Source organism: Saccopteryx bilineata, chromosome 5 (assembly GCF_036850765.1).
Source record: "Saccopteryx bilineata isolate mSacBil1 chromosome 5, mSacBil1_pri_phased_curated, whole genome shotgun sequence".
Lineage (NCBI taxonomy): Eukaryota > Metazoa > Chordata > Mammalia > Chiroptera > Emballonuridae > Saccopteryx > Saccopteryx bilineata.
Genome location: NC_089494.1, coordinates 161,818,817 through 161,962,995, shown reverse-complemented (window position 1 = coordinate 161,962,995; position 144,179 = coordinate 161,818,817). Strand labels below are relative to the sequence as shown.

General features: G+C 40.5%; 2 protein-coding genes and 1 pseudogene across 6 annotated transcripts; all 3 read right to left on the bottom strand.

Annotated features, from left to right (window-relative positions):
* Positions 1-18,806: 18,806 nt before the first annotated feature.
* LOC136306245 (aldo-keto reductase family 1 member C15-like) lies at positions 18,807-40,043 on the bottom strand. Its single transcript, XM_066232636.1, has 10 exons — positions 40,024-40,043; positions 39,768-39,906; positions 35,974-36,141; positions 34,988-35,104; positions 33,750-33,827; positions 32,460-32,582; positions 30,863-30,972; positions 22,159-22,324; positions 20,501-20,583; positions 18,807-19,016 (listed from the first exon to the last, which is right to left on the bottom strand). The coding sequence occupies exons 2-10, from the start codon at positions 39,852-39,854 to the stop codon at positions 18,974-18,976; spliced, it is 975 nt and encodes a 324-aa protein (XP_066088733.1). The 5' UTR covers positions 39,855-39,906; positions 40,024-40,043; the 3' UTR covers positions 18,807-18,973.
* Positions 40,044-60,751: 20,708 nt separating this feature from the next.
* On the bottom strand, positions 60,752-69,810 carry LOC136306583 (malignant T-cell-amplified sequence 1-like; annotated as a pseudogene).
* A 14,210-nt stretch (positions 69,811-84,020) lies between these two features.
* LOC136306243 (aldo-keto reductase family 1 member C15-like) lies at positions 84,021-132,994 on the bottom strand. Of its 5 annotated transcripts, XM_066232631.1 has the most exons (11): positions 132,688-132,992; positions 106,119-106,242; positions 105,863-106,001; positions 102,082-102,249; positions 101,302-101,418; positions 100,318-100,395; positions 98,942-99,136; positions 97,410-97,519; positions 96,468-96,633; positions 85,728-85,810; positions 84,021-84,235 (listed from the first exon to the last, which is right to left on the bottom strand). In XM_066232631.1, the coding sequence occupies exons 3-11, from the start codon at positions 105,947-105,949 to the stop codon at positions 84,193-84,195; spliced, it is 1,047 nt and encodes a 348-aa protein (XP_066088728.1). In that variant the 5' UTR covers positions 105,950-106,001; positions 106,119-106,242; positions 132,688-132,992; the 3' UTR covers positions 84,021-84,192. The 5 variants fall into 5 exon arrangements, with proteins under 5 accessions (XP_066088728.1, XP_066088729.1, XP_066088727.1 ...); XM_066232632.1 differs by lacking the exon at positions 106,119-106,242 and having other exon boundaries at positions 132,688-132,991; XM_066232630.1 differs by having other exon boundaries at positions 105,863-106,242; positions 132,866-132,990.
* Positions 132,995-144,179: the final 11,185 nt, after the last annotated feature.

Sequence of the window (144,179 nt, the reverse complement as noted above, 5' to 3'; positions counted from 1 at the left end):
GTCAGTACTTGTCATATTTTATTGTAATTGTCTATTTACTTGTTTGCTTCTCTATTCTTTGTGAAGATAAGTGCTACATCTTGCTAACTGTGATGTCCCCAGCTACTGGCACAGTCCCTGATATGTAGTAGGCTCAACAACTATGCAGGAAATGTGGTCATCCTGTTATCACCTGCCCTTTGTACTTCACAAGTAAACAGGTGTCTCCAAAACACTTTGCTCCTCTGAGGGATATGAAGGGCTGGACATGTTCCTTGGTAAATCATTGAATTAACCTTGCTTCATCTGTGATTCATTCTCAGAATTCCTATTAGCACATTCTAGGTCCACAACCATATAGTCCCCCAATCTGTCATCATCCTCACTTAGGGCAGGCTAAGAAGAGTTTGTTTCAGCCAGAGGATGTCAGTTGGGCATAAGAAAAATGGTCCTGGCCCTGGCCGGTTGGCTCAGTGGTAGAGCGTCAGCCTGGCGTGCAGAAATCCCGGGTTCAATTCCTGGCCAGGGCACACAGGAGAAGTGCCCATCTGCTTCTCCACCCCTCCCCCTCTCCTTCCTCTCTGTCTCTCTCTTCCCCTCCCGCAGCGAGGCTCCATTGGAGCAAAGATGGCCCGGGCGCTGGGGATGGCTCCTTGACCTCTGCCCCAGGTGCTAGAGTGGCTCTGGTCACAACAGAGCGATGCCTCGGAGGGGCAGAGCATCACCCCCTGGTGGGCATGCTGGGTGGATCCCGGTCCGGTGCATGCGGGCATCTGTCTGACTGTCTCTCCCCGTTTCCAGCTTCAGAAAAATACAAAAAAAAAAAAAAAGTGGTCCTGGCCAAAGGACTGTAAAGAGATGCTCAATGTCTTCCATTGCAGGGTCAGTGAGTTGGCCCCATGCTTCACTGTAGAATGCTAAGGGAGGACTCCTGTCTAGAGAAATGAAGACATTAAGTAACTCAAATGTCCTGGGGAAATATCTCACTGAATAGAAAAGCTGCATTCACTCTACCATGATCTTCATCACCAGTATTTGTGGAAACAAAGCAAAACAGGGCCCAGAACATGGACTTCTCAGCACATTTCAGTCAATACTTCCCCTAGTGTGTGGCCATGACACTACATTAGCCCAGGACTCTGACCACAGATATGAAAGAGTTTGAGGACACCTGGTGACCATTTCTGAATTTGCTTCACTAGCTTATTTCACAGAGGAGAAAACTAAAAAGTTAAGTGTTTTATACCAGGTTGCACAGCTGGTGGGTGGCAAAGGCCAGACTGCAGGATTCTTGTCCTCCACCTTTTGCTGCCTCAGCAATGAACAGACAGGCAGGCAAGGGTGCAGAAAGAAAGGCTCCAGGCAGGAGGTAGAGCTTTCTATCAGGCTTTCAAAAATTCAACAAATCATAAAGTGCTCAGTACTTGCCCCCTAGGAATTTGCAATCTAGAACAAGAGAGACTATGACATAACTCAAATAAAAAAAAGCAACCACCACAGTTCATGCAAGGAAGTTTGTTGTGAGAGATATTTTGCATATTAACACAACAAATCTGAAGAGGCAGCAGAGACCCAGTAATGGCATTTTGTGTTAAACTAAGGATTTCTAACTGAACGCTGGCAAGATGGATGGCTGTTGAAGAGTATTAGCAGAGGAAAGCTAGGAACTGGTTTAAAATTTAGGAAGCCCATTCTGGCTACCGCTGACAGAGAGCAGGCCTGGAGACACAGAGACGTGCACGGCTTTGTTTGGGCAATACAGGTTATGCATGGTGAGGACCTACAGGAAAGACTCTTCATTTTCTAACTTGAATAACTAGGGGTCTATAGGATTACCAAGCTTTATAGAGAACAGAGGAGAAGTTTTGTGAGGTCAGAGAACTAATCATTCCCATTTTTTACATACTGAGTGTAAAGGCCCTACAGGCCATCCAGGTAGAAATGATACTGTAGGCAGTTGGACAGGCAGGCCTGGGGCTCAGATGCACAATGTGGATTGAGTTAAAGATTAGCTGAGCCTTGGAGACACATGGAACTGCCCATTGAGGTCATGTGGAACAAGAGGACAATGGGGAGATGAGTGAGAACCCACCTTATGGGATGGGCAGAGTCCACATGTGAGACAGAAGAGAGCAGTGGGTTCTCACATCACAAAAGAGGAACAAGCAAGAAAAAAATGTGCTGAGCACTGTCAAAGGCTAAAAGAAAAAAACATGTCAGCCGTGCTGACTGGTCACGAAAAGCAAAGTAAGATTATACATAATCACATTTGACAACATGAAGGTCTTTGGTGTCCTTTATATATTTTATTTATTTATTTTTAAGTGAGAGAAAAGGAGATAGACAGACTCCCACATGTGCCCTGACAGGAATTTATCTGGCAATGTCTTTCTAGGGCTGATGCTCTGCCAATCTGGGGTTGCTGGCAACCGAGCTATTTGTAGCACTCCATTGAGCCATCCTCAGCACCCGGAGATGATGTGCTCGAATCAATCAAGCCATGGCTGCAGGAGAAGAGAGAGGGCGAAAAGGAGGAGGGAAGGGGTAGAAGCATAAGGTCGCCTCTCCAGTGTGTCCTGACCCGGAATCATACCCAGGACACTCTACCACTGAGTCAACCAGCCAGGGCTTTCTCCTGTCTTAGAACAGTGGTCTTCAACCTTTTTTGGGCCACGGACATGTTTAATTTCAGAAAATATTTTCACAGACCAGCCTTTAGAGTGGGACGGATAAATGCACAAAAGAAAATTATGCGACTGGCTTAAAAATTCTGGTATTTTTAAATATAATTGTTGAAATTATGAGACAAGTGTCAAGAATGAGTTTTAAACGAATTTAACAAGGAAATCTGGTCATTTTTTAAAAATAAAACATTGTTCAGACTTAAATATAAATAAAACAGAAATAATGTAAGTTATTTAATCTTTCTCTGTGGATGGGTACCAAAAAGCCAACAGACTGGTACCGGTCTGCGGCCCGGGAGTTGGGAACCACTGTCTTAGAGAATATTTTCATGGGGTAATGAAGGAGAAACCCCATGCAGATGGGTTCAAAAGATGGAAGAACAGGGAGTAGAGATATTGGAGACATACTTTTTAAGCACTTTTTCCAGAAAGAGAAATAAGAAAACAATCTGTCCTCTTATTACCTCAAAGAAAATCTGCTCTTAAATCACAGTTTCTTTGTAAAGGTTTGTACAGTCCCAGAACAATTTATGAATACCACCTTAGTATGTTACTCTTCTCAAAAAATATTTATCTTTTACAAGAGAAAAGGATTTTAGGCCAGAAATGTCACTCCTTCCTGTTTAGGCCATAGGCCAGCCTGAGACAAACATCCCTCAATCACACAAGAAAGTCATATGGTCATTGTGGTGGCTAAACCACATTGCACAGCCAACAAGCTGTGGTCTGTGTACCACTTGGTTCTTATGGTCCCTTAGAGAAAATTTTAAGCACAGCACAAAGACTTAGGTGGAGGATAATACTTAGTTAATATTACCAGATACCAGGAAGCAACAATTGACTGTCTTGACTTTGGAAAGTATGTCAAATTATATCAAGTGCACTATTTCTTCCAAAAGCTCATGAGAAAATATTTATGAACCTATCCTATAATGCTCGTTGAAGGAGTAGAGTATCTGTGCTGACTAGTGGCAGCCATAACTGATAGAAGCATATTTCAAGACGTGGCAGCAGTTGCAAACCAGCTGTCCACCTCTCCCCAAAGAGAGTGCTGAAGATTTTCTTTCCACCAGGAAATTTGTTCTCTCTCACCATGCACACTGCCAGTGTTCCATGTGAAGAATAGGAAGATGCAATAGGAAAAGGAATATTTACCTGGCTGAGGGAAGAAGAAAAAGGGTATCTAGAATCATCCAGCTAGCATCAATTTTTTTTTGTATTTTACTAAAGTTAGAAGCAGGGAGGCAATTAGACAGATTCTCACATGAGCCCGACCTGGAACCACCTGGCAAGCATGCCAGGAGGCGAGGCTCTGCCCCACTGGGGCGTTGCTCCATTGGGCCTGAGTCCTTCTAGCACCTGAGGCAAAGGCCATGGAGCCGTCCTCAGCACCCTGCCCAAATTTGGTCCAATGGAGCCTTGCTGCGGGAGAGGAAGTGATAGAGAGAAAGCAAAGGGGAGAGTGTGGAGAAGCAAATGGACACTTCTCCTGTGTGCCCTGACAGGGAATCAATCCAGGGACTTCCACACGCTGGGCTGACACTCTATCGCTGAGCCAACCTGCCAGGGCCTAGCAACAATCTTAAAGGCAATCCAGACAGCACTCTTGTCCAAGTCCAGCAGAGTTAGGTGACTCTCCAGAGCTTCCCCCAAAATTAGTGGCAGAGCTAGCTACAAAGGTGACTGGTGCTTTTTGCAAAAATGTCAGGTTATGCAGAGGAGCAATGCCACCTAGTGGTACACAAGGAGATGGGCTCTAGAGCCAGACTGCCTGGTTCAAATCCTAGCCCTGTAACTGATGCATTGTCCCCTTTGGCAGTTTCATTCCTCTTCAGTAAATTGGATAAGCTACTCTCCTTTTCTGGGCAATACCTCATAGGATTGTTGAAACACATAAATAAGGTAAGAAGGAAAAGCGCTTTGCTCATTATATCATTAGCATTGAATGAATGTTAACTTTATGTTTGCCACTCTGAGACATTCAAGTCTAAGACTTAGACAACTACTCCACCAGAAATTGGCCTGGCATGTTTAAGGAAGAATAACAAGTTTACAAGTTGTGAAAACGCAATAATGAGTGTTCTTCCTTCAGTGGCAGGCAATGGCAGCCCTCAGGAACTCTTCTAGAAGAAATGGCAGGCCTACTTGCTACCCTTGGGACTGCCATGAGGTCACCTAAGACTGAGTTCTGGAAAGACACAAGTATCCCTTTAGGGTAGCTGCAAGGTTGAGGGAAGAAGGCCAAGCACAAAGCCCACAGCTTGATGCCAGGTAGCCAGCAGACCCACATGGGGAACTATCTCATCTAAGCCAGACAGTGCGGGCCTGATGTTAGAAACCCCTGGGGCTAGAGGCACAGAAGGCAGACTGGAAGGAGGCAGAGGGAGGTCTGGGGACAGAAGAACCTAATTCATAAATCAGAACAGTTCTGAACCATCAGCAGGCCAGGGTCTGTTTACCAGCTTCCAGATCGAGGAAGGGTCTCTGGGCGAGAACTGGCAAGGAGCTAAGAGAGCATCAGAGCCCTGCAGGTCCCAGGTTTCCCGGTGATTGAGTCCCACTCCTGGCCTGTCAAACTTGATGTCTTTTTACTGAAAAGACAACAACCATGCCAGCCACTATTGTAAAAGTTGTACATCTTAATATGCTCCCCAAAGTCATTTTCCAAACTCTCAGTAATTGCCTTAAAATGGACTTTTCATGAGTTTTTCTCCCTTTATCTTTATATGTCTGAGAAGTGTTAGAATGGTAAGCTCAGTTGAAGAACAAATCACAATTCTAAGCTTCTCTGTCTTCATTCATTCTTCATTTATTCGATGACTACCCATGAGCACTCTGTGTCAGGCACATGAAGAAGGCAGAAACGTTGAGCACCTGCCCACAATGAGGGGACACCAGGCAGGACATGTGTGTCTTCTGTATGTCTCAATTTAGGATCCCTAGAAAGACTCAGAGACAGAGAGCTATATGCAGAACGCTTGGGACAAATATTCTTGGAAAATACAGCAGTAAAGATTAAGGAAGACACAATCAAGCAAGGGAAAAGTTGACCCATAAAGCAGCTGCAGCTGAGGCCTCTGATAATCCTATGGAGAGCTCTGCATTGGCGTGGTCTTTCTGAGTTTCCCCAGATTGAGGCAAGGGGGCTAGGCAGTTGCATACCTGCCTCAGTGGTCACTGGCAGTGAATCTCCACCACAGAGTGGGCTGCTTTCCACTTCCAGGGTCACTGCCCAGTGAGGGGCACAGCTGTAAAACATCCTGCCAGCTGAGAACTTCTAGAATTTAAACAAATCATCAAATACAGTGGCCACACCCTCCCTGTTACACTTCATGAACAGCAAACATTCCATCCCAGATGAATGGGCCATACTTACCCCTGACCCTTAGAAAATCTCAATAAGGAGGACTGCCTACTAGATATAGCTCCAGGAAAGTGAGAACTTGGGGACAGCCTGATCTCATGCTTCACGGTCTCTGAGAGTTTAATCACCCAGAAGAGTGTCTATTGCTTCACTAACTCTCTGACTATGACCATCACAGTCAGAAAAGCAAACAGAGCAGCTGGAGAAGGCAAATACTACCTAGCCACCTGCAGCATGAAGATGGAGGCTGCAGTGCTGCCAGGCGGTAGTTAGCGGGGCAGCAAGTTGACAGCTAATCCTGCCCCACGTGAGCCTTGTTAAGAGGCCCTCTGTTCTTCAAGCAGCACTCAGAAGCCAGATTTACCACTTAAATACATTAACTTCCCAATGGCAGCACTAAATGCTCCCTTTCTTCCTTCAGCTGAGGAGGATCTGAAAATAGTGTCGAGTCCCAGCATACTGGTCACACACCTGAATGTATGAGGGGACGGTATGGGCTAAGCTGGGAGGAGAGGGGTGGAGGTGGGGGGCTGGAGAGAGAGGGTCCTGTTACTTTAGCATAGACACCTAAGTAGAGCTAAGTCCAGAGTGAGCTGTCATATGAAATAACAGAGAGGTTAGAAGGGTTGTCAGAATTTGTCTAGTCTATTCCCTCATTTTATATTAAAAAATAACAAAACGAAACCCAGAGAGGAGAGTTGACTTGCCCAACGTCACACAAATAACTCATGATAGGATCAGATTAGAACTTAGATCAAATGATTTCTATTCCAGAATACTGACCACCACCCCAAAGAACCTGGACAAAGGGAGAAACGTGGGTAACAAAGCAAGTAAAGAAATGAAGCTAAAATTAAAAAGGTGAAGAAAAGGGTGAAAGATTAAACTACGAAAGATATAGGCAATGAACAATTATTAAAAGTGACGCAGGTTCTAAAATCCATGTGTACAAAAGGAGCACTGAAGCTAAATTTTCAGATGTTCACTTTCATATTTAAGCAAATGAATATATTACTTGTCACTCTTGTAGCAAAAAGATCACATGGACCAAAAACGAGAAACCAAGCAACAGCCTAGATTTGCGGGCAGGGAAGGATGTTTGCTTCTGTTTGCATCTCAGCCCACAGGGGAGGCCAGCAGGGCACAGTCAGAGCCAGGTCCCAGGACAGAGAAGGGAGGCCAACCTGATAGTTCTCCTCTCATTCCTCCTCCGTGGCATTCAGTGCAACTGGCTCCCTGACTGTCCAGAAGGGTAGAACAGTTTCTCTGTCAGGTGATCTCATTTTCCACACTTTAATAATAAATCTATTCCAAGTTGGCAAATGAAACAATTAAATTCTTGATGACAGGGTCACTTAGTGCTAAAAGAAAAGTTTCATTCTGTCAGACGAGAATCATGTCATTACTCACACTAGGGTTCCCAAATGACCACTGACATGACCCTCATCGACCTCATTCCTTGAGCTGACTTATTCTTGATCTTGTTTCTCTGCAGTTGCCAGAAAGGGGGCACTAGGGATCCAGATGGGAAGGAAAGTCATTTACATGTTGGCTACTTGGAAAATTGAAACTCTGCCATGGGACTCTGGCACAGCAATTGATTTCCTGTAATGTCGGGATCTTAGTTACTGGGGAAATAATGTTAGGAATAGGTGAGGAATTGGAAAGGCTGAACAAGCAGAAGTTAACTAGCAGAGTAGTAAGAGGTCGGCATTCAGCAGAGATGAGTGTTCAAGGCCCTTATTCACTTGCATCGCTCATGAACCCGACTCTAGTTTTTTAGGTTGTTCCAACCTGAAGACCTGAATCCTGGGGTCTCTCCTGTCATGTTTACCCTGACTCTCGCTCCCCTTGGCCTGATGATCTGATCCTGTGTTCCTGACCCTCCTTCTTCTTTCTATCCTAGAATTACCCTGTTCCTGACCCAGTAACAGTATGTCATGTACTCAGTGCTAAGCACTGGATGTGTGCTATCTCATTTAATAAACTCTGGACCTTGGCTTCAGTAGTACGTGACCATACATCCAAGGCCTGCCTCCTCTGCACAGCTGGGGCTGGTGTACCATCTTACCCAAGGGGTGGGTCGCAGAATCACCAAGGGAACTTAGTCAAAATACACATAGCAGACCCATCAAAGCCTTCTGGAATAGAATCTATTCCTAACAAGTTCCCCAGATAGTTGGAAAGATGACTCCTGATTAAGAGCTGTGGATCTGAGCTCTAAAGGGCATCCTGGCTTTGGCTGATCCCACCATACCAAAAATACACTAAACTCCTTCTTTGCCATGGAGACCCTGCTGCAGCCCCAATCTGGGCACCTGGTGTATTTAGCTTCTCCTACACATTTCATTCCAAACTTTTTTTTTAAGTGACTTGGAGTTAGGCATTGGTTCACATAATTATTCTTTTTCTTATACTATTCAGAAACTCCTTTGACAGAGCCCACCTGAGTCCCTGGAAGAACTCTTGAGCATGCCACTCCTATAACTCATTCAGCCTTCAAAATAAAAATGCTAATGACAACCAGAAATATGGTTGCTCTGCTCCCAGGTTTTATGGTATTAAGGGATATGCTGTTTTCCTTCTCCTACGATTGCAACAATCGTATCCACTGCAGCAGGGTAAAGCTTGGTTCCTGGAGACATTCAGCCTGGACACAGGATATTTTAAGTTGACCAATCATCCTAAAGTGGGAGGACAGTCCTTCTTTTGTAAGTTCCATCCTCACTTCAAAAGTATCCTTCTATATGACTTCCTTTTTGATATTGGAAGACTAATCTGTAAATGTCCATATTCGATCAATGCAGAGTCAATCCATTGCATATGATGTGACATATTTGTATTTGACATAATGATTCGTCAAGGCAAGTATACTGTGGCAAGACGTGATTATGAGATGCATGCACTCCCCACGGGAGACCTTGAGAGAGTGCCCCATACACCTAGCACGCAAATGGCTTTGTGTAGTTTTTACTGAAACATGACACCGCACATACAACATTGTAGACTCACGATTATTTCTTTCTCAGTGAATATTCAATCACAGGTAAGCACAATTCACGGTTTATTAATTCATTTTCTACTTAATAATTTCATGACATGCACAGTGTACCAACAGGTCCCAGCCTGGCCAGCAGGGCTCGGCCCCAGCAGCCTGGCTCTGAGACCCATGATTCCTGGAACCACTGCACCACCTCACTCCCACTAGGTGGACCAGAGACCTGGGGACGTGAGTCATGGACTACACCTCCACGTCACTGCGCTTATGCCCAGACTGCACCCTTGGTACCAGCTCCATGCGTGGCTGGGTCAGTGGGTTCTGGGGGCAGCAGTGGACACTGAGTTCAGGCAGGAAGAAACTCAGGCCGCCCTTCCTCCTCCTCTCTGCCTCCCTCCCTGTTTTCGCTGGCAGGACTCCAGGACGTGAGTTCCAGCCTGTCCCTGGTTGCTGTAATGGGACAGGAGGGATCCCTGGAGGGAGGTGGCCCTACAGGAGAGCAGAGTGAGTGTTGGGGGTAATTACTGTTATTAGGGAGTCCCCCATCTTACTGAGTTCACCCCATTTTATAGATGTGCAGTGGCACCGAAGCTCAAGGTCCCTTAGCTACAAGTGACCAAGGCCAGCTGGACTGGGGTTCTACAGAGTCAGGTTATGAGCTTGTCTGTCACAGGCTATGACATGATCCCAGGTCAATCTGACCCCAAAGGGTATACTGTTAACAGCAGCCCAAGGAAATGGCCCCTGAGCCCAGCCTTGGAAGAAAGTCCATCCTGGATGAGGGCAGTGGGAGAGGCCCTGCAGGCAGGGCCCTGAAGCCGACCAGGGTTTGTAGGTCTTCAGATGAGGAAGGCTCTCGGGCGGCTGGACTGGGGGTGAGGGGTGCACACTGGGTGTGTGTGAAAGGATCAGGCCACACGGCTCGGAATGCCAGACAAAGAATCAAGCATGTGGGGGTTTAACAGAAACCACAATCCAGGTAGTCTTTTCAGCATCCTAGAGCTGAAGAGAGCTGAGTGAGCACATTATCCACCCCACCAATGCCTGGATCTCCTAAGAGCTCCCCAGGGAGGAGGATAGGAGAGCTCCCCCAGTGTTCTCATATGAGCAGTGGTGGGCTGTGGTAGTTGTCTGCCTCCCGGGACTAGATATGCTGCCTGCAAGGGCCTGAACTGGCTGCTCATCAAAGTACCTGTTCAGGAGCGCTCTATACCCAGAGGGGTCCAAGCAGAGGACCTCCTGGCTCATGGAGATCACCCGGATGCTCTTGTCTGTGTTGCTGTTGTCCTCCGGGCTGACAGGGATGAAGCAGCACCATCCACCTGCTGGATATGAAACAACAGTGAGGAGCTGTGGTTGCAGACCTTGGGGGCATCATGCTGAGTCTGTGTGTGTCAGTCAAGGGCATAGTGGAAGCTGACCAGGAGATGATGTCAGAAGTTGAACTGTAATCGTGGTTCTGAGGAAACTAGGAGGAAGTTGACTCCCAGAACAGTAGAGGATGGTAATGTCAGCAGCAGTCCTGGACTCTGGAGGGCACCTCATGCCAGGGTGCAACTTCTGGGCCTTCCAGCAACTGGGGTTTCTTGGCTCCTTTTGTGGGTGCACATTGGAGAACACACCTGAGAAGGGAGTTGCTGTGGCAGTGCTGACAGGGAGAAGGGGAAGGCACTCACCTTTCCTTGGCCTTCAGGAAAAAGCTCATGTTGACCTTCACTTCAGAGCTGGAGGAGCCTCTGAGTGCTCACTGAACACACCAGCAGGTCCTCTCTGTGAGGGAGGACTGTGCTTGTAATGGACTTGGAGCTGCTGCTGGTCCTGGGCTCTCCTCTGGGTTCTTGTGGCTGAATGGAAGGGCTGGCTGTGCAGTGTTCACACCCACTGGGTGAGTGGTTACCTCAGGGTGCCTTGGGCACAGGTGGCAGTTACCCACCTTCAGTAAGACACTGGGGAAGTACTCAGAGGCCAATGATAGGTGGTGGGCCAGGCTCCATGCCCATGCAGCCTTCCTTGGCACAAGTAGGATAGACTTTTGGATCCCAGAGGACAGAGGGCACCCAGGTCACTGAGTGGACTCAGCAAGGTCAGTTCAGCTGTGGACAAACTGGTTTCTTGTTTATAACAACATGTATATTTTCAACAGCAAGAGAATTTCAGGATGAAGGAGGAATCTAAGGTTGGCCTGGGCAGGCAGCCGAGGCAGAATATGCTCTGGTAACCCGGTCTACTCCAGTCTGCAAGGTCTTACCTGTAGGACAGCCAAGATACTGGAGGGGCTGGTGAGAAGATGCCCTTCGTGAGCTAGAGAAAAAAAAAGATAGTAAACCTGAACTTAGCAGAAGGAAGGAAAGAAACAGGATTAGAGCATTCAAGAAAAGCAATTCAAACAGAAGTTCCTTCTTAGAAAGATGTACAAAATTGACAGATATTTAGCTAGATTAACTAAAACAAAAGCAAGAAGTTGCAAATTATTAAAATCAGAAATGACAGTGAGACATTATTAATGACTCTACATAAAGAAAACAAAGATTATTAAGAGAATACTAAACCCTGGCCAGTTAGCTCACTTGGTTAAAGCATCATCCCTATATGTCAAGGTTGTGGGTTGGATCCCGTGGTCAGGGCACATACAAGAATCAACCAATGAATGCATAAATAAGTGGGACAACAAATTGATCTCTCTCTCTCTCTCTCTCTCTCTCTCTCTCACACACACACACACACACACACACACACACACACACACACAGAGACACAAACACCAGTCTATGATTTTTTTTAAAGAGTACTAAAAATCATTGTATGCCTCAAAATCAGTTAAGGTAGATGAAGTGAGTGCTGAGCTGCATGTTAGCCATAAACTGCTTTAGGATGATAATGTCCACATCCTCCAAATGCTGACCCCCACTGGTCTCAGCCCCAAAAGTCCCCCAAAAGGAGCCTCTCTCTTGATTCGGAGCCCACTCACTCCATTAGTTGTTCCCGGCATTTGTCGTCCTTCTGACAATGAGGGCAGAGGAAGCCTTATCTAGAGAAGGCCAGGAAAATGTCACATCAAACGTCCTGTGTCCTCTGCCTGCAAGGGCCTGAACTGGCTGCTCGTCAAAGTACCTGTTCAGGAGCTCTCTATACCCAGAGGAGGCCAAGCAGAGGACCACCTGGCTCATGGAGATCACCTGGATGCTCTTGTCTGTGTTGCTGTTGTCCTCCAGGCTGACAGGGATGAAGCAGCACCATCCACCTGCTGGATATGAAACAACAGTGAGGAGCTGTGTGTGTAGTTGAAGTGGCCAATGTGCCAGCTGGCATGAAGTCAGGAAGGTAGAAATTTTAGTCTGCTCCATTCATTAAACTATGCGAAGGGTCTAGTACAGGACCTGCATGGAGTAGACACTGACTGTATCTATTTTAGACAGATTGAATCTTCTCAGGTATCTCAACAAGCCCCCAAGGGTCCCTGCTCTGGCTACACCCAGGAAAAGGGACTGCCCAGATAGAATGTGGAACCTCCTTCACAAATGGGAAACAGCTTTTCCTAAGGCCACAGAATAACTGAGGTTGAAAGAAGAGAGTTTCTGCATAGGGAAGAGAAAATCATAAATAAAAAACCACAACACTCAGCAGCCCTTTCCACAGAGCCAAGCACAGAGTCAGCACTCTCCATGGCTTATTCCATTTAGTCCTGACAATAATCCTCTGAGCTAGGTCCTCATAGCACCCTGGTTTTCACATGGGCAAACTGAGGCTCAGAGAGGTGAAGTGACAATCCCACAACACACAGCTAGGAGGTGTGCTGTGAAGGGGAGAAGCACCCACCTTTTCCACAGGAAAGTGATCCTATTTAGTCAGGATCATTGACCTCTTTTCTTTGAGACTGTCAAATAAAAAATAACAACAACCAATACAGTAGACATCCACTGTGAATGATCAAAATGATACTTATATTTTTCAGATCAGCAAAATATAATTTTTGCTGTGCAAAAATTTTAGGAATTAGTTTATATGTGCCCTGAGATAAAACTCTTGAAAATCACTAGACTAGAGGGTGCAGCTCTTTCCATACGTGTGGGAGTCCTTGTTTATCATTTGTTTGAATAAGCTCTCCATTCTTTTCTCTCGCTCTTCTTCTTCTGGTATGACCAGTATTTTGTATAATGCTTTCTGGAAAAATATGATTGTTCCTATGAAATTCTTTCACTTTTTAAAAAAAACTCAAGTCTATCTCTTGTTCCCTCTGCATCCTTTCTAGAATTCTATCTTCAATACTGCTAATTATTTCCTCCGTCTGGTCAGCTCTAGTTTCTCTGCCTGCCAGTTTGCTCTTTCATATTTTAGAGTTTCAACATCCTTGATAAAGTACTCATATTTTTAATTGACTTTCCTCCTGAGCATGTTAAACTGGCTGTCTGAGTTTTCTCCCATCTGGTTGAGTTTTGTCAGAACTGCTGAATTCTCTGTCATCTATATCACATATTTCCATGTCTTTAGGTTTATTATACTGAGATTTTAAATTTTCTTCCTGAATTACCTTGTTACCTTGATTATTCATGGCAGTTGATGGATTTTTTCTCTGTTTGGGCATTTATGTATGAATGGCACTTTTCTAGTACATTGATAAGTTCTTCTATTGTTTTCCAGTAGGGGGCACTGCTCACAAGCTTTTCAGCTTTCTTGCATGCTCCAAATTTCCAGATCTCTCAGGGGTGATGTTAAATTCGATGTGTTCCCAGTGAAGGTGGGTGTCTCCTCTGTGTCCTTGTACCTCAGACTCAATGGATCAACCCTAGAGCAGAATGTGTTGACAGTAGGCTTCCAAAGTTATGAAATCCCACTGCTTTTTCCTGCTGCCAGACCTTGTCAGAAGTGCAGCTGTGATATGTGAGGATGGGATGAAGTAGAAGAATCTGGTTGCTTTTTTTTGTTTCTCTGCTCTTGTAGTACTGTTGTTTGCAGACCTCTGAGGCATCTTCTGTGTGTCTTCACCCAACACTGGCATTAGCTGTAGAGTGCACCTGTTGCTCAAGGAAAATGTGTTTCAATAGTACTAGTTCTCTCTTTTACAGAAAAAGTTCTCTGCAACCTAACACTTACTGCTACAGCTTCTTTTTGAGCTTCCTCTGGGAGATAGAGGAAAAATGACCAGGCTCCATGGCTTTGATTTTCTGTCTGAAATGCGAATTGACAGACAACTGTGGCTGCACCACTGTGCTTCATTTCTGACCAGGTTTCTGGACTCAGCTGCAGCTCGTAGTGTCTACTCCTGCAAGAATGCTCTCTGAATCTCTTTGCTCCTCCTTGCAGAAGAGAGTGCCATGGGAACCTGATTTCTCCCCTCTATGGGCTCAGCCCTACACTGAGCTTGGCATTGTGAACTCCAAGCTTCAGGTTGTTTCTTTGTCTAGTCTCAGCTCTTCTCCCTTCCCCCCTCCTCAGTTCATTTTCACTTGCCCATCATCACATATTTCAATGTGCAGATTTCTCAAACATGTTTCTACATTGATCAGGACATTTATTGTTGAATTATAGATGTTTAAATAGTTAAAACTTCAAGAGGAGAAATCAAGTGGATCTCTCATTCTGCCATTCTTCTAATGTCACAAGACATTCTTCTAATGTCACAAGACAGTCTTGATTAGTGTTTTCCAACCTCAGCCATACTCAGTACTACTTAATGAGCACTTAAAATTTAATGATCTGGTGTTGCCCAGTGTGAGAAGCGACCATCTGCTTCTCCAGCCCTTTCCTCCTCCTCCTCCTCCTCCTCCTCCTCCTCCTCCTCCTCCTCCTCTTCTTCTTCTTCTTCTTCTTCTTCTCTCTCTCTCTCTCTCTCTCTCTCTCTCTCTCTTTCCCTTGCACAGCCACTCATTTCAAGCAAATAAGCCTCAGGCACTGAGGATCGCTTTGTGGCCTTCACCTCAGGTACTAAAAAAATTACTGTTGCTGAGCAAACAAGCAAAGGCTCCAGATGGGCAGAATATAGCCCCCTAGTGGGCTTGCCAGGTGGGTCCTAATCAGGAGTCTGTCTGCTTCCCCTCTTCTCAGTAAAATTAAAAAAAAAAAAAACGAAAACAAAAGAACATAGTGATCTGTAAGCTTTACTACAGAGCACGTGACTAAGAATCTCTGGTAGGTGTGGGTCTCAGCTTTAAATTAAAGGATCCACATAAATAAAGGCAGAGCAATTATCTGGATTGTAGAGACATTTGTCTCACATGATTGGTACAAGGACATACTAAGAAGTGAAAAACCCAGGAAGCCTCACCCAGTCTAACTGAACAGAAACTTCATTTATTTAATACAGTGTGTCGGTAAAGTCATGGTGCACTTTTGACTGTCACAGGAAAGCTACAAAAGATGATAGAAATGTGAAATCTGCACCAAATAAAAGGAAAACTCTCCCAGTTTCATACCTATTCAGTGCAGTTCTATGTGGGCTCATGCACAGATTTTTTTAGGGCTCCTTAGGTAGCTATCCCGTATAGCCTCTACAGACTCATCACTGACTGAAGGCCTATCAGAACGGGATTTCTCCACCAAACTGCCGGTTTTTTTCAACTTCTTATCCCACCGAGTAATGTTATTCCTATGTGATGACACTTTGTTATAAACCCGTCCATATTCACATTGCACTTTGGTCATAGATTCCAATTTAGAGAGCCACAGAACACACTGAACTTTCCTCTGTATCGTCCACATCTCCACTGGCATGGCCGTGGGCTGCTCCACTGTGTACACGGTGTTACATCATCATCTGCGCATGCGCACATGCTGCCACATCATCCTACAGAAACTGGGAGGGTTTTCCTTTTATTTGGTGCAGATTCCACATTTCGTTCGTCTTTTGTTGCTTTCCTGTGACCGGTGAAAAGTGCACCATGACTTTATGGACACACTGTATAATACTTTGTTTCTCTTTCCTTTTGATTGAAATTGACCTCATCCAACAACCTGACACTCATCTCCTTATCCCTTGCACATCCACTTAATGGTTAAACACTCAGGATGGCGAAATTCTGGTAAACATAATACAATCTTAAGAGCAAAGCCTTGGGACTTTGACCATAGAGACAATGTATCCATCAACTAGAAATAACATCTAAGACTCAGTTGTGTTCTAGTTAAACAGTGAACTACTCCACCAACCACACCCTTGTACAACCAGAAAGAGCAACTATGTGGCTGACTGAAGTCAGGACCAGATGTAATAATCAACAATACCCTATTAGTACCCACCAATTAATAAAGACATTAATCTTATATCCACCATAATTAATGATTTTCTTCTCCCTATATAACCCATAATTAGAAGCCATCTAGGAGACATGTCTTTGAGCATGAGCATGGTGTCATTGACTCCAGGCATGGTGCCACTTCATTAATTATTAACATTTACTTGCCTGCAAATTCTTATTTGCATTTGATTGGGCTTTGATTTATACAGATGAATGAACCCCTTTAGTTCAGTAACACCAGCATCAAATCTGTTTAAAGAAGAAATGTGGAGAGAATGATGAACTTTTACTTAATTTATTACATAAACTAATCTAAACAAATAAACTCCCTGGGAACTAAATAGGGAATCTCACTGACTTCAATTATTTTTTCTAAATGTATTGATTTTAGAGAGAGAAGAAAGTAGAGAGAGAGAAACATCCATTTGTTGTTCTACTTATTCTGTGCATTCGCTGGTTGACTTCTGTATGTGTCTTGGATTAAACCTGCAACCTTGGTGCATTGGGACAATGCTCTAACCAACTGAGCTAGCCTTACCAGGGTTGACTAAAATCCTTGATGGATCAAGAACTTGATGGAACAATATGTAGGAAAAACCACAGAGTAAGAGAAGTGATCAATGTGAAATGTGATAAATTTAAGATTTCATGGCAGAAGCAATTATACATAAAAACATAACTCCCAGAGTGATCCATTTCAAAACCTCGGGCTTGCACAGTCAAGGCATGTAGAAGAAGCAACCAATATGGGTTGATGTTTCCCACTCTTTTCCCTATTTCTCTCTGTATCTTTTCTCAAAAATCAATAAATAAAATCTTTTAAACAATAGATCAGCTCGCAAACTACTCTGTTTAGAAATTGTAATATCATTCTTCATTTCACTCAGAATAAAGCTTTTTTCAAAAGCTACATGATAGAGTCCCCCATTGATTATCTGGACCTTATCTCCTACTTCTACCTCTCTTGCCCCCTAAACTCTGCCCACATTGGCCTATTGCTGTCACATAAGTATTATAGGAACACGTCTTTTTTTAAAAAATTTTTAATTGATTTTACAGAGAGTGGGGTAGAGTAAGAAGTATCAATTCATAGTGGCTTTGCTTCAGTTGTTCATTGATTTCTCATCATATGTGCCTTAACCAGGAAACCTAGGGTTTTGAACCAGCAACCTTAGGCTCCTGACACTTAATACACTGCACCACCACAGACCAGGCAGGAACACTTACTTCTTGCCTTAGCCTATCTGTTCCATGTCCATGATTACTTTCCCACATATCAATATAGCTCATTCTCTTGCCTAAATTTTTGCACAAGAGTCATTTTCACAGTGAAATTGTTTCAAACTATCTCATAATAGCACCCAACAGTCCCACCCTCACCATTACTTATTCTCCTCTTCTGCTTCATTTTCTCCACATCACTGTCAAGGATAATGAAGGACATAAGATTCTGACCTGACTCACAAGCTAATAAATGAGCATGCATGATTTCATGGGAGCGGTAGAAGGCAGTTTATTACTCACAATAGCTGTAGCCAAGTAACAGCATTTTTTTCCGCCTCTGTTGAGATATATGTAAGTTGACATATAACACTGTGTGAATTTAGAGTATATGTGATGGTTTGATATATGCATACTGTGAAATTATTTCCCACAATAAGGTTAGCTGGGCTAGTTCCTTGAGCCCCCATTTCTACAGGGGTGAAGGGGCCCTGAAGATAACTGAAAAGGCAGTGGGTTGAGTTACAGGAGACAACCTGGTTCTAGGGAACCTGGATCCATGAGCGTGAGCATTAAGCATACTACCCTTTCTCCGGCAGGCAGTATTTAATTCGTATTACTGAACAGGGCCTTCCGTTCTCTGAAGACAGACACTTGGTCTCTAATCCGAGGCTATACAAACTTCTTGAAAAAAAGCAGTGTCTCTGCTTATCAAGTGTACAAAACCCTGAGAGCCTATGCAGATTTATCTCCAATGGGCACTCCCCAGTTCTAACAGCCAAACACTTTCTGTCTCCTTCATAGTCTTCTTCCTTCACTGGACTGTAAACTCAAAACATTTCTTATTTGAATTTAATTCCTCCCATTTTACTTACTGATAAAACAATGTCTGGCAGATAAAAAACTTTCATTAAAGATATGTTGAATGAATAAATAAATAAATGGCAAAATATGTAAGATCTAATTAATGCCAAAATGTAGGCAGATGATTATTAAAGTGAATAAATTAAAGCAGCATGCACTGCTTTACAACAGCAAAATATAATATTGAAATTTTTAAACAATATTTGATAGTTTGGAAAAATATTTCAACTAAATATTAAAAATATATAGAACTAATAGGTTGAAGATTATTTCAGTGTTGTAAATAAAGACACACAAACATAATTTGTATAGAAAAATCATAAAGGAAAATGCATCCAAAGTTTCAGAATGTTTAAGTAGACTAAGTATACATTATATTTATTCCCTTTCCTTTACTTTTTATTATCTGAATTTTCTGTAATTTGTATGTATTATATATTTTAATTATCAGGGAAACAACCATCTTCATTTGGAAGTATTTATTACAACATTTAAAAATATTTCAAAAATAAAAGGGCAAGGTGCCTGGAACTACAGAACTGCTTTTAATCACTTCCACCAAGTGCAGGAATCCTCTCCACACCCTTAGAAGCAAGAGATTCTGGTGGGACTCATGGTGGATAGCTGACGGTCAATATTCTTCAGAAAATGGGTAATAAGGGTGATCAGCAGCACTGAAAAAGAAAGAGAGATATTCCTTTGCTAACTCAGTCCCAGGGTGTCAAAGGACTGTGAATCAGTCAGGATGGGCCAAAAACTCTTCAGGTTACAACCACACCCTTCCTTCCACCTCAACACGCAGACATGCAGCTCCTGGTGTATGTGCCCGATTCCCACACTCACGTGCAGTAGATCAAAGTTAGCCACAGGATGTAAGTGCTACAGCTAAAAGGTGGCGGTTATTTTGGCCCATGTGTCACTTTTGTCCCTGGATCATCAGAATGCTAATAGTGAAGACTTTGCTGCTCTTTTCAACAAATTCATTTAATAATTCAGGCTCCGTCCATTAAAGAACTTCTACTCTCTTGAGGAGATGAGATGTATGTTACCTGACCATACCTGCCAACTGTAATTACTGCTTTCAGAAATTAAGTTGGAATAAGCCGCTGGAGTCACTAGGGTCAATTAATTTCACAATCTATTTATATTTCAGTTTCATCAAATTACATAACTGAGGAAATGGAGTTACTGATAAGGATAAAATGCCAGTGGAGAGATACATCTGAAAGACAGATATAGTGACTTGGGAAAGGAATGTGCAGTTAAGGAAATATGCCGCTGGCCCCTCCAGGAGGAGGTGGAAGCGGGTCCACATTATGACTTTACCACACTTACCTTCATGGCCCCTCCTCCATAAAAAATATTAACATTACATTTTATAATTGTGTTAAGACACAAATAAATAGAGTTCAGGCTGGATTCATTATTACATGGTCATTATCAATATAACCATGCTTTTTTCCCAGAAATGTTAAAAAGGGCAAAATGTCCTATGGGTCGGTCCTAAGGAACGCTGTATCGCAAGGAACTGTTTTCAAGGACAAGAACAAGGCAGTTATTATCAGTAGTCGTCTGATCACCACTAGACCGAAAATTAGAAAACATTGTTTAGAATTAACTTTAATTCCTTCCTTCTCTGGATGTAATTATTGTTCCCCTTCCCTTCCTCATAAACACCCATTGCCTTTGTCTCCGAATCCGAATGTTATTTGGGCTTCTGCCTATACTACTGATTACCAAAACCTACTCTTACTGATCTCAATAGATGATTGTTGCTTCTTACTTTGAATGGGCTTTTATTTTTAGATTAGCACCTTAGAAAGTACAGTGGGCCATAGGAACTGTGCCTTCTGTGTCAAGTCGGTAAGTCACAGCTGGGTGAAGGTATACCAGGCACAGAATTGAGAGCATAATAGTCAGGAATTCATCATGGCAAAAACTTTGGCCATTTACCTATGGTCTCTCCTGGGCCCCATTCACACATCTGTTGGGTAAGAAACTGATCCTAGAATAAACTTCTTTTCTCATGTCTCCAGAAAGCTCTTGTTTTTCTACACCAGAAATAAGCCCTGTTTCCCTGATTTGAAAAAGCCAAGTACCCCTGCTAATCTGCCTGCTACAAAAAACAGTCTGGGAAAACAACCAAAAAATCACTTACAATGCAAGGTTAATATATCGGTAATTTTTGTTGAGGCCGTCAATGGCTTTCATGTCTTCTGAAGTCAATTCAAAGTCAAAAACCTGAAAAGACAGAAAGAGTTACATACACTATGGAATAGTACTCAGGCAACAACAAAATGGTTGGATCTTGAAAACATTATATGGAGTGAAATAAGTAAATCAGAAAAACCAAGAACTGCATGATTCCATACATAGGTGGGACATAAAAACAAGACTAAGAGACATTGACAAGAGTGTGATGGTTACGGAAGGTGGGAGCACAAAGAAAACTAGATAGAAGGTGACGAAGGACAATCTGACTTTGGGTGATGGGTATGCAATATAATTGAATGACAGGATAACCTGGACAACTTTTCTTTGAACATAGGTACCCTGATTTATTGATGTCACCCCATTAAAATTAATAAAAATTTATTTAAAAAAAAAAACACCTCTCCCCAAGGCAGCTAGCTTCCACCTGGGAACTGAGCACTTTCTGGCTGGACAGAGACAGGAGGGCATGGGGGAAGAGTCCCTGTCATCACTTCCGGGTGTACTGGCCTGAGAACTCTCCTGTGTTCTCCACTCCTCCTTTCCCATTCCCTCTCCTTCTTGGCTCCACTTCACAAAAGAAAGACTTCTGTAATTCATCGAATCCAAATCTTTTTATGTGAATTGTTTACAACAAAAAAAGAAAAAGAAATCTTTTTTGTTATTTTTTTTTAAACAAAGAGATAGTTGGATATTCTGGAAAAATACCTGCTGACTGGACCAAACTTGAGTCTGGTTTCCCCTCCCCCTCACACCCCCTAAAATTAGACGTGACCTGGAACATAAGCAAGTTTGGAAGGAAGAGCAACCCGTGTGAAGGCCTCAACAAGAAGCTGTTGACCTCTAGAAAAGCATTCGCTGATCAAGTATTCAACCACATGCCTGCTCATTCCCTCCCTATCATGTTTACTCCCCTATGAAAAAATCTTTCTGATTCATCTACGAGATACTTATAGATTCAACATTTAGGGAGTTCTTTCTTCTGAATTAGGAGAAATTTTTATTCATTCATTTGTCAGTTTATAAATTTATATGTAGCTTCCTACCTGCCAGGAGTTTGCCAGGAAAAAGATGCTAAAAGAAGACCCAGAGGGAGTCAAGGCATTCAGGATCTCACTGTCTAGAGAACACACTGACATAGAAACAAGTTTAGTTTAATAAGGAGAAAACTCCCTAACACAGCCATGCCAAGTACAATGGTGAGCCACAACTCTGCTGGGGTCCCAGTGGTTCAGCAAAGCAGCTAATCCTATTCGGGTTTGATACTGAAATACAAATAGGAGTTCATTATGTAGAGAAGATGAAAGAAAGGAACCAGGGTTGCAAAAGTCCTTACTGTATGTTAAGACACCTAAAATTGATAAAACAACAGAGATAAAATATACTCAGTGTCACACAACCAGGAAGCAGCAAATCTGCTTTGGAGCCATAAAACCTAAGACCGTGAAGCCAGTGTTTTCTCTCCCACTCTTCCAAGCTATCCCGACAGCACAGGGGAGAAATGCATGGGAATAAATGAACATGGGTACATGCTGGAAGGTGACAGACATGGCCCCCAGTACAGCACCCATTCCTCAATCTGGGGAGACGGTATTTAGCCTGTACCTGGAAGTTCTCTTTGATTCTTTTCTCATTGAAGCTCTTGGCCAGAACCACCACTCCCCGCTGCACTTGGTAGCGCAGGGCCACCTGAGCTGCACTTCTGTTGTGTTTCTTGGCAATGGCATTCAAGGTTGGGTCCTCCAGGAGAACAGGGCTAGCTTTGTCCACCCTGTGAACAAAACCAGAAAATGGGGATTTGAAGGATGTAGAGTGTGCTGCCTCTGTGTCCCTAATTTCCCAGACAACTGAAGAGAAACATTTGTTATGCAATATATCCATTAGTCAACATGTACAGCTAAGATTTATGCATGACAATCTCTAAAAATTTTATCACAAAATCACTTTTAAAACTATTTTTGGAGGATGACGTCAGAGTAATGGCGGGGTAGGAAGCGATACCGATAAATCTCCCCCAAAACTCAACAGGATCTTCAACCAGAAACAGAAAAACCTATCCTTGGAGCCTCCAGATGTTTTGCAATATACCCAAAGGTATGGTCCATCGAAAAATTGGCTAAATATATAACCAAACCCCGAAGGAAATAGGGAGTAAGAAATGCTCCGCCTTCCTCACTAACCTAAACAGGGCGGCTTTCTCTGGGAACCGTGAATATAGAAACTGAGGCGGGCAAAGGGGGTGAATAGATCCAGGCTGCGGCACAAACGGCCGAACCAGGCTGTGGCACGGAGATCCAAGCCGAGGAAAAACTGTTCCTGTGGCAACCCGGGCAATACAAGCTAACACTTGCGCCAAACCCAGACAAAGAAAGACAAGCGGGGCAGCCATTTTACTCGATCTCCTGGTCAGCGTGCGCAGAGAGTGGGCGAGAGATTTCTTTCAAAGCCCCAGGAGTGGGTGCCCGTGTTACCCCACAGAGAGGCAGAGTCAGAGGCCTTTGTGTGGGTCGAAAGCGGAATCTCTGGGCAGCCCCAGTGCCCTGGGAAAGCCGCGTATGGGAGGGAGCGAGAACTAATTCCAACGGTGGAACTTTTCCGTGCTGGTGGGGTTTCACACAGAGGGAAACGCAGCCGGCCTGATATCCTGGTCTGCGCGCGCAGATAGCGAGAGATTCCTCGGAGTGCCTCGGCAGTGCGCGCCTGTGTTATCGCACAGAGGGGCAGAGTCAGGGGCCTTTGTGTGGGCAAAAGCAGAATCTCAGGCCGCCCCAGCGATTACAAAAGCCGCGCACAAAGACAGAGCGAGAGCCAATTCCAACGCTGCAACTTTTCCATGCAGTTGGGGGTTTCACTCAGAGCGTGAGACTGCCAGCCAGATAGCCTGGTCTGCGCGCGCAGATAGTGAGCGAGAGTGTCCTCCAAGAGCCCTGGGAGTGGGCGCCTGCCTGTGTTACCGGACAGAGTGGCGGAGCCAGAGGTCTTTGAGTGGGTGGAGACCCCGCCTGATTATGCTAGCAGTTCTGACTGACTGAGCCTTACCCAGAGCCCTGTGCTGAGTGGAAATAGAGTGGGGAGTTGCCAGCTCTTTGAGCCTCTTACTATCCAGGCAGAGGCAGCAGCAACCCCATAGCTGAATTATCAGGCTACTAATTGAGGAAGGAAAGGCTAGGAGAAAGGCTCCAGGAACATGGACTCTCTCACTGGCAGAGCCTATAAATGCTAATGAGCCTTGACTGCCAACGAGACTAAAGTACAATACATGACATCGCCATAGAGACTTATCAACTGCAAACCTCTACCTAAGCGTGCCAAAGGGGCAGAACCAAGGGTACAGAGTCACCGACCAGGAAGAGGGAGAGAAAAGAAAAAGCAAGAAGATAACCTCTCAAAAATCAAGAATAATCGGCAGACTTTATAACCTATCCCATTTTATTATATTTGTTCGTTTGTTTCTCTTATCTTCATTCTTGATATTTTTTATTCCTCCTCCAATTTGGCCGATTAACTCTCTGCCGGTCTTACTCTCTCCTCTCCTTGAACTACATTACCCATAAGAGTTACATCTCCCATTATCTTTTCTTTCCTCTTCCTGTCTCTCTATGAGGGTTGCACTCCAAAACCCTTAACTCTCTCTCTCACTCTCTCTCCTCTTTTTTCTTTTTTCTTCTTTTAGTGGTTCCCTCTTTTTTTCTCTCTCTCTCTTTCTTTTCTCTATATTAGTTTCTTCCTTTCTCCTTTACATCTCCTCTCATTCAAACCTCAATAACAAACAAATTATCTTATCTGGGACTCAAACTTATGTTGGTGGCATTTTGGGGGGTTTTTGCTTCACCTTTTTAACTCACTAGCATTGCTCCCATCCCTGGCTCTCCATTTTATCTAGTTCTTTTTAATTTGTCCCCCCATTTTTCTGTTTCCCTCTTATTCCTCTCATCATAACTCTTAGTCAACCAACACCTAAAAGCAAATCATTTTATTCTTGACCCAAATTTTTTCCTTATTTGCTTTCTGTGGGTCCATACCCCCTTCTTTTTTCTTTCTTTTTTTTTTAGCTCCTTTATTACTTTTCTCCAATTCAGGCCCTCCATTAAAGGCATTGTTTGTTATAAATCACAGTTCACCACAAGATTTTCTCAAGAAAGAGGGGAGAGGACAGGAGAGGAAAAAAGGAGGGGGGAAATAATTTCCTTTTTTCTAATTTTAATTTTACTTTATTTTTCTTTATTTCATTATTAATTTTTTTTAAAAAAGACAACTCTTTGATTTTTTATTTTTTTTAACTTTTTATTCTTTATTAAATCTCATTAATACTATCAACAAAACCACCCTCAGATGCTATTAAAAAAGAGAAAATCAAATATCATGGATACAAAAGAAAGAGAAGTAACACAGATAAATGAGGGAAAATCTATGATGAAAAAATTTAATATATTGGAAACCTTGGAGCTAAATGACAGAGAATTCAAGATAGAAATCCTAAAAATCCTCCAAGATATACAAGAAAACACAGAAAGGCAATGTAGGGAGCTCAGAAAACAACTCAATGAACACAAAGAATATATTTCCAAGGAAATAGAAACTATAAAAACAAATCAAACAGAGCTGAAAAACTCAATTCATGAGCTGAAAAACAAAGTAACAAGCTTAGCTAATAGAACAGGTCAGATAGAAGAGATGATTAGTGAAATAGAAGACAAGCAACTTGAGGCACAACAGAGAGAAGAAGAAAGAGACTCAAAAGTTAAAAAAATGAGATAGCCCTACAAGAATTATCTGACTCCATCAAAAAGAATAACATAAGAATAATAGGTATATCAGAGGGAGAAGAGAGAAAATGGAATGGAGAACATACTCAAACAAATAATAGATGAGAACTTCCCAAGCCTGAGGAAAGAACTAAAGCCTCAAATTCAAGAAGCAAACAGAACTCCAAGTTTTCTTAACCCCAACAAACCTACTCCAAGGCACATCATAATAAAATTGGCACAAACCAATGGCAAAGAAAAAATTCTCAAGGCAGCCAGGGAAAAGAAGAATACAACATATAAAGGAAGGCCCATTAGATTATCATCAGATTTCTCAGCAGAAACTCTACAAGCTAGAAGAGAGTGGACCCCAACATTTAATGTCCTGAAAGAGAGGAACTTTCAGCCACAAATACTATACCCATCAAAGCTATCCTTCAAATGTGAAGGAGAAATAAAAACATTCACAGATACAGAAAAGATGAGGGAATTTATCATCAGAAAACCCCCACTCCAGGAATTACTAAAGGCGGTTCTCCAATCAGATACAAAGAACAAAAAGAAACAGAGCCACAAGTAAAAGCTCCATGAAAGAACACAATAAAACCAAATTTAAACTGTGACAACAACAAAAAGAAAGGGGGGGAGAAGATGGAGATTAAGAGTAGCAAAGGACGATGGAGTGCAAAAGTACTCACAAAATAGTTCGCTACAATAAACAGGGTAGGAACCCTTCTCATTACTTAAAGGTAACAACCATTAAAAAAAATCACCACAGAAGCACATGAGATAAAAAAAGATAACAACAGAGGAAAGATGTATGGAATACAACCAAATAAAAACAAAAGATAGAAAAATGAAAGAGAAGGATCAAACAAGACACAAAAATAACAGAAAGTAATCTATAAAATGGCAATAGGGAACTCAAAAGTGTCAATAAATACAATAAATGTAAACGGATTAAACTCACCAATAAAAAGGCACAGAGTAGCAGAATGGATTAAAAAAGAAAATCCAACTGTATGCTGCCTACAGGAAACTCATCTAAGTAACAAGGATAAAAACAAATTCAAAGTGAAAGGCTGGAAAACAATACTCCAAGCACATAACATCCAAAAAAAATCAGGCATAGCAATACTCATATCTGATAATGCTGACTAAAAGACAGCAAAAGTACTCAGAGACAAAAATGGCCATTTCATAATTAGCTAAGGGGACACTGAATCAAGAAGACATAACAATTCTTAATATATATGCACCAAACCAAGGAGCACCAAAATATATAAGACAGCTACTTATTGACTTTAAAACAAAAACTGACAAAAATACAATCATACTTGGAGACCTCAAGACACCGCTGACGGCTCTAGACCGGTCTTCCAAACAAAGAATCAACAAAGACATAGTGGCCTTAAACAAAACACTAGAGCACCTGGATATGATAGACATCTACAGGACATTTCATCCCAACGTGACTGAGTATACATTTTTCTCCAGTGTACATAGATCATTCTCAAGAATTGACCATATATTGGGCTACAAAAACAACATCAGCAAATTCAAAAAATCGAAGGTGTACCAAGCATATATTCTGATCATAAAGCCTTGAAACTAGAATTCAACTGCAAAAAAAGAGGAAAAAAATCCCCAAAAAATGTGGAAACTAAACAACATACTTTTAAAAAATGAATGGGTCAAAGAAGAAATAAGTGCAGAGATCAAAAGATATATACAGACTAATGAAAATGACAATACGACATATCAGAATCTATGGGATGCAGAAAAAGCAGTGATAAGAGGGAAGGTCATATCACTTCAGGCATATATGAACAAACAAGAGTGAGCCCAAGTGAACCACTTAACTTCACACCTTAAGGAACTAGAAAAAGAAGAACAAAGACAACCCAAAACCAGCCGAAGAAAGGAGATAATAAAAATCAGAGCAGAAATAAATAAATTAGAGAACAGAAAAACTATAGAAAAAAATAATAGAACAAGGAGCTGGTTCTTTGAAAAGATCAACAAAATTGACAAACCTTTGGCAAGACTTACCAAGGAAAAAAGAGAAAGAACTCATATAAACAAAATTCAAAATGAAAGAGGAGAAGTCACCACAGACACCGTAGATATACAAAGAATTATTGTAGAATACTATGAAAAACTTTATGCCACTAAATTCAACAACCTAGAAGAAATGGATAAATTCCTAGAACAATACAACCTTCCTAGACTGAGTCAAGAAGAAGCAGAAAGCCTAAACAGACCTATTAGTAGAGAAGAAATAGAAAAAACCATTAAAAACCTCCCCCAAAATAAAAGTCCAGGCCCTGACGGCTATACCAGCGAATTTTATCAAACATTCAAAGAAGACTTGGTTCCCATTCTACTGAAAGTCTTCCAAAAAATTGAAGAAGAAGCAATACTTCCAAACATATTTGACGAGGCCAACATAACCCTCATACCAAAACCAGGCAAGGATGGCACAAAAAAAGAAAACTACAGACCAATATCTCTAATGAATACAGATGCTAAAATACTAAACAAAATACTAGCAAATCGAATACAACAACATATTAAAAATACATCATGATCAAGTGGGATTCATCCAGAATCTCAAGGATGGTTCAACATACATAAAACGGTTAATGTACTACACCATATCAACAAAACAAAGAACAAAAACCACATGATCTTATCAATAGATGCAGAAAAGGCTTTCGATAAAATACAACACAATTTTATGTTTAAGACTCTCAACAAAATGGGTATAGAAGGAAAATATCTCAACATGATAAAGGCCATATATGATAAACCATCAGCTAACATTATATTAAATGGCACTAAACTGAAGTCTTTCCCCCTTAAATCAGGAACAAGACAGGGTTGTCCACTCTCTCCACTCTTATTTAATGTGGTACTAGAGGTTCTAGCCAGAGCAATCAGACAAGACAAAGAAATAAAAGGCATCCATATCGGAAAAGAAGACGTAAAGGTATCACTTTTTGCAGATGATATGATCCTATACATCGAAAACCCCAAAGAATCCACAAAAAGACTACTAGAAACAATAAGCCAATACAGTAAGGTCGCAGGATACAAAATTAACATACAGAAGTCAATAGCCTTTCTATATGCCAACAATGAAACAATTGAGAACGAACTCAAAAGAATAATCCCCTTCACGATTGCAACAAAAAAAATAAAATACTTAAGAATAAACATAACAAAGAATGTAAAGGACTTATATAATGAAAATTATAAACCATTGTTAAGTGAAATCGAAAAAGATATAATGAGATGGAAGAATATTCCTTGTTCTTGGTTAGGAAGAATAAATATAATCAAGATGGCTATATTACCCAAAGCAATATACAAATTTAATGCAATTCCCATCAAACTTCCATTGGCATTTTTTAAAGAAATAGAGCAAAAAATCATCAGATTTATATGGAATTATAAAAAACCCCGAATAGCCAAAGCAATCCTAAAGAAAAAGAATGAAGCTGGGGGCATTACAATACCTGACTTCAAACTATAGTATAGGGCCATGACAATCAAAACAGCATGGTATTGGCAGAAAAATAGACACTCAGACCAATGGAACAGAATAGAAAGTCCAGAAATACAACCATATATATACATAGTCAAATAATTTTTGATAAACGGGCCAACAGCACACAATGGAGAAAAGAAAGCCTCTTCAATAAATGGTGCTGGGAAAACTGGAAAGCCACATGCAAAAGAATGAAACTGGACTACAGTTTGTCCCCCTGTACTAAAATTAACTCAAAATGGATCAAAGATCTAAACATAAGACCTGAAACAATTAAGTACATAGAAGAAGACATAGGTACTCAACTCATGGACCTGGGTTTTAAAGAGCATTTTATGAATTTGACTCCACAGGTAAGAGAAGTGAAGGCAAAAATTAATGAATGGGACTGCATAAGACTAAGAAGTTTTTGCTCAGCAAGAGAAACTGATAACAAAATAAACAGAAAGCCAACTAAATGGGAAATGATATTTTCAAACAACAGCTCAGATAAGGGCCTAATATCCAAAATATACAAAGAACTCATAAAACTCAACAACAAACAAATAATCCAATAAAAAAATGGGAAGAGGATATGAACAAACACTTCTCCCAGGAAGAAATACAAATGGCCAACAGATATATGAAAAGATGCTCATCTTCTTTAGCTATTAGAGAAATGCAAATCAAAACTGCAATGAGATACCACCTCACACCTGTTCGATTAGCTATTATTAGCAAGACAGGTAATAGCAAATGTTGGAGAGGCTGTGGAGAAAAAGGAACCCTCATCCACTGTTGGTGGGAATGTAAAGTAGTACAACCATTATGGAAGAAAGTATGGTGGTTCCTCAAAAAACTGAAAATAGAACTACCTTATGACCCAGCAATCCCTCTACTGGGTATATACCTCCAAAACTCAGAAACATTGATACGTAAAGACACATGCAGCCCCATGTTCATTGAAGCATTGTTCACAGTGGCCAGGACATGAAAACAACCAAAAAGCCCGTCAATAGACGACTGGATAAAGAAGATTTGGCACATATACACTATGGAATACTACTCAGCCATAAGAAATGATGACATCGGATCATTTACAGCAAAATGGTGGGATCTTGATAACATAATACGAAGCGAAATAAGTAAATCAGAAAAAACCAGGAACTGCATTATTCCATACGTAGGTGGGACATAAAAGTGAAACTAAGAGACATTGATTACAGTGTGGTGGTTACAGGGGGGAGAGGGGAAAGGGAGAGGGAAAGGGGGAGGGGGAGGGGCACAAAGAAAACTAGATAGAAGGTGACAGAGGACAATCTGACTTTGGGTGATGGGTATGCAACATAATTGAACGACAAGATAATCTGGACTTGTTATCTTTGAATATATGTATCCTGATTTATTGATGTCGCCCCATTAAAAAAATAAAATTATTTAAAAAAAATATTTTTGGGTAGAATTTGAAGTTGATGGATGCATGCGTGAAACAAGAATGAAAGAACATCGATGACTGGAAGTTCAGTGAGGGCACTTGTTACACTATTGTGTTTGCTTTATTTATGTTTGAAGTTTTCCATAATAAAATGTTAAAACCTGCCTGACTGGTGGTGGCACAGTGGATGGAGCATAGACTTGGAACACTGATGTCCCAGGTTGGAAACCCCCAGGTCACCAGCTTAAGCGTGGGCTAACAGGCTTGAATATGAGATCATCAACATTATTCCTGGTCTTTGAATTGAGCAGAAAGGTCAGTGGCTTGAGCCCAAGGTCGTTAGCATGAGTAAGAGATTACTGGTTCGGCTGGAGCCACCCCACCCCCACCCCACTGAAGGCATAAACGAGAAGCAATCCATGAACAACTAAAGTGATACAATTAGGAGATGATGCTTATCATCCTTTTCCCTTCCTATCTGTGTCTCTGTCTGTCTCTCATGTGCACACCTAAAAAAAATGTTAAAACCTAATTTTAAAGAACTGTTTCATTACCAACAGAGTTGCTGACATAGGTCAACTCTGATATTCTTCTTACCAGCTTGGGTCTCTTTGGGTCCCCAGGGCACTGTAGGCAACAAGAACAATGTCCTTCGACTTGCAGAATTCCAGAAGTTTGCTCTGGTTGAGGTATGGGTGACATTCTACCTGTGAATTGTCGAGACAAGGAGGTATCAGAGTATATAAGCCCCATGTAAATTTGAAAAGCCTTTGAGGGGATACCCAATATATGCACTATATTTTTCAGGTTGGTCATTTTCTTATGCACCTTCTGAAATACCTTCAAAGCTATTGGTCTTCAGAAATAATAAAACAATTTTCTTGTTAATTTTTGTTAGTGTTTAAAATAATTAAAGACAGGCATAATGTTGTGACATCTATTTGTGCTTTTCTACATAAAAAAACACATTCCTTAGAAAAATGGCTGATTTCAATACAGGGCAAAAAAGCTGCAAATTGACCTGAAACATTTTACATTTTAGAAAACTCAGAAGACAGAAAGAACACTGAGGGTTGTCATCTGAAGAGGCATCTTCTGATTATAATGGTGATAATTTGAACATGAAAAGAAAGTAACTACATTTGTTGAAATTCAAGAATTCACAAAAACGTATATGTGATCCTCAAGTTTTTAGATGTAACTCCAATTTATAAGAAAAACAAGACGGTAATGTGTACAATTGTATCCCAGGGATCCATCAGTGAAGCCAATTGTGAGGAAAAGTTTAAAAGGAAAAATGTCTAGTTTCTCTCCCAAATGAATTAAGAGACAGAGAGGAGGAAGGAGTGAGAAATATATTTTAACATATTATGAGTTATTTTCTACAAATAGATTCCTAAAAGTAAATAACTAAGATGAAGAATATAAATATTTAAATGGTTTCTTGCATAATTTTCAAACACTTTTGAAAAAAGGGATATACAACTTTACAACAACATAGTGCTTGAGCATTAGCAGCATTGTTATTTAAAAAAATATATTTCTTTTAATTATGATTTATCCACTTCTTCACTTTGCACTGCTTTGCTTTTACCTGGCCTTCCCCCTTACCATTCTGAACCTGATCCTGAGAGGTTTTCCAGGAACTCCACCTCATAAAACCCCACACCCTTTTCATCCCTAGGTTGATTGGCTGCTCCCAGCAGGATTCACCCATGGCTCACACACCTTTTCATGTATCTTCTTTTGATTTCCTAACACCACATGCTCCTCATTTTCTTCCTCCCTGTCTGCCAACTTCTACTCAACCCCCTAACCAGAGCCTTAAATGTTGATTTTCCAACCCCTTCCCATTCATTCCTCGAACTTCCCTAGGAAAGGGAATCCATTTCAATGAGTTTAATTGCCACCCATAAAGCAAGGACTCCCAAACATGTACCTCTAGCACTGACTGCCTGTCTGAGCTACAGACCAACATTACAACCTGCCAACTTAGCTTCTCCACCCCAATATCTCCTGGGAAGCTCAAACCCATTTCAGAATAAATGCAGACAGAATCTTCCCACTCCACTCAACCTGTTCCTTCTCTGAAATTTCCAATTGCAATGAAAGGACCTATCATCTATGCAGCTGACATCAAGAAAGAGGATGTGAAGAGCAGAAAGTAAAGAAGTATCCATGGGCACAGGCTCACTTGGTTGCAGACGGGCTTGTACTTGAGCCCTGGCTTGTTCAGGATCATCTCCAGCAGTTTGCGATTGAAATTGGACACCCCGATGGACTTGGTTAAACCTGCATCCTTACACTTCTCCAGGGCCTGGGGAGAAAGGACATGCATGGCAAACCTTTAGTGAAGTATAGCTTTTCCACTTGACAGTGAACTTTTCAGAAACTGGAAATCTATCTTAACATACATAACAACTTATCTAAGCCAAACAGTTTTATCACTTGGGTATATCATTTCCTACAGTACGTTATTGCTATGTACACATAGCTCATGTCCTTGAATCTGTGACAGGCACACCAGGGCAATAAATAGACATTAAGATAATTTTAAATTCTGCTCAGCTCCCTGCCCCCATCCATGGTGCATATTTTGCTGTTAGGCACTTAATAGTTTCCAACAAATGGTGTCATAAGTAAGGGCAAAGGGAAACTCTTAGATTTTCTACTGCTAAAAGGTTTTTCTGCTTTTTTCTTAGAAAGGTGAAACAAGTGAATAGAATAGGGTGTAGAAAGGTAGGGTTCACTCTCTTCCTGATAAGGGGACAGCAGCTTCCCCTTCTCTGGTATGTTTATCTGTCTTGGGGTAGAGCTGTAATTAATTCCTCTAGAGTTTGCTTCTGATGATGCCCTTATTAAGGCTTACAGACTCAACCTGATCAGTGCGGCAAAGAAACCCTTCATACAGCCACAGAAGTTTACATTAAAAATAGACCTTAGTGGCCCTGGCCCGTTGGCTCAGTGGTGGAGCATCAGCCTGGCATGTGGAAGTCCCAGGTTCGATCCCTGCTCAGGGCACAAGGATTGCTTCTCCACCCTTCCCCCTCTCCTTCCTCTCTGTCTCTCTCTTTCCCTCCTTCAACCAAGGCTCCATTGGAGCAAAGTTGGCCCAGCTGCTGAGGATGGTTCCATGGTCTCTACCTTAGGTACTAGAATGGCTTTTGTTGCAACAGAGCAAAAACCCAGATGGGCATAGTATCGCCCCCTTGTGGGCATGCCAGATGGATCCTGGTCAAACACATGTGGGAGTCTGTCAGACTGCCTCCCCGCTTCTAACTTTGAAAAAATACAAAAAATAAAAAAATAGACCTTAGCTATGATCTTATTCCACTCCCTGGCTTTATAGAATTGAACACAGGTACAGAGGAGTTCAATGACATGAGAGCAGAAAGCAAATGGGGTGACAACCCATTTCATCTAACCCTTGTGCATTGATGTCTACCTCGTCACAGTGCCTTTTGATGGCAGTTGCAAAACTTACCTCCCATGTATCACGCAGGTCCACAGTCTCTAAAATAACCTTCCCACTGGCATCCTTTGGTAAAAGCTCCTCTCCAGGCTACAATACAGAGGGGAGAGAGGATGAAGAAGGATATTTTTTTATATATAAATTATTTTTTACTTTTTTTATTTATTCATTTTAGAGAGGAGAGAAAAAGGGAGAGAGAGAGAGTCAGAGAGGGAAAGAGAGGAGAGAGAGAGACAGAGAGAGAAGGTGGGGAGGAGCTGGAAGCATCAACTCCCATATGTGCCTTGACCAGGCAAGCCCAGGGTTTCAAACCTGTGACTTCAGCATTTCCAGGTCAACGCTTAATCCACTGCGCCACTACATGCCAGGCCAAAGAAGAATATTTTAAAAGAATGTTCTTCCTGGTGCCTAGATAGTTGATAATACAAACTACAAGAGGCTGTTATTACTAAGCAGAGAGAGAGAAAGAGCGATGTGTAAGAGAATACATTGGGCGAAAGGAAGATCAGAATCACCTGAGAGACTATAGCAAAGTACCTTGGCCTCAACCACATCCACCCTCTTACCCACAAACTCCCCAAAAAATCTTCACTAAGAACGAGTTCTTCTAGAGTCAGAATTGATTTTGTTTCACAAGGACAGGCTGGTTTGGCTGACGGGACTTTCCCTTACTAGTAAGAATATGTTTCAGTCTCAATTGATGATAACCCAATTAAGAGAGAGTGAGAACACCAGATGTGCTCAGCAAATGTCCACTGTGATAGGAGGCTGGACAAGCAATGTCCAGAGGAGCCCATTTGTGCAATATGGTCCACCCCAAGAAGCTTCTCTCTTGACTGGGTGGGAAGGTTCATATACAAGAGACCCTCTTCTTAAAGACATGTGGACTTTCTATTGTGTCTCTTACTACCTTTTGTAACTCAGGAATCTTGAGGACCCTGATCACTAAAGCACTACAGACAGAAACACATCACCTAGACATGAGGGCAGTGTTCTGAACGCTTTGAAGTGGAGGCAGTGAGCTCATTGAATTTCTATCTTATTGAAAACTATAGGATAAGAATAAAATGTCTCGATAGTGAGGTGACAAAACTGTCAATAAGAGTCGTAAATCTTTTAGCAGTTCTATCCAACACACTCACATCTACCTCTCATAGGAAGATCTCCCAAAATCTAGATGGAGTGAGATAATGGAGGTGCAACAGCAGTTGTGAATGTTCTTGATACCAACAAGGAAAACTAAAGCTGACCTTCATAGCTATTGGCACATGAATTATGAAGAGATCTACATAGTCCAGTTCAAGTTTCTTCAATGATCTTTCCAGGGCCTGTCGAACCAATTCTGGTCGAAGGAAAGTAGACCAAAGCTGCAGTAACCAAAAGAAACAAATAAACAAAAAATTGCTTATGATTCACACATTTGGGAACCAAAATTAACATCCTAGTTAAGAGACACTGCTGGTCTCAGAAAAAGAAGTTCTGGGGCTAAATTTATGTTACTTAGTACAAATGAGGCTCTTAGTATAAATGAGAACACTGAGATTTATTTGAGTGATTGTAAGAATACTGTGAAGAAAACTTCACTGGGCCAGGAAAAGCAACCTAATTCTTTTAGGGATTAGAAAACTCATGACTGAAAAGAGAGTCAAGGAATGTTAGGCAAGGGGAAGTAGAATCTACTGCCCTACATAATAAATGCCTGGAAACAGGGCTGCTGAAAGGTCCACATTCTGGAAACGAGTCATCATTGATGGGAACACACACAGGACCATTCTGCAATCTTTATGTTGGAAGCAGGGTTTTCCACAGAAGGAAATTGTTACAAAATTTGGTAAATCAGTGCTGCTTTAGGAACAGTATTTCTTAGTGTGGCTCATCTCTTGGATAATGTGTCAACCTCACTTGGATATGTCCTGAGAGAATTTTCTGCAGAATGAGAGGCATGAACCACTCTATAGTGGCTTGGTCAATTCACACAGCAGGGGAAAATTGTAAGCATCTTTATTTGTGCATGTCTTTCAGGTGAATGCTGGCCTGTGTTTGGAAACGCTGAGCAACTATGTCCCACCCTTAACACAGTCCAGAGAAGAGCCATTCTTTTCTGCTTTGTGTTTTTATATAATGGACTTTTACGATGTTAAGAGGTAAATAAATAATTCAATTCAAGACCAAAGTTTGTTTTTACAAAATAACGCATCTGCTCTGACAGTGACTTCTGGTCACTCGCCCACAGCACCTTGGTGGTGTAGAATATGTCCTCTCTCTTCACTGTGCCATCCGCAATCTTCTCTCGGATAGCCTTGCCAACTTCCTCCTCGTTTTCATATAAGTATGCTGCATCGATGTGACGGAAACCTACATCAATTGCCACTATGGTGGCATCAGTAGCCTTGCTCTTAGGAACCTGTAACATATGAATAAGGAGGGTTGACAATTGGCCTGACTCAAAGAGAAGCAATTTATTTCCTTTAGAGCATGTTCACCTGCTGTTTCTACATGTATCCTGTTCCCTTTTTTGATGGGGCAAGACTTGGTAACAAACCTGTATTCTGGGGCATGGATTAAACCCCAATATAACCTCTAATTTAAAATAAATTAGTGAAAATGGCTTCTCCATGCAATCTGGACAATCAAGCCATTCAATACAGAATTTGTTCAACAGGCCCAAGAATATATTAGCATTCAGCACAATCTCTCATTCTCACTCTCAATTTCCCACATGGAGAATTCATGTTGCCTACTGGCAGAACTATAGGATCTTCCAGCTTAAAGAAGATGGTTCCCCGTGGAGAAAAACTTAATTAGGTAACACAGAAAGGATTCCACGTAAAACAATGCCATGGCTTCTCCCCAGTCCTTCAGAGTCCATGTACCAGGATATGCTGAGTTTGAAAAGAAATGACTATAAGAACAGTGGTCATTAATCCTGCTTTTCAGAAGAAGCATGGCCCCTATAAAATGGTGGTAGGGAGGAGCATGTCTAGAGTTCAGGAAAGTCACTATGGCACCTCTTGGTGCTTCCATGCCTGGCAATAACCATGAAGAACAATGTTACCACTTACCACCAGGTGTGGTAACCAGGTGCTCAGACCTGGCAGTGATTACCCCATTAGAGAAGCAGCTTAGGCCAACAGAGCATGACTGGGATCTAGAATGGCTGGCACAGGGGACAAGGAAAATTATAATGGCCTTGGACCAACTGGAGCTAGTCTTGGTTTGTTGTTGTTATTGTATACATACACAGACAGATTATTTAATGACAAGATCATGAATATTTTTTAATCTTGCTTTAACTTTTAAATTAATTCCCGTTTTTTCACAGGAAAACATTAAAACCCCTCTGCCTGAAGTCCATTCTCTCTACATCAGGCAATGTTTTGTCCTCTGTCTTCAGTCCTCTGTGCCTTCTGTTTCACTATGGGTGCTATGTGAGGCCACCCCTTGATCAGCATCAGACATTTTGTGAGCACACTGAAGAGGAAGCATGTGACTTCTACTTAAATGACGCCAATCCCACCGTTCATTAGAATGCCTGTGTCTGATATCAAGCCTTGCTTAAGATCAACTCACCTCCTCCTGATGCCTCCCCAGAACACCTCAGCTCACATAACCCTCCCTCATCCTGAATAGCTCCACTTCCACTGGCATTTAGAGATATGATATCGAGCATTGTTAGGTGGCTTTTCAGCTTGCATCAACTGTCTTTCTCTAGTTGTCAAGATGCCAGAGAGCAGAAATTAATTCGGTGCAAACTCCCTCCCTGCTAGGGTAGATTTTAACATCAAGTAGAAGTTTGCTTTTGACTGTTAAATTGGTTAATAATTGATTTAGTAATTAATAATTACATATTCTACCTGGATTGTTTTGAGAGTCATACACATGAAATAAAAACTATTGTTTTTTTTCTGCCCACCAAGCCAAACACTGGTTTATTAACTTTAATATTGATTTTAGCCTCTGAGGTCACTATAATCAACATGTTGATTGCACATACAGGGTTACATGAGGCTGTCCTCTGGTCAGCATTGGAACTTCTGTGAAAAGACTGAGAGGACAGGACACCTGAGCCAAACCCAGGAAAACCTAAAGCAAGAGTGGTTGGAGGCCGAAGGAGATGCCCAGAGAACTGGCTGCTGCTTCTCACCTCAACACACAGGTGCTGTTGGTGGGCAGAGTCACCCAGACATTTACACAGCCTGCCTCAATTTCTAATGATAGATGTTTAACTGACTAAATCTGAGACACTGAGTTTGCACGTTTCCCAGAAAAAGAACCTGACCGAATAAAAGAAGTCACATGCAGGATCCCTGGCGCATGCTTCCTGCTCCTGCCAACACTCACAGTAAATAGTTGCTGAGTCAGGGGAGTTGCAATTAGAAAAAAAACTCTGATGAGAATGTGAAAGATGCTTCTTTTACACTTTTTTACCTTTTGTACTGTACTAAGCAGATGTACCTGTTACTTTTATTCTTGTGAGGGAGATATGAGATATTTTGTTCTATTCTCTGTCTTTAACAAGAGTAATGAAAGTTGACTGTAATAATTATAAGACATAACCTGTTCTTAAGCTGTAACAGTGAATACATGGATAATTGTGTCATTGAAAATCAACTGGCCCTGTCTGACAGCTATTAGCTATCGATATTTTATGTCATAGCTCTACCAAGATAGAATGGAATGGTCTCTGTCACTTATGGAGTATTCTCACTTATGCAATCCCAAAGTTGTCCCTCCCCAACCTTGACTACAGTTTGGCACTTTAAATGTATTGCTGTCAACCATGGGGATGTGTGAATAATAAATCTGATGAGAAGCACAATTCCGTCTACATTGTAACTTATACCTCCTCAGATTCGCTTTCTAAATGCCCAACATTTCAAGGCCTGGCCAGGTTGTTCAAAGGATAAAGCATCGAACCTGTGCAGCAGGGGCTGCAGGTTCAAATTTGGGTCAGGGCACATGAGAGAAGCAATCAATGAGTACACAAATAAATGGAACAACCATGCAAAACAACAAGTTGATGGTTCTCTCTCTCTCTCAATCTTCTCCCCCTCTTTCTCAAATCAATGGAAAAATTAAAATAAGTAAATAAATAAATAAATGCTTAACGCTTTTAATAACAGTGGCTTCTTATATAACAGAGATTTTAATGACAAATTCTCTAGCAAATACGTTCAGCCCCACTACCTCACAAAAAGAACCATGTTAGCTGTCCTCTCCTCCTCAGCCCCCTGACCATCAGTTCTCAGAAAGAGCAGAATGACTCTGACCAAGGAGATGTGTCCAAGGAGAGCTTCCAAGCTTATATTCAAAACAAGAGAGAAATAAGATGAATCATGGTACTTACCTGGGCTAGCTGTTGCTGAATTGAAGAAAATAATGTAGGTAAAGTATTTGAAATATATGGTAAGCATTCTATGTACATTAAGTTACCAAAAAATAACAGTAATATTGATAATAATAGATATAATCCACCCACAGAAGTATCATGTCTGACTCCCCAGATTCAACAGCTCATCATTCCATTTATTTTATTTATTTTTTAACAGAGACAAGAGAGAGAGACATGAGACATGAACAGATAAAGAAAAACAGGAAAGGAGAGACTCATCTCTTTGCATCAATTCTCTGTTGCAGCTCCTTAGGAGGTTATAGCAGAGTGAGTGACCCCTTGCTCAAGCCAGAGACCTTGGGCTTCAAGCCAGTGACTTCTGGACAGAACAAGTGACCCATTGCTCAAGCCAGTGACCTTTGAGCTCAAGCCAGTGATGATAAGGCTATAATCTCATGCTCAAGCCAGTACCCCTGCTCAAGCTGGATAAGCACTGGAGTTTAAAACCCAATTCCTATGTGTCCCAATACAAAACTTTATCCACTGCACCACTGACTGGTCAGGCTCATCATTTCATTTAGTACAAAATCAGAGGTGGTAAAATGGAGGCCTCACGAATCCTTCCAAATCACCTACTATGTACTAGGCCCTTCTAAGGCTGTTTGCATCCTACTCCTGGTCCCCTGAGTTTCACTTACACCTTCAGAAGCAGCAGTGCCAAGTCCAAGCACTGGCATGAAGTGCCCATCATTCAATTTCACAGAACGACTACGTTTGGGGTTCATCACTGTTTACAGTCCTGGTGAAGCTGACTCTGTCTTTCCGTTCTTTTCTGGACTGCAACAGAAATAGAAGATAAGGCTCCAGCATTTTTTATTTATGCCAATCACAAGCAAGGCGGCACTGGGATGGCAGCTGTCCAGGGTTACGTAATGAAATGAACGTTACACTGACTTCCTTATTCTTCTTCCAGCTCCCTGCAGGCACAGTGCACACAGCTCCCAGGAAAAGTGTACGGAAATGTCATGCATATTATAGGAGTTAGCATGTTCTCTCTGGCATTGCTCACCCTGAATTCCTAAGTTAAAAAAGAAATAAGTAAATAACCATGTCAAGTTGTCTGTGATAATCACAGCAGACTTACTCCACAAGATGCAAAATAGTCATTAGTCATTTTTAAACACTAAGTCTACTATAGTAGTTGAGTTGTTTTTACTCTTCATGTGGTTAAAATACCATTTTTAAAAAAGATACTATTCAGAATTTCCTGAACAGAGCTCCATGGTTGGTCCCAAACTCACATATAACAAAATTCCCTAGCAACCCACACCATCTAGTTTCCTTATCTTTTCCCCCTGAATCAAGACTTCATTCCATCCTCTGATTCTGTATCTTGTTTCTTGAATAATTTTGACAAGAAAAAATAGCCAGAAATCTAGGATGAATTTCAGTAGTTCTGCTTCCTTTCAGCTACGCCTCCTCCTGAAACAGCCTACTCAATCTCCCCTCATGCGCGTCAGCGTTATGAATTCTGACTCACCCTAAAAGTCCGTGCTCCTGCCTACATCTTATATGATCTCGCTGGAGGGGTAATCAATCTTGTGTGCACTCACATGGTGACAGAATCAATTAATGCAGTTCAAAAAGACATATTAGTGAGATTATACTCTCAACTAATCAGAAATTTCTGCTAGATAGTAAAATCCCTAAATGTTGCTTTGTTTAATGTTAGCATTAGGCCGTGTTTTCCCATCCTGTATTCATTTGTGCAGTTGCTGTGTTGCAGCCAACCACAAGATGTATCAATAGATTTCATCTTATTTTCAACCCATTCCTCTGGCTGGTCATGGTCAAAATTCTGATTCCATTATTCCATGTATTTAGTATTTATCACAACTATTAATTTGATGAGTATGCTTTTTATATTTTTATTGTAAAATAAGGGCTAAATCTCATGTCAGATCCTAAGAAAATTCTCATATTTGATATTAATGGCCTTGAGTACATCATTCCACAGGTTATAAATTTGTCTAATAGCCCCTGCAATAATTACCTGTATTTTGCACTAAACGTCTAAAGTTCAGAGACAAGATTTTTTTTCTTACTTCCTGGTTCAGGAGCCCAGGAACTTTGTTAGTGAGAAATAATGGCTCGATTTCTTCCTTAGTCAAGTCATACTACGCTACCAGGCTCTCTGCTTCTCTTTTTAAAAACTCATAAAACTTGCATTTAAACATTATCCTAAAACATTTCTAGAGGTTGATATCATGCCTGACAGCATATGGTTTTCAGAATCTATCTTCCCTTTCCAACTGGGAATATATTTAGTGGTTACTTCCGATACTTCTATTTTTGAACGGTTCTCAAAGGTTACCAATCTGAGAGGACGCTCTCATGGAGCTCATGGTCCATTAGGGGAGCAGTGGGCACTTCCAGATGGCCTCAGTGGTCCCTGCCTCCCTATATTCATGCCTTCCTGTAACACTCCATCCTTGAATGTATATAGTACTTACGACCTGCTTAAAAGAAATAAAATATTATAAAATCAAAGATATGATTTCTATAATTAGGTGACACAAGATTGTGATGTCTACCTTGCTATCGAGTCTGTTGTTTCTCAGCTTGCATACTTTGATAAAATAAGGGGCCATGTTTGGAAAGGCCCATGTGGCAAGGAGTTGCATGTAGCCTTTTGACACCAGCTGGCATGAACTGAGACCTTCATTCTGACAGCTCGCAAGTAACTGAACTGTGCCAATCACCATCTTGGAAGTGTGACTGGAAAGAAGATCTGGCCATTTGAGTAGGCCTAGAGCCAGCTGGTATCATGTCGGTTCTTGACTTCATGCAGAAAAAAATTTCACATAACAAGTTTGGGTGATTTTGGGAGTATGTTTATTAAAGCTGGGACAGTGAAACACTGGAAGGATTTAAGGTAAAAGAAGCAATAGTAAAGTGCCTAGGCATTGTTCTGCTTTTTCTTCCTAGGAACGTTATAAGAAAGAAGTGAGCAAAGGTAGGGTTGTTGTTGACTCTCTGGGAAGTGAAGGTCACAGTGATAGAAGCGAGCCAAAGCGGAACTGCTGTTAGTTCACTGGAAAGTCTGAGAAAAAGGGGCTGTAGAGTAAGGCTCAGGGGATGAGCCCAGAACAAGCTGCCACTGCCCCCCTGCTCCCCTGTTTTCAAGTCTCATGGGTACTTTATTGTTTAGGGGAAATGAAGTAAAAAGTTCACGCACAAAAAAGGGCAGGGTCATGCTCTAGAGTAGACCAAATCCATGCTGGGTTTTTGTTTTGAGAGTTTTTATCTTTTTTCTGCAAGTGAGAGTGTTAAGTCAGACCCCCAGAAAAACACTCACTAGCTATCCAGATATGCCCTTCAACATGCTGATTCATCAAAATGAGTGCATAGGAATTATTGTTTGATTATTCTTTGATCAGATTTACTGTTTTAACTTTTATCTTGGGTCTCTCTGATTCTATTTATATTTTTGTTATTTGTTCTACTGATTTCATCCATCCTTGGGATTGGCTGATACAAACAGCATTAATTGGGTCTCTGACCATGATTTCCCTGACCAGGGTGATTGAAGTTATTCACTCTATGGTCAGAGAGGAGAGGTGCAAACCTTTTGTTCTCAAGCGCATTTGGTTAGGGAAGATAAGGTCTTGAGATTCACTAACTGGCTGCAAAATAATCAAATTAGTTAGCCTTGCTCATCCTGTCTCAGTTTCTCGACTCCACTTGCCCAAGATCTTTCCTATTTTCTTATTATCCTGCCTCAGAAGTAGACCCTTCCCCAGTTCAGCCTTAAGATGTGACCCCAGCTTTCGCTGACACTTTCATTGCCAGCCACTGAGGAATCTGAGTGGAAGACCTAGTTCAGCTGTGCCATGCTGCATAACACATTTTTCCAAACTGGCAACTTAAAGCTAATCCAGGGTGACAGATATAATGGCACTTAAAGTTCAGCATAAGGAGACAAGACATATAGATTCCTAGAACATGTGAGAGAAAGTGGGTATCCCAGCCCGTGTGTAATAGAGATGCTTTCAGAATGTGACCTCTGCATGGTTTCAGGATGACTTATAAATATTTAAGAATTGTATAAACATGTATTTTACTTAACATTACATATTTAATTGAGTATCTATAATACACAAGATGTGGTTGTAAGCATTATGTACAAAATAGACAAAGAATATATCTGCCCTTTAGGTAGTAATGTTTCAGTAATCAGAAAATAAACTAATTAATATACAGAAGGAAGATCATATTACATGCTAAAAATACTGAGAGAACTAGCTACTTCAGATTGTCACTACGTGTGAAGAGAAATCTATGTGATTTTTCTTGATCTGTACCACAGATGCCTCACCTTTGTCTTCTTCTGAGAACCTGCCCCACCATTTCTCACCTTCTAGATGTTTGTGCACTTTGTCCCCACCTCACTTATTCCTCCTTCAATTTCCAGTGTAAGCAAGGACTGAACAATGACAGCTAGCCACATGCCTGAGTCCTCCAGAGCTAAGTAAGATTTTTTTCTCCTCCCAGAGCAGAGTCCAGTTATCAGCATCACACTAGTACTGTGCTGAGGGAGAGGCGGGCTGGGCTTTCTCTCAGGGCCCAGCAGCGATAGTAAGTCAATTACCCTGCAAGGAAAACGGGTGTGCCAACCTTTCAGTATCAAGTATTATCTGAAAAAAGGCAGGATTTTTTTAAAGTATATTGATAGAAAGAATAAGAGTTATGATGGATGCCAAAGCTAATAGGAGCTGGATGGAGTCCCAGTAATTCTAAAGAAGATTTAACCAAATTGAGGACAAAGTTCAATTTGGTCTCTGATTCTGAAATAAAGTGTGACTCAGGATGAGAAAAGTATTCACATTGCATGGGAGTAAAATGTCACACACGGACAGAATCCTCCCTCAACAGGGTGAGGTAATCCATTGAGAAGCAGCAAAAAGAAAATTTGCTGAATAAGAGGCAGGGAGGAACCTGTTTCAGCCTGACTTCACCACCCACACAAGCAGAGCAGATAAAGATATTGCCTTACGACCCTTGCCAAGTTCTCAGCTAGGAGAGCATCTGGACATACATGTCTTGATCTCCCAGATGAAGTCTCCCCTAGCTGCACAAGACTCCCTCCTTCCCACCAATGGGTTCTGCGCTCCAGTGTCTCCCCCTTTAAGAGGTCCACTCTGCCAGATCACTCTAATCAAAGAACTGCCCATTCTACACACCTCCTCCTCTTCTCACACGTTTTATTATTTCTTCAGAACAATTGCCACTATCTGAAATGGTCTTAACTGCTCATTTATTTGCTGGTGTGTTTTCAAGAGTATTGGATTAGCCCTGAACCTAGAAAGGCACTCAGCACATAGTTCAATAAAAATTTGTAAATACAATTGACCTCTGAGCATAGTCCCATTTGCTAGGTTTGTAATTCTCTGTTCTTAGATTCTGTTCATTCCAAACTATTTCTAAATTTTAGTAAGAGTTGCATCCAAATCTATGCTTGTCTCAGGGGAATTAAAGGCCCACCTCACACAGGGAACAGAGTAACAGCATTTTCATCCCTCCCCTTCAAGCCAATATTAATAATAGTAGTGACAACTTTTGGAAGGTACAGCCACACCCAGCTGAGTGGCAAATGGAATCTCATTGAAAGCAGCAGCAGAAGAATTCTAAGATGGTGGCAGAGTAGTTGGACATTCCAAGAGCCACTTCCTAGGACCAAATTGGATTACAACTTAATTTAATAACATTCATATTGGAAAACAAACATTGGACTAAATGAAGAGGAGTTCATAATCAATGATCACAGAAGATGTCAAACAAAGACGGGTGAAAAGCATAGAGACAGACGTGGATTTAGGTCTGTTGAGGCCCAGGGCACAGTAAAAATATTGGGCTCCTTAAAATAAAGAGAAAGACAAGGAAAATAAAAACACATGTTAAGCATGTTCTTAAATAAATAAAAAAATATAAGACAGAGATAGGTGACCCAAATAAATAAACAAGAGAAATCCCCAGAAAAAAAACTAAATGAAACGGAAGTAACCAAACAAACAGATAAAGAGTTTAAAATAATCATTTTTAGGATGCTCAAGAATCTTAGAGCAAAAATGTATGGACATAATGAGCACCTAAATAAAGAGATAGCGAGCATCAAAAGAGACATTGAAAGCATAAAAAAGAACCAGTCAGAAATGAAATACTTTAGGAAAAAGTCTTAGAATTAGACTATTGTCCGTAGACAAGTATTTTATGCAAACTTTGAAATGCCAAGTCCTGCGGGGACAAAATACTGTCACTGCAAGCACTGATAACATTGTTTAAAGCAGTGGTTCTCAACCGTTCTAATGCCATGACCCCGCAATAGAGTTTTTCATGTTGCGGTGACCCCAAACAAAAAATAATTTTGGTGGCTACTTCATAACTGTAATTTTGCTACAGTTATGATTTGGAATGTAAATACCTGATATGCATTATGTATTTTCCGATGGCTTTGGGTGACCCCACCGGGGTCATGACCCACAGGTTGAGAACCGCTGGTTTAAAGGAAATAGCTGATCCCTAAAGCCTTTTAGCTACATACCAAAATGGTATTACTTAATTACTTTTCTCTGCACCTGAACCCAGGCTGTCCTAATTTGCTTAATGAGCAAAGAAAATAATAAATACGATGAGGCTACAGATATCTGGGCTCTGACACCTAGAGCCTGGGAGGCCCCTGTACACATCTTTTCTGTATGTTGTATATTCTGTGTTTTTCTGAAGTCCTGAAGCACCTTCCTTTCATGCATACCCATTGCTGAACTAGTCATGGCAAAATACAATATCAGAAGAAAAGACTGCACTAGAAGAAATCAACAACTGGCTGAATGAAGCAGAGGATCAAGTCTGGGCTTTAGAGAACAAGATAAATAAAAGCATAGAAGCAGCACAAGGAAAAGAAAAAGAGGCTCAAATACACTGAGGAAACTTTAAGAGACCTCTGTGACAACATGAAGAGAAACAACATCCACATTATAGGGGTTCCTGAAGGAGAAGAGAATAAACAAGCAATATAGAACCTGTTTTAAAAAATCATAAATGAGAATACCATGATGGCAGTGGTGTAGGCAGATGCACAGACTCCCAGCTCCCACCACCAAACTGGAGTACAAATTAATTTAAGTACAATCAGTGTGAAAAACCAACTCTGAACTACAAGAACAACTCTCAAAAACCAAGGTATTTGCAAAGAAGAAGCCACACCAAGCCTGGTAGGGAGAGCACTGAGGTCTGGTAAGTCTCCTATGCTTCCAGAAAGAAAGAGGGGGTGAGGCTGAGAGCCAAGAAGGACTCTCATTCAAAGAAGAGCAGAAAATATTGCCCACAGACACTTGCCTATGGACCTGGGAAAGAGGTGTTCTGAGAGGGCTGGCTTGTCTTTCAAAAGGAAATAGGGAGAGAGAGACAGATGGTGATGAGCAGAAGAGTGCATGGGATAACCGGAGAAGCTGACTCATCCAGTGCGGAGGTGGCCATAGCTGGGAGAAAAGTTGATTCTTCCACACAGCACAAGCTTAAAGTGGTTCCAGGTGACCCATCTCCAGAAATCTCTCCAGCTCCAATAAGTGTAACAAGGTACAACTGAAAACAGGAATTGGGGAGGAGGGTCAATAACTCAGGTCTCCATTAAGATTTGAGATACACTTCTCCCTATGAAAAGAAGAAAGCACCCTGCCCCCAGAGAGCAGCTGCAGATCAGGGCTTCAGAGTCCTAGGTTATACCCACAGCATTCCCAGACACAGTTTCAGGTAAGCCCCCTGCTGAGATCAGTAAACAAGACTATCACTGAGTTAAGAAAACTGAGAAGAAAACAAACAAATTAAGACTTCAAAGCAGCTCTACTAGAAAAGCCAAATCCAATAGTGGATTATAAACAACAGCTGATGCTAACCAAAGAACACCTAGAAATAATACAACAGAAAATTGGAGGAAGACAACACCAACCCTAGAATCAACCAGCTATACAAACAACACACCCAAACACACAGACATAATGAGAAGACAGAGAAGTGTAATACAAATAAATCAATAGAGACACCTCCAGAAAATAAACTGAGTGATATGGCAATAACCAAACTACCAGATGCAGAGTTTAAAATAAAGATTATTAAAATGCAGAAAGATCTTAGAAGAACAATGGATGGACATAATCAGCACATAAATAAAGAGAATACAAGAATCAAAAAGGAATTTGAAATAATAAAGAAATACCAGTCAAAAATGACAACTATAATATAAGAAACTAAGACTACACTAAAACCAATGAATATCAGGCGGGATGAAGCAGAGAATCAAATCAGTGATTTAGAAGACAAGAAAACAAAAACAAAGAAGCAGAGCAGAAAAAAAAAGAGGTGGAAAAAATCTGAGAACTCCTAAGAGAGCTATGTGACAACCTAAAGAGAAACAACATCTGCATCATAGGGGTTCCTGAAAAAAAAAAAAAAGAAAGAAGAAGAAATAAAGACCTTGGTCAATAAAATCTTAGCAGAAACCTTCCCTAAATTGATGCAGGAAAAAGTAACACAAGTTCAAGAACCACAGAAAACTCCGTGGAGAAATCGAAAGAAATCTACACCAAGACACATGATAATTGAAATACCAAAGCAAACAGATTAAAAAAATATTAAAAGCTGCTAAAAGAAAAAAATGTAATCACCTCAAAAGGAGCCTCCATAAAGATGACATCTGACTTCTCAACATAAACACTTGAGGCCAGAAGGGAATAGCAAGAAATATTCAAAGTAATGCAGAACAAGAGCCTACAACAAAGACTTCTTTATCCAGCTAGGATATTGTTTAAAATTGAAGAAGAAATTAAAAGCTGCCACACACACACACACACACACACACAAAAAAAAAAAAACCTCAAAGAATTCATTACAACCAAACCAATGCTGTAAGAAATGTTAAGGGGCCTGTTGTACACAAAAGAAAAAGGGAAAAGAATATAGTAAAAGAGGAATAAAGCTTTAAAAAATAAAGTGGCAATAAACAACTACATATTAATAAAAACAATAAATGAAATAGATTAAATGATCTAATCATAAGGTATGGAATAGAAGCATGGATAAAAAAAGCAGGACCCATACATATGCTGTCTACAAGAGACACACTTCAAAACAAAAGATACACATAAATTGAAGGTGAAAAAATGGAAAAAAAATTTTATGCAAATGGAAATGAAAAAAAAAGGCTAGGGTAGCAATACTTATATCAGAGAAAATAGACTTTAAAACAAGAACTATAGAAAGAGATAAAGAAGGTCACTACATAATGATGAATGGAGCAATCCTACAGGAAGATATTACCATTAAAATATCTACACACCTAATGTAAGAGCACCTAAATATATAAAGCAGACTTTGATGGATATAAAGGGCAAGATCAATGGCAATACTATAATAGTAGGGATTTCAATACCCCACTAACATCACTAGATAGATCCTCAAAAAAGAAAATTAACAAAGAAACAGCAGACTCAAAGGATACACTAGATCAACTGGATTTAAAAGATATCTTCAGAATATCTCACCCTAAAGCAGCAGAATATACATTATTTTCAAGTGCTCATCATACATTCTCTAGGATAGACCACATGTTAAGGCACAAAAGAGGTCTCAAAATATTTTAAAAAATTGAAATCATATCAAGCTATTTCTCTGATCACAATGGCATGAAACTATAAATCAACCACAACAGAAAAACTAAAAAATTCTCAAACACAATGGGAACTAAAAAGCATGTTATTAAAATATAAATAGATTAAAAATGAGTTCAAAGAAGAAATAAAAAAATTCCAAAAACAAAAGATACTGAGCACACAACAACTCAAAATTTATGAGACACAGCAAAAGCAGTACTGAGAGGGAAGTTCATAGTACTACAGGCATACTTTAAGAAGCTAGAAGAAGCTCAAAAATAAAAATAAAAACTTAAAACTGCATCTAAAAGAACTAGAAAAAGAAGAGCAAGTAAAACCCAGAGGTAGTAAAAGGAAAATAATAACAAAGATCAGAGCAGAAATAAATGACATAGAGGCTAAACAAACAATACAGAGAATCAATAAAACTGAGAGCTGTTTCTTTGAAAGGGTAAACAAGATCAATGAACCCTTACTCAGACTCACCAAAAGAAAAAGAAAGAGGACTCAAATAAATAAAATTAAAACTGAGAGTGGAGAAACAACTGACACAACAGAAATACAAAATATTTTAAGAAAATACTATAAAGAACTGTATGCAAAAAAAATTAGACAACCTAGGTATTATGGACAAATTTGGTGAAACATATAATCTTTCAATAATCCATCTGGAAGAATCAGAAAACCTAAACAGACAGATTGCAACAAATGAGATCAAAACAGTTATCAAAAAACAAAAGCCCTGGGCCAGATGGCTTCACAGGGGAAGTCTAGCAAATATTCAAAGAACTAACTCCTATTCTTCTCAGGCTATTTCAAAAAATTCAAGAGGAAGGAAGAATTCCAAGCTCCTTTTATGAGGTGAGCATAATTCTGATCCCAAAACGAGGCAAAGACAACACAATGAAAAAAAATTATAGGCCAATATCCCTGATGAATCTAGATGCTAAAATCCTCAACAAAATAGTAGCCAACCGAATCTAACAATACATTGAAAAAAAAATCATACATCATGATCAAGTGAGATTCATTCTGGAAAGGCAAGACTGGTATAATATTTGTAAATCAATCAATGCGCTTCATCACATAAACAAAAGAAAGGAGAAAAACCACATGATAATTTAAATAGATACAGAAAGAGCATTTGATAAAATCCAGCACCCATCTATGATCAAAACTCTCAGCGAAGTGGGAATACAGGAAAAATACCTCAACATGATAAAAGCATGTTGACATCTGTGATAAACCCATTGCCAACATCATAATCAATGGGCAAAAATTAAAAGCAATTCCCTTAAGATCAGGAACAAGGCAGGGGTGACCCCTTTCACCACTCTTATTCAACATAGTACTGGAAGTCCTAGCTACAGCCATCAAAAAGAAGAAGAAATAAAAAGAAGAAGTAAAACTATCATTATTTGCAGATGATACTGTATATAAAAAACCCTAAAGTCTCAGTCAAAATACTACTAGACATGATAAATAAATTCAGCAAAGTGGCAGTGTATAAATTTAATGGACAGAAATCAGAAGCATTTTAATACACCAACAATGAACTGTCTGAAAGAGAAAAAAAAAATCCCCTTCACTATTGCAACTAAAAAATGAAGTACATAGGAGAAAATTTAACCAAGGAGGTTAAAGACTAGTACTCGGGAAATTATAGAATAACTAAAAAAAATCAAAGAAGATATAAAAAAAGTGAGAGCATATATTGTGTTCACGGCTAGGAAGAATAAACATTAAAATGTTTATATTACCCAAAGCAATCTATAAATTCAATGCAATTCCTATTAAAGTACCAATGACATACTTCGAAGATATGAAACACAAATTCCATAATTTATATAAAACCAAAAAAGAACAGAAAGAGCCTCAGCAATCTTGAAAAAAAATAATAAAGTGGGAGGTATCACACTTCCTGATATCAAGTTATACTACAAGGCCACTGTACTCAAAACAGCTTAGTACTGGCATAAGAACAGGCAAACAGATCAATCAAACATGACAGAGAACCCAGAAATAAACCCACACCTTAAAGGACAATTGATATTTGACAAAGTAGGTAAGAACATACAATGGAGTAAAGACAGTCTCTTTAACAAATGGTGTTGGGAAACTTGGACAGCTACCTGCAAAAAAATGAAACTAGACCACCAACTTACATCATTCACAAAAATAAACTCAAAATGGATAAAAGGCTTAAATGTAAGTCATGAAACCATAAGCATCTTAGAAGAAAACATAAGCAGTAAGCTCAGTGACATCTCTTGCAGCAATATATTTGCTGATTTATCTCCACAAGAAAGTGAAATAAAAGAAAGAAAAAACAAATGGAAATACATCAAACTAAAAAGCTTTTGTACAGCTAAAGACAATATGGGTCGCCGGTTTGAAACCCTGGGCTTGTCTGGTCAGGGCACATGTGGTAGTTGCTTCCTGCTCCTCCCCACCTTCTCTTTCTCTGGCTCTCTTCTCTGAAATGAATAAATAATAAAAAATAAAATAAATATATTAAAGTAGTAATATATATTAAAAAGACAATATGAACATAATAAAAAGACAAACCACACAATAGGAGAACATATTCAACAATATGTCTGATAAAAAGTTAATAACCAAAATTTATTTAAAAACTTGTAAAACTAACACCAGGAAGACAAACAATCCATTGAAAAAAATGAGCAAAAGAAATGCATAAACACTTCACCAAAGAGGACATACAGATGGCCAATAGACAGATGAAAAAATGTTCAACATCACTAGTCATTAGAGAAATGCAGATTAAAAAAACCACAATGAGATATCACCTCACACCAGTCAGAATGGCGCTCATCAACAAAACAACACATGATAGGTGCTAGCGAGGATGTGGAGAAAGGGAAACCCTCCTGCACTGCTGGTGGGAATGCAGACTGGTGCAGCCACTTGGAAAACAGTATGAAGAATTCCTTAAAAAATCAAAATAGAACTACCTTTTGACCCAGCCATCCCACTTTTAGAAATATATCTCAAGAAAACCACATCAATGATTCAAAAGAAGAAATGCACCCCCATGTTTATGGCAGCATTGTTCACAACAGCGAAGATCTGGAAACAGCCCAGGTGTCCGTCAGTGGACTCATGGATTAAAAAGTCCTGGTATATATATACGATGGAATACTATGGGGCCATGAAAAAGAAAGAAGTATTACCTTTTGCAACAACATGGATAGACCTTTAAACTATTATGTTAAGTGAAATAAGCCAAGCGGCAAAAGAAAAATATCATATGACCTCACTCATTTCAGGAACCCAAGGAACAATGAAAACTGAGGAACAAAATTGAGACAGAGGAGGGATCAAAGAAAACAGAGGAAACAGGGACAAAGGGAAAGAAGAGGATAGGATGGAATAAACCTGAAGAGAAGTGGGGAGGGTAATATAAGGAGGGGGCAAGGAAGATGTTGTGGGGAATCAGGGGGAGGGATGCATTCGAGGCAACCTTAGAATCTATGTAAATACAATTAATTAAATTAAAAAATAATAAAAATTTAAAAGTCATAGCTGAATATTTCCCTCAATTGATGAAGGAAAAAGTCACACAAGTTTAAGAAGCACAGTGAGTCCCATTATAGAAGAAACCACAAAGGCATACACTAAGACACATCATAATTCTAGTGCAAAACCTAAGAGAAAAAAAACTACTAAAAGCTGAAAAAAAAAGCAGTTAATTACCTAAAGAGGAGCCCCTATAATGATGACAAATGACTTCTCAACAGAAACACTTGAAGCCAGAAGGGACTGGCAAGAAATATTCAAAGTGTTGCAAAGCAAGAACCTACAACAAAGACTTCTTTATCCAGTAAGGCTATTGTTTAAAATTGAAAGAAAAATAAAAAGCTTTTTATTTGTTTTTCAAACAAACAAACAAAAAACTCAAGGAATTCATTACAACTAAACGAATACTGAAAAAAAATGTTAAAGGGACTGTAGTAAAAAGAGAAAAGAAATCAAGAAAAAGAAGATTGTATTGATATATTTAAAGAAAAAATGGTAATAAATAAGTACATATCAATAATAACCTTAAATGTAATGAATTACATGATCCAGTCAAAACACATAGGATAGCTTCATGTATAAAAAAACAAGATCTGTATTTATGCTGTCTACAAGAGACCTACCTCAAAACAAAAGATACACATAGACTGAAAGTGAAAGGATGGAAAAAGTCTTTTATGCAAATGTTCATAAAAAAAGAGCTGCAATAGCAATACTTATATCTGAAAAAATAGCCTTTAAAAAAAGGCTATTGTAAAGGATAAAGAAGGTCTCTACATAATGATAAGGGGAGCAATCCATCAGGAGAATATAACCATTGTAAATATCTATGCACCTAATATAGGAGCACCTAAATATATAAAGCAAATTTTAGTGGACATAAAGAGTGAGATCAACAGCAATACTATAATAGTAGAGGATATTAATATACTACTAACATTAGTAGATAGATCCTCCAGATAAAAATTTAACAAAGAAACAGCAACCTTACATTAAATACTAGGTCAGCTGGATTTAATAGATATCTTCAGAAACTTTAACCCCAAAGCAGAAGAATATATATTTTTTTCAAGTGCTTATGGTACATTCTCTAAGATAGACCACAGGTTAGGACATAAAATAAGTTCTTAAATACATTTAAGAAGATTGAAATCATATCAGGCATCTTCTATAAATACAATAGCATGAAACTAAAAATCAACTACAATAAAAAAACTGAAAAATATTTAAACACTTTAGGCCAAAATAGCATGTTATTAAATAACAAAAGGGTTAACAGTGAGATAAAGGAAAAAATCAAAAACTTCCTAGAAACAAATGAAAATGAATATACAACAACTCAAAATGTATGGGACACAGAAAGAGCAGTCCTGAGAGGAAAGTTCATAGCATTACAAGCATAGCTTATAAAGCAAGAAAAAGCTTAAATAAACAATATAACCCCACATCAAAAAGAACTACAAAAAAACAAACAATAAAGCTCAGACGAAGTAGAAGGAAAAAAAATAATAAAGATTAGAGCTTAAATAAATGACATAGAGGCTAAAAATAAAATACAAAATATCAATGAAACCAAGAGCTGATTCTCTGAAAAGCTAAAAAGACTGATGAGCTGTTAACTAGACCCATCAAGAACAAAAGAGAGAGCCTGACCTGTGGTGGTGCAGTGAATAAAGTGTCGACCTGGAAATGCTGAGGTCGCCGGTTCGAAACCCTGGGCTTGCCTGGTCAAGGCACATATGGGAGTTGATGCTTCCAGCTCCTCCCCCTTCTCTCTCTCTGTCTCTCCTCTCTCTCTCTCTCTCTCTCTCTCTCTCTCTCTCTCTCTCTCTGTCTCTCCCTCTCCTCTCTAAAATGAATAAATAAGTAAAAAAAAAAAAGAACAAAAGAGGGAGGACTCAAATAAATAAAATTAGAAATGAAAATGCAAAAGTAACAACTGTCTGCAGAAATCCAAAAATTGTAAGAAAATAGTATGAATATCTACATGCCAAAAAATTGAACAACCTAGGAGAAATGGATAAATTCTTAGAAAAATACTATCTTCCAAAACTCAATCTGGAAGAATCAGAAAATCTAAACAGACCAATTACTACAAATTAAATGGAAACAGTTATCAAAAAACTCCCAGCAAACAAAGTCCTGGACCCGATGGCTTCACAGGTGAATTCTACCAAATATTCAAAGAAGAACTAACACCTATCCTTCTCAAACTATTTCAAAAAATTTAAGGGAATGCAAAGACTTCCAAGTTCCTTTTAAAAGGCAAGCATTATCCTCATTTCAAACCAGGTAAAGACATTACAAAGAAAGAAACCTATACTCCAATATCCGTGATGAACATGGATGCTAAAATTCTCAACAAAATATTAGCAAACCGGTTCCAACAATACATGGAAAAAGTTATACATCATGATCAAGTGGAATTTATTCCAAGAGGCAAGGCTGTTACAATATTTGCAAATCAATCAATGGAATTCATCACATAAACAAAATAAAGAATAAAAATTACATGATTATATCAATAGATGCAGAAAAAGCATTTGATCAAATCCAGCACCATTTATGATCAAGACTTGTCAAAGTGGGAATACAGAGAACATACCTCAACATGATAAAGGCCATCTATGACAAACTCACAGCCAACATCATACTTAATGGGCAAAAATTAAAAGCAATCCCCTTAAAATCAGGAACAAGGCAAGGGTGCCTCTTTTTACCACTCTTATTCAAAATAGTTCTTGAAGTCCTAGTCACAGCAATCAGACAAGAAAAAGAAAAAGCATCCAAATTTAAAAAAAAGAAGTAAAACTATCATTATTTGCTGATGACATGATACTGTACAAAGAAAACACTAAAGTCTCAGTCAAAAAACTACTAGACCTGATAAATGAATTCAGCTAAGTGGCAGGATGTAAAAATAATATTCAGAAATATGTGGCATTTTTATATACCAACAATATAATGTCTGAAAAAGAAATTAAGGAAACAATCCCCTTCACTACTGCAACAATAAAAATAAAGTACCTAGGAGTAAATCTAACTAAGGAAGTAAAAGACCTGTACTTGGAATATTATAAGACATTGAAAAAAGAAGTCAAGAAAGATACCAACAAGTGGAGGCACATAGTGTGTTCATGGATTGGAAGAATAAACATCATTAAAATGTCTATATTACCCAAAGCAATCAATACATTCAATGCAATTCTTATTAAAATACGAATGGCATACTTCAAAGATGATCAAATATTAAAAAAATTTATATGGAACCAAAAAAAAAACACAAATAACCTCAGAAATCTTGAAAATAAGGAATAAAGTGGGAGGTATCACACTTTCTGATTTCAAGTTATAATATAAAGCCATAGTAGTCAAAACAGCTTAGTACTGGCATAAGAACAGGCACACAGCTCAATGGAACAGAACAGAGAACCCAGAAAAATAAAAAAACATGCCTTTATGGTCAATTGACACTTGACAAAGATGTTAAAAGCATTTAATGGAGTAAAGAAAGTCTCTTTAATAAATAGTGTTTGAAAAATTAGACATGTACATGGGAAACAAATTAAACTAGACCACCAACTTACACTATTCACAAAAATAAATACAAAATGGATAAAAGACTTAAATGTCAGTTTCGAAACTATAAAAATCTTGAAGAAAACATTGGCAGTAAACTCTCTGACATCTCTCGTAGAAATTTTTTTGCCAATTTATCTCCACAGCTAAGTGAAATAAAAAACAAAATAAACAATTGGGACTATATCAAACTTAAAAAGTTTTGCACAGCAAAAGACACAATTAACAAAACAAAAAGACACCCCACACAATGGGAGAACATATTCCCCAATATGTCTGATAAGGGGTTAATAAACAAAATTTATAAAGAAATCTAAAGCTCAATACCAAGAAGGTAAACAATCCAATTAAAAAATGGGCAAAGGAACTGAATAGAAACTTCTCCAAAGAGGACATACAGATGGTGAATAGGCATATGAAAAAATGTTCAAGGTCACTAATCATCAGGGAAATGCAAATTAAAACCAAAATGAGATACCACCTCACAGCTGTCAGAATGGTGCTCATTAACAAATCAACACACAAGAAATGCTGTCAAGGTGTGGAGAAAAGGGAACCCTCTTGCACTGCTAGTGGGAATGCAGACTGTTGCAGCTACTGTGAAAAACAGTATGGAGTTTCCTCAAAAAATTAAAAATGGGCCCTGGCCGGTTGTATCAGCAGTAGAGTGCGGCCTGGCGCGCAGGGGATCCAGGTTTGATTCCCGGCCAGGGCACATAGGAGAAGCGCCCATTTGCTTCTCCACCCCCCCTCCTTCCTCTCTATCTCTCTCTTCCCCTCCCGCAGCCAAGGCTCCATTGGAGCAAAGATGGCCCGGGCGCTGGGGATGGCTCCTTGGCCTCTGCCTCAGGCGCTAGAGTGGCTCTGGTCACGGCACAGCGACACCCCAGAGGGGCAGAGCATCGCCCCCTGGTGGGCAGAGCGTCGCCCCTGGTGGGCGTGCCGGATGGATCCATGTCGGGCACATGCAGGAGTCTGACTGTCTCTCCCCGTTTCCAGCTTCAGGAAAAAAAAAATACATAAAAAAAAACAAAAAAATATTTAAAAAATTAAAAATGGAACTGCCTTTTGACCCAGCCATCCCACTTTTTGAAATATATCCTTTTGGAATATTATCAGAATACCAAATCACTGATTCAAAAGAAAATATGCACCCCCATGTTTATGGCAGCTTTGTTTACAATATCCAAGATCTGGAAACAGCCTAAATGTCCATCAGTGGACGACTGGATTAAGAAGCAGTGGTACATATACACAACAGAATACAACGTGGCTGTGAAAAAAAAAGTCTTACCTTTTGCAATGGCATGGATGGACCTTGGGATTATTATGCTAAGTGAAATAAGCCAGGCACAGAAAGACAAATATCATATTGTCTCACATGTGGAATCTAATGAACGAAGTGAACTGAGGAATGGAATAGAGGCAGAGGTGGGGTCACAGAAAGCAGAGGGACAGCTGTCAGAGGGAAGGGGGATGTGGGGATAGGATCAGAGAAGGTGAAGAGATTAGTGAAATTATATATACATAACACAGAGTTATAGATAACAGGATAGCAAATGCCAGATGGAAGGAGGGAGGGAGTTAGGGGAGGAGGACAAAGAGGGTGAAATGGGGGACACAGGGCTGAGGATGAGGGTGTTATATTGAGTGGGACACTTGAATCTATGTTAACACAATAAATTAAAGTTAATAAAAAATTTTAAAGAAAGCAAGCAGCACAGAAGGCTGGAGTGACAGGAGAGCAGAGGGATAGAACATGAACAGGCTGGTCTTGAACATGTGTGAGATAACCGCCCTAAGGAATTCCCAAGATTGTAGGAGACCACTGCAGCCACAACCCAGCAAGGAAGAAAAAAATTATGCTGAAAACTTAAACACAGCCTGACCAGGTGGTGGCGCAGTGGATAGAGCGTCGGACTGGGATGCGGAAGGACCCAGGTTCGAGATCCCAAGGTCGCCAGCTTGAGCGTGGGCTCATCTGGCTTAAGCAAAGAGCTCACCAGCTTAGACCCAAGGTCGCTGGCTCCAGCAGGGGGTTACTCGGTCTGCTGAAGGCCCGCGGTCAAGGCACATGTGAGAAAGCAATCAATGAACAACTAAAAAGTCGCAACGCGCAACGAGAAACTGATGATTGATGCTTCTCAGCTCTCTCCATTCCTGTCTGTCTGTCCCTGTCTATCTCTGCCTCTGTAAAAAAAAAAAAAAAAAAAACCTAAACTTAAAACACAGGATATTCAACGTGGGAACCTGGTATTAAAATTGTGGCAGCATCTGGAAAGCCAACCAGGGAATGATGAAGACAATGTTTTTCTTTTCTTTTGTTTTTTTTTTTAAGAGAGTAGTTTTCTTTTTCTTTTTTTTTTTTAATTTTATTTAGTGATTTTAGAGATGAGAGAGGGAGAGAGAGAGAGAGGCAGGTTCAGGGGAGGAGTGGGAAGCATCAATTTGTTGCTTCTCATGGGTGCCTTGACAGGTCAAGCCTGGGGTTTTGAACCAGCGACCTCAGCATTTCAGTCGAGGCTTTATCCACAATGATAAAACAGATCTGGCAAGACAGTGTTCTTATCACCAGTCCATGGACGAGAGTACCAGAAATTTTGCGTGCGCCAAGAATGAGTTAACCTTTCTGTTGTTGTATGAAGATTATAAACCAAAATGATCTTAATCAAATTCACTATGCTCAGGGTGATTTCTACAGGTGGTCCCCAGAATAATTCTATTTTCACCTGTCCCCAAGTGTAAAAAGGTTGAAAATTACTTGCTTAAACAACAAAGAAAAGCCTGATCTGTGGTGGAACAGTAGATAAATTGTCAACCTAGAAAGCTGAGGTCTCCAGTTCGAAATTCTAGACTTCCCTGGTCAAGGACCATAGAGGATTTGATGCTTCCTGCTTCTTGCCCCTTCTCTCTCTCTCTATCTCTCTCTCTCTCTCTCCTCTACAAAAAAAGAATAAATAAAAAAATCTTAGAAAAAACAAAAAGAAAGAACAGTTACAAAGTTAAAGCTAGTGGAGGTCCCCTGGCAGGGGATCAGGTACACTGCACCCACTGGGTGGGAGCCAAAACAACTCAAACGATGGAAGCTGCTGTTGCATTCCTCAGAAAAGGAGGGGAAAACACCCCCCCTCCATTTCTAGTCTCTCCTCAGTGCCTCCCAATACTAAATAAAACCCAGCTGGAAACCAGTGAACAGGGAAGCCAGGACACAGCCAGCAGTGGGCAGCCCTCCCCCCTACTGCTGCAAGGAAAGGTTAGAAATGGGCTGAGGGCACAGTCTTCTAAATTGGATATTGATAAAATACAGCCTTCTTTTGTACTCTATGCAGATGGAGTTTCATAAGTGTAAGGTTGTGAACTGTGTGGAGTAACTGAATATGTTAAAACTTGCTCCTGGGAAAGTGCTACCATTCTTTAACATTCACAAGAGTGAGGTCACTTTTTCTGAAGTTGGGATTAGCATAGGTGGGGCTCTATAATCTGATGTCTTAACTGACTCAGTTCAGCAAGTATTTACTGAATTTCACTTGCACGTAGAACACTGTTCGTAGTTTTATTTTAATGTCATGCACTAGGAACAACTCTGAGTTCTAAAATTTGCTTTTGCAGGGCTGTATCCCAAAATCTTTTCGTGATACTAAAACGGTAGGAACTTCCTTTGAAACAAGAACATCAGTAATTATTGCTGGATTTTTTTTTTTTTTTGCATTTTTCTGAAGCTGGAAACAGGGAGAGACAGTCAGACAGACTCCCGCATGCGCCCGACCGGGATCCACCTGGCACGCCCACCAGGGGCGATGCTCTGCCCACCAGGGGGCAATGCTCTGCCCCTCCGGGGCATCGCCATGTTGCGACCAGAGCCACTCTAGTGCCTGAGGCAGAGGCCAAGGAGCCATCCCCAGCGCCCGGGCCATCTTTGCTCCAATGGAGCCTTGGCTATTGCTGGATCTTGATGCCCCCAGTCCCAGGGGTGAATTTTTCCCAAACCCAGCCTAGGAGTCCAAGGATTATGCTCTGGCTTACTCCACGGCAAACATCAGGGATGTGAGTGCCAATGATTCTGCATCTGTGGGTTATAACACATATGGCCAGGGAAGCCCAACAGAAGGAATATCTGGCTTTAATAATGTCCAAGGAGGAGAAACCAAGCAGAGCATGACAGTCTTGTTGAGTTTAGCAGATTGAAAACTAGCACAAGAAGGATGCAGGAGATGGATATTGCATGACAGGTACCAGAGAACAGGAGCTAGATAGCAAGAGTCCCAGAAATGTACATATGAGTCCCCTAGACTACATGATGAAATACTGAAATGTGAAACTACACAAAGCTACAAAAATAGGATGAGGGAGCTATTAGCTGAATTGTTACCAGAGGTGACACAAAACCAGGACATGTTTGAATTATAACCAGCCAGAGGCAAGAATCTTTGTTGAACACCCATGGAACTTAAGTACAGACCTAGGAGATTAATATTTTAATTAATCACAGAAAACAATTAAAAGAAGTAGCTAGTAAGACTGTGATAAAGCTAAACACACACTTGATACATGTTAGATTCAGGGAGTACTGATATTCCTGGGCTGCCAAGAGTGTAACTATTGAAGGAACAGGGAGTGCTTATACGATCCTGTGAGGCTGAGAACAAAGGTCAGAGACCCTTATCAGAAGTTTATGTTTGAAATTTGCGCCACTAAGCTAAAACCGGCCCCTGTTGCTATGCCGGCCCCTGTTGCTATGCTTCGTGCGACCTCCCTAGCCAATAGCTAAACTGCCACATCTGCTTCTGTATTGTCCTTGCTCACTTAGGATATATAAGAACCTGGCTGTAAGCGCCAGGCACGGCTTCCATTTGCAGCTCCTAGTGAGCATGGTGTCTCCGGACATCTTGGGAGTTCGCCCCTGCGCAGGTTAAACTGGCCAATAAAGTAACATCTAAACTCCTGAAAATCTCCGACGTTTGTTCTCGTACCCGGTGGATGCAACAATGCACTGTTAATTAAAAAAGCAGGAAGTAAAAGAACAAAGAATAAATGAGACAAATATAAAAATTAAAAAATGGTGCATTTTTTTTTTTTTCTGAAGCTGGAAACGGGGAGAGACAGTCAGACAGACTCCCGCATGCGCCCGACTGGGATCCACCCGGCACGCCCACCAGGGGCGACGCTCTGCCCACCAGGGGGCGATGCTCTGCCCATCCTGGGCATCGCCATATTGCGACCAGAGCCACTCTAGCGCCTGAGGCAGAGGCCACAGAGCCATCCCCAGCGCCCGGGCCATCTCTGCTCCAATGGAGCCTTAGCTGCGGGAGGGGAAGAGAGAGACAGAGAGGAAAGCGCGGCGGAGGGGTGGAGAAGCAAATGGGCGCTTCTCCTGTGTGCCCTGGCCGGGAATCGAACCCGGGTCCTCCGCACGCTAGGCCGACGCTCTACCGCTGAGCCAACCGGCCAGGGCCCTAAAAAATGGTGCATTTTTAAAGAAATTAACACATTGGTTCTAAAATTTATATGGACAAGCAAAGGAGTTGAAATAGTGAAAACAATTTTGATAAAGAACCAACTTGGAGGATTCAAACTACCTTATTTCAAGACTAACTGTAAAGGTATAGTAATTAAGACAGTGTGATACAATGAAAAGATAGACATAGAGACCAATAGAGTAGAACAGATTCCAGGAACAGATGGACACATGTACAGTCAATTGACTTCCTATAAAGGTGCCAAGAAAAATAGTTTTTTCAATAAATGTTGCCTACACATGTATAAATCTTTTCCTCAAGAGTAGAAGCATCTGAACTAGTGTCCCAGCCTTCCGTCCCTACCCTCTCCCAATCTACAGCCACACAGCAGTCAGACTACCCTTCCCACACAAGGATTTCCCCTTTTAGTTCTGCACTGGCTTCGCGCCGTCCTCAAGAGAAAGCCCAGTCTTCTTAGAAGGCAGCCTCTTAACAAACCACTTCTTGAGCCTCATTCCTCGGCCTTCCTTCCCTTGTGCTCTATATTGATTCTAACAGTATTGAACTACTTACAGTTTTCTGTATAAAATAGGCTCCATCAAATGCCTAGGAAGTTCTTCTGCCTGGCTTATGAATATTCATCTTTCCTTCAGTATAATACTGTGGTATCACCTTTTCCAGGAAGCTCCCTAAGACAGTCCATGACTATGTATGGACCCCTCTAATATGTCCCCTTAGCTAACATGCCTACCCAAAACGTCAGTACTTGTCATACTTTATTGTAATTGCCTATTTCCTTGTTTCTTTCTCTGTTCTTTGTGATGATACATGCTACATCTTGCTAACTTTGATGTCCCCAGCCATTAGCACAGTTCCTGATATATAGTAGGTTCAACAACTATGCAGAAAAAGTGGTCATCCTGTTATCACCTGCCCTTTGTACTTCACAAGTAAACAGGTGTCTCCAAAACACTTTGCTCCTCTGAGGGATATGAAGGGCTGGACATGTTCCTTGGTAAACCATTGAATTACCCTTGTTCCACCTGTGATTCATTCTCAGAATTCCTATTAGCACATTCTAGGTCCACAGCCATATAGTCCCCCAATCTGTCATCATCCTCACTTAGGACAGGCTAAGAAGAGTTTGTTTCAGCCACAGGATGTCAGTTGAGCATAAGAAAAGTGGTCCTGGCCAAAGGAATGTAAAGAGATGCTCAGTGTCCTCCCTTGCAGGGTCAGTGAGTTGGCCCCATGCTTCACTGTAGAATGCTAAGGGAGGAGTCCTGTCTAGAGAAATGAAGACATTAAGTAACTCAAATGCCCTGGGGAAATATCTCACTTAATAGAAAAGCTGCATTCACTCTACCATGATCTTCATCACCAGTATTTGTGGAAACAAAGCAAAACAGGGCCCAGAACATGGAATTCTCAGCACATTTCAGTCAATACTTCCCCTAGTGTGTGGCCATGACACTACATTAGCCCAGGACTCTGACCACAGATATGAAAGAGTTTGAGGACACCTGGTGACCATTTCTGAATTTGCTTCAACTAGCTTATTTCACAGAGGAGAAAACTAAAAAGTCAGGTGTTTTACCCCAGCACAGCTAGTGGGTGGCCAAGGCCAAACTGCAGGATTCTTGTCCTCCACCTTTTGCTGCCTCAGCAATTAACAGACAGGCAGGCAAGGGTGTGGAAAGAAAGGCTCCAGGCAGGAGGTAGAGCTTTCTATCAGGCTTTCAAAAATTCAACAAATCATGAAGTGCTCAGTACTTGCCCCCTAGAAATTTGCAATTTAAAACAAGAGAGACTATGACATAACTCAAATAAAAATTAACAAAAACCACAATTCGTGTAAGCAAGTTCCTTGTGAGACATATTTCGCAGAGGTAGCAGAGACCCAGTAATGGGGTTTTGTGTTAAACTAAGGATTTCTAACTCAACCCTGGCAAGATGGATGGCTGTTGAAGTGTATTAGCAGAGAAAAGCTAGGAAAAGTTTTAAAATTTATGAAGGCCATTCTGGCTAACACTGACAGAGAGCAGGCCTGGAGACACAGAGATGTGCACAGCTTTGTTTGGGCAATACAAGGTATGCAAGGTGAGGACCTACAGGAAAGACTCATTTTCTAGCTTGAATAACTAGGGGTCTATAGGATTATCAAGCTTTACAGAGAACAGAGGAGAAGTTTTATGAGGTCAGAGAACTAAACATTCTCATTTTTGACATACTGAGTGTAAAGGCCCTACAGGCCATCCAGGTAGAAATGACCCTATAGAAAGTTGGACAGGCAGGCCTAGGGCTCAGATGCACAATGTGGATTGAGTTAAAGATTAGCTGAGCCTTTGAGACACATGGAACTGCCCAAAAAGGTCATGTGGAACAAGAGGACAATGAGGAGATGGGTGAGAACCCACCACATGAAATGGGCAGAGTCCACATGTGAGACAGAAGAGAGCAGTGGGTTCTCAGATCATAGAAGAGAAGCAAGCAACCCTACTCAAGTTTGCGCCAATGGAGCCTTGGCTGCGGGAGCGGAAGTGATAGAGAGAAAGGAAAGGGGGGAGGAGGGAGAAGCAAATGGGCGCTTCTCCTGTGTGCCCTGACTGGGAATCAATCCCTGGACTTCCACATGCTGGGCTGACACTCTATCGCTGAGCCAACCTGCCAGAGCCTAGCAACAATCTTAAAGGCAATCCAGACAGCACTCTTGTCCAAGTCCAGCAGATTTGGGTGACTCTCCAGAGTGTCCCCAAAAATTAGTGGCAGAGCTAGCTACAAAGGTGACTGGTGCTTTTTGCAAAAATGTCAGGTTATGCAGAAGAGCAATGCCACCTAGTGGTACACAAGGAGGTGGGCTCTAGAGCCAGACTGCCTGGTTCAAATCCTAGCCCTGTCACTGATGCATTGTCCCCTCTGGCAGTTCCCTTCCTCTGCAGTATTTTGGACAAGCTACTCTCATTTTCTGGGCAATACCTCATAGGATTGTTGAAACACATAAATAAGGTAAGAAGAAAAAGCGCTTGACTCATATCAACAGCACTGAATTAATGTTACTATATGTCTGCCTCTCTGAGACATTCAAGTTTAAGACTTAGACAACTACTCTACCAAATATTGGCCTGGTATGTTTAAGAAAAAATAACAAGTATAAAAGTTGTGAAAACGCAATAATTAGTGTTCTTCCTTCAGTGAGCTCAGTTGAATAACAAAACACAATTCTAAACTTCTCTGTCTTCATTCATTCTTCATTTATTCGATGACGACCATGAGCACTGTGTCAGGCACATGAAGAAGGCGGGGACATGGAGCACCTGCCCACAATGAGGGGACACCAGGCAGGACATGTGTGTCTTCTGTATGTCTCAATTTAGGATCCCTAGAAAGACTCAGAGACAGAGAGCTATATGCAGAACGCTTGGGACAAATATTCTTGGAAAATACAGCAGTAAAGATTAAGGAAGACACGATCAAGCAAGGGAGGAGTTGACCCATAAAGCAGTTGCAGCTGAGGCCTCTGATAATCCTATGGAGAGCTCTGGATTGGCGTGTTCTTTCTGAGTTTCCCCAGATTGAGGCAAGGGGGCTGGGCAGTTGCATACCTGCCTCAGTGGTCACTGGCAGTGAATCTCCACCACAGAGTGGGCTGCTTTCCACTTCCAGGGGCACTGCCCAGTGAGGGGCACAGCTGTAAAACATCCTGCCAGCTGAGAACTTCTAGAATTTAAACAAATCATCAAATACAGTGGCCACACCCTCCCTGTTACACTTCATGAACAGCAAACATTCCATCCCAGATGAATGGGCCGTACTTACCCCTGACCCTTAGAAAATCTCAATAAGGAGGACTGCCTACTAGATATAGCTCCAGGAAAGTGAGAACTTGGGGACAGCCTGATCTCATGCTTCACGATCTCTGAGAGTTTAATCACCCAGAAGAGTGTCTATTGCTTCACTAACTCTCTGACTATGACCATCACAGTCAGAAAAGCAAACAGAGCCTCTGGAGAAGGCAAATACTACCTAGCCACCTGCAGCATGAAGATGGAGGCTGCAGTGCTGCCAGGCGGTAGTTACCGGGACAGCAAGTTGACAGCTAATCTTGTCCCACGTGAGCCTTGTTAAGAGGCCCTCTGTTCTTCAAGCAGCACTCAGAAGCCAGATTTACCACTTAAATACATTAACTTCCCAATGGCAGCACTAAATGCTCCCTTTCTTCCTTCAGTTGAGGAGCATCTGAAAATAGTGTCGAGTCCCATCATACTGGTCGCACACCTGAATGTATGAGGGGACAGTATGGGCCAAGCTGGAAGGAGAGAGAGAGTGGGCTGGAGAGAGAGGGTCCTGTTACTGCAGCATAGACACTGGTGAGTAGAGCTAATTCCAGAGTGAGCTGTCATATGAAATAACACAGAGGTTAGAAGGGTTGTCAGAATTTGTCTAGTCCCTCATTTTATATTAAAAAAATAAGAAAACTAAAACCCAGAGAGCAGAGCTGACTTGCCCAATGTCATGCAAATAACTCATGATAGGATCAGATTAGAACTTAGATCAAATGATTTTCATTCCAGAATTCTGTCCACCACCCCAAAGAACATGGACGAAAGGGAGAAACGTGGGTAACAAAGCAAGTAAAGAGATGAAGCTAAAATTAAAAAGGAGAAGAAAAGGGTGAAAGATTAAACTAGGAAAGATACAGGCAAAGAACAATTATTAAAACTGGCGCAGATTCTAAAATTCACATGCACAAAAGGAGCACTTAAGCTAAATTTGTAGATGTTCACTTTCATATTTAAGCAAATGAATATATTACTTGTCACTCTTGGACCAAAAAGGAGAAACCAAGTACCAGCCTGGAATTGCGGGCAGGAAAGGATGTTTGCTTCTATTTGCATCTCAGCCCACAGGGGAGGCCAGCAGGGCACAGTCAGAGCCAGGTCCCAGGACAGAGGAGAGAGGCCAACCTGATAGTTCTCCTCTCATTCCTCCTCCGTGGCATTCAGTGCAACTGGCTCCCTGACTGTCCAGAAGGGTAGAACAGTTTCTCTGTCAGGTGATCTCATTTTCCACACTTTAATAATAAATCTATTCCAAGTTGGGAAATGAAGCAATTAAATTCTTGATGACAGGGTCACTTAGTGCTAAAAGAAAAGTTTCATTCTGTCAGACGAGAATCATATCGTTACTCACACCAAGGTTCCCATATGACAACTGTCATGACCCTCATCGACCTCATTCCTTGAGCTGACTCGTTCTTGATCTTGTTTCTCTGCAGTTGCCAGAAAGGGGGCACTAGGGATCCAGATGGGAAGGAAAGTCATTTACATGTTGGCTACTTGGAAAATTGTAAATCTGCCATGGGACTCTGGCACAGAGTGAATTGATTTCCTGTAATGTCGGGATCTTAGTACTGGGGAAATAATGTTAGGAATAGGTGAGGAATTGGAAAGGCTGAACAAGCAGAAGTTAACTAGCAGAGTAGTAAGAGGTCGGCATTCAGCAGAGATGAGTGTTCAAGGCCCTTATTCACTTGCATCGCTCATGAACCCGACTCTAGTTTTTTAGGTTGTTCCAACCTGAAGACCTGAATCCTGGGGTCTCTCCTGTCATGTTTACCCTGACTCTCGCTCCCCTTGGCCTGATGATCTGATCCTGTGTTCCTGACCCTCCTTCTTCTTTCTATCCTAGAATTACCCTGTTCCTGACCCAGTAACAGTATGTCATGTACTCAGTGCTAAGCACTGGACGTGTGCTATCTCATTTAATAAACTCTGGACCTTGGCTTCAGTAGTACGTGACCATACATCCAAGGCCTGCCTCCTCTGCACAGCTGGGGCTGGTATACCATCTTACCCAAGGGGTGGGTCCCAGAATCACCAAGGGAACTTAGTCAAAATATACATACCAGACCCATCAAAGACTTCTGGAATAGAATCTATTCCTAACAAGTTCCCCAGATGGTTGGAAAGATGACTCCTGATTAAGAGCTGTGGATCTGAGCTCTAAAGGGCATCCTGGCTTTGGCTGATCCCACCATACCAAAAATACACTAAACTCCTTCCTTGCCATGGAGACCCTGCTGCAGCCCCAATCTCGGCACCTGTTGTATCTGGCTTTTCCTACATATTTCATGCCAAAGTTTTTTTTAAGTGACTTGGAGTTAAGCATTGGTTCACATAATTATTCTCTTTCTTACACTGCTCAGAAACTCCTTTGGCAGAGACCACCTGAATCCGTGGAAGAACTTTTGAGCATGCCACACCTATAATTCATTCAGCCTTCAAAATAAAAATGCTAATGACAACCAGAAATATGATTGCTCTGCCCCCAGGTTTTATGGTAATAAGGGATATGCTGTTTTCCTTCTCCTATGATTGCAACAATCGTATCTACTGCAGTAGGGTAAAGCTTGGTTCCTCGAGACGTTAAGCCTGGGCATAGGATATTTTAAGGTGACCAATCATCTTCCTTTAGGGAGGACAGTCCTTCTTTTGTAAGTTCCATCCTCCCTTGAAAAGTATCCTTCTATATGTCCTCCTTTTTGATATTGGAAGTGAGGAGCCACTGAGCCATTTCACCCGCAGGTGTTGTAAAGTACCAAAGGCTACAGAATTAATATTAATATTTTAAGAGGCTTGGAGAACATTTTATTAATTTGGGTTAAGGTGTGCAGAGAAATTGTGAGAATAGTCTCTGTACTGTGTGATTGGCATAGTCAGGATAGCCCTTGACATTGTATTGTAAATGCAAGGGGAGGAAAACATGGATTCCCAGACATTCCACCATGCCTGTGGGGAAATGGGTGAATGGATAGCCAGGTGCAGGGAGAGAAAAACCAAAATAAACCTTTTCTCATAGCAATGAGTCATTTGCAGGCATTTGTGCCCACCGAAACTACCTCTCCTATGTAAATGCTTGTGGTTAACACGTGTGACTCTGGACAGAGATGGCAGATAAACAGTAGATAATATAGGAATGCCTTTAATCTGTAAAGAGACATCTTTCTACCATTGTATTTGCTTGTAAATTTTGTTTTCTCCAAAATGATGTATGGCTTGCAAATTGAACGTGGTCCTATCATGTTAAAGGACATATGACTATAACCAATAGTGGTAAGGGGCTCCTAATTGCAATTTTTGCTTCTGTATTTCCCACTTACTAAACTATAAAAACTAAGTAGAACAAAAGGCTGGCGCGCTCTCCCTCAGATTTCTGTGGGAGCTGCCGCCTCTTGGCCAAGCTAAACAATAAAGCTTTGGTGTGTAAACTACGGACCTTATTTCTGTCTTTCATGTTTTGGGTTCTCCGAATTTGGTTTAACAGGAAGACTAATCTGTAAATGTCCATATTCGATCAATGCAGAGTCAAGCCATTTCGTGCGATGTGACATATCTGTATTTGATATGACGATTCGCCAAGGCTAGTATACTGTGGCAAGACGCGATTATGAGATGCGTGCACTCCCCACGGGAGACCTTGAGAGAGTGCCCCATACACCTAGCACACAAATGGCTTTGTGTAGTTTTTACTGAAACATGACACCGCACGTACAACATTGTAGACTCACGATTCTTTCTTTCTCAGTGAATATTCAATCACAGGTAAGCACAATCCACTGTTTATTAATTCATTTTCTACTTAATAATTTCCAAATACATGTAATTTTATTTACAAGTATTTTCCTGAAATTTGAGTTTTAAAGTGTAAATCTAACCTTAAACCATATCTGTTGACAATGCATTTTGATGAAATAGTTGCATAAAACAGACTTTTTAAATTAGAAAATGATAAATACACCCAAATATCACTCCAAATTAGTGGTTTTGTTTGATATTTAGTTTTACTAAATGAGTACTTTCCTCTTACAATTACTATTAAAAATTAATATGCATGTAAGCATAATTACCATACAAAATATTAAAGACTTATGCACTTTTCATATTATACTTTATTATTGTTGCAATGAATAAAAGGTTTCTTTTATTTACGATATTGTTTTCAATTTATTTTTGTCTTCCTTTTCATTGCAAAAAAAATGGTCACCTTACATATTTGCTCCACTGACTACAAATTTGATGGCTCCTTTATCAACTTGCTGACAAGCAGGATAAAAGGGTATATCTGTAGCAGTCTTAGTTGGAAAAAAGGCCCTTCTCTTTGTCTAAGAAAATAGTAACTCTCCGTTTACTCTAAAGATTTTTATATGTTCGTGACATCCCACTATTTTGACCGGATCTTTCTTAGGCATTATTTGACTTAGCCGTGGTTCAATACCTAGAAACTGCTCTATCAACTGATTCTTAATACCTTTAATAACTGACGTTTTCAACTGGATGCAGTTGGACACATTTTCTTTCTCATCAAACATCTTAAACATGATGCAAGGTGACCGGGGCGACAGCAGGGAAGGACCCGGAATAAGGTAAGAATCGAATTCCAGAGGGCGGAACACAGCCTTAACCGCCGAAAGTCAGCAGAGACGGTCGGAGCTGCAGTCGTAAACCGGAAATAAACGTGCTTTACGTCTCTCCGTGAAAATTACTTCCGTTGCTAGGCACTTGGCGACACTTTCGCCGATTATTTTTCGTCTGCCTATTTCTCTCCGCCGCGGGGAGGTAATAGGGTGGAGGTTGAGAAGGAGAAAGAGTTACAGCAATCCTTATTGTTGCAGGAAAATAAAAATGGAGGGTACCTGTATTTTATTTTTATTATTGAAAACACGAATCATAATTCAGGTACCTAAACCAGAAACCAAGGGACCGCCGTGGGTGATACGCCTCTCCGCTCCTCACGCCACTGCCAGGTTCCGTCCTGTTCATTGGCCCTCTTCCCCGTCTCTCACCATCTTCCCCTCCCCCCACGCAGTCTGACATTGTTGCGCTGAGGGCGGTGAGACTGAAAGCCGCTGCTGCCTGTCACCGCTGAGTGCGAGCCTGTCCTTCTGAGCTCGCACCACCTGCACCCAGAGAGGAGGGGTTTGCGGCCAAAAGGGAAGCAAATGTTGTTGGATTTCAGTCGTTTTAAACGTATGCTAACTCATTTTACGGCCCAGAATTCAGTCCGTTTTGGTGGGTGTTCCAGGTGCTCCAGAAAAAAAATGTGCATTCTGCACATCTTGTGATGCCCTTTGGTGGGAGAAGTTGTTCCCCTTCCTTGCTGATTTCTTGTCTGCTTGTTAATATGAATTACTGATCAGCATATTGAAATCTCAGCATATTGAAATTCTGTGGATCTCTTTCTCTTTTCAGTCCTATCAGCTTTGCATTCATATATTACTAGGCTCCATTTATTGGATCCATACCCACTTAAGACTAATATGGAAGCCATCCTGTTAATTAGGATTTTATTCATACAGATTTTACTTGCCATCCTAAGAAGTGTGTGGTCTGTGAGAGCAGGAATTACGTATTTACCTCTACCTTCACCTAGCATAGGATATGTTTCATTATTCATACACACCAGGTACCTGATAAATAAAAGACTGCTTCTTCATTTCCTGAATGTGGTTCTTTCTTTCCCTGCCAGTTTCTATGGGAAAAGAATAAGAGCAAGTTCTTGATATCAGTACACTTCTCCCCAGTAAACATGTGCTTAATTTGGGAAGTGTGCACTGCAGCAGAAATCAGAACAGGTGCTGGATGTACAGTGGAAAAATAACATACATTTCCCATTCTTGAGAACTTACCTCACATGAGCATGTCATGTATAATCTCCCTATTCTCCAGACAAAAATCTGTATTAGTAGTAGGAGAACCGAGACTGTGTGTGTGTGTGTGTGTGTGTGTGTGTGTGCGCGCGCGCACGTGTACTTTAATTATAAGAAATTGGCTCGCATGATTTTGGTGGCTGATAAGTCCCAACATCCACAGTCAAATTTGGGGACTCAGGAGAGCCAATGGTGTCATTCGTCATTCAGTCTGAGTCCAAAGTGCTGAGAACCAGGAGAGCTAATGGTGTAAATTCTAGTTTGAGTCAGAAGACCAATGTTGGCCTTGGCCGGTGGCTCGCTGGATAGAGCATCGGCCCAGTTATGCACGTTCCCCGTCTGGGCACACATGAGGAGCTACCATCTGCTTCTCCCTCTCCTCCCCTTTCTCTCCCTCTTCCCATCCCATAGTCAGTGGCTGATTGGTTCAAGGGTGGCTCCAGAGCAGGTAGCCGGGTAGATCCTGGTCAGGGTGCATGTGGGAGTCCTCACTATCTCCCCTCCTCTCACCTAAAGAGGAAAGAAGAAGAAGACCAATGACTCACCTCAGAAGCCATCAAGCAGGAAGAATTCCTTCTTAATCAGGGGAAAGTCAGCTTTATAATTCAGAACTTCAACAGTTTATTGTCTACCATGAAAGGGACACTGGGCTCTAGTTTCTGCACCTAAAATTCTTCGAAAAATAAAGTGCTGTTACATTTTCTAAAACTTCACCTCTAAATTAAAACCTGGTTCTTGAACTTTATAGAAGAAACTTAGGTCTTTGAGGCTAATATATGTTAACATATGAAAAAATGTGACATATAAATGTTGCTTAAATTATATGTGAAACATTAAAATACAATACCAAATTGTTCTTGAAAATAACTTAAAATCAATTCAAACTTAATTATATAGATTTTTTAAAGAAAAATAAGGCCCTGGCCGGTTGGCTCAGCTTTAGAGCGTCGGCCTGGCGTGCAGGGAACCTGGGTTCGATTCCCCGCCAGGGCACACAGGAGAAGCGCCCATTTGTTTCTCCACCCCCGCCCCCTCCTTCCTCTCTGTCTCTCTCTTCCCCTCCCACAGCCAAGGCTCCATTGGAGCAAAGATGGCCTGGGCGCTGGGGATGGCTCCTTGGCCTCTGCCCCAGGTGCTAGAGTGGCTCTAGTCGACGCCCCAGAGGGGCAGAACATCGCCCCCTGGTGGGCATGCCAGGTGGATCCTGGTCGGGCACATGCGGGAGTCTGTCTGACTGTCCCCGTTTCCAGCTTCAGAAAAATACAAAAAAATAAAAATAAAGAAAGAAAAATAAAAGTTAAGGCACACAAACTCAGTGTTTTAAGCCTGGGGTGTACCACTTCCTAAGTTTTATTAGCCTCCCTTAGTATTACTTTATTTCATGAAATCTGAATAATATAGTATATACTTCACAATGTGTATGGGGTCATTGTAAGAAATAAAAAATACTGTATATAAAGAACTTAGTAGCAGGAAATAGTACATTTTTAATGTTTCAAATATTTATTTGCAAACACCCTTTGTGCAGTAACTATAAGGTTTAATTTTATACTATCTATAAAAAATGTATAGAAAATTACTGTAGCTTTTACTGTTTCAAGCACCGATGCCAGAATTCAATTTTATGTCTAATCTCAAGAGAATATGTAATTGAGATACAGTGATTATGTTGCAAAGATAAAATGAAGAAACTAAGTGGGAAAATGTCTATTTTTCAAATCTGCAAAATTTAAAATGTAAGTCACACACCGGATTTTAATAGTTTCAAATGTTTCACCTCAATACAGCATTGTCTGCATTTTGAGAAATGACCATTAATGGGCAGAAAAATCAAATGGAAGTCTCCATCCATGGGGTTCCCAAGTTGGCAGTAATGCACTGTATATTAGAATGAATATTCTCAACGAATAGGTAACTATTGTTTCTCATACAATTATTTTTCCTTAGTTGTATATCCTAAATAAATAAATCCATCTCTACAGAGTCCCACAGTATTTTTCAAGCTTAGGTGAAGCACATTCTAAACAGTAAAGTATTAATTTACTTTGCCCAATTTCTCTGTCTTTACATAATCAACAATAAAATAATTACTTTTAAAATGATGTGTATAAAAACATATATTATCCCTACTATTTTGGCCTGCTTAAAGAAATATAAGAATATTTTTCTCACATTAATTCAATTTATGAACTATTTTTAAAAATTCAACTAATTGTTTATATATTGTAAAAATAACCTCACAACACACAACATATTTTTATGTCTTCTACCTGCTGCTCCACTGCACAGGTAACACGGCCAAGTTTCTCCTCTACTGCAAAAATGCCTCTGCAGACTGAACATATACATGGTGGGAAGGGAGGGGTGTATGTGTGCAGGTGGCCCGTGCACGTTTGTGTGGAGGTGCCCGGAAGAAACAATCCCACATGGGAAGAGTGGGAAGGGGGTCCCAGGATTTTAGAGGCTCTCGTGCCCAAAGCAACCCCCCAGGAGGCTTTAGTTCTGGACCAGGAGGCGAGAATCCTCCCTTCCCATCGGGACAGCCACCTCCCGCCCTAGGCCAGTCCCTACCTCTCCTGGCTGTAGTTTTCTAATTGTTTCATGAGAGTTGCACATGGAATCACATGAGCCCAGCTCAGTGCGGACTCAGCTCCTAGGTGGGGGTGGCCAGGCACACTTGAAGGTGCATAACCTCTCTCCACGTGGGGACTCCCAAGCAGAGCAGCCCTTAGCTGCCGATGTCCATGGCAGGGCACAGACAGGGCCACAGAGTGTATGTGAGATGCCATTTCATGACATGCACAGTGTACCAACAGGTCTCAGCCTGGCCAGCAGGGCTCGGCCCCAGCAGCCTGGCTCTGAGACCCATGATCCCTGGAACCACTGCACCACCTCACTCCCACTAGGTGGGCCAGAGACCTGGGGACGTGAGTCATGGACTACACCTCCACATCACTGCGCTTATGCCCAGACTGTACCCTCGGTGCCAGCTCCATGCGTGGCTGGGTCAGTGGGTTCTGGGGGCAGCAGTGGACACTGAGATCAGGCAGGAAGAAACTCAGGCCACCCTTCGCCCTCTTCTCTGCCTCCCTCCCTGATTTCTCTGGCAGGACTCCAGGACGTGAGTTCCAGCCTGTCCCTGGCTGGTGAAATGGGACAGGAGGAATCCCTGGAGGGAGGTGGCCCTACAGGACAGCAGAGTGAGTGTTGGGGGTAATTACTGTTATTAGGGAGTCCCCCATCTCACTGAGTTCAGCCCATTTTATAGATGTGAAGTGGCACCGAAGCTCAAGGTCCCTTAGCTGCAAGTGACCAAGGCCAGCTGGACTGGGGTTCTGCAGTCAGGATATGAGCTTGTCTGTCTCGGGGCTGTGACACAGACCCAGGTCAATCTGACCCCAAAGGGTGTACTGTTAACAGAAGCCCAAGGAAATGGCCCCTGAGCCCAGCCTTGGAGGATACTCCATCCTGGATGAGGGCAGTGGGAGAGGCCCTGCAGGCAGTGAGCTGAAGCCAACCAGGGCTTGTAGGTTTGCAGGTGAGGAAGGCTCTCGGGCGGCTGGACTGGGGGTGAGGGGTGCACACTGAGGGTGTGCGAAAGGATCAGGCCACACGGCTCGGAATGCCAGACAAGGAATCAAGCATGTGGGGGTTGGATAGGAACCACAATCCAGGTAGTCTTTTCAGCATCCTAGAGCTGAAGAGAGCTGAGTGGAGCACATTATCCACCCCCCCCCAATGCCTGGATCTCCTAAGAGCTCCCCAGGGAGGAGGATAGGAGAGCTCCCCCAGTGTTCTCATGTGTGCAGTGGTGGGCTGTGGTAGTTGTCTGCCTCCCGGGACTAGATATGCTGCCTGCAAGGGCCTGAACTGGCTGCTCATCAAAGTACCTGTTCAGGAGCTCTCTATACCCAGAGGGGTCCAAGCATAGGACCTACTGGCTCATGTCTGTGTTGCTCTTGTCTGTGTTGCTGTTGTCCTCCGGGCTGACAGGGATGAAGCAGCACCATCCACCTGCTGGATATGAAACAACAGTGAGGAGCTGTGGTTGCAGACCTTGGGGGCATCATGCTGAGTCTGTGTGTGTCAGTCAAGGGCATAGTGGAAGCTGACCAGGAGATGATGTCAGAAGTTGAACTGTAATCGTGGTTCTGAGGAAACTAGGAGGAAGTCGACTCCCAGAACAGTGGAGGATGGTAATGTCAGCAGCAGTCCTGGACTCTGGAGGGCACCTCATGCCAGGGTGCAACTTCTGGGCCTTCTAGCAACTGCGGCTTCTTGGCTTTTTTTGTGGGTGCAGATTGGAGAACACAACCTGAGAAGGGAGGTGCTGTGGCAGTGCTGACAGGGAGAAGGGGAAGGCACTCACCTTTTCTTGGCCCTCAGGAAACTCCAAGAAAAAGCTCATGTTGACCTTCACTTCAGAGCTGGAGGAGCCTCTGAGTGCTCACTGAACACACCAGCAGGTCCTCTCTGTGAGGGAGGACTGTGCTTGCAATGGACTTGGAGCTGCTTCTGGTCCTGGGCTCTCCTCTGGGGCTCTTGTGGCTGAATGGAAGGGCTGGCTGTGCAGTGTTCACACCCACTGGGTGAGTGGTTACCTCAGGGTGCCTTGGGCACAGGTGGCAGTTACCCACCTTCAGTAAGACACTGGGGAAGTACTCAGAGGCCAATGATAGGTGGTGGGCCGGGCTCCATGCCCATGCAGCATTCCTTGGCACAAGTAGGATAGACTTTTGGGTCCCAGAGGACAGAGGGCACCCAGGTCACTGAGTGGTCTCTGCAAGGTCAGTTCAGCTGTGGACAAACTGGTTTCTTGTTTATGACAACATGTATATTTTCAACAGCAAGAGAATTTCAGGACAAAGGAGGAATCTAAGGTTGTCCTGGGCAGGCAGCCGAGGCAGAATATGCTCTGGTAACCCGGTCTACTCCAGTCTGCAAGGTCTTACCTGTAGGACAGCCAAGACCCTAGAGGGGCTGGTGAGAAGATGTCCTTCGTGAGCTAGAGAAAAAAAAAAGATAGTAAACCTGAACTTAGCAGAAGGAAGGAAAGAAACAGGATTAGAACATTCAAGAAAAGCAATTCAAACAGAAGTTCCTTCTTAGAAAGATGTACAAAATTGACAGATATTTAGCTAGATTAACTAAAACAAAACAAGAAGTTGCAAATTATTAAAATCAGAAATGACAATGAGACATTATTAATGACTCTACATAAAGAAAACAAAGATTATTAAGAGAATACTAAACCCTGGCCAGTTAGCTCACTTGGTTAAAGCATCATCCCTATATGTCAAGGTTGTGGGTTGGATCCGTGGTCAGGGCATATACAAGAATCAACCAATGAGTGCATAAATAAGTAGGACAACAAATTGATATCTCTCTCTCTCTCTCTCTCTCTCTCTCACACACACACACACACACACACACACACACACACACCAATCAATCTATGATTTTTTTAGAAGAGTACTAAAAACCATTGTATGCCTCAAAATCAGTTAAGGTAGATGAAGTGAGTGCTGAGCTGCACGTAAGCCATCAACTGCTTTAGGATGATAATGTCCACATCCTCCAAATGCTGACCCCCATTGGTCTCAGCCCCAAATGTCCCCCAAAAGGAGCCTCTCTCTTGACTCAGAGCCCACTCACTCTTTAGTTGTTCCTGACGTCTGTCATCCTTCTGACAATGAGGGCAGAGGAAGCCATATCTAGAGGAGGCCAGGAAACTGTCACATCAAATGTCTTGTGTCCTCTACCTGCTATGATGTCTAGTGGAAGTGGTCGATGTGCCAGCTGGCATGAAGTCAAGAAGGTAGAAATTTTGGTCTGCTCCATTCAATAAACTATGTGAAGGATCTAGGAAAGGACCCACCTGCAGTAGGCACTGACTATATCTATTTTTGACAGATTGAATCTTTTCAGGTATCTCAACAAGCCTCCAGGGGTCCCTGCTCTGGCTACACCCAGGACAGGGGACTGCCCAGATAGAATGTGGAACCTCCTTTCAAATGGGAAACAGCTTTTCCTAAGGCCACAGAATAATTGAGGCTGGAGGCAGAGAGCTTCTTCATAGGGAAGAGAAAATAAAAAATAACCACAGCACTCAGCAGCCCTTTCCACAGAGCGAAGAACAGGGTCAGCACTCTCCATGGCTTATTCCATTTAGTCCTGACAATAACCCTCTGAGCTAGGTCCTCATAGCACCCTGGTTTTCACATGGGCAAACTGAGGCTCAGAGAGCTGGAGTGACAATCCCACAACACACAGCTAGGAGGTGTACTGTGAAAGGGAGAAGCACCCACCTTTTCCGCAGGAAAGTGATCCTATTTAGTCAGGATCATTGACCTCTTTTCTTTGAGACTGTCAAATAAAAAATAACAACAACCAATACAGTAGACATCCACTGTGAATGATCAAAATGATACTTATATTTTTCAGATCAGCAAAATATAATTTTTGCTGTGCAAAAATTTTAGGAATTAGTTTATATGTGCCCTGAGATAAAACTCTTGAAAATCACTAGACTAGAAGGTCCAGCTCTTTCCATACGTGTGGGAGTCCTTGTTTATCATTTGTTTGAATAAGCTCTCCATTCTTTTCTCTCACTCTTCTTCTTCTGGTATGTCCATTATTTTGTATAATCCTTTTTGGCAAAATCTGATTGTTCCTATAAAATTCTTTCACTTTTTTAAAAAACTCAACTCTATCTCTTGTTCCCTCTGCATCCTTTCTAGATTTCTATCCTCAATACTGCTAATTATTTCCTCCGTCTGGTCAGCTCTAGTTTCTCTGCCTGCCAGTTGGCTCTTTATCTCTTTTTCGAATTCTTCATCTCCAGAATTTCTATTTCGTATTTTAGAGTTTCAACATCCTTGGTAAAGTACTCATATTTTTAATTGACTTTCCTCCTGAGCATGTTAAAGTGACTGTCTGAGTTTTCTCCCATCTGGTTGAGTTTTGTCAGAACTGCTGAATTCTCTGTCATTTATATCACATATTTCTATGTCTTTAAGTTTATTATATTGAGACTTTAAATTTTTTTCCTGAGTTACTTTGTTACCTTGGTTATTCATGGCAGTTGATGGATTCTTTCTCTGTCTGGACATTTATGTATGAATGGCACTTTTCTAATACATTGATAAGTTCTTCTATTGTTTTCCAGTAGGGGGCACTGCTCACAAGCTTTTCAGCTTTCTTGCATGCTCCAAATTTCCAGATCTCTCAGGGGTGATGTTAAATTCGATGTGTTCCCAGTGAAGGTGGGTGTCTCCTCTATGTCCTTGTACCTCAGACTCAGTGGATCAACCCTAGAGCAGAATGTGTTGACAATAGGCTTCCAAAGTTATGAAATCCCACTGCTTTTTCCTGCTGCCAGACCTTGTCAGAAGTGCAGCTGTGATATGTGAGGATGGGGTGAAGTAGAAGAATCTGGTTGCTTCTTTTGTTTCTCTGCTCTTGTAGTACTATTGGTTGCAGACCTCTGAGGCATCTTCTGTGTGTCCTCACCCAACACTGGCATTAGCTGTAGAGTGCACCTGTTGCTCAGGGAAAATGCGTTTCAATAGTACTAGTTCTCTCTTTTACAGAAAAAGTTCTCTGCAACCTAACACTTACTGCTACAGTTTCTTTTTAGGCTTCCTCAGGGAGATAAAGGATAAATGACCAGGTTCCATGGCTTTGTTTTTCTGTCTGAAATGTGAATTGACAGACAACTGTGGTTGCACCACTGTGCTTTGTTTCTGACCAGGTTTCTGGACTCAGCTGCAGCTCATAGTGTCTACTCCTGCAAGAATGCTCTCTGAATCTCCTTGCTCCTCCTTGCAGAAGAGAGTGCCATGGGAACCTGATTTCTCCCCTCTATGGGTTGAGCACTACACTGAGCTTGGCATTGTGAACTACAAGCTTCAGGTTGTGTCTTTGTCTAGTCTCAGCTCTTCTCTCTTCCCACATCCCCAGTTCACGTTCACTTGCCCATCATCAGATGTTTCAATGTGCAGATTTCTCAAACATGTTTCTAAACTGATCAGAAAATTTGTTGTTGAATTATAGATGTTTAAATAGTTAAAACTTCAAGAGGAGAAATCAAGTGGATCTCTCATTCTGCCATTCTTTTAATGTCACAACACATTCTTCTAATGGCACAAGACAGTCTTGATTAGGGTTTTCCAACTTCGGCCTTACTCAGTACTACTTAATGAGCACTTAAAACATAGTGCCTGACCAGGTGGTGGCGCAGTGAATAGAGTGTAGAACTGGGAAGCAGAGGACCTGGGTTCGAGACCCCGAGGTTGCCAGCTTGAGTGCGGGCTCATCTGGTTTAAGGAAAAGCCCACCAGCTTGAACCCAAGGTCGCTGGCTCCAGCAAGGGGTTACTGGGTCTGCTGAAGGCCCGTGGTCAAGGCATATATGAGAAAGCAATCAATGAACAACTAAGGTGTTGCAATGTACAATGAAAAACTAATAATTGATTCTTCTCATCTCTCTCTGTTCCTGACTGTCTGTCCCTGTCTATCCCTCTCTCTGACTCACTCTCTGTCTCTGTAAAAAATAAATTAATTAATTAATTTAAAAAAAATTTTTTTTAAAAAACATAGTGATTTGTTGTTGCCCGGTGGGTGGATATCCCAGCTTTGATTCCTAGTTAGCGCACAAGGAGAAACAACCATCTGCTTCTCCAGCCCTTTCCCTCCTCTCTCTCTCTCTCTCTCTCTCTCTCTCTCTCTCTTCCCCTTGCACAGCTGCTCAGTTCAAGCAAATAAGCCTCAGGCACTGAGGATCGCTTTGTGGCCTTCACCTCAGGTGCTAAAAAAATGACTGTTGCTGAGCAAACGAGCAAAGGCCCCAGATGGGCAGAATATAGCCCCCTAGTGGGCTTGCCAGGTGGGTCCTGATCAGGAATCTGTCTGTCTGCTTCTCCTCCTCTCACTAAAATTAAAAAGAGAGAGAGAGAGAGAGAGAGAGAGAGAGAGAGAGAGAGAGAGAGAAAACAAAAGCACATAGTGATCTGTAAGCTTTCCTAAAGAGCACATGAGTAAGAATCTCTGGTAGGTGTGGGTCTCAGCTTTAAGTTAAAGGATCCATATAAATAAAGGCCGAGCAATTATCTGCGTTGTAGAGACATTTGTCTGACATGATTGGTAAAAGGACAGACTAAGAAGTGAAAACCCCAGGAGGCCTCACCCAGTCTAACTGCACAAAAACTTCATTTATTTAATACAGAGTGTCCGTGAAGTCTTGGTGCACTTTTGACTGTCACAGGAAAACTACAAGAGATAGAAATGTAAAATCTGCACCAAATAAAAGGAAAACTCTCCCAGTTTCATACCTACTCAGTGCAGTTTGATGTGGGCTCATGTACAGATTTTTTAGGGCTCCTTAGGTAGCTATCCCGTATAGCCTCTACAGACTCGTCACTGACTGATGGCCTACCAGAATGGTTTGGTTTCTCCACCAAACTCCCGGTTTCCTTCAACTGCTTATCCCTCCAAGTAATGTTATTCCTATGTGGTGGCACTTTGTTATAAACACGCCGATATTCAGATTGCACTTTGGTCACAGATTCGAATTTAGCAAGCCACAGAACACACTGAACTTTTCTCTGTACCGTCCACATCTCGACTGGCATGGCCGTGAGCTCTCTGCTGTATACAAAATGTTACATCATCATCTGCGCATGCGCACATGCTGCCACATCATTCTACAGAAACTGGGAGGGTTTTCCTTTTATTTGGTGCAGATTTTACATTTCTATCATCTTTTGTTGCTTTCCTGTGACTGGTCAAAAGTGCACCATGACTTTACGGACACACTGTATAATGCTTTCTCTTTTCTTTCCTTTTGATCCAAACTGACTTCATCCAACAACCTGACACCCATCTCCTTATCCCTTGCACATCCACTTAATAGTCAAACACTCAGGATGGTGAAATTCTGGTAAGCATCATATAATCTTAAGAGCAAAGCCCTGGGTCTGTTGAACATAGAGACAATGTTTCCATCAACTAGAAATAACATCTAAGATTCAGTTGTGTTCTAGTTAAACAGTGAACTACTCCACCAACCACACCCTTGTACAACCAGAAAGAGCAACTATGTGGCTGACTGATGTCACCACCAGATGTAAGAATCAACTATACCCTACCTTAGTGCCCACCAATTAATAAAGACATTAATCTTATCTCCACCATAATTAATGATTTTCTTCTCCCTATATAACCCATACTTTAGAAGCCATCTGGGAGACATGTCTTTGAGCATGAGCATGGTGTCATTGACTCCTAGCATGGGGCCATTTTCTTAATTATTAACATTTACTTGCTGCAAATTCTTATTTGCATTTGATTGGGCATTGATTCATGCAGATGAATGAACCCCTTTAGTTCAGTAACACAGCAGCAAATCTGTTTAAAGAAGAAATGTGAAGAGGATGATAAACTTTTATTTAACTTATAACATAAACTAATCTAAACAAATAAACTCTCTGGGAACTAAAGGAGAATCTCACTGACTTCAATATTTTTTCTAAATGTATCGATTTTAGAGAGAGAAGAAAGTAGAGAGAGAGAAACATCCATTTATTGTTCTACTTATTCTGTGCATTCACTGGTTGACTTCTATATGTGTCTTGATTGGGGATTGAACCTGCAGCCTGGGTGTATTGGAAAAATGCTCTAACCAACTGAGCTAGCCTTACCAGGGTTGACTATAATTCTTCAGGAATCAAGAACTTAATAGACCAAGATGTAGGAAAAACCACAGAGTAAGAGAAGTGATCAATGTGAAATGTGATAAATTTAAGATTTCATTGCAGAAACAATTATACATAGAAACATAATACCAGAGTGACCCATTTCAAAACCTCGGGCTTGCCCAGTCAAGGCACATAGGAGAAGCAACCACTCTGAGTTGATGTTTCTCATTCTTTTCCCTATTTCTCTCTCTATCCTTTATCAAAAATCAATAAATAAAATCTTTTAAACAATAGATCAGCTGGCACAACTACTCTGCTTAGAAATTATAATATCATTCTTCATTTCTCTCAGAATAAAGCTTTTTTCAAAAGCTACATGATAGAGTCCCCCATTGATCATCTGGACCTTATCTCCTACTTCTACCTCTCTTGCCCCCTAAACTCTGCTGCCCACATTGGCCTAATTGCTGTCACATAAATAGTATAGAAACACTTCTTTTTTAAAAAAAAAATTTTATTGATGTTACAGAGAGAGTGGGGTAGAGCAAAAAGTATCAATTCATAGTAGCTTTGCTTTAGTTGTTCATTGATTTCTCAACATATATGCCTTCACCAGGAAACCTAGGGTTCTGAACCAGCAACCTTAGGCTCCTGATACTTTATACACTGCACCACCACAGACCAGGCAGGAACACTTACTTCTTGCCTTAGCCTATCTGTTCCATGTCCATGATTACTTTCCTACATATCAATATAGCTCATTCTCTTGCCTAAATTTTTGACCATAGTCATTTTCACAGTGAAATTGTTTCAAATTATCTCATAATAGCACCTAACAGTCCCACCCTCACCATTACTTATTCTCCTCTTCAGCTTTATTTTCTTCACATCACTGTCAAGGATCATGAAAAACATAAGATTCTAGTGTTAGCCTGGAGTGCAGGAGTCCCGGATTCGATTTCTGGCCAGGGTACACAGGGGAGGTGCCCATCTGCTTCTCCACCCCTCCCCCTCTCCTTCCTCTCTGTTTCTCTCTTCCCCTCCCGCAGCTAAGCCTCCATTGGAGTAAAGTTGGCCCGGGCGCTGAGGAAGGCTCTATGGCCTCTGCCTCAGGCTCTGGAATGATTCTGTTCACAACAGAGCGCACCCCAGATGGGCAGAGCAACATCCTCTGGTGGGCATGCTGGGTGCATCCCGGTCAGGCGCATGCAGGAGTTGGTCTGACTGCCTCCCCATTTCCAACTTCAGAAAAATACAAAACAAATAAACATAAAATAAAAATATGTTTTTATGTAAAAATAAAAACATAAAATTCTGACCTGACTCACAAGCTAATAAATGAACATGCATGATTTCATGGGTGCTGGTAGAAGGCAGTTTATTACTCACAATAGCTGTAGCCAAGTAACAGCACTTTTTTCCACCTCTGTTGAGATACATGTTAGTTGACATATAACACTGTGTGAGTTTAGAGTATATGTGATGGTTTGATGTATGCATACAGTGAAATTATTTCCCACAATAAGGTAAGCTGGGCTAGTTCCTTGAGCCCCCATTTCTACAGAGGTTAAGTGAAGAGGCCCTGAAGATAACTGAAGAGGCAGTGGGTTGAGTTACAGGAGACAACCTGGGTCTAGGGAGCCTGGATCCATGACAGTGAGCATTAAACATACTACCTTTCTCCGGCAGGCAGTATTTTCTTCATATTACTGAACAGTGCCTTACTTCCTCTGAGGGGAGCCACTTGGTCTCTAATCTGAGGCTATACAAACTTCTTGAAAAAAAGCAGTGTCTCTGCTTATCAAGTGTACAAAACCCTGAGAGCCTATGCAGACTTATCTCCAATGGGCACTCCTCAGTTCAAACAGCCAAACACCTTTTGTCTCCTTCATAGTCTTCCTTACTGGACTGTAACCTCAAAACATTTCTTATTTGAATTTAATTCCTCCTATTTTATTTATTAATAAAACAATGTCTGGCAGATAAAAAAACTTTCATTGAAGGTATGTTGAATGAGTAAATAAATAAATGGCAAAATATGTAAGATCTAATCAAAATGCCAAAATCTAGGGAGATGATTATTAAAGTGAATAAATTAATAAGATGCACTGCTTTACAACAGTAAAATATAATATTGAAATTTTTAAACAATATTTCAGAATGTTTAAATAGACTAAGTATACATTATATTTATTCTCTTTTACTTTTTATTATCCAAATTTTCTGTAATTTGTATGTATTATAAATTTTAATTATCAGGAAAACAACCATTTTCATTTGGAAGTATTTATTATTACATTTAAAAAAATATTTTCAAAAGAAATAGGGCAAGGTGCCTGGAACTACAGAACTGCTTTTAATCACTTCCACCAAGTGCAGGAATCCTATCCGTACCCTTAGAAACAAGAGATGCTGGTGGAACTCATGGAGGATAGCTGATGGTCAATATTCTTCAGAAAATGGGTAATAAGGGTGATCAGCAGCACTGAAAGAGAAAGAGAGATATTCATTTGCTAACTCGGTCCCAGGCTGTCAAAGGGAGGGTTTCTGTGGATGCAGTCAGGATGGGCAAAAAACTCTTCAGGTTCCAACCACACCCATCCTTCTACCTCAACACGCAGACATGCAGCTCTTGGTGTATGTGCCCGATTCCCACACTCGCGTGCAGTAGATCACAGTTAGCCAGAGGATGTAAGTGCTACAGCTAAAAGGTGGTGGTTATTTTGGCCCATGTGTCATTTTTGTCCCTGGATCATCAGAATGCTAATAGTGAAGACTTTGCTGCTCTTTTCAACAAATTCATTTAATAATTCAGGCTCCCTCCCTTAAAGAACTTCTATTCTCTGGAGGAGTTGAGATGTTTGCCGACATGACCATACATGCCAACTGTAATTACTGCTTTCAGAAACTAAGTTGGTATACGCTGCTGGAGTCACTAGGCTCAATTAATTTCAAGATTCGTTTATACTTCAGTTTGGTCAAATTACATAACTGAGGAAATGGAGTTACTGATAAGGATAAAATGCCAGCGGAGAGATACATCTGGAAGACAGGGACGGTGACTTAGGAAAGGAATATGCAGTTAAGGAAAAATGCCACTGGCCCCGCCAGGAGGAGGTGGAAGCGGGTGCACATTATGACTTTCCCACACTTGCCTTCATGGGCCCCTCCTCCATAAAAAATATTAACGTTACATTTTACAACTGTGTTAATACACAAATGAATAGAGTTCAGGCTAGATTCATTATTACATGGTCATCAATATAATCATATTTTTTTTCCTGAAATGTTAAAAAGGGCAAAATGTCCTACGGGCTGGTCCTCAACAACACTGTATCGCAAGGAACTGTTTTCTAGGACAAGAACAAAGCAGTTATTATGAGTAGTGGACTGATCACCACTAGATTGAAAATTAAAAACATTGTTTAGAATTAACTTCAATTCCTTCCTTCTCTGGATGTAATTATTGTTCCTCTTCCCTTCCTCACAAACACTCATTGCCTTTGTCTCCCAATCCAAATATTATTTGGGCTTCTGCCTATATTACTGATTCCCAAATAGCTACTCTTAATGATCTCAATAGATGACTGTTGTTTCTTACTTTGAATGGGCTTTTATTTTTAGATTAGCACCCCAGAAAGTACAGTGGGCCATAGGAACAGTGCCTTCTGTGTCAAGTGGGTAAGTCACAGCTGGGTGAAGGCATAGCAGGCACAGAATTGAGAGCATAATAGCTAGGAATTCATCATGGCAAAAACTTTGGCCATTTACCTATAGTCTCTCCTGGGCCCTATTCACACATCTGTTGGGTGAGAAATTGATCCTAGACTAAACTTCTTTTTTCATGTCTCCAGAAAGCTCTTGTTTTTCTACACCTGAAATAAACCCTGTTTCTCTGATTTGAAAAAAACCAAGTACCCCTGCTAATCTGCCTGCTACAGAAAACAACCTGGGGAAACAACCTACAAATCACTTACAATGCAAATTTAATATATCGGTAATTTTTGTTGAGGCCGTCAATGACTTTCATGTCTTCTGGAGTCAATTCAAAGTCAAAAACCTGAAAGGAAGGAAAGAGTCATATACACTATGGAATACTACTCAGGCATAAGAAATGATGACATGGGATCATTTACAAAAAAATGGTGGGATCCTGATAACATTATATGGAGTGAAATAAGTAAATCAGAAAAAAACAAGAACTGCATGATTCCATACATTGGTGGGACATAAAAATGAGACTAAGAGACATGGACAAGAGTGTGGTGGTTACGGGGTGTGGGTGGCACAAAGAAAACTAGAAAAGGTGACGAAGGACAATCTAACTTTGGGTGATGGGTATGCAACATAATTTAATGACAAGATAACCTGGGTATCTTTTCTTTGAACATGTGTACCCTGATTTTTTTATGTCACCTCATTAAATTAATAAAAATTTATTAAAAAAAAAACTCTCCCCAAGGCAGCTAGCCTCCACCTTGGAACTGAGAACTTTCTGGCTGGACAGAGACAGGGGAGCACGGGGGAGTGTCCCTGTCATCTCTTCCGGGTGTACAGGCCTGAGAACTCTCCTCCTGGGTTCTCCACTCCTCCCTTCCCATTCCCTCTTCTTCTCAGCTCCACATCACAAAAGAAAGACTTTTGTAACTCATTGAATACAAATCTTTTTATGTGAATTGTTTACAACAGAAAAAGAAAAAGAAAACTTTTTTACTATTTTTTAAAATAAAGAGATAGTTGGTTATTCTGGGTAAAATACCTGCCGACTGGACCAAACTTGAGTCTGGTTTTTCCTCCCCCATACACTTCCTAAAATTAGACGCGGCCTTGAACACAAGCAAGTTTGGAAGGAAGAGCAACCCCCAGTGAAGGCCTCAACAAGAAGCTGTTGACCTCTAGAAAAGCATTCGCTGATCAAATATTCAACCACCCACATGCCTGCTCACTCCCTCCCTATCATGTTTACTCCCCTATGAAAAAATCTTTCTGATTCATCTACAAGATACTTATAGATTCAACATTCAGAAAGTTCTTTCTTCTGGATAAAGTCTCTCTTACTTAAGCCCAGATTTGTTTTTATTTCATGATACAAATTAAATCTTCCCTAATAAAAAAATGAATTAATAGCAAAGAAGACTAATCTTTGATAAAAAATATTAAAGCAGGAAGCACATTACTTCATCGAGGGGAAAATTTTATAGAAAACTCAGTGTCTCTATCTATCTATATCTATCTAATTATCTATCAAACGTCTATCGCTCCATCTTTTATTCATCTTAATAATATAACCCAAAAGTAACTTGGTTGTCATGGAGATATATATTAATGTGTTGAGTTGAACTAAAAACTAATAATAAAACAAAATAAAAATGGATTTTTTGATTGGCTTCACAATGAGATTTAGATTAGAGATTTAGAGATTTCCATAAATTGAATGAATAAAACCTACACCTTCAATATTTTCCAGTAAGCACATGATAAATAATGTGCTTTAAATGTTATGTCATGCAAATATTATACTCATGATGAAACTGTTAGCTGTTATTTCAAAATGGGATAGAGTACACACAGTTTCTCATGAGGTTCACAACAAAATAAGGGAAAATCACTGATTGACCTAAGGGATTAGAAGATACATGAGGAAGATTTTAGGAAACATTTTTATTCATTCATTTGTCAGTTTATAAACTTACATGCAGCTTCCTACCTGCCAGGAGTTTGCTAGGAAAAAGGTGCTAAAAGATGACCCAGAGGGAGTCATGGCATTTAGGATCTCACTGTCTACAGAGCACACAGACAAAGAAAGAAGTTTAGTTTAAGAAGGAGAGATGACGTCAGAATAATGGTGCGGAAGGAAGCGATACTGATAAATCTCTCCCAAAACTCAACAAGATCTTCAACCAGAAACAGAAAAACCTATCCTTGGAGCCTCCAGATGTTTCGCAATACACCCAAGGTATGGTCGAACAAAAAATTGGCTAAATATATAATCAAACCCCAAAGGAAATAGGGAATAAGAAATGCTCCACCTTCCTCACTAACCTAAACAGGGTGGCTTTCACTGGGAACTGAGAATATAGAAACTAAGGTAGGCAAAGGGGGTGAATAGATCCAGGCCGCGGCACAAACGGCTGAACCAGGCTGTGGCACGGAGATCCAAGCCGAGGATAAACTGTTCCTGTGGCAACCCGGGCAATACAATCTAACACTCGCACCAAACCCAGACAAAGAAAGACAAGTGGGGCAGCCATTTTCCCTGATCTCTGGGTTGGCGCACGCAGATAGTGGGCGAGAGATTCCTTCCAAAGCCCCGGGAGTGGGCGCCCATGTTACTCCACAGAGAGGCAGATTCAGAGGCCTTTGTGTGGGCTGAAAGCGGAATCTCCAGGCCGCCCCAGCGCCCTGAAAAAGCCACGCACGGGGAGGGAGCTAGAGCTAATTCCAACGCTGGAACTTTTCCGTGCGGGAGGAGGATTCACTCAGAGGGTGAAGCGGCTGGCCTGATGTCCTGGTCTGCGTGCACAGAGAGTGAGCAAGAGATTCCTCTGAGCACCTCGGGAGTGGGCGCCCATGTTACCCCACAGAGGGGCAGAGTCGAGGCCTCTGTGTGGGCAAAAGCGGAATATTCGGACCGACCCAGCGACCTGGGAAAGCCATGCACAGGGAGGGAGCAAGAGCCAATTCCAATGCTGGAACTTTTCTGTGTGGGTGGGGGTTTCACTCAGAGGGTGAGGCGGCTGGCCTGATATCCTGGTCTGCTCACAGATAGTGAGCGACAGTTTCCTCCAAGTGCCTCGGAAGTGCCCACACGTGTTATCCCAGAGAGGGGCAGAGTCAGGGGCTTTTGTGTGGGCCAAAGGCGGGAATCTCATGCCGCCTCAGCGCCTTGAAAAAGCCACGCACGGGTACAAAGTGAGAGTCAATTCCAACCCTGAAATTTTTCCGTGCGGGTGGGCATTTCACTCAGAGTGTGAGACTGCTGGCCTGATATCCTGGTCTGTGTGTGCAGATTGTGGGTGAGAGATTCCTCCAAGTGCCTCGGCAGTGTGCGCCTGTGTTATCCCACAGAGTGGCAGAGCCAGAGGTCTTTGAGTGGGCGGAAGCCCCGCCTGACTATGCTAGCAGCTCTGACGGAGTGAGCCTTACCCAGAGCCCTGCACTGAGTGGGAATAGAGTGGGGAGTTGCCAGCTCTTTGAGCCTCTTACTATCCAGGCAGAGGCAGCAGCAACACCATAGCTGAATTATCAGGCTACTAATTGAGGAAGGAAAGACTAGGAGAAAGGCTCCAGGAACACGGACTCTCTCACTGGCGGAGCCTATAAATGCTAATGAGCCTCGACTACCAACAAGACTAAAGCACAATACATGACATCGCCATAGAGACTTATCACCTGCAAACCTCTACCTGAGCGTGCCAAAGGGGCAGAACCCGGGGTACAGAGTCACCGACCAGGAAGAGGGAGAGAAAAGGAAAAGCAAGAAGATAACCTCTCAAAATCAAGAATAATACGCAGACTTTATAACCTATCCCATTTTATTATATTTGTTCGTTTGTTTCTCTTATCTTCATTCTTGATATTTTTTTTCCTCCTCCAATTTGGTTAACTCTGCCAGTCTTACTCTCTCCTCTCCTTGAACTACACTACCCATAAGTGTTACATCTTCCATTATCTTTTCTTTCCTCTTCCTTTCTCTCTATGAGGGTTGCACTCCAAAACCCTTAACTCTCTCTCTCTCTTTCTCTCTATCTCTCTCTCTCTCTTCTTTTTTCTTTTTTCTTCCTTTAGTGGTTCCCTCTTTTTTTCTCTCTCTCTCTTTCTTTTCTCCCTCTATATTAGTTTCTTCCTTTCTCCTTTACATCTCCTCTCATTCAAACCTCAATAATAAACAATATCTTATCTGGGACTCAAACTTATGTTTGTGGCATTTTGGGAGGTATTTACTTCACCTTTTTAACACACTAGCAGTGCTCCCATCCCTGGCTCCCCCTTTTATCAAGTTCTTGTTCCACTAAATACAATAGTAATTTTTTAATTTGTCCCCCCATTTTCCTGTTTCCCTCTTATTCCTCTCATCATAACTCTTAGTCAACCAAAACCAAAAAGCAAATCATTTTATTCTTGAACCAATTTTTTTTTATTTGCTTTTTGTGGGTCCATACACTTTTTTTTTCTTTTTTTTTTTTTGCCCCTTTATTACTTCTCCCCAATTCAGGCCCTCCATTACAAGCATTGTTTGTTCTATTTAGTACAATATAATTCACAGTTCACTACAAGATTTTCTCAAGAAAGAAAGGAGAGGAGAGGAAAAAAGGAGGGGGGAGAATAATTTCCTTTTTTAATTTTAATTTCATTTTATTTTTCTTTATTTCATTATTAATTTTTTAAAAAAAAACTTCGAGTTTTTATTTTTTAACTTTTTATTCTTTTTTTTTTTCTGAAGCTGGAAACGGAGAGAGACAGTCAGACAGACTCCTGCATGTGCCTGACTGGGATCCACCCGGCACGCCCACCAGGGGGACGCTCTGCCCACCAGGGGGCGATGCTCTGCCCCTCCGGGGCGTTGCTCTGCCACGACCAGAGCCACTCTAGTGCCTGGGGCAGAGGCCAAGGAGCCATCCCCAGCGCCCGGGCCATCTTTGCTCCCATGAAGCCTTGGCTGTGGGAAGGGAAGAGAGAGACAGAGAGGAAGAGGGGTGGAGAAGCAAATGGGCGCTTCTCCTATCTGCCCTGGCCGGGAATCGAACCCGGGTCCCCCGCGTGCCAGGCCAACGCTCTACCACTGAGACAACTGGCCAGGGCCAACTTTTCATTCTTTATTAAATCTCATTAATACTATCAAAAAAACCAACCTCAGATGCCATTAAGGAAGAGAAAATCGAATATCATGGATACAAAAGAAAGAGAGGTAACACAGCTAGATGAGAAAAAATCTACGGAGAAAAAATTTAATATACTGGAAACCTTGGAGCTAAATGACAGAGAATTTAAGATAGAAATCCTAAAAATCCTCCAAGATATACAAGAAGACACAGAAAGGCAATATAGGGAATTCAGAAAACAATTCAATGAACACAAAGAATATATTTCCAAGGAAATAGAAACTATAAAAACAAATCAAACAGAGATGAAAACTCAGTTCACGAGCTGAAAAACGAGGTAAAAAGCTTGGCTAATAGAACAGGCCAGATAGAAGAGAGGATTAGTGAAATAGAAGACAAGAAACTTGAGGCACAACGAAGAGAAGAAGAAAGAGACTCAAAAATTAAAAAAAATAATGAGATAGCCCTATAAGAATTATCTGACTCCATCAAAAAGAATAACATAAGAATAATAGGTATATCAGAGGCAGAAGAGAGAAAATGGAATGGAGAACATATTCAAACAAATAATAGATGAGAAATTCCCAAGCCTGTGGAAAGAACTAAAGCCTCAAATTCAAGAAGCAAACAGAACTCCGAGTTTTCTTAACCCCAACAAACCTACTCCAAGGCATATCATAATGAAATTGGCACAAAACAACAGCAAAGAAAAAATTCTCAAGGCAGCCAGGGAAAAGAAGAATACAACATGTAAAGGAAGGCCCATTAGATTATCATCAGATTTCTCAGCAGAAACTCTACAAGCTAGAAGACAGTGGACCCCGATATTTAAAGTCCTGAAAGAGAGGAACTTTCAGCCACGAATACTATACCCATCAAAGCTATCCTTTAAAAATGAAGGAGAAATAAAAACATTCACAGATACAGAAAAGATGAGAAAATTTATTATCAAAAAACTCCCACTCCAATAATTACTAAAGGGGGTTCTCCAATCAGATACAAAGAACAAAAAAAAAAAAAAAAAGCCACAAGTAAAAGCTCCAAGAAGAACACAATAAAACCAAATTTAAACTGTGACAACAACAAAAAGAAAGGGGGAAGAGGATGGAGATTAACAGTAGCAAAAGACGATGGAGTGCAAAAGTACTCACAAAATAGTGCGCTACAATGAACAGGGTAGGAACCCTTTTCATTACTTAAAGGTAACTACCATTAAAAAAACCACCACAGAAGCACATGAGATAAAAAAGATAGCAACAGAGAAAAGATGTACGGATTACAACCAAATAAAAACAAAAGATAGAAAAACGAAAGAGAAGGATCAAACAAGACACAAATCTAACAGATAAAATGGCAATAGGGAACTCACAAGTGTCAATAATTACAATAAAAGTAAATGGATTAAAATCACCAATAAAAAGGCACAGAGTAGCAGAATGGATTAAAAAAGAAAATCCAACTGTATGCTGCCTACACAAACTCATCTAAGTAACAAGGATAAAAACAAATTCAAAGTGAAAGCCTAGAAAACAATACTCCAAGCAAATAACATCCAAAAAAAAGCAGGCGTAGCAATACTCATATCTAATAATACTGAGCAGAAGACAGCAAAAGTGCTCAGAGACAAAAATAGACATTTCATAATGGCTAAGGGGACACTGAATCAAGAAGACATAACAATTCTTAATATATATGCACCAAACCAAGGAGCACCAAAATATATAAGACAGCTACTTATTGACCTTAAAACAAAAACTGACAAAAATACAATCATACTTGGAGACCGCAATACACCACTGACGGCTCTAGATCGGTCATCCACACAAAGAATCAACAAAGATATAGTGGCCTTAAACAGAACACTAGCGCACCTGGATATGATAGACATCTACAGGACATTTCATCCCAAAGTGACTGAGTATACATTTTTCTCCAGTGTACATGGATCATTCTCAAGAATTGACCATATGTTGGGCCACAAAAACAACATCAGCAAATTCAGAAAAATCGAAGTTGTACCAAGCATATTTTCTGATCATAAAGCCTGGAAACTAGAATTCAACTGCAAAAAAGAGGAAAAAAATCCCACAAAAATGTGGAAACTAAACAACATACTTTTAAAAAATGAATGGGTCAAAAAAGAAATAAGTGCAGAGATCAAAAGATATATACACACTAATGAAAATGACAATACGACATATCAGAATCTATGGTATGCAGCAAAAGCAGTGATAAGAGGGAAGTTCATATCACTTCAGGCATATATGAACAAACAAGAGAGAGCCCAAGTGAACCACTTAACTTCACAACTTAAGGAACTAGAAAAAGAAGAACAAAGACAACCCAAAACCAGCTGAAGAAAGGAGGTAATAAAAATCAGAGCAGAAATAAATGAAATAGAGAACAGAAAAACTATAGAAAAAATTAATAGAACAAGGAGCTGGTTCTTTGAAAAGATCAACAAAATTGACAAACCCTTGGCAAGACTTACCAAGGAAAAAAGAGAAAGAATTCATATAAACAAAATCCAAAATGAAAGAGGAGAAATCACCACGAACACCGTAGATATACAAAGAATTATTGTAGAATACTATGAAAAACTTTATGCCACTAAATTCAACAACCTAGAAGAAATGGATAAATTCCTAGAACAATACAACCTTCCTAGACTGAGTCAAGAAGAAGCAGAAAGCCTAAACAGGCCTACTAGTAGAGAAGAAATAGAAAAAAAACATTAAAAACCTCCCCAAAAATAAAAGTTCAGGCCCTGATGGCTATACCAGTGAATTTTTTCAAATATTCAAAGAAGACTTGGTTCCTATACTACTGAAAGTCTTCCAAAAACTTGAAGAAGAAGCAATACTTCCAAACACATTTTATGAGGCCAACATAACCCTCATACCAAATCCAGGCAAGGATGGCACAAAAAAAGAAAACTACAGACCAATATCTCTAATGAATACAGATGCTAAAATACTAAACAAAATACTAGCAAATCGAATACAACAACATATTAAAAAAATAATACATCATGATCAAGTGGGATTCATCCCAGAATCTCAAGGATGGTTCAACATACGTAAAACGGTTAACGTAATACACCATATCAACAAAACAAAGAACAAAAACCACATGATCTTATCAATAGATGCAGAAAAGGCTTTTGATAAAATACAACACAATTTTATGTTTAAGACTCTCCACAAAATGGGTATAGAAGGAAAATATCTCAACATGATAAAGGCCATATATGATAAACCATCAGCCAACATCCTATTAAACGGCATAAAACTGAGGACTTTCTACCTTAAATCAGGAACAAGACAGGGTTGTCCACTCTCTCCACTCTTATTTAATGTGGTACTAGAGGTTCTAACCAGAGCAATCAGACAAGACAAAGAAATAAAAGGCATCCATATCGGAAAAGAAGAAGTAAAGGTATCACTATTTGCAGATGATATGATCCTATACATCTAAAATCCCAAAGAATCCACAAAAAGACTACTAGAAACAATAAGCCAATACCAGTAAGGTCGCAGGATACAAAATTAACATACAGAAGTCAATAGCCTTTCTATATGCCAACAATGAAACATTTGAAAACGAACTCAGAAGAACAATCCCTTTCACGACTTCAACAAAAAAAATTAAATACTTAGGAATAAACATAACGAAGAATGTAAAGGACTTATATAATGAAAACTATAAACCATTGTTAAGGGAAATTGAAAAAGATATAATGAGATGGAAGAATATACCTTGTTCTTCGTTAGGAAGAATAAATATAATCAAGATGGCCATATAACCCAAAGCAATATACAAATTTAATGCAATTCCCATCAAAATTCCAATGACATTTTTTAAAGAAATTGAGCAAAAAATCATCAGATTTATATGGAACTATAAAAAACCCCGAATAGCCAAAGCAATCCTAAAGAAAAAGAATGAAGCTGGGGGCATTACAATACCTGACTTCAAACTCTAATATAGGGCCACGACAATCAAAACAGCATGGTATTGGCAGAAAAATAGACACTCAGACCAATGGAACAGAATAGAAAGTCCAGAAATAAAACCACATATATATCTTCAAATAATTTTTTATAAAGGGGCCAACAACACACAATGGAGAAAAGAAAACCTCTTCAATAAATGGTGCTGGGAAAACTGGTAAGCCACATGCAAAAGAATGAAACTGGACTACAATCTGTCCCTCTGTACTAAAATTAACTCAAAATGGATCAAAGATCTAAACATAAAACCTGAAACAATTAAGTGCATAGAAGAAGACATAGGTACTAAACTCATGGACCTGGGTTTTAAAGAGCATTTTATGAATTTGACTCCACTGGCAAGAGAAGTGAAGGAAAAAATTAATGAATGGGACTACATCAGACTAAGAATGTTTTGCTCAGCAAGAGAAGCTGATAACAAAATAAACAGACAGTTAACTAAATGGGAAATGATATTTTCAAACAACAGCTCAGATAAGGGCCTAATATCCAAAATATACAAAGAACTCATAAAACTCAACAACAAACAATCCAATAAAAAATGGGAAGAGGACATGAACAGACACTTCTCCCAGGAAGAAATACAAATGGCCAACAGATATATGAAAAGATTCTCCTCTTCTTTAGTTATTAGAGAAATGCAAATCAAAACTGCAATGAGATACCACCTCACACCTGTTAGATTAGCTATTATTAATAAGACAGGTAATAGCAAATGTTGGAGAGGCAGTGGAGAAAAAGGAACCCTCATCCACTGTTGGTGGGAATGTAAAGTAGTACAACCATTATGGAAGAAAGTATGGTAGTTCCTCAAAAAACTGAAAATAGAATTACCTTATGACCCAGCAATCCCTCTACTGGGTATATACCCCAAAAACTCAGAAACATTGATACGTAAAGACACATGCAGCCCCATGTTCATTGCAGCATTGTTCACAGTGGCCAGGACATGGAAACAACCAAAAAGCCCGTCAATAGATGACTGGATAAAGAAGATGTGGCACATATACACTATGGAATACTACTCAGCCATAAGAAATGATGACATCAGATCATTTACAGCAAAATGGTGGGATCTTGATAACACTATACGAAGTGAAATATGTAAATCAGATAAAAACAGGAACTGCATTATTCCATACATCGGTGGGACATAAAAGTGAAACAAAGAGACATTGATAAGAGTGTGGTGGTTACCGGGGGGAGAGGGGAGAGGGAGAGCGTGAGGGAGAGGGAAAGGGGGAGGGGGAGGGGCACAAAGAAAACTAGATAGAAGGTGACAGAAGACAATCTGACTTTGGGTGATGGGTATGCAACATAAGTGAACGACAAGATAACCTGGAGTTGTTATCTTTGAATATATGTATCCCGATTTATTGATGCCGCCCCATTAAAAATAAAATTATTAAAAAAATTAAATAAAAATAAAAAAAGAAGGAGCAAACTCCCTAACACAGCCATGCCAAGTACAATGGTGAACCACAACTCTGCTGGGGTCCCAGTGGTTCAGCAAAGCAGCTAATCCTATTCGAGTTTGATACTGAAATACAAATAGGGGTTCATTATGTAGAGAAGATGAAAGAAAGGAACCAGGAAAGTAACAGTTCTTTACTGCATGTTAAGATGCCTAAAATTGATAAAACAACAGAGATAAAATATATTCAGTGTCACACAATCAGGAAGCAGAAAATCCAGGCTTAGGGGCCATAAAACCTAGGACCGTGAAGCCACTGTTCTCTCTCCCACTTTTCCAAGCTGCCCCGACAGCACAGGGAGAATTGCATGGGAATAAATGAACATGGGGACATGCTGGAAGGAGAGAGACATGGCCCTCGGTAAAGCACCCATTCCTCAATCTGGGGAGACAGTATCTAGTCTGTACCTGGAAGTTCTCTTTGATTCTCTTCTCAATGAAACTCTTGGCCAGAACCACCACTTCCCGCTGCACTTGGTATCGCAGGGCCACCTGAGCTGCACTTCTGTTGTGTTTCTTGGCAATGGCATTCAAGGTTGGGTCCTCCAAGAGAACAGGGCTATCTTTGTCCACCTTGTGAACAAAACCAAAAAATGGCGATTTGAAGGATGTAGAACTAGAAACGAGAGTGTACTTTCCCTTTGTCCCTAATTTCCCAAACAATTGAAGAGAAACATTTGTTATGCAATATATCCATTGTCAACATGTACAACTAAGATTTATGCATGACTAGCTGTATAAATTTTATCACAAAATCACTTTTAAAAATATTTTTTGGTGGAATTAGAAGTTGATGGATGCATGCGTGAAACAGGAATGAAAGAACATCGATGACTGGAAGTTCAGTAAGGGCACTTGCTACACTATTGTGTTTGCTTTATTTATGTTTGAAGTTTTCCATAATAAAATGTTAAAACCTGCCTGACTGGTGGTGGCACAGTGGATGGAGCATAGACTTGGAACACTGAGGTCCCAGGTTAGAGACACCCAGGTCACCAGCTTGAGCGTGGGCTCACAGGCTTGAGCATGAGATCATCAACATTATTCCTGGTCTTTGAATTGAGCTCAAAGGTCAGTGGCTTGAGCCCAAGGTTGTTAGCATGAGTAAGAGATTACTGGTTTAGCTGGAGCCACACACACCCACCCCACTGAAGGCACACACCAGAAGCAATCCATGAACAACTAAAGTGATGCAATTAGTAGATGATGCTTATCATTTTTTCCCTTCCTATCTGTGTCTCTGTCTGTCTCTCATATGCACATGTAAAAAAATGTTAAAACCTAATTTTAAAAAACTGTTTCATCACAAATAGAGTTGCTGACATAGGTCAACTCTGATATTCTCCTTACCAGCTTGGGTCTCTTTGGGTCCCCAGGGCACTGTAGGCAACAAGAACAATGTCCTTCGACTTGCAGAATTCCAGGAGTTTGCTCTGGTTGAGGTATGGGTGACATTCCACCTGTGAATTGCCGTGACAAGAAGGCATCATAGTACATGAGCCCCACGTAAATTTGAAAAGCCTTTTAAGGAATAGCCAACATATGCACCATATTTTCCAGATTGGTCATTTTTTCATGCACCTTCTGAAATACCTCAGATGCTATTGATTTTCAGAAGTGCTAAAACAATTTTCTTGTTACTTTTTGTTAGTGTTTAAAATAATTAAAGACAGGCATAATGTTGTGACATCTACATGTACTTTTCTACATAAAAAAAAAAGATTCCTAAGAAAAATGCCTGATTTCAGTACGGGGTAAAAAAGCAGCAAATTGAACTGAAACATTTTACATTTTAGAAAAGTAAAAGATAGGAAGGATACTGAGGGATGTGATCTGAAGAGGCATCTTCTGATTATAATGGTGATAATTTGATTATCAAAAGAAAGTAAATACATTTGTTGAAATTCATGAATTCACAATAACGTATATGTGATCCTCAAGTCTTTAGATGTAACTCCAATTTATAAGAAAAACAAGACAGTAATGTGTTCAATTCTATCCCAGGGATCCATCAGTGAAACCAATTTTGAGGAAAAGTTTAAAAGAAAAAATGTCTAGTTTCTCTCCCAAATGAATTGAGAGAAGGAGAGAGAGAGGAGGAAGGAGTAAGGAATATACTTGAACATATTATGTTATTTTCTACAAATAGATTCCAAAAAGTAAATAACTAAGATGAAGAGTATAAATATTTAAATGGTTTCTTGCATAATTTTCAGACAGTTTTTAAAAAAGGGATATACAACTTTACAACATCATTCTGCTTCAGCATTAGCGGCATTGTTATTTTAAAATATATATATTTCTGTTAATTATGATTTATCCACTTCTTCACTTTGCACTGCTTTGCTTTTACCCAGCCTTCCTCCTTAACATTCTGAACCTGCACTTGAGAGGTTTCCCAGGAACTCCACGTCATAAAAACCCACACCCTTTTAATCCCTAGGTCGATTGGCTGCTCCCAGCAGGATTCACCCATGGCTCTCACACACTTTTTCAAGTGTCTTCTTTTGATTTCCTAACACCACACGCAACTAAGTTTCTTTCTCCCTTTCTGCCAATTTCTACTCAACCCCCTAACCTGAGCCTTAAATGTTGACTTTCCAACCCCTTCCCGTTCATTCCTTGAACTTCCCTAGGAAAGGGAATCCATTTCAATGAGTTTAATTGCAACTCATAAAGCAAGGACTCCCAAACATGTACCTCTAGCACTGACTGCCTGTCTGAGCTTCAGACCAACACTACTACCTGCCACCTTAGCCTCTCCACCTCAATATCTCCTGGGAAGCTCAAACCCATCTCTGAATGACTGCAGGCAGGATCTTCCCACTCCACTCAACCTGTTCCTTCTCTGAAATTTCCTATTGCAATAAAGGAACAATCACCTTTGCAGCTGAAATCAAGAAAGAGGGTGTGAAGAGAAGAAAGTAAAGAAGTTTCCATGGGCACAGGCGCACCTGGTTGCAGACGGGCTTGTACTTGAGCCCTGGCTTGTTCAGGATCATCTCCAGCAGCTTGCGATTGAAATTGGACACCCCGATGGACTTGGTTAACCCTGCATCCTTACACTTCTCCAGGGCCTGGGGAGAAAGGACATGTGTGGCAAACCTTTAGTGAAGTTTAGCCTTTCCACTTGACAGTGAACTTTTCAAAAACCAGAAATCTGTCTTAACGTACATAACAATTTAGCTGAGGCAAACAGTTTTATCACTTGGGTACATTATTTCCTACAGTACTTTATTGCTCTGTACACATACCTCATGTCCTTGAACCTGTCACATGCATATCCAGGGCAATAAATAGACATTAAGATAATTTTAAATTCCGCTCAGCTGCCTGCCCCCATCCATGGTACATATTTTGCTGTTAGGCACTTAATAGTTCCCTAACAAATGGTGTCATAGGTAAGGGCAAAGAAGAATTCTTAGATTTTCTACTGCTAAAAGGTTTTTCTGCTTCTTCTATATTAGAAGGGTGAAACAAGTGAATAGAATAGGGTGTAGAAAGGTAAGGTTCACTCTCCTCCTGCTAAGGGGACAGCAGCTTCCCCTTTTCTGGTGTGTTTATCTGTCTTGGGATAGACCTATAATTAATTCCTCTAGAGTTTGCTTCTGATGATGCTTCTTTTAGGGCTCATAGACTCAACCTGATCACTGCGGCAAAGAAACTCTTCTTAGAGCCACCGAAGTTTATATTAAAAATAGACCTTAGTGGGTCTGGCCAGTTGGCTCAGCAGTGGAGCATCAGCCCAGCGTGTGGAAGTCCCAGGTTCAATCCCTGCTCAGGGCACAAAGGAAAAGCACCCATTTGCTTCTCCACCCTTCCCCCTCTCCTTCCTCTCTGTCTCTCTCTTTCCCTCCTTCAACCAAGGCTCCATTGGAGCAAAGTTGGCCCACGAGCTGAGGATGGTTCCATGTCCTCCACCTCAGGCACTAGAGCGGCTTTTGTTGCAACAGAGCAACACTCCAGATGGGCAGAGTATCGCCCCCAGGTGGGAATGCCAGATGGATACTAGTCAGGCACATGTGCGAGCCTGTCTGTCTGCCTCTCCACTTCTAACTTCAAAAAAATTAAAAAAAAATAGACCTTAGCTATGATCTTATTCCACTCCCTGGCTTTATAGAATTGAGCACAGGTACAGAGGAGTTCAGTGACCTGTCTGAGAGCAGAAAGCAAATGGAGTGACAACCCATTTCACCTAACCCTTGTGCACTGATGCCTACCTTGTCACAGTGCCTTTGGTGGCAGTCACAGAACTTACCTCCCATGTGTCACGCAGGTCTACAGTCTCTAAAATAACCTTCCCACTGGCATCCTTCGGTAAACGCTCCTCTCCAGGCTACAATACAGAGGGAAGAGAGTATGAAGAAGAGGGATATTTTAAAAGTATGTTCTTTCTGGTGCCTAAGTAGCTTGGTAATACAAACTTCAAGAGGCTGTTATTACTAAGCAGAGAGAGAGAGAGAGCGATGTGTAAGAGAATACATTGGGTGAAAAGAAGATCAGAATCACCTGAGAGACTATAGCAAAGTATCTTGGCCCTCAACCACATTCACACTCTTACCCATTCACCCTCCAAAAACTTCACTAAGAATGAGTTTTCCTAGAGTCAGAATTGATTTTGTTTCACAAGGACAGGCTAGTTTGGATGATGAGACTTTCCCTTACTAGTAAGAATGTGTTTTAGTTTCAATTGATGATAACCCAATTCAGAGAGAGTGAGAACACCAGATGTGCTCAGCAAATGTCCACTGTGATAGGGGACTGGACAAGCAATGTCCAGAGGAGCCCAGTGTGCAATATGGTCCACCCCAAGAAGCTTCTCTCTTGAATGGGTGAAAAAGTTCATATGCAAGAGACCCTCCACTTAAAGAGGTGTGGACTTCCTATTGTGTCTCTTACTATCTTTTATAACTCAAGTTTCTTGAGGACCCTCATCACTAAGGGACTACAGACAGAAACACATCACCTAGACATAAGGACAGTGTTCTGAACGCTTTGAAGTGGAGGCAGTGAGCTCATTGAATTTCTATCTTTCTGAAGACTATAGGATAAGAATAAAATGTCTTGAGAGTGAGGTGACACAACTGTCAAGGAGAGTCATAAATCTTTTAGCAGTTCTATCCAACATACTCACATCTACCTCTCACAGGAAGATACCCCAAAATCTAGCTGGAGTGAGATAATGGAGGTGCAACAGCAGTTGTGAATATTCTTGATCATAACAAGAAAAAGAAAAGCTGACCTTCATAGCTATTGGCAGATGAATAAGGAAGAGATCTACATAGTCCAGTTGAAGTTTCTTCAATGATCTCTCCAGGGCCTGTCGAACCAATTCTGGTCGAAAGAAAGTAGACCAAAGCTGCAGTAACCAAAAGAAACAAATAAACAAAAAATCGCTTATGATTCACACATTTGGGAACCAAAATTAACATCCTAGTTAAGAGACACTGCTGGTCTCAGAAAAAGAAGTTCTGGGGCTAAATTTATGTTACTTAGTACAAATGAGGCTCTTAGTATAAATGAGAACACTGAGATTTATTTGAGTGATTGTAAGAATACTGTGAAGAAAACTTCACTGGGCCAGGAAAAGCAACCTAATTCATTCAGGGATTAGAAAACTCATGTCTGAAAAGAGAGTCAAGGAATGTCAGGCAAGGGGAAGTGGAATCTACTACCCTACATAATAAATGCCTGGAAACAGGGCTGCTGAAAGGTTCACATCCTGGAAACAAGTCATCATTGATGGGACACACACAGGACCATTCAGCAATCTTTATGTTAAAAGCAGGGTTTTACACATAAGGAAATTGTTACAAAATTTGGTAAATCAGACCTGAGTTGGGAACCGACCCTTAACACAATCCAGAGAAGAGCTATCCTTTTCTGCTTTGTGTTTTTATATAATGGACTTTTACAATGTTAGGAGATAAATAGGTAATTCAAATCCAGACCAAAGTTTGTTTGTTTTTTCAAAATAACGCATCTGCTCTGACAGTTACTACTCGTCAGTCACCCTCAGCACCTTGGTGGTGTAGAATATGTCCTCTCTCTTCACTGTGCCATCCGCAATCTTCTCTCGGATAGCTTTGCCGACCTCCTCCTCGTTTTCATAGACGTATGCTGAGTCGATGTGACGGAAACCTACATCAATTGCCACTTTGGTGGCCTCAGTAGCCTTGCTCTTAGGAACCTGTAACATATGAATAAGGAGGGTTGACCATTGGCCTGACTCAAAAAGAAACTATTTTCTTTAGAGCATGGTCACCTGCTGTTTCTACATGTATCCTGTTCCCCTTTTTGAGGGGGCAAGACTAGATAACAAACCTATATTCTGGGGCATGGATTAAACCCCAATATAATCTCTAATCTAAAATAAATTAGTGAAAATGGTTTCTCCATGCAATCTGGACAATCAAGCCATTCAATACAGAATTGTTCAACAGGCCCAGGAATAGAATAGCATTCAGGAAAACCTCTCATCCTCACTCTCAATTTCCCACATGGGGGGTTTATGTTGCCTACTGTCTCAACTATAGGATCTTCCACATTAAAGACATGGTTCCCCGTGGGGAAAAACTTAACTAGGTGACACAGGAAGGATTCCACATAAAGCAATGCCATGGCTTCTCCCCAGTCCTTCAGAGTTCATGTACCAGGATACACTGAGTTTGAAAGGTAATGACTACATGAACAGTGGTCATTAATCCTGCTTTTCAGAAGAAGAGTGGCCCCTATAAAATGGTGGTAGGGAGGAGCATGTCTAGAGTTCAGGAAAGTCACTAGGGCAGCTCTTTGTGCTTCCATGCCTGGCAATAACCATGAAAAAACAATGTTAGCATTTACCACCAGGCGTGGTAACCAGGTGCTGAGACCTGGCAGTGATTATCCCATTAGACAAGCAGCTTAGGCCAACAGAGCATGACAGGGATCTAGAATGGTTAGCACAGGGGGCAAGGAAAGGTATAATGGCCTTGGACGCAACTGGAGCAAGTCTTGGTTTTGTAGTTGTTATTGCATACATACATAGATTATTTATTGACAAGATCATGAATATTTTTTAATCTTGCTCCAACTTTTAAATTAATTCTCATTTTTCCACAGGAAAACATTAGAACTCCTCTGCCTGAAGTCCATTCTCTCTACATCAGGCAATGTTTTGTCCTCTGTCTTCATTCCTCTGTGCCTTCTGTTTCACTATGGGTGGTGGTCCGGGGAGAAGATGGCTATGTGAGGTCGCCCCTTGATCAGCATCAGACCTTTTGTGAGCACACTGAAGAGGAAGCATGTGACTTCTACTTAAATGACATTCATCAGAATGCCTGTGTCTGATATCAAGCCTTGCTTAAGATCAACTCACCTCTTCCTGATGCCACCCCAGAACACCTCAGCTCACATAACCCTCCCTCATCCTAAATATCTCCATTTCCACTGGCATTTAGAGATATGATATCGAGCATTGTTAGGTAGCTTTTCAGATTGCACCAACTGTCTTTCTCTAGTTGTCAAGATGCCAGAGAGCAGAAATTACTTCAGTGCAAACTCCTTCCCTCCTAGGGTAGATTTTAACATCAAGTAGAAGTTTACTCTTGACTGTTAAATTGGTTAATAATTGATTTAGTAATTAATAATTACATATTCTACCTAGATTGTTTTGACAGTCATACAAATGAAATAAAAAATATTGTTCTTTTCTGCCCACCAAGCCAAACACTGGTTTATTAACTTTAATATTTATTTTAGCCTCTGAGGTCACTAAAATCAACATGTTGATTGCACATTCGGGGTTACATGAGGCTGTCCCCTGGTCAGCATGGGAACTTCTGTGAAAAGACTGAGAGGACAGGACACCTGAGCGAAATCCAGGAAACCTAAAGCAAGAGCATTTGGACGCCAAAGGAGATGCCCAGAGAACTGGCTGCTGCTTCTCACCTCAACACACAGGTGCTGTTGGTGGACAGAGTCAGCCAGACATTTACACAGCCTGCCTCAATTTCTAATGATAGATGCCTGACTGACAAAATCTGAGACACTGAGTTTGCACGTTTCCCAGAAAACGTACCTGACCGAATAAAAGAAGTCACATGCAGGATCATGCTTCCTGTTCCTGCCAACACTCACAGTAAATAGTTGCTGAGTCAGGGGAGTTGCAATTAGAAAAAAAACTCTGATGAAAATGTGAAAGATGCTTCTTTTACACTTTTTACCTTTTGTACTGTACTAAGCAGATGTACCTGTTGCTTTTATTCTTGTGAGGGGTTTATGAGATATTTTGTTCTGTTCTCTGTCTTTAACAAGAGTAATGAAAGTTGACTGTAATAATTATAAGACATAACTTGTTCTTAAGCTGTAACAGTGGATACATTGATAATTATGTCATTGAAAATCAATTAGCCTTGTCTGACAGCTATTAGATATTGATATTTTATGTCATAGCTCTACCAAGATGGAATGGAATGGTCTCTGTCACTTATGGAGTATTCTCACCTATGCAATCCCAAAGCTTCCCCTCCCCAACTGTGAATACAGTTTGACACTTTAAGTGTATTGCTGTCAACAGTGGGGATACATAAATAATAAATCTGATGAGAAGCATGATTCCATCTACATTGTAACTTATGCCTCCTCAGGTTTCCTTTCTCAATGTCTAACACTTAAAGGCCTGGCCAGGTTGTTCAGAGGATAAAGCGTCGACCCTGTACAGTAGGGGCTGTAGGTTCGAACTTTGGTCAGGGCACATGAGAGAAGCAATGAATGAGTACACAACTAAATGGAACAACCATGAGAAACAAGAAGTTGATGCTTCTCTCTCTCTCATCCTTCTCCCCCTCTTTCTCAAATCAATGGAAAAATTAAAATAAATAAATAAATAAATAAATAACCCTTGTAATAACAGTGGCTTTTATACAACAGAGATTTTAATGATAAATTCTCTAGCAAATATGTTCAGCCCCACTACCTCACAAAAAGAACCATGTTAGCTGTCCTCTCCTCCTGGGCCCCCTACCCATCAGTTCTCAGAAAGAGCAGAATGACACTGACCAAGGAGCAGATGTGTCCAAGGAGAGTATCCCAGCTTATATTCAAAACAAGAGAGAAATAAGATGAATCATAGTACTTACCTGGGCTAGCTGTTGCTGAATTGAAGAAAATAATGTAGGTAAAGTATTCAATATTTGAAATACATGGTAAGCATTCTATGTACATTAAGTTACCAAAAAATAACAGTAACATTGGTAATAATAGATATAATCCACCCGCAGAAGTATCACGTCTGACTCAACAGCTCATTATTCCATTTATTTTATTTATTTTTTAACAGAGACAAGAGAGAGAGTCAGAGAGATGAACAGATAGAGAAAAACAGGAAAGAAGAAAGACTCATCTCTTTGCATCAATTCTTTGTTGCAGCTCCTTAGGTGGTTATAGCAGAGCAAGTGACCCCTTGCTCAAGCCAGCGACCTTGGACTTCAAGCCAGTGACCTCTGGACAGAACAAGTGACCCCTTCCTCAAGCCAGTGACCTTTGAGCTCAAGCCAGTGATCATGAGGCTATGATGCCATGCTGAAGCCAGTGACCCCCTGCTCAAGCTGGATGAGCACCGGGGTTTAAAACCTGGGTCCTATGTGTCCTAGTACAACACTTTATCCACTACACTACTGACTAATCAGGCTCATCATTTCACTTAGTACAAAATAAGAGGTGGTAAAATGGAGGCCTCACGAATCCTTCCAAATCACCCACTGTGTTCTAGGCCCTTCTAAGTCTGTTTGCATTCAATTCCTGGTCCCCTGAGTTTCACTTACACCTTCAGAAGCAGCAGTGCCAAGTCCAAGCACTGGCATGAAGTGCCCATCATTCAATTTCACAGAACGACTACGTTTGGGGTTCATCACTGTTTACAGTCCTGGTGAAGCTGACTCTGTCTTTCCGTTCTTTTCTGGACTGCAACAGAAATAGAAGACAAGGCTCCAGCATTTTTTATTTATGCCAATCACAAGCAAGACGGTGCTGGGATGGCAGCTGTCCAGGGTTACGTAATGAAATGAACGATACACTGACTTCCTTGTTCTTCTTCCAGCTCCCTGCAGGCACAGCGCACACAGCTCCCAGGAACAGTGTACGGAAATGTCATGCATATTAGAGGAGTTAGCATGTTCTCTCTGGCATTGCTCACCTTGAATTCCTAAGTTAAAAATAAATAAATAAATAACCATGTCAAGTTGTCTGTGATAATCACAGCAGACTTACTCCACAAGATGCAAAATAGTCATTAGATTAGTTATTTTTAAACACTAAGTCTACTATAGTACTTGAGTTATCACCGTTCATGTGGTTAAAATACCATTTTAAAAAAAGATACTATTCGGAATTTCCTGAACAGAGCTCCATGGTTGGTCCCAAGCTCACATATAACAAAATTCCCTAGCAACCCACAACATGACCTTTTCCCCCTGAATCAAGACCTCATTCCACCCCCCGATTGTGTATCTTGTTTCTTGAATAATTTTGATAAGAAAAAAAATAGCCAGAAATCTAGGATGAATTTCTGCAGTTCTGCTTTCTTTCAGCTATGCCTCCTCCTGAAACAGCCTACTCAAGTCTCCTCTCATGCCCATCTGCCTTATCAATTCTGACTCACCCTAAAAGTCCATGCTTCTGTCCACATCTTATATGATCTCGCTGGAGGGGTAATCACTCTTGTGTGCACTCACATGGTGACAGCATCAATTAATGCAGTTCAAAAAGACATATTAGTGAGATTATACTCTCAACTAATCAGAAATTTCTGCTAGATAGTAAAACCCCTAAATGTTCCTTCGTTTAATGTTACCATTAGGCTGTGTTTCCTCATCTTCTATTTATTTGTGCAGTTGCTGTGTTGAAGCCAACAGCAAGATGTATCATTAGAATTCATCTTATTTTCTATGCCTCTGGCTGGTCAAGATCAGAATTCTTATTCCAGTATTTCATGTATTTAGTATTTATCAAAAGTATAAACTTGATGAGTATGCTTTTTATATTTTTATTGTAAAAGTAGGGCTAAATCTTGTGTCAGATTTTAAGAAAATTTTCACATTTGATACTAATGGCCTTGAGTACATCATTCCACAGGTTATAAATTTGTCTAATAGCCCCTGCAATAATTACCTGTATTTTGCACTAAATGTCTTGTTTAAGTGCAGAGACACTATTTTTTTTTCTTACTTCCTGGTTCAGCAGCCTTGGAATTTTGTTAGTAAAAAATAATGGCTCGATTTCTTCCTTAGTAAAGTCATACCAGGCTACCAGGCTCTCTGCTTCTATTTTTAAAAGACTCATAAAACCTGCATTTAAACATTATCCTAAAACATTTCTAGAGGTTGATATCATGCCTGACAGCATATGGTTTTCAGAATCTTTCTTCCCTTTGCAGCTGGGAAGATATTTAGTGGTTACTTCCGATACTTCTAGTTTTGAAGGGTTGTCAAAGGTTACCAATCAGAGACGATGCTCTCATGGAGCTCATGGTCCATTAGGGGAGCAGTGGGCACTTCCAGATGGCCTCAGTGGACCCTGCCTCCCTATATTCATGCTTTGCTGTAACTCTCTATCCTTGAATGTGTATAGTACTTGTGACCTGCTTCAAATCAATAAAACATTATAAAATCAAAGATATGATTTCTATAATTAGGTGACACAAGATTGTGATATCTACCTTGCTAGTGACTCTGTTGTTTCTCACCTTGCATACTTTGATAAAATAAGGGGCCATGTTTGGAAAGGCCCATGTGGCAAGGAGTTGCAGGTAGCCTTTTGACACCAGCTGGCAAGAACTAATTGAGATCTTCATTCTGACAGCTCCCAAGAAACTGAACTCTGTCAATCGCCATCTTGGAAGTGTTACTGGAAAGGGGATCTGGCCATTTGAGTAGGCCTAGAGCAAGTCAGTATCATGTCGGTTCTTGACTTCATGCAGAAAAAAATTTCACATAACAAGTTTGGGTGATTTTGAGAGTATGTTTATTAAAGCTGGGACAGTGAAACACTGGAAGGATTTAAGGTAAAAGAAGCAATAGTAAAGTGCCTAGGCATTGTTCTGCTTTGGCTTCCTAGGAAAGTTATAGGAAAGAAGTGAGCAAAGGCAGAGCTGCTCTTGACTCACTGGGAAGTGAAGGTCACAGTGAAAGAAGTGAGACAAAGCGGGGCTGCTATTAGTTCAATGGAAAGTTTGAGAAAATGCAGCTGTAGTGTCAGGCTCAGGGGATGAGCCCAGGACAAGCTGCCACTGCCCCCTTGCTCCTCTGTTTGCAAGTCTCATGGGTACTTGATTGTTTAGGGGAAAGGAAGTAAAAAGTTCACGCACAAAAAAGGGCAGGGTCATGCTCTAGACCAAGTCCAAGTTGGGTTTTTGTTTTGAGAGTTTTTCTCTTTTTTCCACTAGCGATAATGTTAGGTCAGGCCCCCAGCAAAACACTCACTAGCTATCCAGATGTGCCCTTCAACATGCTTATTCATCAAAATGAGTGCACAGGAATTATTGTTTGATTATTCTTTGATCAGATTTACTGTTTTTCTTTTATCTGGGTTCTCTCTGATTCTATTTATATTTTTGTTATTTGTTCTACTGACTTCATCTATCCTTGGGTTTGGCTGGTACAAACAGCATTAATTGGATCTCTGACCTTGATTTCCCTGACCAGGGTGATTTAAGTTATTCACTCTAGGGTCAGAGAGGAGAGGTGCAAACCTTTTGTTCTCAAGTGCTTTTGGTTAGGATAGATAAGGTCTTCAGATTCAATAACTGGCTGTAAAATAATCAAATTAGTTAGCCTTGCTTATTCAGTCTCAGTTTCTCCTCTCCATTTGCACAAGACTTTTCCTAGTTTCTAACTATCCTGCCTCAGAAGTAGACCCTTCCCCAGTTCAGCCTTAAGATGTGACCCCAGCTTTGACTGATGCCTTCATTGCCAGCCACTGAGGAATTTGAGTGGGAGACCTAGTTCAGTTGTGCCATTCTGCATAACACCTCTTTCCAAACTGGCAACTTGAAGCTAACCCAGGGAGACAGATAAAAAATGACAGTTAACCACATGCCTGAGTCCTCGAGAGCTAAGTAAGACTTTTTTCTCCTCCCAGAGCAGACCTCAGTTATCAGCATCACACTAGTACTGTGCTGAGGGAAAGGTGGGCTGGGCTTTCTCTCAGGGCCCAGCAGTGATGGTAAGTCAACTACCCTGCAAGTAAAACGGGTGTGCCAGCCTTTCAATATCAAGTATTGTCTGAAAAAAGGCACGATTGTTTTAAAGTATATTGGTAGAAAGAAAAAAAGTTATGATGGACACCAAAGCTAATAGGAGCTGGATGGAGTCCCAGTGATTCTAAAGAAGATTTAACCAAATTGAGGACAAAGTTCAATTTGGTCTCTGATTCTGAAATAAAGTGTGACTCAGGATGAGAAAAGTATTCACATTGCATGGGAATAGAATGTCACACATGGACAGAATCCTCCCTCAATAGGGTGAGGTAATCCATTGAGAAGCAGCAAAAAGAAACTTTGCTGAATAAGAGGCAGGGAAGGAACCTGTTTCAGCCTGACTTCACCACCCACACAAGCAGAGCAGATAAAGATATTGCCTTTAAGACCCTTGCCAAGTTCTCAGCTCGGAGAGCATCTGGGCATACATGTCTTGATCTCCCAGATGAAGTCCCCCTGAGCTGCAGAGGACTCCCTCCTTTATACCACTGGGTTCTGAGCTCCAGTGTCTCCCCCTTTAAGAGGTCCTCTCTGCCAGATCACTCTAATCAAAGAACTGCCCATTCTCCACATATCACCCTTTTCTCACACATTATTATTTCTTCACAACAATTGCCACTCTCTAAAATAATCTTAACTGCTCATTTGTTTGCTGGTGTGTTTTCAAAAATATTGGATTAACCCTGAACCTAGAAAGGCACTCAGCACATAGTTCAATAAAAATTTGTAAATACAATTGACCTCTGAGCATAGTCCCATTTGCTAGGTTTGTAATTCTCTGTTCTTAGATTTTGTTAATTCCAAACTATTTCTAAATCCTTAGTAAGAGTTGAAACCAAATCTATGCTTTTCTCTGGGGAATTGAAAGGCCCACCTCACACGGGGAACAGAGTAACAGCATTTTCATCCCTCCCCTTGAAGCCAATATTGATAACAGCAGTGACAACTTTTGGCAGGTACAGCCACACCCAGCTGAGTGGCAAATCTAATCCCATTGAAAGCAGCAGCAGAAGGATTCTAAGATGGTGGCAGAGTAGTTGGACATTCCAACAGCCATTTTCCAGGGCCAAATTGGATTACAACTTAATTTAATAACATTCGTCTTGGAAAAGAAACTTTGGACTAAATTAAGGGAAGTTCATAATCAATGATCACAGAAGAAGCCACACAGAGACTGGTGAAAAGCATAGAGACAGGGGTGGATTTAGGTGTGTTGAGGCCCAGGACACAGTAAAAATTACTGGGATACTTAAAAGAAAGAGAAAGATAGGGAAAATAAAAATACATGTTAAGCATATTTAAAATAAATAAAAAATATAAGACAGAGAAAAGTGACCCAAATTAATCAACAAGAGAAATCCCCAGATAAAGAACTAAATGAAATGGAAGTAACCAAACAAACAGATGAAGAGTTTAAAATAATTATTTTTAGGATGCTCAAGAATCTTAGAGCAAAAATGTATGGACATAATGAGCACCTAAATAAATAGCGAGGATCAAAAAGGACATTGAAAGCATAAAAAGAACCAGTCAGAAATGAAACACTTTAGGAAAAAGTATGGGAATTAAACTATTGTCCTGAGACAAGTCTTTTATGCAAACTTTGGAATGCCAAGTCCTGCGAGGGCAGAATGCTGTCACTGAAAGCACTGATAACATTGTTTAAAGGAAATCGCTGATCCCTATGGCCTTTTGCCTAGATACCAAAAGGTATTAGTTAATTACTTTTCTCTGCACCTGAACCCAGTCTGTGCTAATTTGCTTAATGAGCAAAGAGAATAAATACGATGAGGCTACAGATATCTGGGCTCTGACACTTAGAGCCTGGGGGGGGGGCCTGTACACATCTTTTCTGTATGTTGTGCATTCTGTGTTTTTCTGAAGTCCTGAAGCACCTTCCTTTCATGCACACCCATTGCTGAGCTGGTTATGTCAAAATACAATATCAGAAGAAAAGACTGCACTAGAAGAAATCAACAACTGGCTGGATGAAGCAGAGGATCAAATCTGGGATTTAGAGGACAAGACAAATAAAAGCATAGAAGCAGCACAAAGAAAAGAAAAAGAGGCTCAAATACACTGAGGAAACTTTAAGAGACCTCTGTGACAACATGAAGAGAAACAACGTCCACATTATACAGATTCCTGAAGGAGAAGAGAATAAACAAGCAATATAGAACCCATTTAAAAAAATCATAGCTGAGGATACCAAGAGGGTAGCACGGTAGGCAGATGCACAGACTCCCAGCTCACAACACCAAACTGGACTACAAATTAATTTAAGAACAATCAGTGGGAAAAACCAACTCTGGACTACAAGAACAGCTCTCAAAAACCAAGGTGCAAAGAAGAAGCCACACCAAGCCTGTTAGGGAGAGCACCGAGGTGCATTAGGTCTCCCGTGCTTCCAGGAACAAAGAGGGGGTGAGGCTGAGAGCCAAGAAGGACACTCATTCAAAGAAGAAGATCAGAAAATATTGCTTAGAGACACTTCTGAGAGGGCTGGCTTGTCTTCCAAAAGGAAAGTGGGGAGAGACAGACAGATGGTGATGGGCAGAAGAATTCATGAGATAACCTGAGAAGCTGACTCATCCAGTGCGAATGTGGCCATAGCTGGAAGAGAAGTTGATCCTTCCACACAGCACAAGCTTAAAGTGGTTCTGGGTGACCCATCTCCAGAAATCTCTCCAGCTCCAATAAGTGCAACAAGACATAACTGAAAGCAGGAATTGGAGAGGAGGGGCAATAACTCAGGTCTCCATGGAGATTTGAGATGCACCTCTGTGTTCTGAAACAGAAAGCACCATGCCCCCGGAGAGCAGCTGGTAGATCATGCCTTCAGAGTCTCAGGTTACACCCACCCATTCCTGGATACAGTTTCAGGTAAGCCCCCTGCTGAGATCAGTAAACAAGACCACCACTGAGAAAAGAAAACTGAGAAGAAAAAAAACAAATTAAGACTTCAAAGCAGCTCCACTAGAAAAGCCAAATCTGATAGTTGATTACAAACAACAGCTGATGCCAACCCAAGAAGACCTAGAAATAACACAACAGAAAATTGGAGGCAGACAACAACAACCCTAGACTCAACCAGCTATACAAACAACAGACCCAAACACATAGACATAATGGGAAGACAGAGAAGTACAATACAAATAGAGAAACCTCCAGAAAATGAACTGAGTGATATGGAAATAACCAAACTACCAGATGCAGAGTTTAAAAAAAGGATTATTAGAATGCAAAAAAATCTTAGACCAACAATGGATGGACATAATGAGCACATAAATAAAGAGATTACAAGAATCAAAAATGACACTGAGGTCAGAGTAATGGCGTGGTAGGAAGCAATACCGATAAATCTCCCGCAAAACTCAACAAGATCTTCAACCACAAACAGAAAAACCTATGCTTGGAGCCTCCAGATGTTTCGCAATACACCCGAAGGTATGATCGAGTGAAAAATTGGCTAAATATATAATCAAACCCCGAAGGAAATAGGGAGTAAGAAATGCTCCGCCTTCCTCACTAACCTAAACAGGGCGGCTTTCACTGGGAACTGAGAATATAGAAACTGAGGTGGGCAAAGGGGGTGAATAGATCTAGGCTGAAGCACAAACGAACGAACCAGACTGTGGCACAGAGATCCAGGCCAAGGAAAAATTGTTCCTGTGGCAACCCGGGCAATACAAGCTAACACTCGCGCCAAACCCAGACAAAGAAAGACAAGAGGGGCAGCCATTTTCCCCGATCTCCTGGTCAGCACGCGCAGATAGTGGGCGAGAGATTCCTTCCAAAGCCCTGAGAGTGTGCACCCGTGTTGTCCCACAGAGAGGCTGAGTCAGAGGCCTTTGTGTAGGCCAAAAGCGGAATCTCTTGGCCACCCCAGCACCCTGGGAAAGCCGCGCATGGAGAGGGAGTGAGAACTAATTCCAACGCTGGAACTTTTCCATGCGGGAGGGGGATTCACTTAGAGGGTGAGGCGGCTGGCCTGATATCCTGGTCGGCGCGCACAGAGAGTGAGCAAGAGATTCCTCCCAGCACCTCAGGAGTAGGCGCCCGTGTTACCCCACAGAGGGGCAGAGTCAGAGGCCTCTGTGTGGGCCAAAAGTGAAATCTCCGGGCTGCCCCAGCGCCCTGGGAAAGCCACGCACAAGGATGGAGCGAGAGCCAATTCCAATGCTGAAACTTTTCCGTGCGGGTGGGGGTTTCACTCAGGTGAGACTGCTGGCCTGATATCCTGGTCTGCGCGTGCCGATAGTGAGCGAGAGATTCCTCCGAGTGCCTCGGCAGTGCCCACCCGTGTTATCCCACAGTGGGGCAGAGTCAGGGGCCTTTGTGTGGGCCAAAAAGCGTAATCTCCAGCCACCCCAGCTTGAAAAAGCTGCACTTGGGGACAGAGTGAGAGCCAATTCCAACACTGGAACTTTTCCGTGTGGGTGGGGGTTTCACTCAGAGTGTGAGACTTCTGGCCTGATATTCTGATCTGCGCGTGCAGATAGTAGGCGAGAGATTCCTCCAAGTGCCTCGGCAGTGTGCGCCCGTGTTATCCCACAGAGTGGCTGAGCCAGAGGTCTTTGAGTGGGCGGAAGCCCCACCTGATTATACTAGCAGCTCTGGCTGACTGAGCCTTACCCAGAGCCCTGTGCTGAGTGGGAATAGAGTGGGGAGTTGCCAGTTCTTTGAGCCTCTTACTATCCAGGCAGAGGCAGCAGCAACCCCATAGCTGGGTTATCAGGCTACTAATTGAGGAAGGAAAGACTAGGAGAAAGGCTCCAGGAACACGGACTCTCTCACTGGCGGAGCCTATAAATGCTAATGAGCCTTGACTGACAACAAGACTGAAGCACAATACACGACTTTGCCATAGAGACTTATCAACTGCAAACCTCTAGCTGAGTGTGGCAAAGGGGAAGAACCCGAGGTACAGAGTCACCGACCAGGAAGAGGGAGAGAAAAGGAAAAGCAAGAAGATAACTTCTCAAAATCAAGAATAATACGCAGACTTTATAACCTATCCCATTTTATTATATTTGTTCGTTTGTTTCTCTTATCTTCATTCTTGATATTTTTTATTCCTCCTCCAATTTGGTCATTTAACTTTCTGCTGGTCTTACTCTTTCTCTCCTTGAACTACACAAGTGTTACATCTCCCATTATCTTTTCTTTCCTCTTCCTTTCTCTCTATGAGGGTTGCACTCCAAAACCCTTAACTCTCTCTCTCTCTCTCTCCTCTTTTTTCTTTGTTCTTCTTTTAGCGGTTCCCTCTTTTTTCTCTCGCTCTCTTTCTTTTCTCCCTCTATATTAGTTTCTTCCTTTCTCCTTTATGTCTCCTCTCAGTCAAACCTCAATAATGAACAATATCTTATCTGGGACTCAAACTTATGTTTGTGGCATTTTGGGGGTTTTCACTTCACCTTTTTAACACACTAGCAGTGCTCCCATCCCTGGCTCTCCATTTTATCTAGTTCTTGTTCCACTAAATACAATAGTAATTTTTTAATTTGTCCCCCCATTTTCCTGTTTCCTTCTTATTCCTCTCATCATAACTCTTAGTCAACCAACACCTAAAAGCAAATCACTTTATTCTTGACACAATTTTTTTTCTTATTTGCTTTTTGTGTGTCCATACGCCCTTTCTTTTTCTTTCTTTTTTTTTGCCCCTTTATTACTTCTCCCCAATACAGGCCCTCCATAACAGGCATTGTTTGTTCTATTTAGTAAAATATAATTCACAGTTCACCACAAGATTTTCTCAAGAAAGAGGGGAGAAGAGAGGAGAGAAAAAGTGGAGGAAGGTATAATTTTCTTTTTTTAAATTTTTATTTTATTTTTCTTTATTTCATTATTAATTTTTTTAGAAAAACAACTCTTCGATTTTTTATTTTTTTAACTTTTTATTCTTTATTAAATCTCATTAATATTATCAACAAAACCACCCTCAGATGCCATTAAGGAAGAGAAAATCGAATATCATGGATACAAAAGAAAGAGAGGTAACACAGCTAGATGAGGAAAAATCTATGGAGAAAAATTTCATATATTGGAAACCTTGGAGCTAAATGACAGAGAATTTAAAATAGAAGTCCTAAAAATCCTCTGAGATATACAAGAAAACACAGAAAGGCAATTTAGGAGCTCAGAAAACAACTCAATGAACACAAAGAATATATTTCCAAGGAAATTGAAACTATAAAAAAGAATCAAACAGAGATGAAAAACTCAATTCACGAGCTGAAAAACGAGGTAACAAGCTTAGCTAATAGAACAGACCAGATAGAAGAGAGGGCTAGTGAAATACAAGACAAGCAACTTGAGGCACAACGAAGAGAAGAAGGAGACTCAAAAATTTAAAAAATGAGATAGTCCTACAAGAATTATCTGACTCCATCAAAAAGAATAACATAAGAATAATAGGTATATCAGAGGGAGAAGAGAGAGAAAATGGAATGGAGAACATATTCAAACAAATAATAGATGAGAAATTCCCAAGCCTGTGGAAAGAACTAAAACCTCAAATTCAAGAAGGAAACAGAACTACGAGTTTTCTTAACCCCAACAAATCTACTCCAAGGCATATCATAATGAAATTGGCACAAAACAACGGAAAAGAAAAAATTCTCAAGGCAGCCAGGGAAAAGAAGAATACAACATATAAAGGAAGGTCCATTAGATTATCATCACATTTCTCAGCAGAAACTCTACAAGCTAGAAGAGAGTAGACCCCGATATTTAAAGTCCTGAAAGAGAGGAACTTTCAGCCACGAATACTATACCCATCAAAGCTATCCTTTAAATATGAAGGAGAAATAAAAACATTCACTGATACAGAAAAGATGAGGGAATTTATTATCAAAAAAAAACCCACTCCAGGAATTACTAAAGGGGGTTCTCCAATCAGATACAAAGAACAAAAAAAAAAAAGCCACAAGTAAAAGCTCCATGAAAGAACACAATAAAACCAAATTTAAACTGTGACAACAACAAAAAGAAAGGGGGTTAGAGGATGGAGATTAACAGTAGCAAAGGACGATGGAGTGCAAAAGTACTCACAAAATAGTGTGCTTCAATGAACAGGGTAGGAACCTTTTCATTACTTAAAGGTAACTACCATTGAAAAAACCACCACAGAAGCACATGAGATAAAAAAGATAGCAACAGAGGAAAGATGTACGGATTACAACCAAATAAAAACAAAAGATAGAAAAACGAAAGAGAAGGATCAAACAAGACACAAATCTAACAGATAAATTGGCAATAGGGAACTCACAAGTGTCAATAATTACAATAAAAGTAAATGGATTAAAATCACCAATAAAAAGGTACAGAGTAGCAGAATGGATTAAAAAAGAAAATCCAACTGTATGCTGCCTACACAAACTCATCTAAGTAACAAGGATAAAAACAAATTCAAAGTGAAAGCCTAGAAAACAATACTCCAAGCAAATAACATCCAAAAAAAAGCAGGCGTAGCAATACTCATATCTAATAATACTGAGCAGAAGACAGCAAAAGTGCTCAGAGACAAAAATAGACATTTCATAATGGCTAAGGGGACACTGAATCAAGAAGACATAACAATTCTTAATATATATGCACCAAACCAAGGAGCACCAAAATATATAAGACAGCTACTTATTGACCTTAAAACAAAAACTGACAAAAATACAATCATACTTGGAGACCGCAATACACCACTGACGGCTCTAGATCGGTCATCCACACAAAGAATCAACAAAGATATAGTGGCCTTAAACAGAACACTAGCGCACCTGGATATGATAGACATCTACAGGACATTTCATCCCAAAGTGACTGAGTATACATTTTTCTCCAGTGTACATGGATCGTTCTCAAGAATTGACCATATGTTGGGCCACAAAAACAACATCAGCAAATTCAGAAAAATCGAAGTTGTACCAAGCATATTTTCTGATCATAAAGCCTGGAAACTAGAATTCAACTGCAAAAAAGAGGAAAAAAATCCCACAAAAATGTGGAAACTAAACAACATACTTTTAAAAAATGAATGGGTCAAAAAAGAAATAAGTGCAGAGATCAAAAGATATATACACACTAATGAAAATGACAATACGACATCAGAATCTATGGGATGCGGCAAAAGCAGTGATAAGAGGGAAGTTCATATCACTTCAGGCATATATGAACAAATAAGAGAGAGCCCAAGTGAACCACTTAACTTCACACCTTAAGGAACTAGATAAAGAAGAACAAAGACAAACAAAAACCAGCCGAAGAAAGGAGGTAATAAAAATCAGAGCAGAAATAAATGAAATAGAGAACAGAAAAACTATAGAAAAAATTAATAGAACAAGGAGCTGGTTCTTTGAAAAGATCAACAAAATTGACAAACCCTTGGCAAGACTTACCAAGGAAAAAAGAGAAAGAATTCATATAAACAAAATCCAAAATGAAAGAGGAGAAATCACCACGAACACCGTAGATATACAAAGAATTATTGTAGAATACTATGAAAAACTTTATGCCACTAAATTCAACAACCTAGAAGAAATGGATAAATTCCTAGAACAATACAACCTTCCTAGACTGAGTCAAGAAGAAGCAGAAAGCCTAAACAGGCCTACTAGTAGAGAAGAAATAGAAAAAACCATTAAAAACCTTCCCAAAAATAAAAGTTCAGGCCCTGATGGCTATACCAGCGAATTTTATCAAACATTCAAAGAAGACTTGGTTCCCATTCTACTGAAAGTCTTCCAAAAAATTGAAGAAGCAGTACTTCGAAACACATTTTATGAGGTCAACATAACCCTCATACCAAAACCAGGCAAGGATGGCACAAAAAAAGAAAACTACAGACCAATATCTCTAATGAATACAGATGCTAAAATACTAAACAAAATACTAGCAAATCGAATACAACATATTAAAAAGATAATACATCATGATCAAGTGGGATTCATCCCAGAATCTCAAGGATGGTTCAACATAAGTAAAACGGTTAACGTAATACACCATATCAACAAAACAAAGAACAAAAACCACATGATCTTATCAATAGACGCAGAAAAGGCTTTCGATAAAATACAACACAATTTTATGTTTAAGACTCTCAACAAAATGGGTATAGAAAAAAATTATCTCAACATGATAAAGGCCATATATGATAAACCATCAGCTAACATTATATTAAATGGCACTAAACTGAAGGCTTTCCCCCTTAAATCAGGAACAAGACAGGGTTGTCCACTCTCTCCACTCTTATTTAATGTGGAAGTAGAGGTTCTAGCCAGAGCAGTCAGACAAGACAAAGAAATAAAAGGCATCCATATCAGAAAAGAAGAAGTAAAGGTATCACTTTTTGCAGATGATATGATCCTATACATCTAAAATCCCAAAGAATCCACAAAAAGACTACTAGAAACAATAAGCCAATACAGTAAGGTCACAGGATACAAAATTAACATACAGAAGTCAATAGCCTTTCTATATGCCAACAATGAAACATTTGAAAACGAACTCAGAAGAACAATCCCTTTCACGATTGCAACAAAAAAATTAAATACTTAGGAATAAACATAACGAAGAATGTAAAGGACTTATATAATGAAAACTATAAACCATTGTTAAGGGAAATCGAAAAAGATATAATGAGATGGATGAATATACCTTGTTCTTCGTTAGGAAGAATAAATATAATCAAGATGGCCATATTACCCAAAGCAATATACAAATTTAATGCAATTCCCATCAAAATTCCAATGACATTTTTTAAAGAAATCGAGCAAAAAATCATCAGATTTATATGGAACTATAAAAAACCCCAAATAGCCAAAGCAATCCTAAAGAAAAAGAATGAAGCTGGGGGCATTACAATACCTGACTTCAAACTCTAGTATAGGGCCACGACAATCAAAACAGCATGGTATTGGCAGAAAAATAGACACTCAGACCAATGGAACAGAATAGAAAGTCCAGAAATAAAACCACATATATATAGTCAAATAATTTTTTATAAAGGGGCCAACAACACACAATGGAGAAAAGAAAGCCTCTTCAATAAATGGTGCTGGGAAAACTGGTAAGCCACATGCAAAAGAATGAAACTGGACTACAGTCTGTCCCTCTGTACTAAAATTAACTCAAAATGGATCAAAGATCTAAACATAAGACCTGAAACAATTAAGTGCATAGAAGAAGACATAGGTACTAAACTCATGGACCTGGGTTTTAAAGAGCATTTTATGAATTTGACTCCAATAGCAAGAGAAGTGAAGGCAAAAATTAATGAATGGGACTACATCAGACTAAGAAGTTTTTGATCAGCAAGAGAAACTGATAACAAAATAAACAGACAGCCAACTAAATGGAAAATGATATTTTCATACAACAGCTCAGATAAAGGCCTAATATCCAAAATTACAAAGAACTCATAAAACTCAACAACAAACAAACAAACAATCCAATAAAAAATGGGAAGAGGACATGAACAGACACTTCTCCCAGGAAGAAATACAAATTGTCAACAGATATATGAAAAGATGCTCATCTTCGTTAGTTATTAGAGAAATGCAAATGAAAACTGCAATGAGATACCACCTCACACCTGTTAGATTAGCTATTATTAACAAGACAGGTAATAGCAAATGTTGGAGAGGCTGTGGAGAAAAAGGAATCCTCATCCACTGTTGGTGGGAATGTAAAGTAATACAACCATTATGGAAGAAAGTATGGTGGTTCCTCAAAAAACTGAAAATAGAATTACCTTATGACCCAGCAATCCCTCTACTGGATATATACCCCCAAAACTCAGAAACATTGATACGTAAAGACACATGCAGCCCCATGTTCACTGAAGCATTGTTCACAGTGGCCAGGACATGGAAACAACCAAAAAGCCCGTCAATAGATGACTGGATAAAGAAGATGTGGCACATATATACTATGGAATACTACTCAGCCATAAGAAATGATGACATCAGATCATTTACAGCAAAATGGTGGGATCTTGATAACATTATACGAAGTGAAATAAGTAAATCAGAAAAAACCAGGAACTGCACTATTCCATATGTAGTTGGGAAATAAAAGTGAAACTAAGAGACATTAATAAGAGTGTGGTGGTTACGGGAGGATGGGGGAGAGAGAGAGGGAAAGGGGGAGGGGGAGGGGCACAAAGAAAACTAGATAGAAGGTGACAGAGGACAATCTGACTTTGGGTGATGGGTATGCAACATTAGTGAATGACAAGGTAACCTGGAATTGTTATCTTTGAATATATATATCCTGATTTATTGATGTCGCCCCATTAAAAATAAAATTATTAAAAAAAAGACACTGAAATAATAAAGAAATACAAGTTGGCATTGAAAATTACAATATAAGAAACTAAGACTATATATATTACAAGCAATTAATAGCAGGCGAGATGAAGCAGAGAATCAAATCAGCGATTTAGAAGACAAGAAAACAAAAACATAGAAGCAGAGCAGCGAAAAGAAAAGAGGCAGAAAAAATCTGAGAAAACTCTAAGAGAGCTCTGTGACAAACTAAAAAGAAACAATATCAGCATCATGGGGGTTCCTGAAAAAGAAAAGAAAGAACAAGAAATAAAATCATAGCAGAAACCTAAATTATTCAATAAAATCCTGGTTCAATAAACCTTGTTCAATAAAATCAAAGCAGAAAACTAAATTGACCCTGAAAAAAGTCACACAAGTTCAAGAAGCACAAAGAACTCAGAGAGAAATTCAAAGAAATTTACACCTGTCTACGCCCATAACCACCCTGAACTGCCCGATCTCATCAGATCTTGGAAGCTAAACAGCGTCGGGCCTGGTTAGTACTTGGATGAGAGAAATCTACACCAAGACACATCATAATTAAAATACCAAACCTAAGAGATAAAAAAAATATTAAAAGTTGTTAAAAGAAACACAGGTTATCACCTACAAAGGAGCCTCCATACAGATGACATCTGACTTCTCAATAGAAACACTTAAAGCCAGAAGGGAATGGCAAGAAATATTCAAAGTAATGCAGAACAAGAGCCTACAACCAAGACTTTTTTATCCAGCAAGGCTATTGTTTAAAATTGAAGAAGAAATTAAAAGCTGCTGACCAAAAAAAAAAACAAAACACAAAACCTCAAAGAATTAACTACAACCAAACCAATGCTGCAAGAAATGTTAAGGAGCCTGTTGTACACAAAAGAAAAAGGGAAATAATATAGTAAAAGAGTAATAAAGCTTTAAAAATTAAAATGCCAATAAACAACTACATATTAATAAAAACCATAAATGTAAATAGATTAAATGATCCAATCAAAAGACATAGGATAGCAGCATGGATAAGAAAACAGGACCTGTACATATGCTGTTTACAAGAGACACATCTCAAAACAAAAGATACACATACATTGAAGGTGAACAAATAAAAAAAATATTTTATGCAAATGAAAATTTAAAAAAAAAGCTTGGGTAGCAATACTTATATCAGACAAAATGGACTTTAAAACAAAGACTATAGTAAGAGATAAAGAAGGTCACTACATAATGATAAAGGGAGCAATCCAACAGGAAGATATTACCATTAAAATATCTACACACCTAATGTAAGAGCACCTAAATATATAAAACAGACTTTGATGGATATAAAGGGCAAGATCAACAGCAATACTATAATAGTGATTTCAATACCCCACTAACATCACTAGATAGATCTTCAAAAAAGAAAATTAACAAAGAAACAGCAGACTCAAAAGACACACTAGATCAACTAGATTTAATAGATATCTTCAGAACTTCTCACCCTAAAGCAGCAGAATATACATTATTTTCAAGTGCTCATTGTACATTCTTTAGGATAGACCACATGTTAAGGCACAAAATTGGTCTCAAAAAATTTAAGAACATTGAAAGCATATGGAGCACTTTCTCTGATCATAATGGCATGAAACTATAAATCAACCACAACAGAAAAACTCAAAAATTCTCAAACATATGGAAACTAAAAAGCATGTTATTAAAATATGAATGGATTAACAATGAGAAATAAAAGGATTCCTAGAAATGAATGACAATGAGCATACAACAACTCAAAATTTATGAGACACAGCAAAAGCAGTACTGAGAGGGAAGTTCATAGCACTACAGGCATACATTAAGAAGCTAGAAAAAGCTCAAAAAAAAAAAACAAAAAAAACTTAAACCTGCATCTAAAAGAACTAGAAAAAGAACAGCAAGTGAAGCCCAGAGGTAGTAGAAGGAAGGAAATAACAAAGAACAGAGCGAAAATAAATGACATAGAGGCTAAAGAAACAATACAGAGAATTAATAAAACTGAGAGCTTGTTCTTTGAAAGGGTAAACAAGATCAATGAACCCTTACTCAGACTTACAAAGAAAAAAAGAGAGAGGACTTAAATAAATAAAATTGAGAAATGAGAGTAAAGTATAACAACTAACACAACAGAAATACAAAGTATTGTAAGAAAATACTATGAAGAACTGTATGCAAAAAAATTAGACAACTTAGGTGATATGGACAAATTTTGTGAAACATATAATCTTTCAGTAATCATTCTGGAAGAATCAGAAAACCTAAGTAGACAGATTACAACAAATGAGATCAAAACAGTTATCAAAAAACAAAAGCCCTGGGCCAGATGGCTTCACAGGGGAACTCTGCCAAATATTCAGAGAACTAACTCCTATCCTTCTCAAGCTATTTCAAAAAATTCAAGAGGAAGGTAGAATTCCAAGCTCCTTTTATGAGGTGAGCATAATTCTGATTCCAAAACCAGGCAAAGACAACACAATGAAAAAAAATTATAGGCCAATATCCCTGATGAATCTAGATGCTAAAATCCTCAACAAAATAGTAGCCAACTGGATCCAGCAATACTTAAAAAAAAAAAATCATACATCATGATCAAGTGAGATTCATTCTGGAGAGGCAAGGCTGGTATAATATTCTTAAATCGATCAATGTGATTCATCACATAAACAAAAGGATGGAGAAAAACCACACAATAATTTGAATAGATACAGAAAAAGCACTTGATAAAATCCAGCACCAATTTATGATCAAAACTCTCAGCAAAGTGGAAATAGAGGAAACATACCTCAACATGATAAAGGCATGTTGACATCTGTGACAACCTATTGCCAACATCATAATCAATGGGCAAAAATTAAAAGTCAATTCCCTTAAGATCAGGAACAAGGCAGGGGTGACCCCTTTCACCACTCTTATTCAACATAGTTCTGGAAGTCCTAGCTACAGCCGTCAAACAAGAAGAAGAAATAAAAGGCATCCAAATTGAAAAGAATATGTAAAACTATCATTATTTGCAGATGATATGATACTGTATATAGAAAACCCTAAAGTCTCAGTCAAAATACTGCTGGACATGATAAATGAATTCAGCAAAGTGGCAGTGTATAAAAGTAATAGACAGAAATCAGAGGCATTTTTATATACCAACAATGAACTGTCTGAAAGTGAAAATTTAAAAAAAAAAATCCCCTTCACTACTGCAACAAAAAAATGAAGTACATACGAGAAAACTGAAATAAGAGGTTAAAGAAAATTATAGAACAATAATAAAAGAAATCAAGGAAGATACAAAAAATTGGGAGGATATACCGTGTTCATGGCAAGGAAGAATAAACATCATTAAAATGTTTATATTACCCAAAGCAATCTATAAATTCAATGCAACTTCCATTAAAATACCAATGACATACCTTGAAGATATGGAACACAAATTCCAATAATTTATATAGAACCAAAAAAGAATAGGAATACCCTCAGCAATCTTGAAAAAAAAAAAAGAAGAAAGTGGGAGGTATCACACTTCCTGATATCAAGTTGTACTACAAGGCCTTGTACTCAAAACAGCTTGGTACTGCCATAAGAACAGTCATTTAGATCAATGAAACAGAACAGAGGACCCAGAAATAAACACACATCTTATTGGACAATTGATATTTGACAAAGGAGGTAAGAGCATACAATGGAGTAAAGACAGTCTCTTTAACAAATGGTGTTGGGAAAATTGGACAGATACCTGAAAAAAAATGAAACTAGACCACCAACTTACACCATTCACAAAAATAAACTCAAAATGGATAAAAGACTTAAATGTAAGTCATTAAACCATAAGCATCTTAGAAGTAAACATAGGCAGTAAGCTCAACGACATCTCTTGCAGCAATATATTTGCTAATTTATCTCCACAGGAAAGTGAAATAAAAGACAGGAAAAACAAATGGAAATATATCAAACTAAAAAGCTTTTGTACAGCTAAAGACAATATGAACATAATAAAAAGACAAAGCAAACAATGGGAGAACATATTTGACAATATGTCTGATTAAAAGTTAATAACCAAAATATATAAAGAACTTGTAAAACTAACACCAGGAAGACAAACAATCCAATGAAAAAATGAGCAAAAGAAATGCATAAACACTTCTCCAAAGAGGACATGCAGATGGCCAGTAGACAGATGAAAAAATGTTCAACATCACTAATCATTAGAGAAATGCAAATTAAAACCATAATGAGATATCACCTCACACCAGTCAGAATGGCGCTCATCAACAAAACAACACAGGATAGGTGCTGGCAAGGATGTGGAGAAAGGCAAACCCTCCTGCACTGTTGGTGGGAATGCAGACTGGTGCAGCCACTGTGGAAAACAGTAGGAAGATTCCTCAAAAATTAAAAATGGAACTTCCTTTTGACCCAGCCATATCACTTTTAGAAATATATCTCAAGAACAGCACATCAATGATTCAAAAGAAGAAATGCACCCTATGTTTATGGCAGCATTGTTCACAACAGCGAAGATCTGGAAATAGCCCAAATGTCCATCAGTGAACTCGTGGATTAAAAATTCCTGTTATATATATACAATGGAATATTATGGGGCCATGAAAAAGAAAGAAAATATTACCTTTTGCAACAACATGAATAGACCTTTAAACTATTATGTTAAGTGAAATAAGCCAAGCAGAGAAAGAAAAATATCATATGACCTCATTCATTTGAGGAACCCGAGGAACAATGAAAACTAAGGAACAAAATTGAGACAGAAGAGGGATCAAAGGGAATAGAGAAAAAGAGGACAGAAGGAAAGGGGATGAGAGGATGCAATAAACCTGAAAGGAAGTGGGGAGGGTGCTATAGGGAGGAGGCAAAAGAGATGTTGTGGGGAATCGGGGGGGGATGCATTTGGGGCAACCTTAGAATCTATGTAAATACATTTAATATAATTTAAAACATAATAAAAATTAAAAAAATCATAGCTGAATATTTCCCTAAATTGATGAAGAAAAAAGTCCCCCCTGTTTTAGAAGCACAGTGAGCCCCATTAAAGAGGAAACCACAAAGGCATACACTAAGACACATCATAATTCAAGTGCCAAACGTAAGAGACAAAGAAAGACTACTAAAAGCTGCAAAAAAAGCAGTTAATTACCTAAAGAGGAGCTTATATAATGACGACAAATGACTTCTCAACAGAAACACTTGAAGCCAAAAGGGACTGGGAAGAAATATTCAAAGTGATACAAGGCAAGAACCTACAACAAAGATTTCTTTATCCAGTAAGGCTATTGTTTAAAATTGAAAAAAAAATAAAAAGCTTTTTATCTGTTTTTCAAACAAACAAACAAAAAACTCAAGGACTCATTACAACTAAACCAATACTGCAAAAAATGTTAAGGAAACTGCAGTAAAAAAAGAAAAGAAAATCAAGAAAAAGAAGATTGTATATATAAAGAATAAAATGGCAATAAATAAGTACATATCAATAATAACCTTAAATGTAATGGATTAAATGATCCAGTCAAAACACATAGGATAGCTTCATGGATAAAAAAACAAGATCTGTACTTACGCTGTCTACAAGAGACCCACCTCAAAACAAAAGATACACATAGACTGAAAGTGAAAGAATTGGGAAAATGTCTTTTATAAAAATGGAAATGAAAAAAGAGCTGCAGTAGCAATACTTATATCTGACAAAAGACTATTGTAAAGGATAAAGAAGGACTCTACATAATGATAAAGGGAGCAAAAAGGCTATTGTAAAGGATAAAGAAGGTCTCTACATAATGATAAAGGGAGCAATCCATCAGGAGAATATAACCATTGTAAATATCTATGCACCTAATATATGAGCACCTAAATATATAAAGCAAATTTTAGTGAACATAAAGGATGAGATCAACAGCAATACTATAATAGTAGGGGATATTAATACACCACTAACATTAATAGATAGATCTCCAGATAAAAATTTAACAAAGAAACAGCAGCCTTACATGACATACTAAGTCAGCTGGATTTAATAGATATCTTCAGAAACTTTCACGCCAAAGCAGAAGAATATATATTCTTTTCAAGTGCTTATGGTACATTCTCTAAGATAGACCACAGGTGAGGACACAAAATAAGTTCTTAAATACATTTAAGAAGATTGAAATCATATCAGGCATTTTCTATGAACACAATGGCATGAAACTAAAAATCAACTACAATAAAAAAACTGAAAAATATTTAAACTCTTTAAGGCAAAATAGCATGTTATTAAATAACAAATGGATTAACAATGAGATAAAGGAAAAAATCAAAAACTTCCTAGAAACAAATGAAAATGAGTATACAACTCAAAATGTATGGGACACAGAAATAGCAGACCTGAGAGGAAAGTTCATAGCATTATAAGCATAGCTTATAAAGCAAGAAAAAGCTTAAATAAACAATATAACCCCACATCAAAAAGAACTAGAAAAAAAATAAAGCCCAGGGGAAGTAGAAGAAAGGAAATAATAAAGATTAGAGCTTAAATAAAAGACATAGAGGCTAAAAAAAAAAAATACAAAAGATCAATGAAACCAAGAGCTGGTCCTTTGAAAAGCTAAACAAGACCGATGAATTTTTAACTAGACCCATCAAGAATAAAAGAGAAAGAACTCAAATAAATAAAATTAGAAATGAATATGGAGAAGTAACAACTGACACTGCAGAAATCCAAAGATTGTAAGAAAATAGTATGAATATCTACATGCCAAAAAATTGAACAACCTAGGAGAAATGGATAAATTCTTAGAAAAATACAATCTTCCAAAACTCAATCTGGAAGAGTCAGAAAATCTAAACAGACCAATTACTACAAATGAAATGGAAACAGTTATCAAAAAACTCCCAGCAAACAAAAGTCCTAGACCCGATGGCTTCACAGGTAAATTTTATCAAATATTCAAAGGAGAACTAACACCTATCCTTCTCAAGCTATTTCAAAAAGTTTAAGGGAAGGTAAGACTGCCAGGCTTCTTTTAAGAGGCAAGCATTATCCTCATTTCAAAACCAGGTAAAGACATTACAAAGAAAGAAAACTATAGTCCAATATCCCTGATGAACATGGATGCTAAAATTCTCAACAAAATATTAGCAAACTGGTTCCAACAATACATGAAAAAAGTTATATACATCATGATCAAGTGGGATTTATTCCAGGGAGGCAAGGCTATTACAATATTTGCAAATCAATCAATGTAATTCATCACATAAACAAAAGAAAGGATAAAAATTACACGATTATATCAATAGATGCAGAAAAAGCATTTGATAAAATCCAGCACCATTTATGATCAAAACTCGTAGCAAAGTGGAAATACAGGGAACATATCTCAACATGACAAAGGCCATCTATGACAGACCCACAGCCAACATCATACTCAATGGGCAAAAATTAAAAGCAATCCTCTTAAGATCAGAAATAAGGCAGAAGTGCCAGCTTTCACCACTCTTATTCAACATAGTTGTGAAGTCCTAGTCACAGCAATCAGACAAAAAAAAGAAAAAGCATCCAAATTAAAAAAGAAGTAAAACTATCATTATTTGCTGATGACATGATACTGTACTTAGAAAACCCTAAAGTCTCAGTTAAAAAACTACTAGACCTGGCCCTGGTCAGTTGGCTCAGTGGTAGAGCATCGGCCTGGTGTGCAGGAGTCCCAGGTTCGATTCCCAGCCAGGGCACACAGCAGAAGCGCCCATCTGCTTCTCCACCCCTCCCCCTCTCCTTCCTCTCTGTCTCTCTGTTCCCCTCTGTAGCCAAGGCTCCATTGGAGCAAAGTTGGCCCGGGCAATGAGGATGGCTCTATGGCTTCTGCCTCAGGCGCTAGAATGGCTCTGGTTGCAACAGAGCGATGCCCCAGATGGGCAGAGCATCGCCTCCTGCTGGGCATGCCAGGTGTAACCCGGTCGGGTGCATGAGGGAGTCTGACTACCTCCCCATTTCCAACTACAGAAAAATACAAAATAAAAACACAAAACAAAAAAAACTACTAGACCTGATAAATGAATTCAGCTAGGTAGAAGGACATAAAAATAACATTCAGAAATCTGTGGCACTTTTATATACGAACAATATAATGTCTGAAAGAGAAATTAAGGAAATAATCCCCTTCACTACCGCAACAATAAAAATAAAGTACCTAGGAGTAAATCTAACCAAGGAGGTTAACTTCTACTCAGAATATTATAAGACATTGAGAAAAGAAGTCAAAGAAGATACAAACAAGTGGAGGCACATACTGTGTTCATGGATTGGAAAAATAAACATCATTAAAATGTCTATATTACTCAAAGCAATCTATACATTCAATGCAATTCCTATTAAAATACGAATGGCATACTTCAAAGATATAGAACAAATATTTCAAAAATTTATATGGAACAAAAAAACCCCCACAAATAACCACAGAAATCTTGAAAATAAGAAATAAAGTGGGAGGTATTACACTTCCTGACTTCAAGTTATAATATAAAGCCATAGTAGTCAAAACAGCTTGGTACTTGCATAAGAACAGGCATACAGCTCAATGGAACAGAACTGAGAACCCAGAAATAAACCCACGCCTTATGGTCAATTGATACTTGACAAAGGTTTTAAAAGCATAACAATAGAGTAAAGAAAGTCTCTTTAATAAATAGTGTTTGAAAAATTAGACACATACATGGGAAAAAATGAAACTAGACCACCAAAATACACCATTCACAAAAATAAATTCAAAATGGATTAAAGACTTAAATGTCAGTTTCAAAACTATAAAAATCTTGGAAGAAAACATTGGCAGTAAACTCTCTGACATCTCTCGTAGAAATATTTTGGCCAATTTATCTCCACAGCCAAGTGAAATAAAAAACAAAATAAACAATTGGGACTATATAAAACTTAAAAAGTTTTGTACAGAAAAAGACACAATTAACAAAACAAAAAGACACCCCACACAATGGGAGAACATATTCCCCAATATTTCTGATAAGGGGTTAATTAACAAAATTTATAAAGAACTTCTAAAGCTCAGTACCAAGAAGATAAACAATCCAATTAAAAAATGGGCAAAGGAACTGAATAGAAACTTCTCCAAAGAGGACATACAGATAGTGAACAGGCATATGAAAAAATGTTCAATGTCACTAATCATCAGAGAAATGCAAATTAAAACCACAATGAGATATCACCTCACAGCTGTTAGAATGGTGCTCATTAACAAATCAACACACAAGAAGTGCTGGCAAGGATGTGAAGAAATGGAAACCCTCTTGCACTGCTTGTGGGAATGCAGACTGTTGCAGCTACTGTGGAAAACAGTATGGAGTTTCCTCAAAAATTAAAAATGGAACTGCCTTTTGACCCAGCTATCCCACTCTTTGGACTATATCCTAAGAATATACCAAATCACTGATTCAAAAGAAAATGTGCATTCCCATGTTTATGGCAGCACTGTTTACAATATCCAAGATCTGGAAACAGCCCAAGTGTCCATCAGTGGACGAGTAGATTAAGAAGCAGTGGTACATATACACAATAGAATACAACGTGGCTGTGAAAAGAAAGAAGTCTTACCTTTTGCAATGGCATGGATTGACCTTGGAATTATTATGCTAAGTGAATTATGATGCTAAGCCAGGCACAGAAAGACAAATATCATATTGTCTCAATTGTGGAATCTAATGAACAAAGTGAACTGAGGAATGGAATAGAGGCAGAAATGGGGTCACAAAAAGCAGAGGGACAGCTGTCAGAGGGAAGGGGGATGAGGGGATGGGATCAGAGAAGGTGAAGAGATTAGTGAAATTATATATACATAACACAGAGATAAGGATAACAGGATAGCAAATTCTAGATGGAAGGAGAGAGGGAGTTAGGGGAGGGGGACAAAAGGGGTGTAATGGGGGACACGGGGCTGGGGATGAGGGTGTTATATTGAGTGGGACACTTGAATCTATGTTAACACAATAAATTAAAATTAATAATAAAAAAAAAGAAAGCAGCACAGCAGGCTGGAGTATTAGGAGAGCACAAGGATAGAACATGAACAGGCTGGTCTTGAACATGTGTGAAATGACCGCCCTAAGGAGTTCCCAAGATTTCAGGAGAACACTGCAGCCACAACCCAGCCAGGAAGAAAAAAATTTGCTGAAAATTTAAACACAGGATTTGCAACGTGGAGAACTGGTATTAAAATTGTGGCAGCATCTGGAAAGCCAACCAGGGAATGATGAAGACAGTGCTTTTCTTTTCTTTTGTTCTTTTTTTTAAGACAGTACTTTTCTTTTTCTTTAAAATTTTATTTATTGATTTTAGAGATGAGAGAGAGAGACAGGACACAGCCTGCAGTGGGCAGCCCTCCCCGCTACTGCTGCAAGGAAAAGTTAAAAATGGGCTGAGGGCGCAGTGTACTAAATTGGGTATTGATAAAATACAGCCTTCTTTTGTACTCTATGCAGATGGGGCCAGAACCCTGGGTTTCATAAGTGTAAGGTTGTGAACTGTGTGGAGTAACTGAATATGTTAAAACTTGCTCCTGGGGAAGTGCTACCATTCTTTAACATTGACAAGAGTGAGGTCACTTTTTCTGAAGTTGGGATTAGCATAGGTAGGGCTCTGTAATCTGATGTCTTAACTGATTCAGTTCAGCAAATATTTACTGAATTTCACTTGCACTTAGAACACTGTTCTTAGTTTTAGTTTAATGTCATGCACTAAAAACAACTCTGAGTTCTAAAATTTGCTTTTGCAGGGACGTATCCCTAAATCTTTTCATGATACTAAAATGGTAGGAACTTCCTTTGAAACAAGAACATGAGTAATTATTGCTGGATCTTGACGCCCCCAGTCCCAGGGGTGAACTTTCTCTCAAACCCAGCCTAGGAGTCCAAGGACTATGCTCTGGCTTACTCCACGGCAAACATTGGGGATGTGAGTGCCAATGAGTCTGCATCTGTGGGATACAACACATATGGCCAGGGGAGCCCAACAGAAGGAATATCTGGCTTTAATAATGTCCAAGAAGGGGAAATCAAGCAGAGCATGACAGTCTTGTTGAGTTAAGCAGATTGAAATCTAGCACAAGAAGGCTGCAGGAGCTGGATACTGCATGACAGGTACTAGATAGATATCAAGAGTCCCAGAAATGTACATAGGAGTCCCCTTGACTGCATGATGAAATACTAAAATGTGAAACTACACAAGGCCACACAAATAAGATGAGGGAGCTATTAGCTGAATCGTTACCAGAGGTGACACAGAAGCAGGACATATATGAGGTATTACCAGTCAGAGGGAAGAATCTTTGTTGAACACCCATGGAACTTAAGTACAGACCCTAGGAGATTAATATTTTAAATTCTAGAGGAAACACAGAAAATAATTAAAAGTAAGCTAATAAGACAGTGATAAAGCTAAAAACACAATTGATGCATGTTAATAAAAAAGAAAGAAGTAAAAGAACAAAGAATAGATGAGACATATAAAAATTTTAAAATGGTGCATTTTTAGAAATTAACATGTTCGTGCTAAAATTTATATGGACAAGCAAAGGAGTTGGAATAGTGAAAACAATTATAATAAAGAACCAAGTTGGAGAATTCAAACTACCTTATTTCAAGACTTACTGTAAAGGTATAGTAATTAAGACAGTGTGATACAATGAAAAGATAGACATAGAGGCCAAAAGAGTAGAACAGATCCCAGGAACAGATGGACACATGTACAGTCAACTGACTTTCTATAAAGGTGTCAAGAGTAATAGTCTTTTCAATAAATGTTGACAAAACATGTGTAAATCTTTTCCTCCAAAGTAGAGGCTTCCGAACTAGTGTCCCAGGCTTCCATCCGTACACTCTTCCAATCTACAGCCACACAGCAGTCAGACTACTCTTCCCACACAAGGATTTCCCCTTTTAGTTCTGCACTGGCTTCACACTGTCCTCAAGACAAAGCCCAGTCTTCTTAGAATGCAGCCTCTTTACAAACCACTTCTTGAGCCTCTTACCCCAGCCTTCCTTCCCTTGTGCTCTATATTCATTCTAACCATATTGCACTACTTACAGTTTCCTGTATAAAGTAGGCTCCATCAAATGCCTAGCAAGTTCTTCTTCCTGGCTTATGAATATTCACCTTTCCTTCAGTATAATACTGTGGTAACACCTCTTCCAGGAAGCTCCCTAAGGCAGTCCATGACTAGGTATAGACCCCTCTGATGTGTCCCCTTAGCTAACATGCCTACCTCACAGTTCAGTACTTGTCATACTTGATTGTATTATAATTGCCTATTTACTTGTCTGCTTCTCTGTTCTTTGTGATGATAAGTGCTACATCTTGCTAACTGTGATGTCCCCAGCTAGTACACTCCCTGATATGTAGTAGGCTCAACAACTATGCAGGAAATGTGGTCATCCTGTTATCACCTGCCCTTTGTACTTCACAAGTAAACAGGTGTCTCCAAAACACTTTGCTCCTCTGAGGGATATGAAGGGCTGGACATGTTCCTTGGTAAATCATTGAATTAACCTTGCTTCATCTGTGATTCATTCTCAGAATTCCTATTAGCACATTCTAGGTCCACAGCCATATAGTCCCCCAATCTGTCATCATCCTCACTTAGGACAGGCTAAGAAGAGTTTGTTTCAACCAGAGGATGTCAGTTGGGCATAAGAAAAGTGGTCCTGGCCAAAGGAATGTAAAGAGATGCTCAGTGTCCTCCCTTGCAGGGTCAGTGAGTTCGCCCCATGCTTCACTGTAGAATGCTAAGGGAGGAATCCTGTCTAGAGAAATGAAGACATTAAGTAACTCAAATGTCCTGGGGAAATATCTCACTGAATAGAAAAGCTGCATTCACTCTGCCATGATCTTCATCACCAGTATTTGTGGAAACAAAGCAAAACAGGGCCCAAAACATGGACTTCTCAGCACATTTTAGTCAATACTTCCCCTAGTGTGTGGCTGTGATACTACATTAGCCCAGGACTCTGACCACAGATATGAAAGAGTTTGAGGACACCTGGTGACCATTTCTGAATTGTCTTCACTAGCTTATTTCACAGAGGAGAAAACACCTGAAAAGTCAGGTGTTTCACCCCAGGTCACGCAGCTAGTGGGTGGCCGAGGCCAGACTGCAGGATTCTTGTCCTCCACCTTTTGCTGCCTCAGCAATGAACAGACAGGCAGGCAAGGGTGCAGAAAGAAAGGCTCCAGGCAGGAGGTAGAGCTCTATCAGGATTTCAAAAATTCAACAAATCATAAAGTGCTCAGTACTTGCCCCCCTAGGAATTTGCAATCTAAAACAAGAGAGACTATTACATAGCTCAAATAAAAATAAAAAAAAACCACAATTCATGTAAGCAAGTTCGTTGTGAGAGATATTTTGCATATTAACACAACAAATCTGAAGAGGAGCAGAGACCCAGTAATGGAGATTTGTGTTAACCTAAGGATTTCTAACTCAACCCTGGCAAGACGGATGGCTGTTGAAGAGTATTAGCAGAGGAAACCTAGGAACTGTTTTAAAATTTAGTAAGGCCACTCTGGCTAACGCTGACAGAGACAGGCCTGGAGACACAGAGATGTGCACAGTTTTGTTTGGGCAATACCAGGAATGCATGGTGAGGACCTACAGGAAAGACTCCTCATCTTTTAACTTGAATAAATAGGGGCCTGTGGATTATCAAGCTTTATAGAGAACAGAGGAGAAGCTTTGTGAGGTCAGAGAACTAATCATTCCCATTTTTGACATACTGAGTGTAAGGCCCTACAGGCCATCCAGGTAGAAATGATACTGTAGGCAGTTGGACAGGGAGGCCTGGGGCTCAGATGCACAATGTGGATTGAGTTACAGATTAACTGAGTCTTGGAGACACATGGAACTGCCCAAGGAGGTCATGTGGAACAAGAGGACAATGGGGAGATGGGTGAGAACCCACCTTATGGGATGGGCAGAGTCCACATGTGAGACAGAAGAGAGCAGTGGGTTCTCACATCAAAGAGAAGCAAGAAAAAAATGTGCTGAGCACTGTCAAAGGCTAAAAACAGAACAAAACATGTCAGCCGTGCTGACTGGTCACAAAAAGCAAAGTAAGATTATACATAATCACATTTGACAACATGAAGGTCTTTGGTGTCCTTTATATTTTTTATTTATTTATTTTTAAGTGAGAGAAAAGGAGATAGACAGACTCCCACATGTGCCCTGACAGGAATCCATCTGGCAATGTCTTTCTAGGGCTGATGCTCTGCCAATCTGGTGTTGCTGGCAACCGAGCTATTTGTAGCACCCGAGGTGGAGGCTCGATGGAGCCATCCTCAGCACCCGGCGATAACGTACTTGAACCAATCAAGCCATGGCTGCAGGGAAGAAGAGAGAGGGAGTAAAGGAGGAGGGAGGGGGTAGAAGCATAAGGTCGCCTCTCCAGTGTGTCCTGACCAGGAATCATACCCAGGATGCTCTACCGCTGAGTCAACCAGCCAGGGCCTTCTCGTGTCTTAAAGTATTTTCATGGGGTAATGAAGGAGAAACCCCATGCAGGTGGGTTCAAAAGATGGAAGAACAGGGAGTAGAGATATTGGAGACATACTTTTTAAGCACTTTTTCCAGAAAGAGATATAAGAAAACAATCTGTCTTCTTGTTACTTCATAGAAAACCGGCTCTTAAATCACAGTTTCTTTTAAAAGGTTTGTGCAGTCCCAGAACAATTTATGAATACCACCTTAGTATGTTACCCTTCTCAAAAAATATTTATCTTTTACACGGGAAAAGGATTTTAGGCCAGAGATGTCACTCGTTCCTGTTTAGGCCACAGGCCAGCTTGAGACAGACATCCCTCAATCACACACCGAAGTTATGTGGTCATTGTCATGGCTAAACCACATTGCACAGCCAAAAAGCTGTGGTTCTGTGTACCACTTGGTCCTTATGGTCCCTTAGAGAAAATTTTAAGCACAGCACAAAGACTTAGGTGGAGCATAATACTTAGTGAATATTACCAGATACCAGGAAGCAACAATTGACTGTCTTGACTTTGGAAAGTATGTCAAATTATATCAAGTGCACTATTTCTTCCAAAAGCTCATGAGAAAATATTTATGAACCTATCCTATAATGCTCGTTGAAGGAGTAGAGTATCTGTGCTGACTAGTGGCAGCCATAACTGATAGAAGCATATTTCAAGACGTGGCAGCAGTTGCAAACCAGCTGTCCACCTCTCCCCAAAGAGAGTGCTGAAGTTTTTTTTCCCACCAGGAAATTTGTTCTCTCTCGCCATATACATTGCCAGTGTTCCATGTGAAGAATAGGAAGATGCAATAGGAAAGGAATATTTACCTGGCTGAGGGAAGAAGAAAAAGGGTATCTAGAATCATCCAGCTAGCATCAATTTTTTTTTTTTTGTATTTTTCCAAAGTTAGAAGCAGGGAGGCAATTAGACAGATTCTCACATGAGCCCGACCTGGAAGCACCTGGCAAGCACACCAGGAGATGATGCTCTGCCCCACTGGGGCGTTGCTCCATTGGGGCCAGAGTCCTTCTAGCACCTGAGGAAAAGGCCATGGAGCCATCCTCAGCACCCTGCCCAAGTTTGCTCCAATGGATCCTTGCTGCGGGAGGGGAAGTGATAGAGAGAAAGCAAAGGGGAGAGGGTGGAGAAGCAAACGGGCACTTCTCCTCTGTGCCCTGCCTGGGAATCAATCCCAGGACTTACACATGCTGGGCTGACACTCTATCACTGAGCCAACCTGCCAGGGCCTAGCAACAATCTTAAAGGCAATCCAGACAGCACTCTTGTCCAAGTCCAGCAGAGTTGGGTGACTCTCCAGAGCTTCCCCCAAAATTAGAGGCAGAACTAGCTACAAAGGTTACTGGTACTTTTTGCAAAAATGTCACGTTATGCAGAAGAGCAATGCCACCTAGTGGTACACAAGGAGGTGGGCTCTAGAGCCAGATTGCCTGGTTCAAATCCTAGCCCTGTCACTGATGCACTGTCCGCTCTGGCAGTTCCCTTCCTCTGCAGTAAATTGGACAAGCTACTCTCCTTTTCTGGGCAATACCTCATAGGATTGTTGAAACACATAAATAAGGTAAGAAGAAAAAGCGCTTTGCTCATCATATCAACAGCACTGAATTAATGTTACTATATGTCTGCCTCTCTGAGACATTCAAGTCTAAGACTTAGACAACTACTCTACCAAATATTGGCCTGGTATGTTTAAGAAAGAATAACAAGTATAAAAGTTGTGAAAATGCAATAATTAGTGTTCTTCCTTCAGTGGCGGGCAATGGCAGCCCTCAGGAACTCTGCTAGAAGAAATGGCAGGCCTACTTGCAACCTTTGGGACTGCCATGAGGTCGCCTAAGACTGAGTTCTGGAAGGACACAAGCATCCATTTAGGGTAGCTGCAAGGTTGAGGGAAGAAGGCCAAGTACAAAGCCCACAGCTTGATGCCAGGCAGCCAGCAGACCCACATGGAGAACCATCTGATCTAAGCCAGACAGTGCGGGCCTGATATTAGCAACCCCTGGGGCTAGAGGCACAGAAGGAAGACTGGAAGGAGGCAGAGGGAGGTTTGGGGAGAGAAGTACCTAATTCATAAATCAGAACAGTTCTGAACCATCAGCAGGCCAGGGTCTGTTTACCAGCTTCCAGATCGAGGAAGGGTCTCTGGGCGAGAACTGGCAAGGAGCTAAGAGAGCATCAGAGCCCTGCAGGTCACAGGTTCCCTGGCAATTGGGACCCACTCCTGGCCTGTCAAACTTGATGTCTTTTTACTGAAAAGACAACAACCATGCCAGCCAATATTGTAAAAGTTGTACATCTTAATATGCTCCCCAAAGTCATTTCCAAACTCTCAGTAATTGCCTTAAAATGGACTTTTCATGAGTTTTTCTCCTTTTGTCTTTATATGTCTGAGAAGTGTTAGAATGGTAAGTTCAGTTGAAGAACAAAACACAATTCTAAACTTCTCTGTCTTCATTCATTCTTCATTTATTCGATGACGACCATGAGCACTGTCAGGCACAGGAAGAAGGCGGAGATGTGGAGCACCTGCCCACAATGAGGGGACACCAGGCAGGACATGTGTGTCTTCTGTATGTCTCAATTTAGGGTCCATAGAAAGACTCAGTGACAGAGAGCTATATGCAGAATGCTTGGGACAAATATTCTGGGGAAATAAAGGAGTAAAGATTGAGGAAGACATGATCAATCAAGGGAGGAGCTGACCCATAAAGCAGTTGCAGCTGAGGCCTCTGATAATCCTATGGAGAGCTCTGGATTGACGTGGTCTTTCTGAGTTTCCCCAGATTGAGGCAAGGGGGCTGGGCAGTTGCATACCTGCCTCAGTGGTCACTGGCAGTGAATCTCCACCACAGAGTGGGCTGCTTTCCACTTCCAGGGGCACTGCCCAGTGAGGGGCACAGCTGTAAAACATCCTGCCAGCTGAGAACTTCTAGAATTTAAACAAATCATCAAATACAGTGGCCACACCCTCCCTGTTACACTTCATGAACAGCAAACATTCCATCCCAGATGAATGGGCCATACTTACCCCTGACCCTTAGAAAATCTCAATAAGGAGGACTGCCTACTAGATATAGCTCCAGGAAAGTGAGAACTTGGGGACAGCCTGATCTCATGCTTCACGGTCTCTGAGAGTTTAATCACCCAGAAGAGTGTCTATTGCTTCACTAACTCTCTGACTATGACCATCACAGTCAGAAAAGCAAACAGAGCAGCTGGAGAAGGCAAATACTACCTAGCCACCTGCAGCATGAAGATGGAGGCTGCAGTGCTGCCAGGCGGTAGTTAGCGGGGCAGCAAGTTGACAGCTAATCCTACCCCACGTGAGCCTTGTTAAGAGGCCCTCTGTTCTTCAAGCAGCACTCAGAAGCCAGATTTACCACTTAAATTGATTAACTTCCCAGTGGCAGCCACTAAATGCTTCCTTTCTTCCTTCAGCTGAGGAGCATCTGAAAACAGTGTCGAGTCCCAGCATACTGGTCGCACACCTGAATGTATGAGGGGACGGTATGGGCTAAGCTGGGAGGAGAGGGGTGGGGGTGGGGGCCTGGAGAGAGGGTCCTGTTACTGCAGCATAGACACTGGTGAGTAGAGTTAAGTCCAGAGTGAGCTGTCATATGAAATAACACAGAGGTTAGAAGGGTTGTCAGAATTTTCTAGTCTATTCCCTCGTTCTATATATTTTTTAAAAAACCCTAAAACCCAAAGAGGAGAGTTGACTTGCCCAATGTCATGCAAATAGCTCATGATAGGATCAGATTAGAACTTAGATCTCATGATTTCCATTCCAGAATACTGACCACCACCGCAAAGAAAATGGACGAAAGGGAGAAAAGTGGGTAACAGAGCAAGTAAAAAGATGAAGCTAAAATTTAAAAAGGAAAAGAAAAGGGTGAAAGATTAAACTAGGAAAGATACAGGCAAAGAACAATTATTAAAACTGATGCAGGTGCTAAAATCCATGTGCACAAAAGGAGCACTGAAGCTAAATTCTCAGATGTTCACTTTCATATTTAAGCAAATGAATATATTACTTGTCACTCTTGTAGCAAAAATATCACTTGGACCAAAAATGAGTAACCAAGCACCAGCCTGGAATTGCGGGCAGGGAAGGATGTTTGCTTCTGTTTGCATCTCAGCCCACAGGGGAGGCCAGCAGGGCACAGTCAGAGCCAGGTCCCAGGACAGAGGAGGGAGGCCAACCTGATAGTTCTCCTCTCATTCCTCCTCCGTGGCATTCAGTGCAACTGGCTCCCTGATTGTCCAGAAGGGTAGAACAGTTTCTCTGTCAGGTTATCTCATTTTCCACACTTTAATAATAAATCTATTCCAAGTTGGGAAATGAAGCAATTAAATTCTTGATGACAGGGTCACTTAGTGCTAAAAGAAAAGTTTCATTCTGTCAGACGAGAATCATGTCATTACTCACATCAAGGTTCCCATATGACAACTGTCATGACCCTCATCGACCTCCTTCCTTGAGCTGACTCATTCTTGATCTTGTTTCCTGCAGTTGCCAGAAAGGGGGCACTAGGGATCCAGATGGGAAGGAAAGTCATTTACATGTTGGCTACTTGGAAAATTGAAACTCTGCCATGGGACTCTGGCACAGAGTGAATTGATTTCCTGTAATGTCGGGATCTTAGTACTGGGGAAATAATGTTAGGAATAGGTGAGGAATTGGAAAGGCTGAACAAGCAGAAGTTAACTAGCAGAGTAGTAAGAGGTCGGCATTCAGCAGAGATGAGTGTTCAAGGCCCTTATTCACTTGCATCGCTCATGAACCCGACTCTAGTTTTTTAGGTTGTTCCAACCTGAAGACCTGAATCCTGGGGTCTCTCCTGTCATGTTTACCCTGACTCTCGCTCCCCTTGGCCTGATGATCTGATCCTGTGTTCCTGACCCTCCTTCTTCTTTCTATCCTAGAATTACCCTGTTCCTGACCCAGTAACAGTATGTCATGTACTCAGTGCTAAGCACTGGACGTGTGCTATCTCATTTAATAAACTCTGGATCTTGGCTTCAGTAGTACGTGACCATACATCCAAGGCCTGCCTCCTCTGCACAGCTGGGGCTGGTGTACCGTCTTACCCAAGGGGTGGGTCCCAGAATCACCAAGGGAACTTAGTCAAAATATACATACCAGACCCATCAAAGCCTTCTGGATAGAAGCTATTCCTAACAAGTCCCCTAGATGGTTGGAAAGATGACTCCTGATTAAGAGCTGTGTATCTGAGCTCTAAAGGGCATCCTGGCTTTGGCTGATCCCACCATACCAAAAATACACTAAACTCCTTCCTTGCTATGGAAACCCTGCTGCAGCCCCAATCTGGGCACCTGGTGTATCTAGCTTCTCCTACATATTTCATTCCAAAGTGTTTTTTTAAGTGACTTGGAGTTAAGCATTGGTTCACATAATTATTCTCTTTCTTACACTACTCAGAAACTCCTTTGGCAGAGATCACCTGAGTGCCTGGAAGAACTTTTGAGCATGCCACACCTATAACTCATTCAGCCTTCAAAATAAAAATGCTAATGACAACCAGAAATATGACTACTCTGCCCCCAGGTTTTATGGTAATAAGGGGCATGCTGTTTTCCTTCTCCTATGATTGCAACAATTGTATCCACTGCAGCAGGGTAAAGCTTGGTTCCCGGAGATGTTAAGCCTGGACACAGGATATTTTAAGGTGACCAATCATCCTCCTTTAGGGAGGACAGTCCTTCTTTTGTAAGTTCCATCCTCCCTTGAAAAGTATCCTCGTATATGTCCTCCTTTTTGATATTGGAAGACTAATCTGTAAATGTCCATATTCGATCAATGCAGAGTCAATCCACCGTGTGCGATGTAAAATATTTGTATTTGACATGACGACTCGTCAAGGCGAGTATACTGTGCAATTCGCGATTAAGAGATGCATGCACTCCCCACGGGAGACCTTGAGAGAGTGCCCCATACACCTAGCACGGAAATGGCTTTGTGTAGTTTTTACTGAAACGTGACACCGCACATACAACATTGTAGACTCATGATTATTTCTTTCTCAGTGAATATTCAGTCATACACAAGTAAGCACAATTAATGGTTTATTAATTCATTATCTACTTAATAATTTCCAAATACATATAATTTTATTTACAAGTTTTCCTGAAATTTGAGTTTTTAAGTGGAAATCTAACCTTAAACCATATCTGTTGACAATTCATTTTGATGAAATAGTTGCATAAAACACTTTTTAAATTAGAAAATGATAAATACACCTGAATATAACTCCAAATTAGTGGTTCTATTTGATATTTAGTTTTACTAAATGAGTACTTTTTTTCTTACAATTTCTATTAAAAATTAATAAGCATGTAAGCATAATTACAATACAAAATATTAGATGTTTTATGCACTTTTCATAGTTTACTGTATTATTGTTGCAATGAGAAAAATGTTTCTTTTATTTACGATATTGCTTTCAATTTAATTTTGTCTTCCTTTTCATTGCAAGAAAATTGGTCTCCTTAGATATTTGCTCCACTGAGTACAAATTTGATGACTCCTTTATCAACTTGCTGACACGGCAGGATAAAAGGTTATTTGTATAATACTCTTAGTTGGAAAAAAGGCCCTTCTCTCTTTTTTTTTTTTTTTGTTTTGTTTTGTTTTGTTTTGGTTTTTGTATTTTTCCAAAGCTGGAAACGGGGAGGCAGACTCCCGCATGCGCCCAACCGGGATCCACCAGGCATGCCCATCTTGGGGCGCGGCTCTGCAGCAATCAGAGCCATCCTAGCGCCTGAGGCAGAGGCCATAGAGCCATCCTCAGCGCCCCGGCAAACTTTGCTCCAGTGGAGCCTTGGCTGAGGGAGAGGAAGAGAGAGGCAGAGAGGAAGGAGAAGGGGAAAGTGGAGAAGTAAATGGGCGCTTCTCCTGTGTGCCCTGGCTGGGAATCGAATCCCTGCACACCAGGCTGACGCTCTACACTGACAAAAACCGGCCAGGGCTAGGCCCTTCTCTTTGTCTAAGAAATAGTAACTCTCCGTTTACTCAAAGGATTTTCATATGTTCGTGACATCGCACTATTTTGACCGGATCTTTCTTAGGCATTATTTGATTTAGCCGTGGTTCAATACCTAGAAACTGCTGTATCAACTGATTCTTAATACCCTTAATAACTGACATTTTCAACTGGATGCAGTTGAGCACATTTTCTTTCTCATCAAATTTCTTAAACATGATGCAAGGTGACGGGGCAGACAGGGAAGGGCACGGAATAAAGTAAGAATTAAATTCGCGAGGGCGAAACACAGGCTTACCGGCCGAAAGCCAACAGAGAAGGTAGGAGCTGCTGTCGCAAACTGGAAATAAACTTACTTTACGTCTCTTCGTTAAAACTACTTCCGTGGCTGGCCCTCGGCGACACTTTCGCCGCTTGTTTTCATCTATTTCCGTCCGCCGCGGGGAGGTAATAGGGTAGGGGTTGAGAAGGAGAAAGAGTTAGAGCCATCCTTATTGTTGCAGGAAAATAAAAATGGAGGGTACCTGTATTTTATTTTTATTATTGAAAACACGAATCATCGTCCAGGTTCACAAACCTGAACCAAGGTCGGCCGTGGGTGATACGCCTCTCCGCTCCTCTCGTCACTGCCAGGTTCCGTCCTGTTCATTGGCCCTCTTCCCCGTCTCTCACCATCTTCCCCTCCCCCCACGCAGTCTGACATTGCGCTGAGGGCGGTGAGACTAAAAGCCGCTGCTGCCTGTCACCGCTGAGTGCGAGCCTGTCCTTCTGAGCTCGCACCACCTGCACCCAGAGAGGAGGGGTTTGCGGCCAGAAGGGAAGCAAATGTTGTTGGGATTCAGTCGTTTTAAACGTATGCTAACTCATTTTACGGCCCAGAATTCAGTCCGTTTTGGCGAGTGTCCCAGGTGCTCCAGAAAAAGAATGTGCATTCTGCTTTGTTTAGGTTCAGTGCTCGGCACATCCTGTGATGCCCTTTGGTGGGTGAATTGTTCCCCTTCCTTGCTGATTTCTTGTCTGCTTGTTAATATGAATTACTGATCAGCATATTGAAATTCTGTGGATCTCTTTCTCTTTTCAGTCCTATCAGCTTTGGATTCATATATTTCGAAGCTCCATTTATTGGATCCGTACCCACTTAAGACTAATATGGAGGCCATCCTGTTAATTAGGATTTTATTCATACAGATTTTACTTGCCATTCTAAGAAGTGTGTGGTCTGTGAGAGCAGGAATTGTGTATTTACCTCTACCTTCACCTAGCATAGGATATGTTTCATTATTCATACACACCAGGTGCCTGATAAATAAAAGACTGCTTCTTCATTTCCTGAATGTGGACCTTTCTTTCCCTGCCATTAAAATTAATAAAAATTTATTTTTTAAAAAAAACACCTCTCCCCAAGGCAGCTAGCTTCCACCTGGGAACTGAGCACTTTCTGGCTGGACAGAGACAGGAGGGCACGGAGGAAGAGTCCCTGTCATCACTTCCGGGTGTACCGGCCTGAGAACTCTCCTGTGTTCTCCACTCCTCCATTCCCATTCCCTCTCCTTTTTGGCTCCACTTCACAAAAGAAAGACTTCTGTAATTCATCGAATCCAAATCTTTTTATGTGAATTTTTTGCAACAGAAAAAGAAAAAGAAATCTTTTTTGTTATTTTTTTAAAAACAAAGAGATAGTTGGATATTCTGAAAAAATACCTGCTGACTGGACCAAACTTGAGTCTGGTTTCCTCTCCCCCCCCCCTCACACCCCCTAAAATTAGACGTGGCCTGGAACATAAGCAAGTTTGGAAGGAAGAGCAACCCAGAGTGAAGGCTTCTCCAAGAAGTTGTTGACCTCTAGAAAAGCATTCGCTGATCAACTATTCAACCACATGCCTGCTCATTCCCTCCCTATTATGTTTAGTCCACTATGAAAAAATCTTTCTAATTCATCTACGAGATACTTATAGATTCAACATTTAGGGAGTTCATTCTTCTGAATAAAGTCTCTCTTAATTCCAGATTTATTTTTATTTCATGACA

Coding starts and splice junctions, on each gene's coding strand:
- LOC136306243 (XM_066232631.1), bottom strand. CDS start 105,949: ATGAACCCCAAACGTAGTCGTTCTGTGAAATTGAATGATGGGCACTTC. Junction 102,250..105,862: donor GCACTGCTGCTTCTGAAGGT/GTAAGTGAAACT, acceptor CATATGTTACAG/GTTCCTAAGAGCAAGGCTAC. Junction 100,396..101,301: donor ATCTGCCAATAGCTATGAAG/GTCAGCTTTTCT, acceptor TCTGTATTGTAG/CCTGGAGAGGAGCGTTTACC.
- LOC136306245 (XM_066232636.1), bottom strand. CDS start 39,854: ATGAACCCCAAACGTAGTCGTTCTGTGAAATTGAATGATGGGCACTTC. Junction 30,973..32,459: donor ACAAGCCCGTCTGCAACCAA/GTGAGCCTGTGC, acceptor GACAATTCACAG/GTAGAATGTCACCCATACCT. Junction 22,325..30,862: donor ACCCAAAGAGACCCAAGCTG/GTAAGAAGAATA, acceptor TTTTGTTCACAG/GGTGGACAAAGCTAGCCCTG.